This window comes from Cavia porcellus, unplaced genomic scaffold, assembly GCF_034190915.1.
Source record: "Cavia porcellus strain 051 isolate PalLab524CR breed Dunkin Hartley unplaced genomic scaffold, mCavPor4.1 scaffold_20, whole genome shotgun sequence".
In the NCBI taxonomy this organism is placed as follows: domain Eukaryota; kingdom Metazoa; phylum Chordata; class Mammalia; order Rodentia; family Caviidae; genus Cavia; species Cavia porcellus.
The window spans coordinates 61,312,232-61,440,331 of record NW_026947503.1 but is presented as its reverse complement, the minus strand read 5'-3'; the positions used below and the strand labels follow the sequence as shown (position 1 = coordinate 61,440,331).

Genomic DNA, 128,100 nt, shown 5'->3' with positions numbered 1-128,100 from the left:
TTTATTCTAAATTGCCCGGGCTGGGGCCAAACTTTTCATCCTCCTGCCTCACGCTCTCAGAGCTCTGTCCTACCTGACTGTCCTCAGAAGCTTTTTAAATTGATTGTTGTCGCTACTGGAGCTGCAAACAATCAATTATGGTTAGAAAGCTGCTGTTTGCTTCCACATAAAGCTCATTATCAGATCCCACAACCCTTGTAATTTCATAATGTTCCTAATTACCATGTGCTTCCTGTCTCAGTGACAGCCCTAATAGAACATCTTTGACCACTCAGAAGGAACAAACTTTTAGATCATCACTACTTCCAAAAATGTTCTCTCTCTCTCTCTTTTTTTTTTTCTTTTTTTGGTGATCATGGTTTTGTGCCCTCTTCTGCTATCCCAAACCTAAGAGTCACATTGCCTCTCTGGACTAGAACTAGAACGATGGACTCTTATCCTTTTTCAGCCCCTCCCCATATCTCAGATTGAGATTGTAAGGATCAGCAGTGCAATTGAAAAATTATAGATATGTTAATGCCTCTGATCACAAATGCTTCTGTTCATGAATAGTTTGGTTCACAGACAATCCTTCAGTGAAACTTGGTGCCGTTCTTGGACTTCCCATCAGGTGAGGAACCCATCTGTGGCCATCTTACCCAAAGTCCCGGAGTGAGTTTGTGAACTGAGGTACCACTGTGCGTGGCATAATAAGAACTGTCCTAGCCGGGCATGGTGGCGCATGCCTGTAATCCCAGCAGTCGGGAGGCTGAGGCAGGAGGATCACTGCGAGTTCGAGGCCAGCCTGGGCTACAAAGTGAATTCAAGGCCAGCCTGAATGCAGAGCAAGATGCTGTCTCAAAAAATAAATAAAATTAAAATTTAAAAAAGAACTTTCCTAAGAATAAGACACTGGCAACAGAGTAAAGGAAGCACTCCATGTTCTGCATAACTTATACCCTGTTTAAATGATAACGTAGCAGTTATTAAGTGTCTTCATTCAGCAGATACAGAGAAATTGAGGGTGCCAATCAAAAATCCCTATCTTTGTGGTGCTCACGTTCTACTGGGGGTGACAAACAATTTTTAAAATATACAGAGTTCATATGGTGATCAGTGTCCTATTGAGAGCAGGGCGTGGTGGTATATACCTATAATCCCAGCTACTCAAGAAGCTGGGGCTGGAAGATCTCAAATTGGATGCCAGCCTGGGAAGTTTAGCAAGGGCCCTCTCAAAATAGAAAATGAAAAGGGCTGGAGATGTAGCTCAGCAGTGGGGTGTCTTTGGGTTTGGGGAGAATTAGGGACCCACCATGATGGAATAGAGGGCTAGCCTGACAAAACACACCCCTGGGCACAGCATGCTGTTAGCCACTGTACCATGAGATAATACCTCTGACATGGTGTTAACAGTTGCTTGGGTTGCATCCCAGAGAATTGGAAGTCTATTCCTCACAATCCCCCTGGTACTGGGGATTGAACCCAAGGTCTTCACGCATCCCCAGCCCTTATTTTTTTTTTTTTTAATTTTCAGAGAGTCTCTTGCAAAGTTGTGAAGTTGGCCAAGCTGAGGATAAACTTGAGATACTCCTGGCCTCAGCCTCCAATGTGCTGAGATTATGGACTTGTACCACTATAGCTGGCTTAGGCCACATTTCCCGAGAATACTGGTTCTTCACTCCGGCCTATAGATAACTGACAGAAATGACATAAAAACTTGCCATCTTGTCTTCACATCCTGTCTATCCCTTTTGCCCCCTTAGTCCTTGAATCACATTCTAAGCTCTATATGAAACCATGTTGCTGATTGAAGATCTGTTTTGCCCTTGCCTATGGGAACCTTGGTAACTTGGCCTGTTGTCTACTGCAGTTGGGATGTGTCACTTTTCCAGTGGCTCAGCACTGAGAATCCTCCAGGCCCCTCATGAGACCAGTACTTGGATGCAACAATAACTTGAGCTAGAAGAGGAGCCCAGCAGGCTCTGAGCGAAGCTGAAGGCCGGACCCCAGTGCAAATCCAGGGTGTTTTGCACAGAATGCTGGGCAAACCCAGCAGCCTGCAGGACAAGCTGACCATGATCACATCATGGTCCAGGTCTGTCACATCTTTTGGAACCACATCTTTAGCCAAAGGGGATTAGTGGACTTTCGCCCACCCCAGCTCATAAAAGAAAACCTGCTGCCATCTTTGTTGTGCAAGCAGCAGCGTGGGCACCCTTTCTCAACCAAGTGCAGGCCGTCTTGGGGTCAGAGCCCACATAACACTGTGTGTGCTTACGTATTTGTCCCAGTCTCATTCCCACCCTCTGGGGGTCCAAAGATCCCATGTCTGCTATCAGCTCTGATCCCTAGCCATGGAAAGTGCTGCTGTTACTAGGACTATTGGTGATGATGATAGCATGGGGGAAATGCAGGCTGGAGGGTAGCAGGGTCTGAAGCTTTAGAAAGAGTTGGCAGAAATCTCTTTGCTAAGGTGAATTTGATCAGAAACCTGAAGGAAGTGAAAGACTGGGAAAAAGTGTTCCTGCAAAGGGAAAAATGTCCACGAAGTCCCGGAGTTTTGGACAAACTCACCATGCTTGACAGTTACAGAAACATGGGGCAGCGGTCAGAGACATCAATGGGGCGAAGAGGAGTAATGGAAAAGATCACGTATGACCTTGTAGGTCACTGTGACAACTTTGGCATTAACTCTCAATAAAATGGGGAGGATGGAAAGAATTGGAGCAAAGGAGTGATATGGATTTTTTATGGGTTTACTTTGTTTTGTTTGAGGCAGAATTTTGTCAAATTGCCCATGGTAGCTCAAATTGTACTCCTCCTGCCTCAGCCTCCCACGTTGCTGGGATTACAGGCATCCACCACCACACCGGCCCTCTGATGTTTTTTAAAGACAAACACATGATAAGAGTACAAGAGGCCAAATGCAGAAGCCAGAAGGCCAGACTGGAAGGTGCTTCAATAACCTGGGGAAGAAGCAGTGAGCACTTGATCTAGGCTGGCCAAGATGGATGTGTTTCTAAGATGACATTTAAAAATGGCAGATGTGTCCATGGAAGAGAGAAAAGCATGGGGTATGTGAAGCAGAGAGTAACCAGACCAATCGCTAAAGCTTGTGGCTCTTGAGGAAGCGCAGTGTGCATGTTTCTACCTACTCTGCATCTCGACTGCTGCCTGGATTTAGGGGCATCCACATCCAGTGCAGCTTATTGCAGGCAGAGCACACCTGCCCCGGAATTTATGGCTGAACCGACCACATCCTGTCCAGCGCCTCTTGAAGCTGAGACACGTCACACGGCTGGACTCAGCAGTCAGGCGTTAACAGGACAGCAGCGGTTGCCTGACTCCAGGTAGAAAGGCATCGTATACTCAGGGAACCAATTCATGATTTTTAACTATGCTCTGACTAGATACCTCCAGTTTCCCTTCCACGCCAATATTGGGCATTGAACACAGGGCCTTTGCACTACTCTATATCCTCAGTTCAATCCTCTTTTTTATTTTAAGACAGAGTCTTGCTAAATTCCAAGGTTACCCAGGCCAGGCTTGAGTATACCATCTGCCATCCTTCTGCCTCAGTCTCCCAGAGTGCTGGGATTATAAACTATGTAACTTTGAAGTCAGACTGACCAATCTTCCAGCAAATCTATAACTGCCAATTTCCTAGCCAAAAATATGTTTTCTGGGGTTTGTTTTGTCTTTGGGGGGTTGTTTTTTGTGTTCCCAGTACTGGGAACAAACTCAAGGACATCCTACCCCTGAGCTATAACATGGGCTCCAGCCCATCTCATTTTTAATTTGAGGCAAGGTCTCACTAAATTGCCCATGTTGGCTTCACACTTGTGATCCTCCTGCCCCTGCCTTCCAAATAGCCAGTTACAGGCATGTGCTGCTGAGTGCAACCTGTTTCTGCTTTAAAAGAACAAGAAGGGGATTCTTTGCCTTGCATCTAAAAATCCTGATTGATCCCCTAAGGAATTATATTCCTCCTATGCATGTTGTAATAGTAACAACTGCCAATTCATTGCATAAGGGAGCCACTTTGTTCTATGAGTTCTGCTAGAGAGATATTCCTACATTAGAACTGAGGGCAGGGCATGTTAGGAAAACAGGAGGAAAAATAAAGGTATGAGTTCAGGGGGACAGATTCATTTCAGAACAAACTTAAAAGGAACCACCCTGGCATTTGGACCAGACTGGTAACTCTTATACAGGCTACAAGATCTTTATTATAGAGTAATGACACAAAAGGAGTGTGATTACTTACTTTTCTTGTTGCTGAGACAAAATACCTGACACCCACAAGTTAAAGGAGGAAGGGTTTATTTAGCTCACAGTTTATAGAGGGTTCAGTCCATAGTCAGCTGGCTCCAAAGCAGGATGCAGCAGACAGGAATCACAGAGGAGAAAGAGCAGCAAGCCTGTCTTCCCTCTGTCCATTTATGTTCCATCCAGGCCTAAGGGTGTTGATTGGTGTTGCCCACCCCAGGATGGGGACTGCCATTATCCACACCCAGAAATATGCTAATGTAAACCTGTGAACTAATTTAGCACCACACTCATAATCCCAGTATCACATACCCTAGACCCAGCCAGTTTGGAAAAGCCTCACCTATGAGCAATTGAGGCTTTGGAAATGTCCAGGCGCAAGTCATAACAGAGGTGCTTTGAGAGAAAAAGTTCGGAGTGGGACTTTTGATGGGGAGAGCTCGGCGTGAAGGAGCTGTGCCAGCTGCCAAGGATGGGTTGAAGTACAGGGACTGGTGGTCACCTGTCAAGAGCAGGGCTGAAGGGTGATGGGAGTTAGGGGTTATCCATGGCCACTGAGCCTTGTTAACCCATGATTACCTGCAGGAGGGGTAAAAGCACAACAGGATGGAAGAGGCTTTAACATGGCCTCTGGTCAGCCCTAGGATGGTGGTGGTCAAACTTTTCATTCCAGACTCTGTGGACAGATAAGGAAAACAGGTAGTGCATCTCTTCCTTAACTACTTTCTGCTGATTAGGGGCATGGTTGAGATTTTGACTGAACCAAACAAGGAGAGCTGCCCTGACATGGTCATTAGGAGCCGCCTGTGACATGGCCACAGTCCTGCTGGTGAGAAATCTTTGAAACAGAGTAATGAAGCCCAGCAGTCCAAACAGGCAAGAACAGGCACTACAAAGGGAAGACTCCAAGACAGAATAGTGGACTTCCCTGAATCCCATCAACCCTGCAGGGTACTGCCTAGACCTCGGTGTCTGTCTCCTGCAGAGCCTCTGCTCCACAGTCACAATTATTTGGGATAAATTACAACATGTTGTACGAAGCATGGCTTATGTGCCCCCTTGTGCAGGTGTAAGGAGATCTAAAGCCATATGATTTTGTAAAATTACCTTTCTCACTTGGGGTGTTTCATCCATTAATAATGTTATAGCCTGGCAAATAGCATGGGCTCAGTGCTGGGCTAAGGCTCTACATCCAAGTCTACCCTACCCAGCAACTCCTGGAAGGGTCACAGCCAGAGGGTAAAACCACCAGGTGTGCATTTTATACGCTGCTACTAGTGGTAGACTGCATCCCAGTTTTGGAGGCCTTCTGGAGGAGAGGAGAAACTATAGCCAGGAATACAAGCGTGTCCTCATGTGCACCATCCTGTCCGGTTAGAGGGTAGAAATGGCCATCTGCACATGTCCTGATGGAGCCGCATCTGTAAGAACTGTCCCATGGTGATTTTCTCATTCCACCACACAGTGCAGCAGCAAATGCAATATCATGACATAGGTGTCAGGTGTCCATCCTGCCCTGCAATTAGGATCAGATTGTTGTTCAACTCATCACACAATTGGGTCTTTCATGGTAATGCTTTCAGCTATTACCCACCCTCAGCCACTGGAGTCAGCACATCCCTTGAGTGGTTGTCCTGTTTTGCCCTGCTAGAGTGAGCTTTCCATGGCCCAGGGTGTTCCTCCTGTTCAGGTCCTTGCCTGTTTCAGCAAGAGAAAGCTGCCCTATTCTCAAATGTTGCCAGAGCAAGACGCCAGGGGAATCCTCTGTCTGCACTTCTGGGAATTTCTGCGCACACCCAGCGGCAGGAGTGTGGGCCCATGAGGCTGGATGATTTGCCATAATTACCCCAAACAGAGGATTCCTACAATGAGCCAGGTCCTTGTCACTTGTTCCAATGGACTATTCAGCCTCATTGATGGTTCAGTTGCAGTGGCCTTGAAATCTGAGTTACTGAGTGGAGGAAATAAGGGTACAGAAGGAAAAAAACTCTATTTGGATGGGGACAAAGTCACAAAGGGATCCCGGAAGCCTGAGATCACAGAGATGCTCTGGAAGGAGTGAAGGGGTAGTTCCTGGGCCAGAACACTGAGACATCTTGTAAAAGGAGTTAGAGAGGAAGGTGTCACGCAGCCACATTGTGGGTGGCGGTAAGCGTGAACCTCTACCGCAGTGGTCCCTGTCAGGGAGCAGGCAAGGACAGAGTTGGAGTTTAGCCGCTGCCAGAGTTGTGAGTGTTACTTGGGGTCCATCCCATTTAGGGCACAAGAGGTCTAGGGATGCCCTCACAGAGACCCAGGTGCCTGGCATAAATGAGGCCTTGAACCCATAGGCTGTAGGGCTGGTTGGGGAAGGTGAGGCTCAGTCTGCGCCCATGGTGAGCTGCAGGTGCATTTAACAGGGATGAGATTAGAGGACTCGGGGGTGAGGGATTCTGGTCCACTGAGGAACTGGAATCAAACTGTCCTACACATCAGTCCAAGGGCTTAGCATAGCAGGTTTACAGGGGAGGGTGCTCCGCCTGAAGAGGGCTGAGTGGGAGGAGGAGTCAGTGTTGTTGTGTGTCTAGATTGCGAGTTCAGTAAGTGTGTTTCTAAGATCCCATTTGTCCCTTCTACTTTTCCTGATGAATGGGCATGATAAGGAATATAAAAATACCAGTTTGTGTTAAGTGATTTTGCCAGGTGTAAAGAAATCCTAGAGGTGCCAGTGTGGTGGTACATACCTGTAATACCAACACTCGGGAGGCTGAGGCAGGAAGATCACTAAGAGTTCAAGGCCTGCCTGGGCTACATATGTTCACTACATATGTGAACCACATAGCAAAACCTTATCTCAACAAATGAAATAAACAGAAATAAATCTGAGAGGTAAATTCCTGTCTACAATCTGACTGCAGGCATGTGGGGAGTCTAAACTCTGCTATGATCTCGGTTAAAGGGGTGTTAACCACAGTGGAAGCCCCATGGTAGTGAAGATTTCCACCCGTTCTGTAAATGTATCCACTAACCAGTAAATAACAGGTCCTTTTAATGGGAAAGAGGGGAGCGTATGAGTGCAATCCATTTGTCAATCTTCTTCAGCCCTAGCCTGGTGTGTAGGGAAAGGAGGGGACAGATGGTAGTCTGAGGGGAAGTTTGCTGACTGATGGAGCAATCTTTTGAGAGTCGGTGCAGAGTTTTTTGTGGGATTGTGTGTGTGTGTGTGTGTGTGTGTGTGTGTGTGTGTGTGTGTGTGTGTAAATGGGAGAAATCCTGCATGAAAATGGGAGTTCAATTGGTAAAATGAGAGAGACATGAGAGGTCTCAGGGAGGACTCATTTTCTGTGCAAAAACCACCGCGGCCCATGGATGGTGGCCCCTTGTTCCTGCAGCCTCCATGGATCCTGAGGAGACTGACAAAGAGAAGAGGGGTTAGGTGGGGCAGAAGCCTGAAGCCGCTGCTCAAGCCAGGCGGTCTGCTGTGTTATTTCCTGCGGTGGCACATTTTTACCCCTTTGATGGTCTTTCTGGCCTGGGCAGGAGAAGGGCTGCCCGCCATAGGACAGGGGTCAGCTTTCCATTTGCAATGGGTGTTCCCTTGGTGTTAGAAACTCCTTCTGCCAGATTTATGCATTCGGGTGCGCAATATTGCAGGCATATTTAGAATCAGTGTATATGTTAGTGGCCCTGCCCTTTGCTAAGGTTAGCACTCTGGTTATTTCCATGAACGCGTCCTGCCGTGAGGTGGTGCCCTTTGGAAGTGGGGTGACCTCCATGACTTCCCTGGAGGAAAGGCACATTGTCATGACAGCCCTCTGCTACAGCATAAGCAGCCTGGTAAGGAGTGTTTTAGAGGCACCGTCCTCAGCAAACAATAGGGGATGGCTGAGATGTGAGTAGAGGTCAGGAGGTGAAAAAGTGTCAAGGAGAAATCTACCAATTCAGGACAGGAGTGGTCCTCTCAAGTCCCCGTGGGGCCAGGCTCAGGCATGAGTGAAGTGGAATTTAGCGGGACTGGGATGGAAGGAGATCAGAGTTCGTGTTAAGAGAGTGTAGGCTCTGAGTTCTACAGGGAGTGATGGAAGGAAGAGCCCTGCAGCTTAGCACACTCCACAGGTCACGGGAGGACCAGATGCAGAGGGGCTGATGATTTATTCTTTGATCTTCAGGGATAAGGAGAGCAGCAGCACCAGCACCTTGGGGCCCAGTGGCCAGCTGTGGTGATGGGGTCCAGCTGCTTAGAGGAGCAGGCTGCAGGGAGCAGGGAGGCCCAGTGCCTGAGGCCTTGTGCTTGGATATAAGACAGAGGATTTATTAGGGTTGGGAAGGCGTAAAGTGGGGCTGGGGTAGGGCTGTTTTCAGTTCCTGGAATGCACAGGCTAATAAAGAATCAGAAGTGAGGGGCCTCATAAGGTGATACAGCTATCACAGCAAAGAGGTGGATCCACAGCCTAAGACAGAAGGAGAGAAGTTCCCGTGTAGTCTTGGGGAAGGGTAGAGAGGAAACTGTGGGGTTTTATTTTGTTTTTGTCTTCCAGGATTTTTCCGGTAGTGGGAGTAATAGAGTCCCAAGCAAATCACCACTGGGTACATTTGGGCCTTGCATTTAGAGACCCCTAAACCTCCATCTGCCAGAAAGTTAAGGGGAAGAGCAATCTGAATTCTCCCTATGAATTTGTGAGGCTGTGGAGGAGGGAGGTCATCAGTATCCTGTGGAGGCCACTAGGGCTTTGGTCAAAGTCCGAGATGGCTTTGCATGCTTGCCCAAAGAGATGGGGCTGTCACAGAATCACTGTTGCAGGATTGTCCAGGTCCACTGCGGTGTGACCTCAGCTCGGGATCCGTCCAGGTGAATGCAAAGAATTTTGAGCAGAGGGGCCCAGGGCATTGTGAAGAAGAAGGTATCCTAAAGAGCAAGGATCAACAAGTGTGCTGTGTCTGGAGGTATGTGCCACTGTGTGGCTAGGAATCCTGGTGGCATCGATCCTGCCAGGGACCAGGCTTGAAGTACAGAGAGTAGTGGTCACTGTCAAAGGCAGGGCTGAAGGGTGATGGAGTTAGGGTTGTAACCATGGTTACCGGGCCATGTTAACCCGTGATTACATGTTTTTAGGAGGGGTAAAAGCCCAGCGGGATGGAAGATGCTTAAAGTGGCCTCTGGTCAGCCTAGGATGGTGGTGGTCAGGCTCCTTCAGGGCAGGAGCACTGGCACAGGAGGCAGGAAGCAAGAGGATTTCAAGTTCAATCTCAGCCTGGGTGCTTCAGTGAGGTTGTGTCTCAGTATTTTTAAAAGGGCTCAGAAAAGAGGGTCACTAAAGAGAGAACAGTCTCCTGTGCTTTCATAGAAAGCCACAGGGTCAAGCAGGACCACAACCCATCCTGGTGGCTGATGCTGACAGGAGCTGAGAGGCTCTGCACATGGTTCCAAAGTGATGCCTGAGGAGGCTTCACTGACCTTGACAGACAGCAAGGGGTGGATTTTGATTAACAAGGGTCTGACTATAACTTGGTCTTAAATAGCAGAAAAGTATAACCAAAAGATGCATGAAAACAGTACCATCATAGCTGTTAGAGTCAGTGGTTGTAAGGAGAACAATTACATATAGGACACAGAATTTATAATATTATTTTATGATGTTCTCCCAGAATTAAATACATCAAAGTACAGGAAATCTGTCCACAACACTAAAGACCAAGAATATTCAGCCAAGGGCCTGGATCCCACAGCAATGTCCTACATGAGTCCAGATGAAGACCTAGAGCCCATGACAGTGCCTCCCACGAGTCCAGGTGGAGGTCTAGAGCCTACAAGGACTCACACCAGTCTCTTTTATGGATCTGTGTCGGGAAGGCCCAAAGGTCAGTGGTGGAAGCTAGAAAGTCTATGCCAGCAGGGTGAAGGCGCTGTGCTGGTAGGTTGAGGGTTCTATGCTGGAGCTGAGAAGTCATGCTCAAAATAAGGACCAGGGCTGCCCGGAAAAGCACTACAGCCATCCTCAGTGACATAGAGCTCCCGAGCTCCTCCCATGATAACAGTCGAGTGCATTCCAGGAAGCCAGTGTGACGAGTTTCTTCCTGGACTTTAAACAGCACACATCTTCCCCTTTGGAGTCAGGAAGCAATGCTCGATGTAAGGACCAGAGAGCTCCCCCAAAGTGAACCACAGCCACCTCCATCAACAAGGTCCTGGGCTCCTCTGATGACAACAGTCGAACTCATATTGCGGAAGCTAGTCATGACAAGCTCCTCCAGGAGAACCAACGGCTCAAACAGCGACACTTAGAGGAACCCACAATGCCTCGCTCTTCTTCACGTCTCTATTTATGCTGACAACTTCCCTCAGGTGAGCCATCTACACTCAGCATCATGCTGATTTAATTCAGATGGCGTTAAATTGACCAGTTTTTAATCCATAGCAGTAGTAATAAAAGCTAGATATAAAAATGGGCTCCAATCACTATCTGCTACTGGAAATTTCCAAATATACCAGTAACTGATCACTTTTATGGTTCATCGAAATGGGAAAAACTATAGTGGAATCTGTAAAGTCAACAGTGTTTAAATTTCTTCTCTCCATCATCTTACAGTTAAAACTAGAGGGAGTTAGGATAAGAAATATTGTACTTGTATCAGGCTATCAGGTCATGGAAAACCTCTATCAGTGGAGGAGTCCAAGAGCCAACTGGTTACAATCACTATTCAAGTCCCTTAAGAGCAGTTTACTGAACGTGGCTCTTTCTCCAACCTGCCTTTCCTTTCTGGTGCTCATGCTTTGATTACACATGCTTTAACTTCTTTGAAAAATTTGTTTATTTATTTTGAGACAGGATCTCGCCATGCAGTTCATGATGGCCTTGAACTCACTATGTAGCCCAGGCTGGCTTTGCACTCATGGCAATCTTCCTGCCTCAGCTTCCTGAGTGCTGGGATTGTAGGTGTATGTCACCATACACAGCAAATGTTCATTCCTAGTGTTCAAGTGAAGCTGGGACAGAAGCTGCCTTCTCTTCCTCTTATCAAGGTCACGCTTTGTTGTCTGTCTGTTTTGTTTTATTTGAGATGGGGGTCGCACTATGTAACCCAGGCTGGCCTTAAACTCATAGAGATCTTCCTACCTCAACCTCCCAAGGGCTGGGATTACAGGCACGTGCTGCCAACCTCAAATTTGTTTATGAAAGGTTGTTGCCCTAGTATAAATTACTGTACAATCATAGCGGTGGTCTAAGCAGGAACGCCTACCACTTCCTGCTTCTTCTTTAGCCCTAACTGCAACTCCCCTTCCTGTTTACACACACAGAGAATTCCAATCAGTTCCTCACACATCATCGATATCCACCCCATGTGCCACTCCTGATCAGAGGTCATATAACCCTCTGCCTCTCTGTATCTGGTTGAAGGAGACAGCCCAGCTGCCATGGGTTGTGTGCACCTTTCCACATCCTCAATACACCTGTTCTTTTCCTTTTTTTTCACTTTTCACTTCTCTATTGCACCAGAAAACTGAAACAGTTTATTATTCTTGCAGAGGCTGCAAAACTCCAAGTGATCATGCATATGGAACCAAAGACAAATGTGCTCCACCAAGTGGGCCAAGGAAAAGACCAGAGGCCCCAGGCTCATTGCAAGGCTCCTCGTGAGGCCAAGAGGTTGTGCTTGCCTCAGAAGGGGCCTTTCTCTTCTCCATCTCCATCTCCGTCTCCGTTTCCGTATCCCTCTCACTCCCACCTTTCCTCTGCCTTTCCCAGCTCTTTCTGTTCTCACCAAGCTCCCCATCTGCTGATCTCTCTTCCTGTCCCAAATGCAGACAGTCTCGCCACAAATAAGTTTTCTGCCCCGAGAGGCCTCTGGCGGTCTTCCCAGTGTTACAGTGATACAGGCGCCCACGTTTATAGCAGCACAGCTCGCACTAGCGAGGTCCTGGGAGCAGCCTATATATGTCCAGCAGCAGATGGGTGGGTTAAAAAAATGTGGCGTTTTACACATTGGAGCCCCACTCTGTCATAAAGGACAAATCTAAGACATTTGTAGGAAAATGGACGCTCCTCGAGTCCATAGTGAAATAAATCAGACACAACAGGTGAAATTTTGCATGCTTTCTTCAACATGAGGAACCCAAAGTATAAATGAAGAGCAAAATGAAAGACAGATAATAGAAAGCAGGGAGATAGACTTTGGGGGGAAGTGAAGAGCAAGTGAAAATAATAAGGCCCAATATGTATACGGCCCAGCTCTTGTTATGCACTGTATTGTGAACACATACTGCAAAAGAGACCAAAAAGGAAGAACCAGACAAACCAAAATCCAGCAAGAGACAGCAGCTGACTTCTCAAGGGTATAGGTTTTTGGGGTGGGGGGGGGGATTCTTCTGAAATGATTGTGGTGACGATTGCATAGTTCAGTGGATTCTATGGTCTGTGAGTTATAGCTCCATAAAGATATTTTAAAGATTAAAAAATGAAAACTCTTGCAACAACAACAACAAAAAGATCCAGCGACATCACTTGGGCACACAGCCTCAGGACGTGAGATCGTGTGTGAGGGAGAAGGGGGCTCTCGAGCAGCAGCCAACAAATGAAGCCGCACCAGTGTCCCTTGGAGGAGGAGTGACAAAGAGGTGAGAGGGAGAAGGAAATCCTGGCTCATTCGTGCTACACAGTTCCAGACAGCCTTCAACTCCCTCCATAGTCCAGCCTGGCCTTAAACTCGAAGCAAGATCCTCCTGCTTCAGCCTCTCGACTACTGGGATTACAGGTGTGCACCAGCATGCCTAACGAATTTGGAACAACTGGATGAACGTGGTGGACATCCTGTTGTGTGAAATAAGCCCAGCACAGAAAGAGGAGTCCTGCAGGGTCTCACTGACACCTGGAGGGTAAGAAATGGATCTCTTAGCAGCAGAGCAAAATGGTGGTTAACAAGGCAATGTAGTCTTCAATTTTTTTTTGTTTTGTTACAGCAACAGAAAGGTGATTGTAATAAGGTCCTGAGTTCGACTGTACAAAAACAAACCAAAAAAGAGGTGATTAAATTATAAATTGCATTTATTTTTATTTTTTCTTAATTCCTTTCTTAATAGCCTAGAATTCAGAATTAAGAAATCAATTATAGGAAATTTATAATCTGGAACAGGACCGTCTGAAAAATTTTCAGTTTTGGGTCACAAAGACCCTATCTGTCTTTGTATAAAGGAGAAAAAAAATTTTTTTTTTGGTCTTTTTCCTTTTTATGGGTACCAGGGATCGAACTCACGACTGCCTGCTTGCAAGGCAGGCGCTTATGCTGCTGAACTAAATCCCCAGCCCCAGAAAAATGTTTTTAAGTGAAAAAGAAAAATAGAAAACTTTTTAATATACAATTTTTGGTTTTGGTCTTTTGAGACAGGCTGCTATGTACCCAAGGCTGGTCTGGAACTTGAGATCCTCGTGCCTCAGCTTCCACAGTGCCGGAATTATAAGTGTGTGACACTAGGCTAAAAATAGGAAAATTTTAAAAAGTAGATTTTAAGTATTCTCACCACACAAATGTTAAGTGTGTAAGGTCACACAAATGTTAGTGACTCAATTTGGCCATTACAGGGTGTACACATTTTAAAATATTGTATGGCATACATACTTATGATTTTTTCAATTACAAAATAAATAGTTTTACTAAAATAAATTAGTCTCGCTCAAAAAAGAAGGAAATATTGTGTTTGCCGTCAGAATATATCAGACTATTTTCTGAAGAAACCAAATATTTAAAGGAAATTCAAACCACAAATATTTAAAGGAAAAGAAAGGTAAAATTGCCAAGGGGATTCATTTCACATGGAGTTCTTGATGGTAGGGTGGGGGAAGCAACTTTGTCAGACGGCTGCTGTTACGGCTGTCTGCTTGTTACCTCAAAGCCTCACGTGGTCCAGTCCTAGGTGGCCTTTTCAGAGGTGGCCGGATATGGAGTGTGTGACTGATTCACGGTGCAATGCTAGGATCGAGGGCACAAGGACTGGGGTGCGAGTGCTCCCCGAAGTAGCCTGGATAAGATACAAGGGACAGAAAGTGCTGTGGTCGCCCCTTGTTGTTTTGCAACTTCCTGCCCGTAGTGAGCTGTTCCCCTTCTGCACTGCCAGCCTGCCGTGGAGCCAGCTAATTATGTACCGAAACCTCCGCAAATTGAGCTAAATAAACCTCTCCTCCTTTAACTGTGGATGTTGGGTGTTTATCTCAGCAAAGCCAAGCGTGACTAAGACAGTTGCCATGTTTACAAGGGTCATTCACTCTTCAGACCTCAGGATATCAAAAGTCAGGAGTCAGGGTTGAATATAGCAGTTTAGAATTGTAATCCCAGCTATCAGGAAGCTGAGGTAGGAGGGTGAAAAGTTCAAGGACAGCCTGGACAATTTAGAAAGACCCTGTCTCAAGGAGGAAAAAACAAAATAAAACCCTAAAATCAAAAGGCAGGGAAGACATTGTTCAGAGGGTCCAGGTTCCTTGGGGATTTCCTAGGGTTTACGATTTTGGAGACAGGGTCAGTCAGGGTTATTTTTGAGTTCTGCTAAGACAGTTTTATTGTGCTGTGTGGCTCTGGCTTCCTGTGTCCTGCGATGTGCTTCATCATACTGGGAGCAGAACAGTTTCACTTTTGCTTCTCCGGGAAGTCAGAACTGAAACCAGCAGAGAAGGGAAGGAGAGGGAAGAGCCCCACAGAGGTGGGCTGGGGGTCGGCACCCATAGTGGGGGTCCCCCTGTCCCAGGAGGTCACCCGATTCCAGCCTTCTATTCCGCTTAGCAGTACAGGGCGCCTGGGCAGGGTGGCTTCTGCGGCACTAACCCTTCATAAAATGAGCCTGTAAGGATGCACCGAGTTCACACACCTTCCCGAACGTCCCAGCTCAGCCTGGCAGACCAGTCACACTGCTCCCTTCCTGCGGCTCATGCCAGCCAGCGGGGGCGGGGAGAGGCAGGCTACCAGCCAGCACCTGGAACCCCAGCTCCTTGTAGGGCGGAGGCAGGAGGACTGAGAGGCACCTTAGCAAAGCCTGCCTGGACCTTTAAGGTCGATTTCAAGGGACCTTTTCTCCTGGATGCATGCTGCTTTTGCACTGCTGTAAAACGGAAGTGTTTTAAGTGGAATCATTCTAATTCAGTGTCACCTGTACTCCAAGAAGGTTGGAACTGAAGTCTCAGGGGAGATTACACAGAGGTCTTACCTGGCTCAAAGACCTCCTTCTTGGGGCTAGGGATTTAGCTCAGCGGTATAAGCACCTGCCTTGCAAGCAGGCGGTAGTGAGTTCTGTGAGTTCGATCCCGGTACCCAGAAAAAAGCTCTCCTTCGTAGAGATTTCATAACAGTCCACCTGGGGAACCTCAGGCTTCAAAGTCTACAGAGAGTACCTGGGGCCCTGCCCAGTCAGCACAGGCCCTGAGGAAGTGAGGAAGCAGGACCCACTGCTCTTCCACGTGGATCTCTGTCACCTGCTCCTGGTCAAGCACTTTCCTCTGTCAGGAACACAGATCCCTCCCTAATTCCTGGCAGCACAGCTGGGATCTGGATGGGGTATTCAGACCACAGCAGGAGTAAGAGTGACCCGTAATTCGTGGATATTACAGATCCCTAGGTTGCAGCCCAGATATTTTGAACCAGTCAAGTATGAGACAGGGAATTCATATTTTTTATTAAAAAATAAAAAAAGAAGGAGATTGAGATAAAAGAGGACATAACAATACAGGTCAGAACAGAACAATTTAAGCAACATAGTGTTTCACCACAATATAACCCGACATAACAGTAGTCAATGTAGTGACTCTTTCCTTAAAATATTTGAGTGTAAGGGAATTCATATTTTTATGGCATCCATGTGATTCTATTGGATACAGTCCAAACATCATATGCTTAAATGCCCAAGCCTTTTATTATTTTTTAAACTTAAAGCCAGGCTGGAACTTGTGGTTCTCCTGCCTCAGCCTCTCACTGTGCTGAGATTACAAGTTTGCACCACTGCACCTGGAAAAGGTTGTATTTGCAGAAGCCTGGGGATCAAGAGTGTGCCATTCAGGCAAAGCACGGAGGGTTAAGGTGGAGTGTGTGTGTGAAAACGCTCTGCAGGATACTGGGACAGTGGACACATGCATCATACATTTGTCCAAAGCCATAGATCCCTGACCCCAAGAGTGGACTTTAGTGTAAACCGGGGACTTTTGGGGATAATGATGTGTCGGTAAGTGTTCCTGGAAAATCTCTGTGCCCTCTTAATTTTGCTGTGAACAGAAAACTTCACTCCAACAGTTCTTTGTCCAAAGGAGAACATCTGGGTGACCTGATTGACAAACTGCATCTGGCTCACTCGAAGCCCACAGCCCTTCCCTCCCAAGGGATGGAGCCGAGCCTCCCTGACAAGGAGTAGCATCCACACAGGCCACCTATGTCCGGTGCCATGAGGAAGCCAGGAGGGAGCAGATGCCGCCCTATGGATTTGGTTTCTATTTCTCGTCTACGTTTCACTTTCCTAAAGGAGAGCTAACCTCTTGGCTAAAAGCCGGCCGCTGCTCATCCTCCTTTCCAGGGAAGCTGGCCTGAGGGGGACCGAGAAGGGAGCTTCCTCTGAAGGAGATGCTGGAGCTGGGTGCGGTGGCACCTGCCTGTCATCCTGCTGATGTGCTCGGATCAGGAGTTCGAGACCAGCCTGGGCTACACAGTGTTGAAAAGGATGAAGAGGAGGACAGATGAACAGACAGGACAGCATATATGTCATTTAATTGTACATGACCATAGGAATTATGAAAAATAAGGACAGTGGTTATTCCTGTGTTATTTTAGTGTGCATATGTGTGTCTGAGTGTGTCTATGAGTGTGTGTGTGGCACTGAGGATTGAAGCCAGGGCCTTCCTGCTAAGCCACATCCCTCCACCCTTGTTTTGCTCCTTCTTTTCTTTTTTTAAGACAGGGTCTTGCTAAGTCAGTCACTTGCTCAGGCTGGTCCTGAACTCTTTCTGCCTCTGGATCACTGAACAACAGGCACACACCACTGTGCCTGGCTTGTGTATTTGTCTAGTTAACCTCTGTCAACCTTTGCAAGCCAGCGCCAGTCCCTCTCTGCACCCTCCTGCAGTGTGCGGTGGCTGTGACTGCTGTGTGTGGCCCTTGGTGGCCCCTTGGGACTCAGCTCCTACTGTGTCTTAGAGGCCATCTAGAAAAGAAACGCTTCTCCAAAGGAAACAGTGCTTGAGGAGACAACACTACCCAAACTATGCCGGGCCAGGAGACCCGAGCGTCCCAATCCTCCATCAGATGTGTGCCAGACAGATTTTTTGCAAGAAATCTGCTGGCTGGGGCAGAAGATGCTCACAGGCCTTCGGAATTCATGTTTTTGTGCTTTAGTCTCACAGAGGCTTCCTGCCCCTACAGCTGTTGGGTGTGTCCCTCCTGTTCCTGTGGCCCAGACCTAAAGAAAGGCTTCACAAAAAAGAAAAAAAAGAATGCTAAAGCTAAAGCAGAATCACAAGCACACGCGCGTGCACACACACACACACACACAGGGACCCACTGAACGGTTTAGATTCTTAGACCCACGAGATGGCACCTCAACGCTTTCCCTGTTAGAGTGTTTTTGGTTCACATGTGCAAAACTAACTCGGCCCAGCCCTCCGACCTTCTCAGAGCCGGGAAGTTTGTGCTAGATAGTGCATTGTTTCCCCCGGGGGCCACTGAAGAGAAGGCTGCGTCCAGCAGTCCAGCACGAGCTGGAGTCCTCAAAGGTGCTGTGGCTCACTCAGCCAAGCACAACAGGAAGGGAGGTCACTGTGGTCGTCAGTGCCGGCAGGCGTGTCCTCTCCCGCTGCCCTCACTGTCCTCCTTGCTGCTGTAACCTCCCCCGGGAGGCCCCTCCCCCCTCCACCAGTTCAGCTCAGATGTTCACCAGCTCAGCTTAGAGGCCTGCAGCTTCAACCTCTGCCTCCGTGGGGGGTCCCGTAGGCACTGCCCAGCACACCCACCCTCCCCAGGCTGTGCTGTGCCCACCCAGCAGCCTTACTGACCTTGGAGGTCTGCCCACGGTGAGACTACCAAGGGGTGGCATGGAACAGAGGAGGCCACCAGAACCTCTGGGCCAGCATAGTAAAGGCAAAAAAATTGCCACCAATCCTTTTTCAGAGGCAGCCACACAGAAGCACAGCCCTTGTGCTGGTACCTTCCCCACTTCTCCGCCTGCTGCAGGAAGGGCTTCAGGGCTCATCTCTTCAGCTCTCACCGGGAAGGAGGACCGGCTGTACCCTCCTCCAGCCACAGGTCAGGAGCACTTGGATTTGCTCCCCTCTGCAGCTGCTCTTGGCTCCCCACCTGCCTGAAGGTGGAGGACCCGTTAGCCAGAGCTAGCTGACCTTTCCCCCTCCACAGCAGACTGGATGGTTCCGCACTGTTACTGTTGTATCTGGCTGTCCCTCAAAGCCTCCTGTGGTCACAGGGAGGTGACTGGATACTCATCAGTGGATAAGTTGGTGTGGGACATGGGAGGTGGGCCCCAGGGGCTGCCTGGGAGGTCTGTCTCCCTCCTTCTTCCTGGGTCATTCTCTGCTTCCTGCCTGCCATGCTGGGAGCAGTCCTCCTGTGCCATGCCACCCTGCCTCGGAGCCACCACTGGCCCAAGGGCTGACACCTCTACAGAATGTAAGGCAAACGAAACCTCTACGTCCCTAAATCGTGGGGTCGGGTATTGTGTCTCAGCGCTGAGGAAATCAAGTAGAAGGACACCTTTCCTTTCTCCGCTGCAAAAGGGCATTTCTGGTGGTTGCTAGACCTTCTGGCTCCCTTCTGGGGCAGGAGAGCGCGTCTGAATTCCTTTCTGGGCAAAAGGACTTGGAGCACGACCCTGCGGATGCCTAGGAAAGCCGTGGTCAGAGCCCTGCTCTCATCTCTTCTGCTCCAAGCCCGCAGACGCTCCAGGCATCCCCTCTGCTTCTCTCTGGGTGGTGGAGTTCGACTTCTTCATCTCCTTGTACAAAGTACTTTCTTTCAGCAAATCACTTCCTCTCTGATGCAGGCGAGCAGACACTCTTTCCATACCTGAGGCGGGAAGATAATGCAGGATGTTTGTCCCCACTCTTCCACCCCCCTGCCAAGACACTGCTGTGGGTCAAGGGCTCTTCTGGACGCAGTCCCGGAGGATCCCCAGGTGGACTCACCTCCGCTCTTGAGCAGCAGCTCTGCCTGCTTCAGGGCCCAGTCTTCTACCTGTCTCAGGAGTTCAAAGACTGTGGCTGCTTTTCTCACCTCTGCCACCAAGGAGCAAGTGACGAAGCCTTCGCAGGCAAATGGTATATGTGTGTGTGTTTCCCCATTTGTATCTGCACCCTGCTAGGGTGTGGGGGTGGAGTCTTCCGCTTCAGAGCTGCTATCTGTCCCAGGCAGAAGCAGGAAGGTGTGCAGAAGATAAACCATTCCACCCTCATGACCTTTGTACACAGTCCGCTGTCACTGGGCCCCCACTCACTCAGGGGCTCCATGTGAATCATTTTACCACCTCACCTTAACTGCATGTCTCTGCGTCACTACACTGCACCTCCACTTTGCACACTGAGCCGTGACAGCTCCCCGGGTTAAAGCTTCATGAGTTGGCAGATTCTTTGGCGACACTGCACAGTTCCTCAGCTCCGTCCTGGATGACTTCCCAGATACCTCACCAGTTGCTCTGCTGTCTCCCTGGTCCTCATGGTGCTTTTTATTGATTTCAGGATGTCATCCTGTGAGATCTGTTTCTCCAACTGAACAGCTTAACCCCAAGCAATATCGCAACAGGAATGGTCTGATGCACAGCATGCATTGGGCGGCGTGGGGAACAGTTAAGCACTGAGGTTCTGAAGTCAGACTGTCAAACTCAGAGGCTGTTGTTTGCCAGAGAACTTTGCCGCTTGCTCACTATGAGAACTTGCACTTTGTATTTTTCTACACATCAGCAATCAAACCAATAGGTGATAAGGATTATTTTTAATGTTCCCAACATTAACAGTAATATTTGAGATAATAAATGTGCCAATTACCCTGACCTGACCATTACACATTGCACATGTGTATGGAAGTCTCGCACCACATAATGCTGATATCTGTGGTGGACTAACTAATGGTCAACTCATAACCCCAGCTGAACTGAATCAGCAAGGTGCTGGGTGCAGAAGGCCCACCTGAGGATTGTTGTCAGCAGCATAGGAGGAGAACTGGAGGGCAGATGGTGGGCTGGTGATTCTCCTGGAGAAGCTTGTCACACTGGTTTTCTGATATGTATTCAGCTGTTATCACTGGAGGAGCTCAGGTCCTCGCTCTCACCGAGCATGGCTGCGGTTCTCTTTGCCGGAGCTCTGGTCCTTGCCTTCAGTGTGGATCCCTCAGCTACTGGCACACATCCTTCATCCTGTTGGCGCAGACTTTCTAGCTTCCACCAGGGTCTTTGTGCCTTCCTGGTGCAGATCCGTGATTCAGACTTTCAAGAGACATTGTTGTGGGCCCTAGGCCTCCAGCTGGACTCATACAGGACACTGCCATGGGATCCAGGCCCTCGGCTGGATTCTTTGGGTTTCTAGTGCATGGCAGATCCTCTGTGCTCTTCTGCAGTTAAACATGCATAATTTTGGGGCAAACGTAATAAAATAATCCTATAAATTATGTGTCCTGTATTAAAGCCACTCTCTTGCAAACGCCAACACAGTATCAATTTTAAAAAGTGTTAAAGAGCCAGGGAGTTAGCTCAGCCGCATAAGTACCTGCCTGGTAAGTGCGAGGTTGTGAGTTCGATCCCCACTACCACAAAAAAAAAAAAAAAAAAAAAGTGTTAAAGTAGGTAAATTACAAAATACCTTGGTAACCTGGTTATCTAGATCCGATCAATAACACAGCAATTGGTTTGTTGTCTTTTCAGTTGCCCATGAGCAGTCCGAAATCTATTAGGCCTTGAAGGAAAAATCTCAACAAAGAGGAAAAACTTTTCTATGTAGAATTTTTTTTTTCTTTTTTACCGGTACTGGGGATCGAACTCATGACCGCCTGCTTGCAAGGCAGGTGCTTATGCCGCTGAGCTCAATCCCCAGCACAGAAATTTAAAACTATTTTAAATTGTTCTTAGTACAAAGAGGCATCACTAATGGAAATGACAGATGATGAAAACACAACGTATAAATTCATGAGACACTACAGTAAAATCCAGAGAAAATTTCATAGCTTTTAAGTACATTAAAAGGGCCAGGGATACAGCTTAGCAGCATAAACACCTGCCTGGCAAGCGCAAGGTCCTGAGTTTGATTGCAGGTACCAAAAAAAAAAAAAAAAAAAAAACAAAAACAAAACCTACTGGTACTCATCCTTTCCTCCACCATCCATTCCACATTCCTTCACTCTCAGCTGCCATGTACCTGGTGCTGTGGCCCAAAACATCAAGGGATCTGAAGATACCACAGTAATCCTCCCCTCAGTTTGGGTTTCTGCCATGTTTCTGCTCAGAGCGGAATGGTTCGAGCGCACATTGGGAGTGCTCCTCTGGTCACTGGTTCTGCCACCATTGTATAAAAGCACGTCCAGCCTGAGCATGGCCATTCATCCCTGCCATGCTGGTGGCTTTTTCACTCTCCTACAGTTCCCCAGGCACGAGGAGTCTGAGGTGTCCTGGTCATAGCTATAGCAGTAGCACATCAATGATACCTTTGCTGTAAATCTGGGTAAGAGTATGTCCACTTTGGGAAGTGGACCTCTGATCCTGTAGTACAAAGGATGGGGAGCACGAAAGCCCCAGTGGGCCACTGGGAATGACGCTGACTGGAGCAGTTCTGAGGTGGCTCTTTCACTTGCACATCCCTGTGTTCCTCCCACTGGGGACATAGCTCTGATAGTCTCCGATTGAATAAGCACATTGCATCCTCAGGGGTGGTAACTCCATTGAGCTCTCCAGGCTGGCATCTCAGTTGCACCTCAAGGTGCTTGTCCCTAGAAGGCCAGCACATGACTCAACTAGTGGACCCACGGGTCACAGGATCTGTTTCTCCCACTTGCCAGGTGCCATGCATGTGGGATCCATGTCTGCGGGTCTGCTGTTCTTCTTAACAGGGAGCATTGAGAGACAAGGACAGCAAAGGACATCTCTGTTACATTAGTTCTGAAACTTGTTTCCTGATACAACTTTGCTTTTTTTATTCCTTAACTCCTGCTTGCTTCAATTTGTTATTTCTTCCCTTAATTTTTTGGATTCTTAGTTTCTTATTTAAGATGCCTTTAAAGCTATGAATTCTCCTCTGGGTTCTAACTTAATAGTATTTTTTTTGTCCTGTGGATCAAACCCCTTGCCAGGCAGGAGCTCATGTTGCTGAGCTATGTCCCTGATCCCCTATTTTTTTTTTTTGTCTTTTTCATTTTTATCGGTATTGGGGATCGAACTCATGACCGCCTGCTTGCAAGGCAGGCGCTCATGCCACTGAGCTAAACCCCCAGCCCCTGGTCCCCTATTTTTATATGGAATGTTTTCTTTTCCCAGAATAGGGATCCATCCTTGTGAGGGCAAAGTCCTGGCCCTATTAGGACAGGAGGGATTGCATGTAGCCAATTTGCCACCAAGTAGCCACTGGTCTCAAGTGATAGTCCTCTGCTGCTGACAAAATGAACTTTTGTGAGTTGCAGTAAGGGGCCAGTGCTGGTAAATCAGTCCCTGTGATCAGCCCTGTGTGTGACTGCTGACGGCGTGGCCATTCGGGTATCTGGATAGCTCATTCCTCTCAGGACCCTTCGTGTTCAGGGACCTGGCCTGAGGGCCAAACCAGCGGGCCACTGCTTAGGAACCTGTCTTCTCATCTTGGAGCACTTCTACAAGTGGGGTGTCAGAGTCCCTGCATGGAGCCTCTCTGGACAGGGCTAGCATCTCTGAATGCGGTTCCAGATCCCTGCCAAACCCCACCTGCAAGCTAAGTCACCTATAAGCCAAGCTTGGAGTTACTCCTGCTCGCTCAGCTAGCGGGGGACAGTTTGCATAGGAGAACGCTTGGTGCATCTGGACCCAGGATTGAGGGCCTAAACAGCCCACAGGGCAGCCCAATTGTGCACTTTGGCCTTGTCACCCCGAGGTACGGTGTGCTTGTGGGCAGACGAAGTGACTTGAGGGTCACAATGGGAAGTGCATGTAGTCACTGTTTGTTCCTGGTTTTCACCAAGGCTCTGCAACGTGCCAGGAGCTGCTCGTTAAAGGCTCCAGTGGCTGAATTCAATTGGGCATCAGTTTCAAGTTACAGGGTTGCTTCTACCAGATGTGATCAGTGGTGAACTGGAACATCTCTAGGCACAAAGCCTCCATTTCTGAAATGCGGGAGTTGAACGTGACTTTATCATTTCCTGAGTCTCATATTCTGTATTCTGCTGCTTAAGAGTAAAGATGTCAGGAAGCCAAAGAGAACTCAGCCTTCTCAGACCAGGAGTGGGTTGGACTGTGTGCTCAGCCACTAAGATTTAAAATGAGACCGTGGCATTCTTGGCGTTTACACAGGTGATTGGCATCTTTTCTAAGAAGCACTCATCAGGGAACATTTCTGGCTTGCAGGCCATGCAGTCTCCGCTGCAGGCTCTGTCCTGGTCACACACAGCCCATGAATGGTAAGTGTGGTCATGTGGTAGTTCGCGAGCTCCTGGTTTAGATCACATGACCTTTCTCCTTACCATCTCAAGTCATGCAAAGAAACGACAGGAAGAAATCACACTTCACTAATGTAATTTTATTAGCTATTGGTATATACAAAACTGCTCTTTTGCCTCTAAAAATAATCCACGAGTTATCATAATTTCAAGCTATACATATGGAATGGATTTATAAAATATACAAGATAATCAGCACTTGTTATCTGCATTCATCAGAAGCCTTCAGGAGAGCAGCATTCTTCTTATATTTTTCTGCAATCTCTCTAATATTTTCCAAAAGATCTTCAGACATGCATTCCTCGTACTCTCTATCAGCTTTAGTATTCTGCTCCTCAAGATGTTTCTAGCGAAAACAATGAGCAATAATTAAGGTAAGAACATTAATTTTGTGAAAAGTGTGAAATTTACAAACAAGAGTAGAATGTTTATGAAATAAAAAGGATTTTTTGGTAGGGGCAGTACTGGGAATTGAGCCTGGGCAGGGCCTGGCACTGAGCCGTATCCCCAGCCCTGTTATTTCTCATTTTGAGACAAGGTCTTGTAAATTACTCAAGCGGGGTTGAACTTTCGCTCCTTCTGTCTCAGTCTCCCAGAGAACTGGGATTATAGTCACGTGCCACCATCCTCAGCTAGTTTTAGGGCTTTGATTGCCAAGTCTGAGGAATACTTTTACCGGGGATCTTTTTAGCTATGTAAAAAGAGGGGATAAGGTTAAACAAATTTCCTGTTTCAGAAATACTTTGTTCTATGTTTAAATGAAATTACAGAAAGGAAAAACAACTGACATGCCTTCATCTTAACCTTAATAAAACTTACATGTACTAATATGCTTTCAGTGGAAAGAACACCATCGTATACTGCTGATGTAAAAATCACTGTATGTTGTTCTTATGAACAAAACACATTATTTTACAAAATGCATGTGTTCGACCCCTTACCCAGCACTAGATAAGATACTTCTGATAAATTTTACTAGCTATTTTCAACAGAAATCAAAGTTATCACTTATTTTCTCTAGAAACAAAGCAGAATACACCGAAGTTTTAAGAACCTTGCTCAGACTACAGGAAAGCCTTTCACATTTACCTCCACGGACCCTACATGGATGGCGACCATCTCTAGGAGACGCTGCAAGTTACTTCCCACTTTCCTTCTTTCCTCAGTTGTGGTCTGCACGACTAGTTGGTACCTGTGGAATAAAAACTCCTTTTAAGTTGCCTAGAAAATAAGTTACTGTATGCGGTCTAGTGACCTCATATGGGAATATCCTATTCCTCGATAAAGCCAAGCAGTGACTGGTCTAGTACTGCTTAGCATGCATGTGGTTCGTAGAAGGTTAGCTTTCAATCACTGACACAGAATAACATTTCCAAAGATGCTTTGTCAGGAGCAAACCAAACAGCACCAGACATTATGCTTCAACATAGGATGCTACAAACTTTTTTTGCGATGCTGGGAATTGACCCAGGGCCTCCAGCATGCTGGGCAAGACCTCTGTATTTGGGCTATACTCCCAAACCCTAGTTGTCTTACTTGAATTTCTAAGGGATAAGAAGAAAATTTTGAAAATGGTGAATAGGAATCTCACTTTTATTCAAATCCAAAGCAAAGTGGAGATTGTTTAAAGTGTATGTATTTATATAGATGTATATGGAAGACTATGTATTAATTATTATGTTGATTTTATATAGATCTCTGTAGTGAGCCGAGTGACAGGCATTGCTGCCTCGATGTCTCTCTCTCTCTCCTATGGGCACTGCGTCTGCCTACATTAACCATAATCCTCTCCTGCTTACGTCACGTATCCAGATGTGACGGTGACCCTGTTATATTCATCTGTTTAACCTCTTCCTATCCCAGCTCCCGCCCTTAGCCTATAAAAGGTGTGATCATTTTCTAAATAAACCAGAAGCTTGATCAGATTATTTCGTCTTGCTTTCGTCTCTCTTTTGTCTCCCCTATGTCTTTTATTTAATCCCTGTTTCCCCTCCAGGAGTTCTAAACTTGTTGATCTACAGGCCAGATCAGATCTCACAAGGGAATTATTTACACAAAGACAGTACTTTTTAAGGAAAAGATGTCACTATTTTCAGCTACAGTTACTAGAGTATGGTTAAAATTTTTTCTATGTAAGTTTTGTTTTTGGTCCCGGGGATTGAACTCACAAACTTGCGCTTGCCAGGCAGGTGCTTATGCCACTGAGCTAAATCCCCAGACCCCCATGTAAGCATCAGGTAGTGACATGAGCACAAAGTAGTAATCTGAGCAGAACGCAAATTTCACGTTTGCTGATGCCAACTTCTTCCTTAATGAATGCAGAAAACAGCACCCAGCTGAATCCAGATATAAAGGACTAGAAAAACACGTGTGGGCAGCACGTGTCCCAGCAGGCTCATTCATGGCCTCTGTGACCAGCCACTTGTGCGCATAAGCAGGCTTAGACGCTCCATCCCATTCCAGATAAACCTCCTTCCACCCCCGCCTACAGACCCCAGGCTCAGCTCCTGCGCCCACCCCCCCATTCCCGAAGCAGACTGCGGATCTTTCTGAGGCCAAGGGTGCCATATTTACTGCAGCTGTTATGTTTTTCTGAACTATGTGATGCCACAGAGCTAACATTTTATTAGATTTCTGCCACTTGTTTGTGTGTGTCCTCATTGGTGTTTTTGAATGTGAGTCCTGTGATTTTTACGGGGGCATTATTTTGCAAAGTGCGGTGATTATTAGTAAGCATGTGGCATGTTACAGCAGGTTATAACCTATATTGTAATCACACTGGTATATAATATCCTAGTGTCTGGGACATTAAGATTTATAAGAAGCTTAGTGGGATTTATTAAAATTCACTACCAAGTAACCAAAGTTATTTAACTTGATTTAAATTGTTTGCTGTTTCAGTGGTTAAAAGTCTTTTCTGAGCTGGATGTAAGATGAACGACTGCTTGGGGGCAAACTGCGGCAGTGCTGCGTCTCAGGTTTTTCGCCATTCTCTTAATGTTGCAGCCACCACTCTTCAGTCCAAACAGCTTTACAATTGAAATTAAGGGGAAAGGCTAGATCTGGCTTCTCAGAAACTTCAGGCAATGTCTATGAATGTGGACCTAGGCCCCATGGAGGGGACTCACTCCCGCTGCACAGCGTCCAGCTCGGCCATCGCCTCGCTGAGGCCCTCGTTCACGGCGCTCTCCAGCAGATGCTTGTGCTTCTCCAAGGACTCCAGCTCGCTGGCGCATTTCTCGTCCTCTTCCTCGGCTTCCTGTCAGGAGAAAGGCATGGCTGGGTGTCTGTGATACTCCTGTTTTACATACGCAAGGTGGCCTTAAGGAAATTCATGTGAAGTCTTAAAAAACAATCCGGTTGCATCATCTATGTTGTCAGGATATGTGCTGCTGTGCCTGGGAGACCTGCACTGCTCTTTGGGGAATTCTGTGCTACCAACACAAACGGGGTCCCGTCCAGAGGCTTGGAGGCAGCCTATGCAGCAGAAGTTTCAAGTCTGATTTATAGGAAATTTTGATAATTTTTTTTCATGAGCATGAATTGATCTAAGTCATTATTTCTCAGAAGTATTGACTGTGCACAGGCAAAGCGGCACTAATTCATCAATTTCTAGGTTTGTGAAGATGAAACAGGTGTGAGAATCATTAACTCATCTAATTGCTTCAGAAAATAAACCCAGGCCTTCTCGGGAGGGTACCTGATGAACTGAACGTGATTACACATGTCCCTTCACATGTACATCATATTTTGCAGTATATTTCCTACAAATTTCACACTGCTAACAAAATGGCTAAGTCCTATATTACTCCAGTCCAGAAAAAGGGTTTTCAATTCCTGATACTTTGGTTGGTATAACAAAGAAAAGAAAAATGAAGGCATAGTTAAAATTTTCCCTTAATTTACAAAAGTGGCAGTGAATAGTCACCTGAACACTTTTCTAAGAAAAATGCTCTATGGAGGGTGGGGTACAGTAGTGGCAAATCAATCTTATTATCTTCCCCACCTGCTAGAGTTCACAGAGGTGGTCTCCACAATTTGGCCAGGCCATTAGTTTGCCTAGATCCTAAATCAGCAATTACGTACACAACGGACCTTGCTGGAGCTCAAACTTTAGGAGTACATAACAATAAATCTCTACAGAAAAGTAAAAAACATGTTTGAAACATGGTCTTTCCAGGATACTGAGTCACATACCGGTATCAAACACAAAATCCTAGATAATGGGACAGAAACTGTGTTCTACGGGGAAATAGCCCTAGTCCAGTAAAAAGGTCCTTCAAAAGACAAAATAAAGTCCAGGCGTTCTTTAAAATAAACCGTGGAATGGAGGGCTAACATGAGCTACGAAACACTGCTTACAGACCCCAGCGGAGCCGTGTGGATCCGTCCCAGTAAGGCGTGGGCTGACTGCTCCAGCTGATGGAGTTCTCACCTTAACTTTCTGTTGGTACAGATCATCCAGCTTTTGAACTTCTTCCTTCAGCGTTCGTACACTCCTCTTGCTTTCTGTTAACATTGTATTCAGCTTGGGGAAAAAAACTTTGAGTGAGAAAGATCAGAGAAATTCTAACAAGTTATTCAACTTTTATATTTGAATCACTTTATTTCTGCTCTATAACCGGTCGTTTGTCAAAAAATTTTTTTATTCATTGAAGAGGGATTAATTTCAAAGAAACTTAAGGGTACAAATGTCTGTTTTCCCACTGGCCTTGGTGGTAGTGCTTTATAAACTCTCATATGTTACACACGTTATTAATACTTATTACCAATCTACTCAAAAGTATGGAATGTTTTGGTTTCTAGATTCACTGGACTATGTACATTAGCTTTATCTTCATTAGACTCTCATTATCTAGGTTTCCATTTACATGTTAAAGAAAAGTGTTTATAATAGCTTACCGTCATACACAGAGGGTGACTATTCTTTTTTTAACACTCTTCAGTGGTCTCCACTGACTACAGAACACCTCTCACTAGTGAGAAGGAACGTTTAAGCTCTCCCTAGTCAGCTTCTGGGCTCTTCCATATCCTACTTCCCTCATGGGACCATGCTGTGCTACATGCCTCCTGGGCCACTGAGCAGCTGTGTGCATGCCTGTGTGTATACCACTTCCCACCTGTGAGTCACACTGCGCAGCTCCCACTCCCCGCAAAGACTCCCGCACGTGTCTTGGGGGTAACCTGAGAACCCGCAGCATCCTCTGTTTACACTACAAATACATTGCGATGGATAGACCGCTCTTCACGTCCAGTGTCCCAGCCAAGGTGGCATTCACAAGGCCACAAGGCACAGTGTGCACCGTGCAACACTGGTGTTATCGATGTCTACTGCAGGACTGGGGACACAGGCACTCAAAATGTGTTTACTGAGTCAACGTCAGTGACAAACACTTAACTGTAACCTTTGTGTTTATACCCGTAAGTATGACTGGTTTAGTTTTCTCATTTTTGTTAGCTTGGAGTCTTGCTCTGTAGCCCAGGCGGGCTTCCAGCTCACAATTCTCCTACTGCAGCCTCCTGAGTACTGGCATTCAGGTGAATGCCACCTGCCAGGCTAAGATTTCTCCCTTTGTGACATTTCTGTCAGGCTGTGGTATGAAAGCTGTCCTAGCCTTAGGCATGACCTAGGTCTCTATGTATCCATCAGGAAAATGATTTGACCGTCTATATTTGAAAACACTGAACATAAAAAAAAAAATCACCTGTTATTGGGTCCTTTTTGAAAAGCCAACTGCATTTTTGTTTACTTATGTATTTTGACTTTTTAAATCAACTTTAGGATTTGTATTTTTATTAAATTTATCAAATTTGTGTTTACATCAAATTTATTTAAAGTCAGATTTTTGCTTCCACTGTGTTATTTCATAATTCAAACAAATTCCTATCTTCTTTACAGATTGCCCCTTACTCATTTTATATCTTCTTGTTTTTACTTGAATAGTTTTGGCAATGATTTCTGAAGTACCTTTCAACTTATTAGTCTCATTATTTCAGTGTATTAATATCTGTATAATTTTATTACTTCCAATTGCTTTTTCGGGGCAGTAGTGATCAAAGCCACAGACTCGGGTACTAAGTCATGTTTCCAGCCCATTTTATTTAATTTAAAATTTTGAGAGTTTCACTAAATTGCTCAGGCAGGACTTGAACTTGAATTCCTCCTGCCTCACTTCCATAACTGCTGGGATTATATAGGTTTTCTCTACCACACCCAGCTTCCAATTATTATCCTGTTCTATGCCTTAACTTGGTAAAGCTGTTAAGCAGAAAAGCTTTAGATTTCAGTATCTTACGCATATGACATTGCTGATGATTCCCTCCTCGAAAACTCTTCCCTATTTGGCTTCTTCTTTTTTTTTTTTTTTTTTGTCTTTTTTCTTTTTATGGGTACCAGGGATTGAACTCACAACGGCCTGCTTGCAAGGCAGGTGCTTATGCCGCTGAGCTAAATCTCTAGCCCCATTTGGCATCTAAAGCACATTCTCTTCTGGTTGATTTCTAACTATTTTATTCACTTCCAAGCACTTTTTCCAGAATCTCTTTTCTTTGCAGGTCCCTCAAGTGCTATTCCTCAGGATTTAGTCCTCAGCCACCTTCCTCTGCATACCCCAGGAATCACCACCCGCCCCTGGATTCAGGGATCCTGCACAGTAAGGGCTTGAGGCTGCAGCTTCAGCCCCAAGGTTGTGAATCTGTGCCTTCCGCTTCCCCCGGGATGTCCCAGATGGTGAGGTTCAGCACTCCCAGCACTGCACCTGACACCAGCTCTCACTTTTCTCCTCTGGGCAAGAGCGCTGTAGTCCGTTTAGGTGCCTACACCAGAAGCTGGGAGCTTTTTTCTCTCCACACTTGCACATTTAGTCTCGAAATCCTTGGGCCTCACCTGTGTCAAATGTCTCCTAAACCTGTTCCTCTCCCTTCTATTGCTACTGCAAGTACTTTGGCTTAGTCTCTTGACATTTTCAGGAGCATCTCTTCTGTGAAACATTTTCTTGCTGCGCAATAGGCTTTACAAACAGGATAAATCTGATTAGCACAACTGCATGCCAGCATTCTCCTCCAAATGGAAGTCCTCGAGGCTGTACTTCTCTTTAGGCCCGGATTACAGTAGTCATTTTATCGTTTCTTTCCCCCAGCTTTTCCTGCTATGGCCTCTACAAAGTTTCAAGTCAATCTGAAGACACGGTTTGTATTTACAGGTCCCCCAAGTCTAGTCTCCTGCACTCATAGGTCGGGCTTTTTGGAGGTGGCTGATCTGGGGTATTTGATGCTGGAACTGATTCACTGTACAATGCCAGGATCAGGGGCACTAGGATTAAGTGTGTGTGATAACTAAATGGGTTTAGCTCTGGATGTTGAAAACACAAGCCCCATTCTGAGTATGGTGACACCAACCAACAGGCTTAGCGCCTGGATGGACTTTAAAAGGAGAGGGGAGGAAGCCCTGCTGCTTGCTGTCACGGACTATTCCTTCTCTGCCAGGTCCTGCTGCCATGTCACCCTGCCTTGGAACCAGCCACTTATAGACTGAAATCTCTATAGACTGTGACCCCTAAATAAACCTTTAACTTCTGGGTGTCAGGTATTTTGTGTCAGCAATGAGAAAAAATGACTATGATAATATCAATTATGAGGTCCCCACCATTTGGAATTCATATCTTTTTAAGAATTTCTAGGTTTAGTGCCAATTCCAGCAAAAAGTAAGATTAAACTAAAGCAGGGTAAAGAAAGACTTCACCTCAAATAATTATTCCCATGAAGCACCTGCGAAGGCAGTCCTAATTGCATGCCTTCTCCCCACAGCTGGACATTTCAGAAGCCCCTTACAGTAACAATAGTATGATAAAACTCATTTCCCCCTCTTTTTTGAGACAGAGTCTCAAAACTACTTTTAAAGTGGAGTTCTATGAGTACTGAGTTCTCTAGAAATTCCAAAGTTGTAAAAATAAAACTCTTAATCTACTAGTTAGCCTCTAATTACTAATGACATATACTTTTTTCTGGTGTTGGGGCTCAAACTCACAACCTTGAGCTTGCTAGGCAGGCGCTTATGCCACTATAACCTATTTTAGAGTAGTCACCTCAAATGTATTTAATGTAAAAGAGGATATGTTTACATTACAGAGGTGATTTTCTCTACCAAGCTCACAGAGACAGTCAGCTAGCTAGACAGCCAGACACTCACACGGAAATTTGCTTCAGACCATTTCAACATACTGACAGGTAAAACGGGATGTTTAAATTACCTATTAAGTTATTCTAAATATTTGTAACAAGGCTATATCTACCTTTTTGCATAACTTTAATAAAAATTACAAGTGTGCTAGGTGTGATGGTATATACCTATAATCCCAGCACTCAGGAGGCTAAGGCAGGAGTATCACTGTTTGAGGCCAGCCTAGGCTACATAACGAGATTCTTTCTCAACAAAATAGAACAAAATACTACAAATGATTTTTAATTTTAGGTCTAAGAAATCTTTGCTTCATTACTCACTTGTTCTAAAGTATCCTCCAAACCCATTTTCTTATTTCGAGCTTTATTAATTTGTTCTTCATTTTCATTCAGGAGTTCTTTGAGAGGTACCTATAAAATACAGAGGAACATGAGTGACATAAGACGTACAATTACAAAATTCTTAGGGGTATTTAGGTGATGAATCATTTTTGGAGAAAAAAGGCATGGCACTTTAAATTTTGAGATACCATGCACAAAACTAATTTTTAATGTAATTTCTGTAACTGAGGAATATCAATTATTCTGTTTTGAATACTTACAAAATTCAAGATCTGCTCAGTTATTCTGGAAATTCATGGCTATTATGTAAATATTCTTCAAGTATAGTAAGTTTAAAGCAGTATTTTTTGGAAAATAGTTTACATATAAAGTTATATTGTAGTTACAGCCTCCAGATGCATTAGTTTCTCTTAATCTTTTAACTGTATTAGTTGAAAAGACTAGTTCAATTAATTTTATAATTCTTTGCTTTTTTAAAAACTGTATCCAGCTTTATTAAAGACAGTTTTCCTGAACAATCATGGTATTTCAGGCAGGACATGGCACACAGCTGTTAACAGCATATCATAATTTATTCACTCCCATCTTGGATGCACCACTAACACCTGAATGAAGTCTTCACTTGCTGCTCTGAGTAGGGGGAGTTTAGCGGGAGGACTGATGGCTCATTCTTTTTTGGTGCAGGAGAGAGAACTTGGGCCTTGCACGTTAGCGGGTACTCTACTCCTCAGCTGCAGACTGGGTCCCTGCGTGCTCCTTTCTGAAAGATTCTTCTCTTCACAAACTTCTCCGCAAACATATAACACCTGGAATTATACTCCATGGATTCTTTTTCTATTACTTCCAGAGACCAGTGACATTTCTGAGCATAGGCCTTCTTTTAGCACTAGGTAATCTTTTCCCAGGGATAATCTTTCCTTATTGGTGAGAAAACCCACTGATAGAAATGGATGCTTATACTTGGTGAGCCAGCAGCCACAGCTGTGAGAAACAATTCAGTAAACAACTATAGGCCCGCTGGACACATCTGGTCCCCACTGAGAGTCTGAGACTGGGAATATGGCTCAAAAGCAGAGCGCTTGCCTAGCGTGTGAAGGCCTGGGTTCCATCTCCAGCACTGCCCCAGGCCCACAAAAAACAAAACAAAACAAAACAAAACAGAACAAAACAGGCAAATATGTCTAGCTTGATTTAACCAGTGTTTTATCTGGGCAATTTTTCTCCATAGCTGGTCTAGAACATGATATGCTGAATGAAGAAGTAGTTCTTGGAGGAAGAAATGTGTAGCTTTTGATTTTCACCAACACTCTTCTCTTAATAAAAATAAGTGCTTCGAAAACTGTCGTGGCAGCACACACATAATGAAATCTGTTAATAATCAAGAAGCAGTGACAGAAGATTTAGGCTTCACTTTGCATTTTATACCTTCCTGTGTGTCCTTGTGCTTGAACTCTTTCCACAGGCCTCACTAACATTTACCTTTCAAGATTTCACTCCATAGTGGCACACGCCTGTAATCTCATTGCTTGGGAGGCTGAGGCAGGAAGACTGCTGTGAGCTCGAGCCAGCCCGGGCTTCATAATGAATTCAAGGCCAGCCTAAACTACACAGTGAAACTCTCTCTCAAACCTGCCTCCTCACCTCCCAAAAAAATTTCATTCCAGGTTCCCATCACTGTGGAGCCCTTTCTGCTATCTGGGAACAGCTGATTTTGCTACCATACCTTGGTAAGGAATTCTAATAATGCACATATTTGGTATTTATTTATGTAAGCTTTTCTCCCTGGAGGGACTAGATGCAACTTGAGAGAAAAGGCTGAGTAACATCTGCATGGTCCTGGCACCTGTTTGGTAAATAATTAAATCTCTCGCTGGACAGTTGGAGGGAAAGCTGGCACAAAGGAAGAAAAGATTATGCCTGAAGAGATAGGGATAATAACGACAAGGTTTCTCCAAGCAAGCAAGAAGACAAAAAAGTTCCCTATTTCCCTTGTGCAGTGGTCCTGGGTTACAGACGTACTGATGTGTAAACTTTTCCAGACACCAATCCGATAATTGACTTACGTAAACTTGCGCCCTGTATTTGACAAGGCAGTTGGCACCGGCTTCGGGATTGAACTTAATTTCAAAGTCGTAACCTTTGGAATTCTCAGCACCTTTTGGGATAAGTTTCAGTTTTCTAGCCACCTTGTGATACTCTGCTAACTGTGTTTCAATCTGTAAGGAGAGAATAGGGAAAGAAATGTTAAAAATAAGGCAGTCCTATTTCATATGGTTTTCAACGGACACTTCTGTGATTTTATTTTCATTTCATGTTTTAAAAGCAGTTATCACCACATAGCCCTAGCAAGGAAAGGGCCAAAATATTTAACAGGTTTCTTATTCTACTCCTTTAACTGAAACAGATCAGTACTGGGCCAGGGAATTGGACACTTTCAAATACTTGATTCTATTTTATGTGAATTCTAACTCTGTATTAAAAAGAAAGTACTTGATATTCTTTGTTTTGTTGAGAGAGATTCACATTATACACTTCAAGCTGGCCTTGAACTCACTGTGTAGCCCAGTCTAGCCTTGAACTCACCCAGATCCTCCTGGCTCAGCCCCCTGACTGCGGGATCACGGGTATACTCCACCCTGCCCAGCAGCCCTGAGTCTTTTAAAGGTCTTAGAAATTGTGGTGGTGGAAAAGGTTTGGGGTGTTGCTTTAAGGTCTGTTTTACCAGCGTAATAGTGAAGGTGAGTACTAAGCCGCAGCTAGAATGTCTAAACTTTGTTGTAAGCCCCACATGTTCCAGGTCAGCTTAGCGCTTCCTGGAAACTACAGATTAAAGGGCTAAGACAGGGAATTCAACAGTTACCTTAGAGAATGTGCTGAAGAGGAAACTGGAGAGAATGCATTGGTTCTCAAGGTCAACCATTTTTAGTTTTTTTTTTTAACTTCTAGTTACTTTGGTCCAATTCTACTTCTGTAATTTTACACAAAGTGTTGTGTCAATTTTTTTTCATACTGGGGATCAAACTCATGACTTTGGTGCTTGTTGTGCAGGTGCTTATGCTGCCAATCCCTGGGTCCATTATGTCAATTTTTAGTAATTCAGCAGTTTGTACAAGGGTGGCACTTTAAAAATATACAAAGAATGAAAGGTTTTATTCATACTAAGTTTGTATCTTGAAGGTCATGATTGGCTAGTAAACAATGTACAACTGTATATTTACCTGATAAGAACTTTAGAATAAGAGTCCATATTTAGGTCTTAATATTAACTAAAATTTACTTTTTCAAATGCCAGACAGAAATTTTATGACACAAAAACAGACTTTTGTCAAATTAAAAAAAAATACATCTAAAATAAGAAGTATAAGGGGCTGGGGACTTAGCTCTGCGGCATAAATGCCTGCCTTGCTAGCAGGTAGTCATGAGTTCGATCCCTGGTACCGATAAAAAAAAAAAAAGTATAATTAATCATGAATTTAAACAATTTACATTAAATAAATGAAATATAATCATGGATATTTTAAAATGTTAACTCTATATTGATAAAATGTTTTAGCAGCATATTTTACATTTCCTGTTCTTCCTGCTTTCAGAGCTCTGTTCAGATTATGTCCCCGGAAAGACTTTCCTTCCATAAATAGCCCCGGTTTTCCTAACCCTTCCTGATGCTGGGTGTATGCACTCACCTCGCTTTGGGACTGTAGTGCTGTGACAGCAATAGTGCCCTCGAACAGCACTCGGCATGCAGTAGGTGCTCAGCACTGGAATGAATAAATCTGAAGACCTAGGCATCTTAGGTTGCTTATTTCATTTAATTCTGAATTTCTCACTACAATTAATCATTTGTAAAAACCAGTAACTTGGGGCTGGGGATTTAGCTCAGCGGCATAAGCACCTGCCTTGCAAGCAGGCAGTCGTGAGTTGGATCCCCGGTACCGATAAAAAAGAAAAAGACAAAAAAAAAAAAAAAAAAAAAAAACAAACAACTAAAAAACAAAAAACAAAACAAAACAAAAACCAAAAAAACCAAAAAACCAGTAATTTTAGTACAGCAATGTAATGGGAAGAGTGAATGTTGAAACTTATTCAGAAACACATCAGTTCACAAAAGCAACACTTTATGTATCCAATGAAAGTTTTCTATGAGTAAATCAGGCCACCGTTCATGCCACTATCCTGGAAGCCAGTGTCGCTCCAGGAACATGGAGCTGTGCAGGTCTGTGTGTCCGCACATGAAGTGGCCCTAAGAGTGGCCTCCACTCCTGCCTCGCCCACCCATGAAAACAGCCTCTGAAAGCTCACATGCTCCCTGTCCTGTGCCCACTGTGGAGGGCAATTATGCGGTGCACAGGGATGAGTCTCTAGCTTCTCTTCTGTGGCCCTATCTCCCGCCAACACACACTTTCCAGATGAATCAAGACGCAGCTGCGGTGTCTACTTCACCAAGGAGCTCTGGGGACTGAGTTGGTGCGTGAAATAAAAAGGAGTCCAGGAACAAAAGGATGGGTGACTCTTACTGATCGCTTCATCCAATGCCAGCCTGCAGTCTGCCTGGCCTCCCCTGGCCAACTCCCAGCTCTGCAGAGCCCTCAGCTTCCTGTGCACCGTCCACCTCCCTACTCTGGCCCAGGCCTGGGCCGCTGCTTACCTGCTTCACAGACTGTGACACATTGGGTATGGTAGTCCCCCCCTGTAATCGCAGCACTTGGGAGGCTGAGGCAGGTGGGTCACCAACTTTGAGGTCAGCCTAGGCTTCATTGAGACAAACAGAAAACCCCCAAAACCAAACCAGTCTTTTTTCTCTTTGCAGCCTGGCTGTCTAAATAAAATATACTATCCGTTTAGTACGATGAACTGCACTTTGTTAAATTTGAGGGTGCACCTAGTCTAGACAGCCATAATTTCCCCTTCCCATACAGTGCTCGAGAGGTGCCAGGAACACGGAAGCAACTCATTTTGGACGCACTGACTTAATCTAACAACATTTCATTTTGCAAGAAGGAAACAGAGGCTAAGCGAGGAGCGAGAACAGGCTAAGGTCACAAGCAGTTAGTAGCAAATCCAGGACCAAACCTGAAATTTTAGGTTTAAAGACTGGGCTCACCACCATAGGCTATTTTTTTTTTTTTTTTTCCGGTACTGGGAATTGAGCCCAGGGCTCTACTGTGAGCTACAACTCCACCCCCCCCACCTTTCTTTTCTTCTTTTTTGTCTTTTTGAGACAGGGTCTCATTATGCAGTTTGGGCTGGCCTTGAGCTCACTTTGTAGCCCAGGCTGGTCTCGAACTTGCAAAGACCCTCCTGCCTCAGCCCCCTGAGCGCTGGAATTACAAGTGTACACCACCAGGCCCGGTTCCTATTTCTTATAAATGTATACTGTTTGTTCCTTGATAGATGGGACAGAGTGGGTCAGGAGGATGACAGTACAGATGGCTTGTGCAAAAGCAGTATTATGGTAAAATGGCCAAAAATGAAGGCACTTACTGCGAACACAGGATTGCCATTTCCATGTAGAGAATCACGTGTGTAGGTGTGTAAGATAATAATGTTAACAGTTAAATTCTTAGTGACTAAGAAACTACTTGCAATTTGCGTATCATGTAGTGTGTAACAGGATCAGAAGAGATGGCCAGTACTGGTTCCTTAGGTAAACAGAGCTGCTCTGAACAACTGTTTCATTTTATCAGTGGTGAGAAACACGTAAGTAACACACACCATGCTACGGGATGTGCTGGGGGTAACAGGATAGGAAAAGTCACTGCTTTAGGAGCAAAAGTTAAGAGACTAAATTTTCTCAGTGATGTTTAGATTTTAAAACTATATTTTCTAATAAACATAACTAAAAAAATCAAAGGAACATTTTAAACCAAGCTTAAGTCTGAAATGCTCATCTCAATTTCTGCCCACTAAAGAAACGCCTTTTAACCCGTCGTTTCTGTGAGAAATGAATTGACTTGTCCGGACTCCTGCAGAAACTGAGGCTCCAGAGGCGGCAGAAGTGAGAGCGCCGTGGTACACACTCGTGCAAGCAAGGCGAGGCTGGAGCTGGTGGAACCCAGGGCAAAGGGCTCAGTCCACAGTCTCCAAGCCGGAGGCGGTGACCATGAAGTTCCCTTTCCACAATGCCCTGGACCAACTGGGAATGGTAAGGATCCAATGGTTGCCCCAGCCACGGCATTCAGGATGAGGGTGGAAGGAGGCAAGAGTCCCTCAAGGGAAGTGTAGCAAATCATCTCCCCTGCCTGGTGGGAAGGAAGCAGGGGAACTCCCACTTCCTCTGGAGGAGGAAGGACCTCCTCCAGGTCCAAGGGCTATGTCGAGGGTCTCACTCTCCCAAGCACCCTGTCCTGATACAGGGCCACCACACAATTCACTGTCAGGATTAGCATCCAGTCTGAGGAAAGGAACTGCCTGTATCTGCGACCTTGTCACTTATGCATGTGTAATAGTCACTTTTATTAAGGGCCTGTATTGAAATCTTTACCCTTCTGACCCAGGGCATTATCATCTGAAATCTTAATCCCTAAAGTCTGTCTCCTTTGTTTTTATTATTTTTATCTTTTTAGGGTCATTGTTTTGGGAGCTAGGGAGTTGGCTGGGGTGGCCTTAGGTTGAGACAAGTTCGAATAACCATAAGGACAAACCTGCCTAAGGGTCTAACCCTGTGACATTTGTCCTAATTCATGTACTCCAGGTGCCACTTTCTCTGGTCCCTGGTCTTGAATGCCTGGATGTTTGGCAGTTAGGGATGTCAGACTGTGTTTTAGGCCGTGGCAGCCAGTTGCGGGGGCCCATGGACACACACTGTCTACCTTTCGAAGATGTTGGAGAGGCCTCGAAGCTGCTGTGCGTTGTCCATCCCCAACATTAGGTGGCCACTGGACAGCACAAGGACGGCAAAGAAAGATATCTGTTCACCTGTGAGAGCTGTCTCTGTAACATTGTGACCTTTTACAAGACGGTCCTTGGCAGCCACCAAACCTGAGAGTGTGAGAGGCTGAGGTTTGAGCTGTGTTGAGCATTGGCCCAACAGGGTGGTCCAGAGCCCTTTAGAAATTTGCTCCCTCTCCCCACAGCCTCTAGTTTATGATATCCCAGCCAAATTAGCTCCCTGAGGGCCCAGCTCCTGTTTTTTTCTTAGAGTCAGCTTTCATGGCTTCTCAGGTGACCCTGATATACCCCAATATTTTCCTGTGAGTCCCTCATAGGTTTGGCACAGTGCTAGGTTCTCATGGATGTCTCAGGGATCAGAAGCATTTGATGGGTGACCTCCCAGGTGAGCCGCAAAACTTCGGATTGAAGCCTTGCTTTCACTGATTTTTGAGTCTAGTTTTCTGGGGGAGGCGTTGGACAGGTAAATCCCTTCCTCCCAGGCCCAGAACTCTCTGTGCAGTACTCAGGCATGCCCCTCAGAAGATGCCTGGGGAGTGTCCAGGGCTCCCTTCCCTCCCTCCGGGGCTTGGGCTGCCTCCCATTCCCAGGAGGCCCATGTGCCGGAGTCCCATGCACTCAGCCCCCACCCCAGGTCACACTGTAGCCTCCTTCATGAAGTTTTCCCCACATCCTCCCCGAGAAGTATACTCCACTCCCCCTTCACGGAGGTTATTCACGCACCCCCAAGACCGCCTGTCTGGGACCCAGCTCAGTCGCCCCCTCCCGACCTCTTCCTGAGACAGTCCCTGACCAGCAAGGCAGGCCTTGGTCTCACTGCTCCTTTGTCCTGGCTGTGACATCACCTGATGGCCCTGGTTTGTCCCCATGTCTCTTCAGCTGTCTTTAGAACAACAGGTGTCCTATGGCTTCCGGAGGAGAGGGACACCCATGCAGGGCGTCACCCCAAAATGGGGCAGGCCGCGTCTCCGCTGCACCAGGACCCCCACATGCGGGCGTGGACTACCCCAGACAAGCCCCCAGCTGTGTGGAATGAATGGACAAGTCCAGCGCCCCTGCACACCCCCTCCCCTCCCAGTGAGGCTGTGACCTGTACTCTGGTGAGTGGGCGTGCCCAGGCCCCTTTCACTGTGGTCACAGTAGGGGGCGCCCAGAGGGTGCTGCATGCATGTCTACAGAGGGACAGGAGCTCGAGGAGGGACCAGCACCCTCTTCCAAGGATGGGGTGGGATTTGAGAGCCCGCGCTCATGGCTCTCTGGCTCTCCTGCTTATTTCTTGTCTCACTGTTAGGAGTCTACATTTGACCGAGGGCCATTGGGTGTACCTGAATTAGCATAAGTGATGAGTGTCTCAGTCCCGATACCTCGCGGTGCTAAGACATGATACACCCCTGAGCCAGTTTCTCCTCCCTGCTGCGCTCCTGACTGGGCCGGATGCCGCGGAGACAGGAGTTGCCCACGCGACCTCGCCCGGCAGAGGTTGGAGCTGCCGGCGCCTGGCCCTGGTGCACTCACCGCCTCTTTGGCTCTGGCGTACTTGAGCTCCTCGTCCCACAGCTGCTGCTGCTCGGCCTCCAGGTCCTTGGTGAGTTTATTGATGGTTTGTTGCAAGTCATTTTTTTCATGATTTATTCTCTCAATGTCGGCGACAGAGTATTTCTGGTTATCCACAATATTCTGTAGCCGGGCATTCTCCTGTTTTATTGTTTCACATTCTACTTCTGCATCGGAGGATACCAAAAGTTTAGTTTTTTACAACTTCTCCAAAGAAACTGATGCCATTAATTGCACTGATGTCTAAATATGCAAGTTTTACACATATTCATACTTTCTCTTTCTTCAGATAATTCTAGTTCATCCCATTTTACTACTAACACTTGTGAAGATACTATAATTAAATTTTCTGCTAGCATCTTATCTTCCTATTGGCTTACTACAACTCCTCAGGAAGTTTTATATAAAAAAAAATGGTTACACTTAAGAATCTGGACTCTCCCAAGAGGTAGTCTATTTCTGTTAATGCTCACTTAACTGCTTTGAGCATTCCTTCCTGCACAATTCTCTGAATAATTCACACACATGAATCACATCCATTAAAATAAACCTTTGTAAAAATTTGTGTCATGTATTGGTTAGGCTCTTGCTTTGTCTTCCTATCAAGAATATTTCCCGGGGCTGGAGATTTAGCTCAGCGGCATAAGTGCCTGCCTTGCAAGCAGGCAGTCGTGAGTTCAATCCCCGGTACCGATAAAAAGGAAAAAGAAAAAAAAAAAAAAAAAAAAAAAAAAAGAGTATTTCCCAACCTTCTGTGACTCATGACTTCCACAGAACATGAAAGTGTATTTTTACAGAGGACTGGGCTAAGTGGATGGGGCAAGAGAATCACCCTGTGGGCCTTGAGGACCAACAGTGTGGCCTTGGTGCAATCCCTGCTCCGCATCTGGGCTTACAAGACATCAGTGCTTGGTTTAAGTAAAGTTTTATGCATTTGTTACAGGTATCTCAACAAAAGAATCCACAACATATGTCTATGATGTTTAATTATGTCTTATTCACTTTTGTCCACAAATGGCTTTAAACAATGAAGAAAAAGTATTTATAGAACTAAAATATCTTAAGTTAACTGATAAAATTAATCCTCCCAAACAAAGTCCCTCTGGAACGACAAATGATAGCTTAAATGTTACTTTCTCTATGCAGTTTGCAACTATTACTGGAAAAAAAAAAAGGCTAATTTTCTTGATTAAATGCTGACAAGGGAGATAAAGTATTAATATTAGAAAGCACTGATTTAATTATATTACAAACATTGTTAGAATAAGAAATTAGTTCACGGTTCCTCATCATGATGACCAGCATAGGACACTGACGGGGACAGGTGTAAAATATTTAAAGACTTTGTTTATACTCAGTCATCTGTAAAAAATAATAGACTGATTTAGCAAATACTGTACTATGGAAAATCACAAGCCTTGATTTGACAGATGATCAGCATGCTATAAGAGTTAAACCAAATAGTCTAAAAGTAATCTACGCCATTCCTATATGGTATAGATATGTCTAAAATCTAAATAGAATAAAATACCAGGAGCAATGTCCTGGGACAATAGTATGGCTGTCTGTTTATTTATTCTGGTACTAGGATTGAACCCAGGACCTTCTACACACTGGGCAAGCACTCTGCCCATGGGCCATGTCCCCAACCCTTTTGAATCTCTTCTCTGGTCCCCAGGCTGCCTCAGCCCGGTGATCCTTTTGCCCAGCTTCTGTCTGGACAAAACCTACAGTGCTGTCAGCCACCAGAAGCCAGAAGAGGGAGTGCAGACTGTTTGGATCTTGCACTTACAGCATCTACTGCTGTGAGACAACAGAATTCTACTCTTTAAGCCAACAAGCTTGTAGTGATTTGATACAGTAGACACAGAAGGACTCAAAACTTGGTAATTTGCTACAAAAATTTATCATGGTGGAAAAAAGATATGGAGGGCACAGTGATCTTCATATGAGACAAACCCACAGAGGTCCACGAGCCCCTCAGAGGGACCTCTGCTAGCATGAGCTGTCTTACCTACTCTAGAAATTTCTTCATCGAGACCACTCAGTTTCTGGTCAAGAATAGCTGAATGAGACTCCAAGTTGCTCATGTATGATTGGTATTTTTGAACATCTGCTTGTAGGGAAGTTTTCAGCTTCCTCAAAGACTCTAGACGATTCTTTAAGAGACGAGAATATTAAATTAGTTCCATATCATTCTTTACTTTAAAGGAAAGCAGTATTATTTAAATTAGTCTTAGAGAATGGTAAATTAGCATGTCCTTTTCGTTTTTAGGTAAAAGAGGAGTATATTATTTTTAGGTACTTAAGGAGATGGACTTTTCAAGAAGTCAGTTTTAGGTGTAAAACAATCAAGGGCCAGAGGGGGAAAAAAACCTAAACATTTAGAATTTGATTTTTACCAAACAGTCTGGGTGCTTACCTACTAGCATGCAAAATAAAATTAAGATACTGGCATTAGACTTTAGAGAACACTTAGGTTTCAATGTATTATATAAGCTCATTTATTAGCATTGCTTTTTTACTACAAAACTCAGGGCCTCTTGAGAACTGTGTTCCTTGGAGGTGCACACTGCGGGGAGCTGGCTGAAGCACACTTGTCTCGTGTAAGGAGGCAGGAAGGTTTCATCATGTTCCGAAAACCATCAGACCAAGACTAATGGACACAATGGAGAACAAAGCTCCACGGATACAAAACATGTTTTTGTTGGGAGCTCTACCCCATGTAAAAACCCAACTTTTAAGAAGCTTAGAGTGTTAACCTAGTTTTAAAAAAACTGATACAGCTAATATTGTTTAAGAAGACTCATGGCCCAAAGAGCTGTTAGGAAGTACACGAACATGTTTACTAACCGGTTCTTTTTCTCTTTCGTGCTCCAGTCTTGCGATCTGCTCATTTAGTGCTTTGTTTTTTGCGGCTAATGATTCCAGCTTGGCGGCATCTACATTATATAAATCCTCTGGAGACAAAAATCCCAAAACTTGGTAAGAATCAATCGACACGTGGCCTCCTCCTCTGGATTCCACCACTCCTCGGCCCCTCCCCACCTTCTCGCGTCTGCTCCGAACACCACCAGGAAAGGAAATGCTGCTCTTTGTAAAATCGCAAACCCCCTCCTTTCCCCCACTGTGGTCTGTTTCCTTACTCCGGCTGGTCATGGCACTTTTCACCATTTGACTTAAGGTCGCTCACTTCATTATCACCCCTTTCTGGAGATCAGAATGCAAGTCAAAGGGTGAATATTTTCATCTTATTACTGTATCCTCCATGGTACATGGTCACTAGCATGCAGTAAAAATTTCCACGAATAAATACACGCATGTAGATGTTTAATTATATACAGAAATACAGAGTACCTCACCAGCATTTTTCTGTATTAGATTACTAGGAATTTTTTCCTCTAAAAACAGCATCATTTATCTGGTTTTTTCCTAGGTGGACAGACTGAGAAAGTCTAGGTCACCCCTAAAGAAAGCGTCCTCCCACGGGAATACATGGGGGTGATGTTTGCTTGTGGTACCTCAAGTGGCAATAGAGTCTTCTGTTTTGATCAACTCCATCTTCTTTAGAGGAACAGCTTTGGAAATCATCGTCTATTTTATTTACCTCTCTGATCTTTTATATACAAGGTAATTTCAATACAAAGAATATAAAGTAACACTGGATTTTTTAAGTGTTAGTTAATTGTCACTAGACTGAAAACATAATTTCTTTACTTGGACTGTCTGCCAGTTTTTAAGAGGCTTAGGCTTTTTGGCTAATTGGTGCTTTAATTTCTCAAATCATACAACAAGAGCTATCTCCCAGGAGAAATAACATTTGCTAATTATCTTCTGTGCTCCTAGCAGCGTGTCTGGTATTCATGATTCTCATCTTCTTTGGCAAAGCTTTGTCAGAGAGGTCAAGTAATTTGTTAAGTTCACACAGCCAGGAGGGGCTTCTGTCTTATGTGTGACCCCAGCACTACTGTTCTTTCTGCTTAGCTATTATTTTTCTCCACCATAGAAACCACGGGGTAAGAATCTGCAGGCATCCAGCTCCATTTCCAGTAAGCAGCTCACAGAACCCTTAGCTACACACACTGCTAGCCCAGATGTGATCTGAACGACTGAAAGCTTGCTCACTGGGCAGAGACACTCACTCAGCTTGGACTGCAACTCTGAGTTCATCTCGTCAAAGGAGTCCGCGCCAGCCATGAAGCTCGCGTAGCACTTAATGGTGTAGTCCAGAAACAACTGACGGGGGAAGCAGACGTTAGAGACAAATGCACGGCTTCTCAAGTGGGATTTAAGTCTGAATAAAAATCAAGTCAGGAACACTAAGTAGTTAATGAATTCCTATGAATAGGGACAAAACCCTGTATCATTAATTACATTGTACAAAGTTGGTCTACTTCTAAGTGTAAATAATGAGGATGAAAATAACACTTAAATTTGGATAATGATGACATTTAAAAATAGTAAACTATGTCTTTAGAATTTTCAGGTCAACTAAACAAGAAATGCAAGTGCAATCCAAGATAAAATGCACAAACTCTATTGTTTTTAGCAGCATTGTACCTTATGAAGAACTGAACTGAATTACCAATCATCTAAGTTCAGTTCAACTGACAGGGCCTAACTGTAAAAATCAAAATATAATTAATAGAGGCTAATAACCACCTTGTACTGTAGGTGAGAATGGCATGGGATGTAGAAATCTAAAGAGCTGAATATTAGTGTTCTTTTTTTCCCCTTCTTTTGAGACAGAATCTTGCTATGTTGCCTACACCAGCTTTGAACTTCCCTGCCTCGGCCTCCCAAGTAGCTAGGATTACTGGTGTGTGCTACCAGGTGTAGCTTTAGAGTCTGTAATATTGCTTAGAGAAAGAAACACTGCATTTTGTATAGTCAGAAGTATTCTGGTCACTGAGAATGCTTGTATTAATGAGCGGAGGATGGCTGACCCTGGGATGAAGTTAAATAACTCCCAGGACAAACAAATTCCCCTCAGGTTCTTTCTTTACTAGGTGACATCCTCATTACTTAGTTGACGTGGAATGGGTGCCCGAAATAAGCAGTGTGAATATTCCTGGAACCAGAGAGGTTTATCACCAATGCTAACTTAATACATTTTTATTCAGTCTCTTGTGAATTTAGTAAAAGACAATTGCTTTGTGTAATTTTTATCTTTATAGAATGAAACAAAATGAGTTTGTAGCACACAGGCTGTGAATCAGAATCCGTTGGAAAAATAAAAAAAGGGAATCGTGAAGCTGGGAAATCTGATGAATTGCTACAATTAAAAACAGCACTTAGGTTTTCAAAGTGCTTCTCTATAAACTGTCACTTGAAATAACACTGGAATAACTTTACTGACATCTTTGTTCTGTAAGAGGGAAAGAAACACTATATAATGTATACCATATTATTCAGTTCCATAATTTTTTTCATCTTCAGTAGAAAGGAAATGAACTCTGGGAGCAGAGTTACATCCTCATCCTCTTAAAAATTTTTATTCTGAGACTAGATCTTGCTAAATTGCTGAGGCTGGCCTTGAATTTGTGATCTTCCTGCCTTCGTCTCCTAAATAGCTGGGATTATAGGCAGGTACCATCATGCCTGGCCTCTTGTAGTTAACATTTTCAAGTGTCTTTGCTCACTTTATTTTAGGAAATTATAATGTAACTATAGGAAATTATAATGTAACTTTGAATAATATTTTTAAAAAATCAATTTTAGAGGGCTGGGGATTAAGCTCAGTGGCATAAGCGCCTGCCTTGCAAGCAGGCAGCTGTGAGTTCGATCCCTGGTACCGATAAAAATGAAAAAAACAAAAAACAAAACAACAAAAAAATCAATTTTAGAAGTTTTTTTTTAGGAAGCAAAAGATAAATTCTACAACATAATTTCAATAGTGGCAAATCTGCTTATTAATATAAAACTCAGTTTATGGTAATAGAGGGTACCTTATTATGTATAATTCCATCTTCAGTTTCTTCCACCCAAGGCTGTCCATCGTCAAACAAAGGTGAGTTTTCTTTCATGGCATTGTGTATCTACACACAAACATATTACGCAGCTTGAGTACTGCATGAAAAACACAGCTCTTATGTTTTGTCAGGTTCGTTTTTTTAGTGTCATTTTTAGAAGCACTTAATTGCATAACTAAAACTTTTTATTTTGCGGTATTATATTGAGCCTTAACATCCTATTTAGAAACCAGATGCCTTCGAATTTAGAAGGCATGGGTTCCAGATATAGTTCTGCTCCACAGACAAAAACACACCGATCTTTGTGTAATTAATCCAGCGAGGGCACATAAATGCCAATGCAACTCTAAGACTGCACATGAGACCCACCAGGTAAAAGGTGAACCAATAATAATTATTTCTTTTGTATGAACTCAGTTTTGGTATCCAAATGTTACCAGTGGTTTCCTTCATAAACAGGAACTTTATACTGAATTTTATAATATAGTATACATGAACTTTAGATTGAATTTTATACTACTGCTTTCAAATTTACAAGTGACAAAGAAGTGGTTTTTGTGAGAAACAATGAAATTTTCTGTTCCTTCCCAGGACTTCAGCCTGGAGTCACTTGCCCACCCTGCCGTTTGCTGCCGTAAAGGCTCCCCTGGTCTTTCTGTGTACCGAGGCTGAGTGAAGGGGAGGGAGCCCACTATCGACTCCTCCTCTTCAGCAGGGTTTCAGGTGATGGCCAGGTGTAACAAAGCCTGCAGATTAGGACAGGGCAAGATGAGGGGCAGCATCCCTAGCCTGTCAGCAGGGGAAAGACAGTTTCTGTCCCCCTCTCACGGGTCCTTCTGAAAACTTGTTACTCTGCAAGGTTCAAGGAAGTTTTCGCCCTGGGACAAACAGATCCCCAGGGGCTACAGAGAGCCTCTGCCGCAAGGACTGAAAAAGGTCTGTCTGACCTGAGATTTGGCTAAAACAGCTTCAACTTGAAACTGTACAGAGGTAAAAGTCAATCCAGTTTCAAGTCATCTGTTCTCATTCTGCAGTTGCATTTTCCATTGTAATACCTTCTCCAAACTGTGAAACTTGAAAGAAGGAAAAGGACCCAGGCTCTAAGGTAAGTTGGGCCCTTGCCACATGGCCACCGACCAGAAGGCCACCATGGACCCCTGCAGCACACGCAGCTTACCCATTTTGGATCCTCGGGGGCAGGGGCAGAGACAGCGGGACACTGGCTAAACTACTACCACTCAAACCTGTCATGGGACAATCTCTGTGGGAGGGGGCACAGCGAAAACAAGAGCAGAACCAAGCTTTATTTACAAATATTAACAAGTAATTCAGTAGTGTGACAAAAGAATAATTCACAGTGAATAAACAGGATATGAGGAAAATAATATATTTTATCAACAAATAGAGAAAACTTTTAACTAGATCTTGTAAAAGCATGATCATCTTCAACAACTATTGATAAAGGCAGGTGGACTTCAACATGAGCGCAACCCTAAGTCAATAATGAAAGGAAATACTTCATTTGAAGTGCATGGTTATAACAGATCTGTAGTAAGGCAATTTGATACTATGTTGTAAACATAAAAAGCTCTCAGCAATAGCAAGTTTAGAAATCGAATAAAAAACTAAAGGAGTCTTTCCATTTCAGCAACAGAACACTGAAACAAACTGATTCATGAAAAGAAATGTCACTTGAAATGAAGAACGCTACAACACTTTACTGAAGAAAGCAAAAAGATATGAATAGCCAGCCATGGTGGTGCACACCTGTAAACCCAGCACTCAGGAGGCTGAGGCAAGAGGATCACTGAGAGTTCGAGGCCAGTCTGGGCTACAATGTGAGTTCAGGGCCAGCCTGAACTACATAAGTGAAACCCTGTCTTAAAAAAAAAAAGAGATACGAATAAATAAAAGACTTAATACTTTCCTAAATGACAAGGCTAATTATCAAAATGTGAATTTCCCAATATAGCTATGAAATAGATGTGATAGCAATGAAAAAAATGCTGTAATATGTTTGGAAATTTTTAAAAAGCCCTGGAATTGATGTCCAGTGCCAGAAACGAAACAAAGCAAAGCAAACCCCAGAAAACAATATAGCATCTTAAAAAATTGGTAAGAAAAAAGGGAGATTGGAAGAGGTGGTTATCGCAACATGAAGAATGTTCAAAAATGCAAATATGAAAAAAACTCCCAAAACTGAACCCACTGATAAGCTTAGTATATCAGTAGTTCATTATAAAAGAGTGCAGGGAAATTAAGAGATATCAATAATGAAGCGTATAAAAGTATAAATTTCAATAATTTATAGATCAGATCATTGAAAGGAGCTTTTTATTTTTGGTCTTTTTACGTTTTTACTGGTACCAGGGATCGAACTCACAACTGCCTCCTTGCAAGGCAGGCGCTTATGCCACTGAGCTAAATCCCCAGCCCCAAAAGGAGCTATTTCTATCCCCAAATAAATAATTTTCATATAAAAAGAGGAAAAATGAATCTCATAAGGGAAAATTTAAAAAAAAGCAACATCCCATTGATTTTCATTTAAGCTTTAAAGCCTTTCAAAAATAAATAATCTCTAACAAGTGAAATTTGCTTCCCCTCACCTCTTCTCAGTCATGTGTTAACAGTCTCAAGAACTCTAAATCAAGTGTGCTTTGAAAATGAAAACTGAAGCAGACTTAAAAGCAGGGCTGGGAGAGGAACAGGAATATCTTTTCGAAAACACAACAAACAAGGCTTTCCTGTATGTGCTTTCCTTGGTTGTTGATATCGTTGCTTTTTTGAGACAGTGTCTGTATGTAGGCCAGGCTGCCCTCAAAATCCCTATGTAGCCCAGGCTGGCTCTGAACTTCTGGTGACCCTCCTGCCTCAGCCTCCCAAAGGTCGTATGTGTACATATCAATGTCAAACCAAATACCTTGATGCAGTCTATTAGCCAAACCAAGGCTGCCACAATGTGCGGCCAGGTGTGAGGGGCTCCCACTGTGTACATGGAGCTTTTGGACAGAGCAAAAGGATACCTATGAAAAAATGAAAAGTTAGCTTCTGTTGATACAGTAAAAATCATGGCTAAATTAAGCAAGAAGTTATGCTTTAAAAACCTGCACGTCTTGACTGTCTAAAACTTATTTGCTGCAATTGAGCCCTAGTCTTACTATAGCCCCTAAAGATGCAGAACAGCACCCCCCCCTCAGTATTCTGCATGCATGGACTGTGCACACCCAAGTTCTCTTTGCATTCTGGGATCACTCCCTTGCCACCAGGGTGCAGCTCTGTCACTTTTGCTGCAGCGAGACTGCCCATGTTTCTGCGTCTCCACCCTCCCCGCAGGGCAGGGCTCATCTGTCATTTACAGTTCTGGAACAACCCAGCTGCTGTGGTCTGAACATTGGCCCCTCAGGATTCATGTGTTGGAAACGTCACCCCCAGAGTCACGTGTGTAAAGGTGCATTCCCTGTGCCTCCTTACTCTGTCTTGCCCTGTGACATCCCCTGCCTTGTCACAACCCAGTGAGAAGGCCCTCACTAGATGCTGTGTAGAGGCTGGTGGCCCGCTGTGGTAGTCAGGGGTTGTGAGGAGAACAATTAAGAATCAGGACACAGAATTTATATTTATGGTGTCACCCAGAGTTAAACACAAGAAAGTGCTGGAAATCTGTCCACAACACTAAAGACCCAGAATATTCAGCTAAGGGTCTGGATCCCACAGCAATGTCCTTCATGAGTCCAGATGAAGACCTAGAGCCCAAGACAATGCCTCCCATGAGTCCAACTGGAGCCCACGACAAGGACTCATGCCAGTCTGTCTTACAGATCTACACCGGGAAGGCCCCAAGGTCAGCAGTGGAAGCTAGAAAGTCCATGCCAGTAGGGTAAAGGAGCTATAGGTTGAGGATTTATACTGGAGCTGAAAAGTCACACTCAAAATAAGAACCAGGGCTGCTCTGAAAAGCACTACAGCCATCCTCAGTGACACAGTGGTCCCGAGCTCCTCTAATGATAAGAATAGTCCCATACATGCCAGAAAGCCAGCATGATAAGTTTCTCTTGGAAATTAAACAGCACACACCTTCCCTCCTGAGCCAGGAGTGATGCTCAGAGTAAGGACCAGAGCTCCCCCAAAGTGAGCCACAGCCACTCTTACCAACAAGGTCCTGAGCTCCTCTGATGACAATGATCAAACTCACACTGGGGAAGCTAGTTACGAGGAGCTCCTCCAGGAGACCCAATGGCTCAAACAGCAACACTTAGAGAAACCCACAATGCCTTGCTCTTCTTTTCTACATCTCTGTTTACGCTGGCAACTTTCCTCAAGTGGCCATCTATACTTGGCACCAGGCTGATTTAATTCAGCTGGTGTTGAGTTGACCACCAGTTTTTAATTCATTACACCTGCTTCCTAGACTCACAGAGCCACAAGCTAAATGAAGCCCTATTCTTTATAAATAACCTGGTGTCAGGTATTTTGCAATGGCAACAGATAAATACAGCAACTGCCATTTTTTTCTTCTTTAATTTACTGTACATGTATTGTTCATCTTAAATCATGTTACTTCTCTAACTCAGATTCTTTACAAATTTGAGTTTGGTTCCTCTCTGGCTTCCAATAATCTCTCCAGAGTAATGGGAAATATAACATACATACCCAAGGTCTTTAAAAATTCTTGGTACCTCTTCTTCAAATTTTGTGTCTGGAAGCTCATATGACGGGCATAGGAAACCATAAAGAAAAGTGAAGATCTTTAGGAAGTCCTTGACAGAGGGAGCTTGGAGAGATTTCATGGATACATTGTATACATAACCATTTTCTGTAAGAAACTACAACAATTTTTATGATCCGTCAAATATTTTGCAACAGAAGAATCATAGAATATACCTAAAAGAACATTCACAACTTAGACTATCTGAACTATAAGTTACCTCACAAAGTTGTCGAATACACTGTTGAATGAATGCTTTGTCGTTAAGTGGTCTTGGGTCCTTGATTTTTTCAGAACTGGAAAATATACCGAGTTGACTATTCCGGGATCCATGTCCACTGGTTCTGGAAGTATTATTTATTTTTTTAAAAGAAGAAAAAACCCCAATAAGAACAATGATAGTGAATTTCATAACAATAAGTAATGATGGTTAATATATTGCATATTGTTACCTTCAAAGTAGATGCTCAGATTACAAGATAAAGGTATGTAAAATTAATCAAACAATATAAATACAAACCATTCTCTTCAATAAACTAAAACAAAGAAGTAGTATATTTATGTTAGCTACCTTGTGTGTATGTTTACATACACACATATATTTTTTCCTTTCCTTTATCCCAGTTATTCTTTCCGAGTAGTTTATTTCCTTTTCACAGTATCTATTGTAGATTTTGCATCTTATTTACTCTTTCAGTTTTTATACCAGAGAGATGATATGATGTGTACATCTTTTGAGTCTGATTTATTTCACTTATAAGTATGGTCTCAAGTTGCATCCATTTACCATGAGTTTCTCCTTCTGTGCGGCTGAGTAGTACCCCACTGTACAGAAATACAACACATCTTTTTAAAATCTATTCCCTGGTTGACGGCATTTGGGTTATGGAAACGTACTTTTAAAACATTAGTCAAAACTATTTTCATCTGTGGTCAAGTATAAATTATTTCAAGGACATTTTACTTTGTTTTGGTACCAGGAATCGAACTCTCACCCTTGCACTTGCCAGGCAGGCCCTGCACCACTGAGCTAAATCCCCAGTCCGCCAAGGCCATTTTACAGTTTAGCATCAGCACCAAACATTAAGGTTTAATTTTTAAATTTTTTTCTAACTACCCAGAATGCTGTTATTTAAAGCATAGAAAGAGTAAAATACAAAGTCACACAGATAACACAGATAAATGAGATGGGAATAAAAATACACTGTGGTGCTCTGTGTGACCACCCACACCACTCCCTGGAATGCGCACGGCAGGCCAGGCTCTGCACCGAGCCCTCTGTGCTTCCTGCTGCGCCCTTGCACGCCTGGCTGCTTCCTGCCCGCTCCCTGACACTGCCCAGCACCCTGCAGGAAGGCTGCCTCTGGCATCCATTAGGGCCTCATGTGGACAAAACGCTCAGAAAAGTGTCTGGCTACTGCGGCGCCTGACACATGCTAGACTTCTATAAAAATTAGCAGTTCCCGGAACTTCGTCATGGAGAGATCTGTTACTGTGTCCACGGGTTACTGTTACACACAAGGAAAGGAAGGCACGGAGGCAAAGGAGGGGGATTTGCCCAAACCATATAGCTAGTAATTCACTCCTTCCAGGAATCCTCCTCTATTTAGTTCGGAGCCTAGCCACAGAACCAAGAAGGTAGAAGTGAGACCTCTTCAGCCTGCTGCAGTAACCCTCCTCAGCCTCCAGCCCTACAACTGCTCAGCTGCTCCAGAGCGATTCTGAGTGTCATCCAGGGACCTCCACAAAGTCCAGTCCATTTTCATAATAAAACTAGATGTCATTTGCTCTCCCCACTTGCATCCTTTCACGAGTGCACAGGGCAGTTTTGCAGAGGCTGCTGTCGTACTGCAAAGGTTGACTGCAGAAGCAGACACCAGAACACAGGGGTCTTCTGTTAAGCAGACACTGCAGAGATCTGCCAAACTGTAAAGCAATGTCATTCTTTCCTTTGAAATGGTTTTGCTTCTGAAATTTGGTTTTTGCTTTTAATTAAAAACAGCCAGACATGGTGGGACACTCCTATAATCCTAGCACTTAAGAGGCTGAGGCAGGAGGCTCTCACCTGGGCTATGCAGTGAGTTCAAGAACAGGCCAGATTACAGATTGAGACTCTGTCTCAAAACAAAACAAAACAAAACAAAACAAAACAAAACAAAACAAAACAAAAAAAACAACCAAATACACAAAATGAACTCCTCCCTGAACATGTTAAGTTTTGGTTACCATGAAATGAGCTTGTTGTTACATTGAGTTAATATATATTTAACATTCTCTCAGGTTAATTTCGAATATGGTTATTATAATAGCTCACAAAGACTAAAGTTCTTTGGAGTACTCGTTAATCACTAAGAGTGTGAGACTCAAATTCTGGATTAGAGAAAACTTCTACCTTATTTTAGAATTCATCACTTTGTAGTATCTGAGAACTAGGATTCTTAAGTATTCTCTTAAGACATAGTGATCTGAATCTGGTAATATATTTATTAGCACCATCTACAGCAGTATAACTTAACATTTTAACCACTTTAAACTGGAAAACTAGGTAAGAATTTTTCTCTCCGGAGACTACTCAACTAAGTTTTGCTTTCTGAGTGTATCAGTGCAAGGCTGTAAGAATTCCTTCAACATAACAAATAAAAGTACCATTACCTTTTACCAAATACAGAGACTTTTCTCTCAGATGTAGATTTGTTTATACTCAACTTGCTGAAGCTTGGTTTCTCTTTGCTTTAAAAAAAAAAAGTAGAAAAAGAACTCTTTAAAATAAATATAAAAATATCATTTTCAGAAAACTTCTGGAAATATGTCGGAACCAATACTTCCTCTCCCTTACATATAAACTTTATTCAAAAATCACAAACATTTTTAGCAGCAAACTTAGTTGCTGTGGCTGAGATGCGTTAAGATACATTATCATTTATAATATTAAAATACTAAAAAGCAGAACAAAATTTGTTCTATACTATGATTCCATCTTAAAACTTGTACATTTATAGATAACAACTTTAAGAAAAAGGAAAAAAGAAAAAATAAATGCACTTGATCATAGAATAATAGCCACATTTGAAGTTTTTTCTTTTAAACTTGCAGAATGTATTTGCACTTAATAAATACTATTTAAATTATGGACAATGAACATTGACAGTGGCAACCTTTTTCTAGTACAATTTAAGACCTAAAAAGTTTTGGTGTAAGTCATATACAAAAAATCTGTTTAACCTATTCAGTAGGAAAAAGACAAAAGTAGTTCAAATTTCAAAAAGTAGCTGTACTTGCTATATAAACCCAAGTAATTTAACAGTTAGCAAGTAACGTGTACCCAGGTGTCAGAGAAAGACTACAGTGGCTTGAAACACTGTGTTAGCTGGCAGAACCTCACTTACAGGAAAATTTCCCATGTGTGACAGCAAGCTTCTTTGCACACTTATTTCCAGCAAATCTTGAGGAAAAAGTTTGGAGAAGCGGTGTTGCCTCAGTTACTTTTCTCATTGCTGAGGTAAAACACCTGACACCCAGTTAAAGAAGGACAGGTTTATTTAGCTCAGTTATAGGAGTTTCAGTCCCTAGTCGGCTGGTTCCAAGGCAGGGGGCATGGCAGAGAGGCACTGCACAGGAGAAACAGTTCACAGTGGGCAGAAGATGGCACAGCAAGGAAGAGGGAAGACGAGCCCCTCTGCGTCCCTTCTACTGTATTCAGGCTACTAGGATTAGGGTGGTGCCAGACCAATCAGTGGACTGCGTTAGTAATGTCCCACCTTAATCCTAGCATTGCACCATGAATCAATCACACACTAGATCCAGCCACCTCTGAAAAAGCCTCAGCTATGACTGCACTAGATTTTGGGGGGAGGGGACCTCTAGACTCAAACCTTAACAGGAGTTCTATAGGCTGTGACCATATTATGGCCTGACTCTGGAGCAAATATTGCTCTGATTTGATTAAGAACTTTGGCAGTGGGAAATATGTCAGGAAACTGAGTTACGGTAGTCTGCTTAAACAGGCAGCTCTATAATAAAGGAGGAAAACAAGAAGGAAAGAGATCCATGGGGGAAGTTGTACTTTTAGGAGGTGATGGGTAAATCACTTGGCAGTGGAACTCTTAAGAAACAAATGTGATGACACACAACACCTTGTATCATGCCCATTTTTAAGACTTCATTGAAGTTAGGTGCCCTTGGGAACTGACAGGATTCACCCTGGACATCACTTATTCTACACCTATTCACCATCTTTACAACTGCTTTGCCCAAGACGACGAGGCAGCCAGGAGAGAACCACAGGTGGAGGCACTTACGTTTGAGGGGTATAAAGGCCTGGTTTATTCATGTCCAGGGATCTTAACTCCTGCATGGAGAGGCGGCCAGCACCACCACTGGAAACAGAACTGCGCTTCATGCTTGTGACCTGCATTCATGAACTTGGTATTAGAAAAACGTTCTAGGTGTAGATGGGGCATTATGCAACAGCTATTATCTTTTTTCTCAAACAGCAAGACAGTGAAGTTGTTTTATTTTTTCAGGGACATCTTTCCCCTGGACATTGATGACACAGGTTCTGGCTATGGAGGCCCAGGTTGGCTCTGAACTTGCTATGTATTCTGGGTCGCCCTGGAACTTGCCCATCTGTCTCCCAAGTGCTGGGATTGCATTACCACACTGGGCTTCTCCTGGGTTACCTTTACTTGTTCTTATACCCTGAAGTCCTCATTTGCAAAGATGATCTTCACTTTCAAGTGTCCAACACACAGAAACACTTATTAACTCCTCACCGTATATGAGAGAGTGCACGAGACAATACAGGAGAAACAAAGATGAATAAGGTGTGGTTCTTGGTATCCATGGTAGCAACACCCTGAATATGAACCTGACCATATTACTGCTGTGACCATTTCAATGGGAAGTCAGGGACTGCCCGATAAGAACTACCTCAAGCTCCCTTATTCCCCTCAGCATGGCTGCTTTTTTAGCATCAAAGGCTGGAGCTATTCTGTTTCCTTTTCCTAATGCTGGTCTCTCCTGTGTTATGCTCATCTATTTCTCAGTTTACATCCATGATAGTCCTTGTCTTCCAATTTCCTCTTCAACAAGAGTAAATCTTCCACTCTATAAAATGGGCTATAAATTGCCTCCTGTTCAAAGCAAATTAATATCTCATTTTTTTGGACTCTGGTTCAAAGCTTGGCTAAATCGACATATGGTTATTTCCGGACTTCGGTTCTACCCCTTCTATAAATTGGAGTGGATCTGGGTATTCCGACATAGCTGCCTTCCCCATTTAGTCAAATTGTAAACAAGCACATTTGCCCATTTTAGGGAATTTTTTTTTAGTAGTCTTGGCTGCAGGTGGGTGAACGAACCCGGAACTCCAAACAGCTGGGCCGGATTCAGACCAGAAGGAGCCCTGGCAGTTTTTTTGAGACAGGGTCTCGTTAAGCAGTTCAGCCTGGCCTTGAACTCACTTGGTAGCCCCTGCGTCAGCTTCCTAAGTGCTGGGATTACACACACTTCCTTGGCTTTGGCTCTTGATTGTCCTCCTTTACGGTACCCTCGTCAACCTGTTCAGCTTCTCCACCCTCTCATGAGTCCACTGACGAGGCACGGCCAGGACTGAAGATCAAGACGGCGGATGCTCACGACACGGTCCCTAAGAAGCTGCTCTTCTCCGCGCGCACAAACTTCCCGCAGGTCCTCCTTCGCCCCCCTCGCCGCCCCTCTCCGGTTCCAGGCTCCAGCCTCCATTCTCCCGCCAGGACTTCAGATTCGGCGCCAATGCTGCCCTTCAGCGTCACCTTCTACCTCCGAGACAGTTTTGGGATAACAAAGTTAACCCAGTGTCACTACTTACCTTCCTCCAGTTTCCCGACAAGACCGAAGCCGAATTTCCGCCAGGCAGGGAAACCGATCTCCAGAACTAAGCCCAAGCCGCCAAAACAAGAGCTATTGTCTCCGTCCGTCCAGTCGGTTTGAATTTTAAAATCTCCGCCGGCGTGTACGTCATCACGCAATGTGCGCCACAGATACGCAATTCTTACGCGCCGCCATTCGTCGCAGAAAAATCCGTGTGCGGGTTGCTTCCTGTCGCCCAGCAGGCACACCGCCGGCTCTGGGACAGTGTGAATGTCCTTCGTGAAATTTGACCGACGCTTCCAGTTGGCTCTGCAGTGCAGAGGTCTCGACGTCGCCGAAGAACGGGCCAAGCGCTCCTAATCTCCCAGGAAACTGTTTTCCGTACAGCAACATGGCGGCGCCCATGTTCTCCTAGGACTAGAGATTTCTTTGGCTCGGGCGTCTTTCGAGCTCTGCTTATGAAAGGGTACCGTTTTCATGGTGAGAGTCTGGGAAAGCGACTTGCACTTTTGGTGAGGGAAAGGCTGTTGACAGTGGGTTCTTTCGGCTCCGAGGGTTGCGCCGGCGTGGCCCCTGCGCAGTAGGAGGCGGCCAGGGCTAGATGTGAGGGACGTGTGGAAGTAGGAGAAGGGGACATTAATTGCCGCAGCTTACCCTGCTAGAATGGAACATCTCAGCTACTAGTGACAGACCTTGCCCAACGCCTAGAGACTGCGGGGAGCTCTGTAAAGCTCGGATTCTTGGATCCGGCAGCAGTTAAGTTGAATTGTAACTTTCAGGAAAGTGGCCCTTTGTATCTGAGTTTCCATGTTCCAGTCTAAATTTCTAGATTTCACATGCCATTATAGATATTCCTCGCTTAACGACCGGCGGTTGGATTGATGACTGAGGTGTGACTATTCTGACTTACGACCCCGTCCTTTTTGGGGGTGGAGTAGGGGAGTGGGGTACAGTTCTGTATATCTCGTGTCTTTGCTTGTGCATTACACCTTGTTTATACAGTGCTGTACCTTGCTGATTATACTACACAGCACTGTAGTTTTATATTCTGATATACATTACAGGACTGTGTGTAAGAGTTACTCAAAGAAAGGAAAATCATCATTTTCCTTTGACAATTTCTTTGTTTTGAGTATTGTAATGTGCATACTACTTACAATTCCTTATTCAGTGACAATTCATTTACTAACTAGGCTCGGAAATGGAACTCAGTCCTTAAAGGAAGAATGCCTGCAGCTTTATTGTAGTTTAGGCACAGTCACTAAGCAGGTTGTGCAAATAAACACAGCATTCATGCAAAGACAGGTGTCTTCAAAACATACATTGTTTGTAGAATGTCTAATATTGGGGCAAAATAACCTGATTTTTTTTTTTTTGCCTTAATATCTAAGAAATACATGGTTTGCCTGTTTTGGAGTAGAAGTGAATGATTTGGAGCACAGTCTTCTGAGACTTGTTGATCACGGTTGATACAGGCAGAGCAGCTGGGCCAGAGTGTCAGAAAAATTTATCAGCACACTCTTTTTATGGAGCTTACGTCTTAGTACTATTCGCTTCCAACAGCTTCTCAGGTGATAATAAAACTAATTCATTTGGAGTTCAATAAATTCTCAGATATAAGCCAGTGATGCTTAGAAGTGATGCTGCCTTGATGCTTTTTGATATGTGGAAATGTCCACGTATTTTCTCAAGGGTTATAACCTTCCAAACCACAGGAAACAATTGAGTAATTGATTATAACTGTTATTCTTGGCCCTGTGGTGGTTTATGTGTTTTAATTTTTGTCTTCTAGTACCGGGTAGGAGGCTTCTTTACTATATGCTTTCTATGTCTTTCTGTCCTCTAAGACATTTGCTTCAGAGGTGGACAGAGCAGGGGCTCCATGAACGTCAGCGTCACTGTCAAGGGTATTCGGCATTTCCAGTAGTTTTTACAGAGTCCGGCAGTTCATGCTTCTGTGCTGTCTTATTCGCAATAGTTTAAGTTTTGTGAGTCCGTTGCAGTGACCTGCAGAAGCTGCTTCACTAGTGAGCTGGATTGGCACATTCAAAACACAGCTTCCCGCAGGATCGATCGTGTGACCAATGTGACCCAGACGGATTCATGGGTGCTGCCAAGATGCCAGCAAAGAGCATGTGAGGAGATGCAGGAGTAGACGCTTGATTGATGTCTTACAGAGCATATCTGGGCTGCACCTGTTGATTATTGATGAGCACTTTCTATAGCACTTCTGTGTCAGCAGATATCCTGAATTTGCTGAATCATTTTCATCTCTGCTTTTTCCTACATGTGTGGGATCCATATTGCCTGAACCTAGCTGATGTGATCATTGGATGGTGGCTGCTGTATTTTATTTTAAAGGTTGTTATATAGCATGCATTTTTAAAGAAAAACATCATTTTCATTAACTATTTTTATAGCGTGATGTGTAATGCAAACATTCTTGGTTTAATGGCCTGCTCATTTAACACCTGTCTGGACTTAATGACCGAGGTGTGCTGTTTGAACTTAGGACCCACTGTTCAGACTTACAACCCATCTTTTTTTGTACAGTTCTATACATCTTGTTTTTAGAGCATCAGTGTCTTTCTTTGCACAGTATGTCTTGTTTATACAGTAGTTTAAGTTTTGCGCATTGTATTGTCTGATATGATACTGTAGTTTTATGTCCTATTGTGTATTTCAGTACTGCGTGTAAGAGTTATGCAAGCAAAAGTCATCATTTGGGTTTCCTTTAACCATTTCTTTGTTCTGAATATTGAAATGCTACAATTCCGAGAACATGGTGGATAGATAACAGCAGCTATGGACGCTCTCTGAGATAGCCAGCTTAGAATCCAGGAATGATGCGGTATGAGGAGTCCTAAAAAAGTGGAGATATACCCTGCTGACCCAGGAACGAACTAAGCTGAGAGAAACCAACTGGAAATGCAATCCTGGTGCTATAACCAGAACAGATAAAATTTCAATGTGGAAGCTGGAACCTGCACCTCTAGAAGCCATGATTTGAATTTCCTGCCGCTGCCGCTGCGACTGAATCGGCACAGCATGGACAGAGAAGCGAAACCTCTGAGAGCAGGAATCCTTGAACGGAGTTGAGAGCGGAACTGGCGGGGAGCGCTGCGTCGACCTGTGGTGAGTGAGAGGAACAGGGACTCTTCCATAGATGAGGAGGCTCCGCTGGTCCCAGAAGACATTCTGGGACCAGCCAGACTAGCCAGAACAGGACACTATAGTGACTTTAGTCGCATATTCCCCTCTCAAGCGGGATTGGTGGGGAGTGCTTGGCCTGGGTGATGCCACGAACTAAGACCCAGTAGGCTAGCCGAAACCAGGTCCCAGCGCCTGGAGGTGTACCTTAGCAGTGAAGCCTTGAGTAGCCAGCGCCTGGAGGTGTACCTTAGCAGTGAAGCCTTGAGTAGCCCTGGAGGGGTGGGTCCAGCAGAGGCTGCCCAGGTCTGTGTCTCCCTAGTACACTGCAGTGGGCGGGAACACCTAGCCAGCACAATTCAAACAAACTGTAACTGAAAAAGCAAGAAACTGTGCCTCCTATATACGCTTGTATGGAAGGAACAAAAAGTATGGGAAGAGGGAACAACAAGAAAGAGTCCTCGGCCCCCAATCCTGAGAACACTGATCCAGAAAAGGTAAATGCAAAGGAGAATGAGGACAGAAAACATGCAATATCAGACACGGCACCAATAGACATAAAGTGGTATCTCTGGAGCCTCATAGATGAGTTCAAAAGTGAAGTATTTAATGAAGTAAAGCAAGATATAAGCAGGTTAGAGAAATGCTAAGCACTGCCCAAGAAAAAACAGATGGTGGAATGAAAGAACAGAAAAAAAGGGAGAATTGTTTGATGGAGAAAATAGAGAAAACATAGAATACGTGAAGCAGGTTCAAAGAGATTACCAGGAAACTAAAAACTCTATTGAAAACTGGCATAACAGCTTGAAAGAAACTAAGGATACATTATCTGAATTGGAGGGCAGATTTGTAATATGGGAGCATGAAATGAAAAACTTCTTAAAAATAACAAGTAAACAAACAGCAATAATACAAGGGCTAGAAGATGATAAGAGGATCTATAACTTCAGAATTAAGAACGTAAAAGAAGAAGTAGGGACACAAACAAATGGACTACAAAAGCTATTCACAGAAATAATCCAAGAGAATTTCCCTAATTTAGCAAAAGGTAAAGATACTCAGATGTATGAGGCATACAGGACTCCAGCCACCTACAGCCCAAACAGAGCTACACCCAGGCATATAATAATCAAAATTCCAGAAACCCAATATAAGAACAGAATATTAAAAGCCATCAAAGACAAGAAACAGATCACTTATAAGGGAACACCCATCAGAATTACAGCAGACTTCTCGGCACAAACCATCAAATCACGAAGAGCGTGGGGGGAAATAATTCAGGCTTTGAAAGATAATAACTTCCAGCCAAGATTGATATATCCTGCACAACTGTCCCTAGAAATTGATGGAAAAACAAGGTGCTTCCAGGATAAAGAGGAACTAGGGGAATTTGCAATCACCAATTCAGCTCTACAGAGAATACTGCAGGACATTCTAAAAAAAGAAAAATACCAAGATTCCAGAAACAGAGGCCACAATGAATGGAGCAGAAAGTGTCGATGTCGTTCCCGGCCGGCAGGAAGGACACACGACAAAGTCTGGCAGTGGACAACCTTTTCTTTTATTTTCTCTCCGTACAGCCTGCCCTGGGATCGCTCCCAGCCGAAGCCTCCTCTGGTCCGCTCCCCGCGGCTCCTTCCGTGCTTCGCTCCGAAGCCTCTACCGGTCTGCTCTCCGCGGCTCCTTCCGGGCTTCTACTTCCCCCCAGGGGTGGCACCAGTATATATACGGATACAGTGTCCAATCATGTTAAAGTAAGCAAGGCAAGCTGATTGGCTTAACATATTATTGAGCGGGTTGTTTACGCGGTAAGCAGGAAACTAACGTGCTCGATGGGAGGGGTAATCTAACTCAGGCTTTACTCTACCACAGGCCGCATGATCGCTATATGCGGCGGCTCGGCAATGTGGTGGCTCCCAACATCTCCCCCTTTTTTATTTTAAATAAGTCTACGCATCGCAGCCCGTCCTGAATTGAGTGTAGAGGCCTATGCCCTGATAGGAGGCCCACCAAGGGCTCTCGGCGTCGGCCCGGGTCGGCCGTCCCCAAGTCTGCCGAGGCCCCGAGGCCCTCGTCCTTTTTCCAGGGCCAGGAAGGAACCGGACGGAACCTGGATGCACACAGGCATACACTCATGTCGCTCCGCATGATCCCCCCGGGGCGACATTTGGTTTGGGCGGAACCTAGTAATTCAGCGGCTTTCGTGCGGTATGGGGTAGGGCCTGTCTTAGGTTGAGTCATGCTGGGGAGGCATGCTCTTACCCGTCATTGACTCATCTACCCTGCTATATCATAATTTTTTAGAGGAGGAGTGTGGGAAGCTCACCGTCCCTAGACTCGGTCGTAGGCTAGGCGAGCGAGCCATGCATATGCCTGAGGATCTTCTTGTCCATTTCGGGCTACCGCTATTTCTATTCATCTTGTTGGTTGGTCTGTGATGGATCTCTGGTAGGGCAGGTCTGATCTTCAGTCGAGGGCTTTGTTGCCCATGTCAGTCTCTCCGGTACCCACAGTGGTTCTCGTCCCGATTCCTGCAGAAAAACACAAACCGCGCCTCGGTTCCAGCTGATTACTGGATCCGGGCCCATCCATTGTCATGCCATAGATAACCGCGCCTTTGGAGGCAGGCCTTGGCTTACTCCCCCTTTTTGTTTTTTATTTTTTATTTTTTATTTTTATCTTTTTCGTTGTTTTGTTTTTTTTTTTTTTTTATTGGTACCAGGGATCGAACTGGCGATTGCCTGCTTACAAGGCAGGCGCTTATGCCGCTGAGCTAAATCCCCAGCCCCCGTTTTCTCGACCGGCGTTTTTCTCAGCCTGCTCGGCAGAGAACTCTGTGTACCAGGCTCGCCAATCCAGGTAACTACCCGAGGGCAGACACGCCTTTGCCAGCTGAATCCAGTCCACGGGGGTGAGGGGCCCAGAAGACAGGTTCTCCAGCATGGCAATGGTGTAAGGCGCAGTCGGCCCAAAGGTTGTAACTGCATTTTTAAGTTCTCTAATCTGCTTTATCTCAAAAGGCTCCCATGCATTACGTCCCTGGCCCATAGCTACTTGTACAGGAAATATCCCGTAGGGGCCACTATCTATCCCAGGTGGTGGATGTACCTCATGAGACAAACGTCCCCCCTGCCAAAGCCGCCTGTAAAAATACCGACCCGCCGGCGGCGGAGCATAAGACGGCGGCCGTGATTGGGCGGAAAATGGGGGCCCGTGCATCACTTCCTGTTCTGGCGAAAGGGGAGGGAGCTCCCACGCGGCCGCCTCGTGGCGAGGGATCGCTTCCGGGAACAGCCCCCAAGGTGGGGCGGAAGGCTTCGCCTCCCTCTCGCGCCAGGGGGCGCTCAGGAGCTCTCTACTCCTCCGCAGACCAAGTTGAGCGGAGCGCAATTCGCGGGGCAACGCTGGGAAAGAACCCTGCGACTCCTTATCGGGCGGCCTATCCTCTTGGCATCTAGGCTCCTTGGTCTCATCGTTGTCTAAGCCTTCCTCGTTCTCGGAGTCAGACGACTCCGAGGCCTGAGCCCCGTCTTCCTCCTTTATATCTTTGTCTCCTTTGACGGACCCCTCCCGGGAGCTCCCTGACTGGGCCTGTTTGAATGCCCTACGCACTTTAATGAGCTCTTGAGAACCTTCCCTGCAACCACCCTCGCTCTTCAAGCATGCATATATCATTTCCCACAGTGGCCGAGCGAAGACCGAAGCCCCGCCCTCCCTTTCCGCTAGAGAAAGATCCCTGCCCAACTTCTCCCACGAGGGCAGGTTTAAGTGCCCTGTGGGCAAGAACCAGGGAGCGAAACTATCAATCTCCTCAAAAAAAGCTCTCCAGCGTTTTGCGTCCCACCTTGAGGTCTCTGGACTTTAAGAGCTTCCGGAGGACCTGTACCAAGGGCTGGGTGTCGTTACTCGGTACGTTACCCATATTTAATATGTTACTCACCGCGTGAGGCCCAAAAATCCGCCACTTACGCGTGAGCCTGAGGGGAGTCTAAAAACCCTGTAGGTGCGCGCCACCCAGGGCCCAGGTTTATCCCCTACTCACCTGTCTCGCAGTGCTGTATCAAGGAACGTTGTCCACTACCACGTCTCGGGGGTGATCAGTTGTTCCCCGTGCGGGCCACCAAATGTCGATGTCGCTCCCGGCCGGCAGGAAGGACACACGACAAAGTCTGGCAGTGGACAACCTTTTCTTTTATTTTCTCTCCGTACAGCCTGCCCTGGGATCGCTCCCAGCCGAAGCCTCCTCTGGTCCGCTCCCCGCGGCTCCTTCCGTGCTTCGCTCCGAAGCCTCTACCGGTCCGCTCTCTGCGGCTCCTTCCGGGCTTCGCTCCGAAGCCTCTACCGGTCCGCTCTCCGCGGCTCCTTCCGGGCTTCTACTTCCCCCCAGGGGTGGCACCAGTATATATACGGATACAGTGTCCAATCATGTTAAAGTAAGCAAGGCAAGCTGATTGGCTTAACATATTATTGAGCGGGTTGTTTACGCGGTAAGCAGGAAACTAACGTGCTCGATGGGAGGGGTAATCTAACTCAGGCTTTACTCTTTACCACAGGCCGCATGATTGCTATATGCGGCGGCTCGGCAATGTGGTGGCTCCCAACAAGAAAGCGAAATGAAGACAAACTAACAACTAATGACAGAAAAAGAGCTCAACAGAAATGAGGCAGAGAAGGTTGGATGGTAGGAACAGCTATTTGGAGAAGACAAGACATCATAATAGCTAGTGCTGATTTAGTATCATCTTGCTTTGAAGTCCCATAAGCTTTTATTTTTCTGCCTCCATCGTTCTTATCAGGTTGTATCTTACTGGATTTTATTATATGTGATAATATAAGCAAAAACTTTTATAGACAAGGAAATTATACAGAAACCATTGTTTATTTTCTGTTAGTTGATTCTAAATACCCTGTAATACTGTCATTCTCTTGAATGGTTTTACATTGTCTCGATATGTTTGATGCTACAGTATACGAAGTTATACTCAAAGATTTCAAGGAAAGAGACACTATGGTAACTACTTTTATGTCGGGATATCTTGTGGTGAAACACTATTTTGCTTAAATGGTTGTGTTTTGACCTGTGCTGTTTTGTTGTTATACCCTCTTTTATCTCAGTCTCCTTTTCTTATTATTTACTTTTTATTTTTATCTTTTTAATTAAGGGAAAAGTAAATAAAAATAGCAGGATGTATTATAGTAACCCACTTTGATTTCCTAGTAACTTGATTTGAAACCCTGTATTGCTCTCACCATCTTGTTTAGACTGATTTTCCTCTATTCTCTTTTGCTTGATAGTACCAAGTTTGAGAGTATAGGCAACAACTGTGAAGACAATAAAGATTCATTATGACGCCCATTCTGGTTTGACTGTTATCTTCATTTGAAGTCCTGTAATGTCTCCAAGGTTTTGGTTTTATTGGTTTTGTTCTTTACTGTTTTGTTCAATCTTATTGTAAGTGATGATATAGGCAATTCTTTTTAAGATAGCAAGAGGCATTATGGTAACCATTGTTGATCAACTTGTATTTTGTTTTTACATTATGTATTATGTCCATCCTTTTGATTTGACTGACTGTTTTGTGATGGCACATTTGATTTTATTCTTTTCAAAAAAAGTAATAAGAACTGTGGGAGTAATAAAACCCAAATGTGTAATTGTCATTGTACAAAAGAGAGGAAAAGAAAGTGCTCTAAAGGATATAACTGCATGTATATTTAAGTGTATAAGATAGATAACCATATTACTGAGTTTTGTTGGATCATTGAACAGAACTGTTTGCAGTCTCATTGTTTGAATGTTCATTTATATGCTTTAATTTTGTAACTTGAACAACTATTTCTAAGATGACAATATATTGACTAGTGATTTCCTACTCTTTATTTTTTCTGAAATTCTGTATAACTTGTACCCTTTTTCTGTTTTTTTTCTTTTTCTCCTTAAATAAAAAAAAAAAAAAAGAAATGCTACAATTCCTCATTTAGCAACCAATTCAATTAATGACTGCAGGAATGGGCCTGGGTTGTTAAACGAGGAGTACAACGTGGAGTTAAATGAGGAGTTAAATGTGGTAACTGTGAAGGGGGACAGAGGATCCCCAGGGTCACTGGCCCTCATAATAGCATTTAGTTATATGAGCATTTGCTGTGTGCCAGGCATTATACATGGCATTTCTGATGGATTGTGTCATTTAAATCTGGAAGGTGGATGTCGTAAGATGATGGCTGGAGGCTCAGTGAGGTCAGCTTTTCCGTGGTCATACTGCTAACACTTGGAGTTAGAAATTTGACTCTAAATGCTGTTGTTATTCATTCTGTTACTAACTGCTTGTTTCTCCCCCATCCCTCCCCTTCTTAAATTCTCCATTACATTACATTTAGAAAGATGTATTTTGAATAAAAGAAAACAGAAGCTTGGAAAAAACTTAGTTACTCGAAGCAGATCTAGACCATTAACCGTCAGTTTTGGTAAGACTTGGTGTCATTAAGATTGTGTGTGCCATTAAGATTGTATTTGCTCTGTGTAGTCCAATCTTTTAACTCTGTTTCTCCACTGATAGACATGGGTAAGGAGGGCAGTGATTATGGAGAACAGGCTTCATTTACTGTAGTGTATATAGCATGGAAAACCCAGCCTGATCTGCGAACAGCTCCTTTTGAAGTTCTGTGGCTCTCTCTAGCTTCATTTATCTCCTGAAAAGAATGAGTTCACATAGGCGGTATACTGTGCTTTCTTAACAGGACACTTTTTACCTTTCAAGATTGGATGACTTCCTTCCTTGGAGCATGTGGACCTGTGGGTAGACATGAGGACCAAAGCAATAAAGCTGTGGAGGGCCCCAAAGATAGCAAGACGATCAAATCCGGGTTCCAGATAATGTCAAGTTACACCCTCTCTGGCCAAGTTGACTGAAAAATTTGAATCATCAACTTTGAAGTTCATATTAAAACTTTGCATTTTTCTTTAGAGCTGCTATTTGTATTGACCTGAGCATGCTAAATTCTCTTTGTATATTCGCGTTGTCAAGTCTGTGCACATGAAGTGCCTGTGTACTGAAATGCAGTACATTGAAGAACTTGATCTTCTAAGTTGAGTTCGACTTCAGATTTCTAATTCCCAGACTTTTTCTTATGGTCAAATGTCTGTGGTACAGCAGTTGTCGTCTGGTTGGTTACTGGATCACTTTTCTTTCATTAACAAGATAAACTATCAAGTTCGCCAGCCTCATCAGCTTCCACACAGTAAAAATGAGTCCACTCATGTGCGCTCCGATTGTCTTCAATTGGCTACCACTGCTTCTGGGTCCTCTGCTCCCTTGACTGCTTCTGATGCTATCACTAAGCCGGAGATGAGGGATGGAGGAGACTGTGGAACATTCACGCAGAAATACGCTTTTCGATCTGATCTATTTAATATTGTCAAACCTTACATAACTCCAGTCGTGCATGAAGAAGGCCGGCAGAGTAATGGAGGAGAAGATATGGTGGACGCTGCTGGAAAAGGAATTTCTGTTGCTATTGTTGGGAAGGTAGCATGTTTTAAAAACTTTTCCTCTTCCATAGAGTGCAAAATTTCCATTCCAGTATCTCAAATATCTTGTGATTTATTAAGTTAAAGGAATCTATGAGCCTTTAAGAAGGTGTAAGAGTAATTTTTAACTCTGTTCTAACATTTTGCCATTCTTAGAACAATTTGTATATTTCTCACATAAGCAAAATTGTCTGAGAAGCGAGTGTTCTATAAGTGAAACAAAGGCAAACAACAGAACCTTTTTTTCCCTACCTACCTAGTCACACTAGGTTTTTTTTTTTTTTTTTTAAACTAAAAGGTGTATTTCCTTTATACAGAATTAAAAAGCTGTCAATGGATTTTGAATGATTTTTAAGGACCTATCCTGTGGGGATCAGCTCATATAATAAGAGTCTGAAAGAAATTAGGTATTTTAAAAATGTTTTTAGTGATGAAAGAGGAAGCTAATATGGAAAATGTGTCTGTTTATAAAATGCATATATTCATATATATGCCTTGGAGGCACAATTCTTTAGTAAAGTCTGAGAATGTCCTACAGGATCAAATTATTTTTGCTTGAATTCTTTTGTATATTTCAGGAGCTTAAAGGTGATTATACAAAAACCACTTTAGATACCTTATCGATGTTGTCTTTTGTTGTGGTAGGAATAATATTCATTATCACGAAGGAATATTTGAGCTCTTTCTGCATGCTTTTGTACATAGAGTGATGAAACAAGATAAACACTAACCCTGCCCTCATGTGTCTTATAATTGAGTAGAAAAAAAAGAAAAGAGAATTAGAAAAGGGAAATAATTTAGTATATCCATCTAAGTACCTGAAGTAGAACTTTTCATATTCTTGTGACTGCTTTTTTGGTGCATAGTTTTCCCCCCTGTAAATATTTATTGACCATCTATGTGTTGGGGACAGCAGAGAAAATACATAGAATGCTTAGATACTATAGGTGAACAGAAGCAACAATGTTACCTTGACAAACCTGACCTTGTTTCTTGTATGCTTAAGGTAAATTATATACCTAGTGTGCTCTTAAATTCATTTATTCAGCCAGCAGACTTTTTACTTTAGTCAGCTGGGATTTTGGTAACACGTTGATATTGATTTCTACTTAATCCTCAGATCAATCATAAAGTGCTATTAAAGCACAGTGGAATTTCCTTTGCTAACCCACAGTAGTTCCTCTTTTTGGGAATGAAAGTTAAGAATGATTGTGTCATATACATGAGCTGCTGTGTGATGCCATACTGGTTAATGTTTATGCAGAATTGAGGTTCCCACCTTTATCTTGGTTGTTGGTGCTACAGTTTATCATGTGAACTGGTTCTCATTAGTGGAAAGGTTGAGGTGACTTTTCCCCTTTAACTTTGGGGGCACTGCCTCACTAGTCCATACATTTGCACCAATTTTGACCTCAGTGGAAATTATCACCTCTTAAAGATGGAGATACACCATATAGAAAATGTGAAAGATAAAAAAGCAGTATTGGTACATTTAAAAAGTCGGTACTGTAGTAGATGACAGTGTAACGTTTTCCCTATAATTTTCTGTTCCTTAGAAGCGTAAGAGAAGCGTTGTTTTCAATCAAGGCGAATTAGATGCAATGGAATACCATACAAAGGTAGGTGTAAAATATTCATTGACTGCATCAGAAGATCGATTGCTGTGATGTATAAAATAAATGGCAACATAAAGAGGCTTTCTGTAAAAATTAAGCAAAGGTATTGATCACAGTTGAAATTTAATAGTGACACTGTTATTTCTAGAGTAATAAACAGTTTAAACTCACTTTTAATGCATACTACACATACTTAACGTTTAAACAGGTAACATAAGTAAACTTGTGCAATATCAGTGTAAGATGTTAGAAGTTACAGAATCTGGGCTGCAGATGCAGCTCACTGCTAGAGTGCTTGGCTAGCATGTGTGAGGTCCTGGGTCCCGTCCCCAAAAAGAAGTTACTAAAGAAGAAAGCATGGAGAATGTGAAGAGTAGATTTCTAGAACTTAGAAATAAAAGGTCTAGGAGTTAAAGAAGTGAGAGGAAACAGTATACAAATACTGTCAACTTTACTCTGTATGATATTCCTTTGATTGAACTGGGGAAATTAGACTTGGCGTTTGACTTAGAAGAAATGATAATTTCAGTATGGGGTGTGCTAAGTTAATAGGATGGTAAGACACTGGGTTTCTTTCTCTCTTGCTTTTTTTTTTTGGATTTCTCTGTATTGCTCAAGCTGACAACCCTGAGGTGACTTTGAGCCCTCAAGCTTGTGTGCTCAGGTGACCCTCCTGCCTCAGCCTTCTGAGTAGTTGAGACTGCATGTACTTACCACAATGTGGGCATTTTCCTCTCTTTAAATACTGTGATAGAATATATATATAAAACAAAAGTTTACTGCTTTAACTGTTTTTAGGTGGTCTGTCTCTGGAGGTTTTTATTATCCCAAACTAAAACTCTGCGCCCATAGAACAGTGACTGTGTGTTGCCCCTGCCAGCTCCCAGCAGGCTTCCTCCCACACTCTAAGCTTGTGATTGCACCGATTTTAGGCACAACGTCCCCTTATGTGAAGTCACATAATCCCCTGGCTTATTTCATTTAGCATAATCTCTTGACGCTTCATTTGTGTTTTTGCATGTATCAGAATTTTTCCTTTTTAAAGCTATTTTATGTAAATACCACATTTTGTGTGTCCATTTACTTTTCATCGACATTGTGGGGCATTTCCATCTTTCGATTGCAGGGTGCACAGGTGTAAAGCCTCTACATTTTGTATTTTTGCGGTGCTGGGGTTGAACCCAGAGTCTTGCGCTCACCAGGTGGGCACCTTTCCACTGAGCTGCACCCCGGCCCTCAGAGACTTGATTTTAGTAAAAGGCGAAAGTTTTGTATCATCTGAAGAGAAACCAGATGATAAGACCCTGTTATTAACTTTTGTGGGTTTATAGTCAGAAGTGGAATTATTGTATCGTATATAACAGTAATGTCATTTGAGGAGTTAACTACTGAGAAGATTGGTATAAAGACTTTTCATGAGTGCATTTAATTACACAGAGTATGGGTTTTACTGTAGCGCTTTTAGACTTGTATATAATACTTTGACCGTATCCAGCCCCGCTCTCCTTCCTTGTAGTACTCTTCTTTCTCCTGATCCTCTTTTTGGGTGAGTGCTATTGATAACTAAGATGCAGAGATGACATTAAGAAACATATTAAAGCCGGCTGTGGTGGTGCACACCTGTAGCCCCAGCACTCAGGAGGCTGAGGCAGGAGGATTGTTCCAAGTTTAAAACCAGCTTGGGTTACAAAGTGAGCTCAAGGCCAGCTCAAACTGCACAGCGAGACCCTGTCTCAAAAAGCCAGAAAAGGAAAAAAAGAAAGAAAAAATGTGGAGTAGAACTTGCCTTATTATTTTCTTTTCTTCTTTTTATTTTTTCCAGTTTTTTGAGTCAGCATATCGCCATGTAGTTCAGATTGGCTTTGAACTCATTGCGAGGCCTAGAGTCTATGCTGGCCTTGAATTTGTGGTGATCCCTCTGCCTCAGCCTCCCAAGTGCTGGGATCACAGGCATGTGTACCACACCTGGCTTGCTGTATTATTTTCTTTGCCGAATCTGTCTGCATCTGTTCCTTTCTGTTTATTGGTGTATATGTGTATCCATTTACTTCTTAATGACATCAATTCACTTTACTTAACGTATTCATTGGAGGCCACCTGTACACCAGGCCTGGTTTTAACCCTAGGATCTCACTGGAAGTTGAGGTACACCCCGTGTATATGGTTTTCTGGAGGAAATAAAGTACTAATGGAGTGAAAAGCCCTATTGTTGGAGGATTCTAGGATACGGAAGTGGCACAGGACTGAGTCCATCCCAGGCTTGAGGATGGATTGTGGAGGAAAGAGCTTTCTGGAGGTGGTCACTGTTTAATTTGAGAGGGCAGTATATTATTAAAAGGGTGACCAAGAGAGTAAAGCATTTGCTGATGCTCAGGAGCAGTGGGGCGTGTTGAAGAGGTGGAGAAAGCAGCATGGCTGGATGTGGAACGCCAAGGAGAGAGTGAATCTGGGAGGTAGAAGTAGTGGACCACGTGAAGCTCAGTAAACTCATCTTCAGATGTGTAGATGTACTTTTAAGGGCTGTGAGATGCTTTCGCTTTCTTTTTCTTTTCTTTTGAGATAGGGTCTTGCTGTGTAGTTCAGTCTGGCCTTGAATTTGCTTCTATAGCCCAGGCTGGCCTGAAACTTTGAACGATCCTCCTGCCTCAGCCTCCCGAGTGCTGGTGTTACAGGCATGTGTCACTGTGCCCAGCATGAGATGCTTTTGAAAACAGATAATATGATTAGATTTACTTTTTTATTTAATTTACTTAATATCGAATTTATTTTGGGGGAGATGATAAAGATAAAAATCTACACAAAGTACAGTGAGAAATCTTCCTTTAACTTCCATTTCTCAGCCTCCTCTTCCTCTGCCCAGTGTATGTGGCCAGTGCTGTACTGTGCGGGGTAGGGGATACTTGGATCAAGTGGTAATTTTAAATTTTCTTGGGAACTACCATATGCAGTTGATGGATGCAGTGTTCTGTGAATATCACAGGAAGTTGAATGAGTGTCTTTTTTTGGGAGATTTTTGTATGAATTGGTCTACCAATTGCTGGATAAAATTTTTTTTATACTGAGAATCAAACTCAGGCCTCAAACTTGCCAGGCAAGTTGCTGAGCTATATCCATAGCCCTGGGTAGATTTTTTAACATGGGTTTTTTTTTTTTTTTTTTTTTTTTTGTCTTTTTCTTTTTTATCGGTACCGGGGATCGAACTCATGACTGCCTGCTTGCAAGGCAGGCGCTTATGCCACTGAGCTAAATCCCCAGCCCCTTAACATGGGTTTTGGATAATGTTTATGGCTAATATTTTTTCACTACTGAAACAAGGCCCTTTTCCCTATCAAGACTGTGGAGAGTCTGGCTTTACCCTACTTAGAAGCTAATAAGTTAGTTTCATGGTTTCATGTATGGTGGCAGATCTGAAGCTGTTATGCCAGGGCAGAGAACTTTCTCTCTTTAGGCACAGCAGGAAGCGTGAGCTTTAAGTTCCCATAGAGTAACAATCATTACCCTTGTGCGCGTGTCCCATAGCGGGGACCTCAGTCAGGCTCTGTGCATGCAGTAGGTTTGCTGTACACGCAATTCTTTGATTCACAGCTGAGACGTCCAGGCTTAAGGAAGCTTAGCTTTGATGGACTGCAAGCAAACCCACCCAACCTTTTTGCCCAGGGGTAGCCTTAAGCGAGTACCAGGGGTAATGGTTGTCCAAGGAGAGGATTGGGGAAGCACAAGCTAATGGTTGCTCTCACTAGCGTGACTGATTGATATGAGGGTCAAGGTGCAGGGTGCTGGGGTGGGGTTGGGTTCCTTCAAGGTGAATCTCTCCAGAGCGATTATCTGCAGGTCTCCAGGGTTCCCTGTGGTGCTCTTTCCTCTCCAGTGCTCTGTTCTGGGAGCCCTTATTGTGCTTAGTTTTAGCTCTTCAACTCAGATTCTTCTATGTGCTGCCTGGATTTCTTCTTCCTGTGGTCTGGAAATTCATTTATTCAGTTAAATGGGGGCGATAGTAGGGTCGTTTGTAATTTCTTTCTATCTCAAGGTCATTGTCTTTTATTTACTAATATTGAATATTGTTATTATTTATCTTAGTTGGAAGTAATCTGGCTACTTTGAACACTTTCTTGTCACTGATTTTTAGCAATTGATTACGATGTTCCTTAGTACAGTTTTTCCTCCTCTCCTATCAAGATCTTCTTGCTGACTTTGTTGGATCTGTGAATTTCATAGTTTTTAGCAAATTTGGAAAGTTTTGGTCATTGTTGTCTCAAATATTTTTTCTGTTGCCTTCAGTTTGGACATATTTCAATATCTTTCATTGCATAAACCTTTGTTCTTCAGTGTTTAATCTGCTGTTACTCCAGCACAGTGTATTTTTCACTTCATGCAGAGTAGTTTCTTTTTTTTAACCTTTCCTGAGCTAGAGATTTAGCTCAGTGTTTTACATATGCTGTACAAGTACTCTATCACTGAGCTGTGTTCCTAGCCGCTCCTTTTTGATTATATAAATATAGTATGATAAATACCTAATGTCTTATTGTATATTTTATCCCATCTTTTAAAGTGAGTTTCAGATACACATGGCTAGTGGTTTCCACTGGTTGTATCATCTGTGTCATTTTCTATTTATAATTTATGTGTTTCTTTACATTTCTGGTTAAGTTTTTTACATGAAATTTTAGTGTTAGCCTATTGGGTACTGGGTATTTTCATCTTCCTATAAATATTCTTGGGTTTTGTTCTCAAAGTTACTGTAAAACTTACTGATGCTTTTGAGACTGACACTTACTGGGTTAGCACCAGTGCAGACTTGGGGTCTGCAGCTATGTTTTTCCCTGTCACTGGGGCACTGCCCTTCAGAACAGTCTGCCTGCCACCCTGGGAATCTGTGAGGTTTTCCATTCTGGCTGGGGGCCCTAACGGGCCCCACCCCACAGGCACTCTGGTGGTGGCTTCCACCGATTCTTTCATCTGGCCTTTTCCCTGACTGTGCTCAGCTGGAGACCCCAGCTGACCTGCCCGGCCCTTGGAAACTCTCTGCTGCCCTATCTGTGGCTTGCAGCCCTCAGACCTAGTGGCCTTGGCCATGCCACACTCTTTGCTCAGTCTCTGCTCAGAGCTTGCTGGATTTGTGTGGGTCTCTTTCCCTGTGTTTCCTTCCCATAGAGGGACCAGTGGATTGCACTGTGAGAGCCTTTTTCTTTCTTAAACACAATTCATACATTTTTTTTTGAGTATATATATATTTTTTTATTTAAGGAGAAAAAGAAAAAAAATAGAAAAAGGGTACAAGTTATACAGAATTTCAGAAAACAAACAGTAATTTGTTTAATCACTAGTTAATAGATTACATATTGTTATCTTAGAAATAGTTGTTCAAGTTACAAAATCAAAGCATATAAAGTGGACTTTCTTTTTTTTCCTTTTTATTGGTACCAGGGATCGAACTCACGACTGCCTGCTTGCAAGGCAGGTGCTTATGCCACTGAGCTAAATCCCCAACCCCATAAAGTCTCAAACAGTGAGACTGGGAACAGTTTTGTTCAGTGATCAACAAAACTCAGTAATATGGTTATCTATCTTATACACTTAAATATATATGCAGTTATATTCTTTAGAGCACTTTCTTTTCCTTTCTTTTGTACAGTGACAATTAGACATTTTGGGTTTTATTACTCCCACAGTTCTTATTACTTTTTTTTAAGAGAGTAAAACCAAATGTGCCATAACAGAACAGAGTCAGTCAAGTCAAAAGGATGGACATAATAGATAATGTAAAAACAAAATACTAGGTGATCAACAATGGTTACCATACTGCCTCTTGCTATCTTCAAAAGAATTGCCTATATCATCAGTTATAATAAAATTGAACAAAACAGTAAAGAATAAAACTAAAACATTAGAGACATTACAGGACTTTAAAAGAAGATAATAGTCAACCGGAATGGGCATCATAATGAATCCTATTGTCTTCACAGTTTTGCCTATACTTTTGAACTCGGTACTATCAAGCAAAGCAGAATAGAGGAAAATCAGTCAAAACAAGATGGTGAGGGCTACACAGGGTTTCAAATCAAGTTAATAGGAAATCAAATGGGTTACTATAATGTATCCTGCTATTTTTTTTATTTTTCCCTCAATTAAAAAGATAAAAATAAAAAAAAGTAAATAATTTTAAAAAAGGAGATTGAGATAAAAGAGGGCATAACAACAAAACAGCGCAGGTCAAAGCATAACCATTTAAGCAAAATAGTGTTTCACCACAAGATATCCTGACATAAAAGTAGTTATCATAGTGTCTCTTTCCTTGAAATCTTTGAGTATAACTTCGTATACTGTAGCACCAAACATCTCAAGACAATGTAAAACCATTCATTACAGGGTATTTAGAACCAACTATCAGAAAATGAATAATGGTTTCTGTATAATCTCCTTGTCTATAAAAGTTTTTGCTTATATTATCACATATAATAAAATCCAATAAGATACAACCTGTTAAGACCGATGGAGACAGAAGAATAAAAGCTTATGGGACTTCAAAGCAAGATGATACTAAATCAGCACTAGCTATTATGATGTCTTATTTTCTCCAAATAGCTGTTCCTACCATCCAACCTTCTCTGCCTCATTTCTGTTGAGCTCTTTTTCTGTCGTTTGTTGTCAGTTTGTCTTCATTTCGCTTTCTGCTCCATTCATTGTGGCCTCTCTGCCACTGTTTCTGAAGTCTTGGTATTTTCCTTTTTTAGAATATCCTGTAGTATTCTCTGTAGAGTTGAATTGGTGGTTGCAAATTCCCCTAGTTCCTCTTTATCCTGGAAGCACCTTGTTTTTCCATCGATTTCTAGGGACAGTTGTGCAGGATATATCAATCTTTGCTGAAGGTTGTTATCTTTTAAAGCCTGAATTATTTCCCCCACGCTCTTCGTGATTTGATGGTTTGTGCCAAGAAGTCTTCTGTAATTCTGATGGGTGTTCCCTTGTAAATGATCTGTTTCTTGTCTCTGATGCCTTTTAATATTCTGTTCTTTTATTGGATTTCTGGAATTTTGATTATCATATATCTGGGTGTAGCTCTGTTTGGGTTGTAGGTGGCTGGGGTCCTGTATGCCTCATACATCTGAGTATCTTTACCTTTTGCTAAAGGTAAAGATTTGGAAATTCTCTTGGATTATTTCTGTGAATAGCTTTTGTAGTCCATTTGTTTGTGTCCCTACTTCTTTTATGTTCTTAATTCTTAAGTTATAGATCCTCTTATCATCTTCTAGCCTTTGTATTATTGCTGTTTGTTTACTTGTTATTTTTAAGAAGTTTTTCATTTCATTCTCCCATATTACAAATCTGCCCTCCAATTCAGATAATGTATCCTTAGTTTCTTTCAAGCTGTTATGCCAGCTTTCAATAGAGTTTTTAGTTTCCTGGTAATCTCTTTGAACCTGCTTCACGTATTCTATGTTTTCTCTATTTGCTCCATCAAACAATTCTCTCCTTTTTTTCTGTTCTTCCATTCCACCATCTGTTTTTTTCTTGGGCGGTGCTTAGCATTTTTCTAACTATTCTACTTATATCTTGCTTTATTTCATTAAATACTTCATTTTGAAATTCATCTATGAGGCTCTGCGGATATCACTTTATGTCTATTGGTGCTGTGTCTGATATTGCATGTTTCTGTCTTCCTTTGTGTTTCCCTTTCCTGGATCAGTGTTCTCAGGATTGGGGACTGAGGACCCTTTCTTGTTGCTTCCTCTTCCCATACTTTTTGTTCCTTCCATACAAGCGAATGTAGGAGGCCCAATTTTTTTCTTTTTATGGGTTACAGTTTGTTTGAATTGTGCTGGCTAGGTGTTCCCACCCACTGCAGTGTGCTAGGGAGACACAGACCTGGGCAGCCTCTGCTGGGCTCGTCCCTCCAGGTCAAACTACCGAAGGCTTCACCGCTAGGGTGTACCTCCAGGTGCTGGGACCTGGTTTGGACTAGCCTACTGGGTCTTACTCAGTGGCGTCTCGCAGGCCAGGCATTCCCCACCAATCCCGCTAGAGAGGGGAATATGCGGCTGATGTCACTGCAGCGTCCTGTTCTGGCAAGTCTGCCCGGTCCCAGTATGTCCTTTGCTGGAGCCTCCTACTCTATGAAAGGGTCCGGTTCCATTCACTCACTGCAAGTTGATGTAGGGTTCTCTGCTAGTCCCGCTTTCAACTCCATTCGCAGATTCCTGCTCTCAGAGCTTTTGTGCGTCTCTCTCCCTACCCTGCGTATTTGGATGCAGCAGTGGCAGCAGGAAATTCAAATCGTGGCTTCCAGTGGCACGGGTTCTAGCTTCCTGCGCTGAGATTTTATCTGTTCCTGTGATAGCACCAGGATTGGATTTCCAGTTGGTTTCTCTTAGCTTAGTTTATTCCTGGGTTGGCAGGGTGTATCTCCCCTTGCTTAGGACTCGTACCTCACCATTCCTGGATTTTAAGCGAGGTATCTCAGAGAGCCTCCGTAGCTGGTGCTATCTATCCGCCATCTTCTCTTGGAAGTCAATTCATAGATTTTTAAAATGTGAAAGGATAAATGTGACCCTCTGTTCGGTCTTATCTAGAATTAGAGCTCAACTTTTTTTTTTTTGAAATTATTGCACTTGTGTTCTTACAAAGCAGTATGTATGCTCACTTAAAAAAATTGTCTCTTTTGAATAATTCAAGCTATATTATACAAAATCAAAGTTATGTTTCTTTAAAACTTAGATCACTGGAGAAATCTTAATTAAATGTATGGTTTAAACTTCTTTTAATAGGTTAGGCATTAAATTTTCTTCTAGAAACACGCAGATTAGCAAGGTTGTTTTTATATAATTTATTTTTCGTTATTTACTTGTGTTTTGGTGTTTTGAGGCAGGCTTTCACTGTGTAGCCCAGGCTGGCCTTGAATTCATGACCCTTCCCTCTCAGCCTCCCAGATGCCGCCGTGCTTGGCTGTCCTGCTTATTTCAGAGGACATCTGACTTTGTGTGTTTGGGGTGATTGTGAGGCTTGTTTTATTTTGCAACTAGGAAATGGCAGTTCAAAGATATACTGGTGCATTCTACTCGTTGTAGCGTAAAATTATTTTTCTATCATTGTTAAGAATGTTGGTTGTAAAGTATAAATTCAGATATTCAAAGCATGGTGGGAACTTTCTTATTTGGAAAATTATTATAGTGCCAGTATCTTTTTAATGTTCTTTACATTCTTTTACAGATCAGAGAGCTGATTCTGGATGGCTCCTCACAGTTAATCCAAGAAGGCCTCAAAAGTGGTTTTCTCTATCAGCTTTCTGAAAAACGGGACAAGGGTAGCGAACCCATTGCTTTACCGCTGGATTCCTGCAGCTTGTCAGGACTGTGTGACCTGGCGAAGCGTTTGCCCCCTCTGAGTGAGATGGGACAGCGGACACTGCAGTTGATGGAAGAGGATGCGTCTGTGGCAGAGCAGGATTTATTTTCGCGAGTCATTGAAAACAACTCCAGCTTTTCAAAAATGATTACTTTAATGGGACAGAAATACCTGCTACCACCAAAAAGCAGTTTCCTTTTGTCCGATATTTCTTGTATACAGCCACTTCTGAACTGTAAGTAATTGTGTTTATTTTTAGAAAATGGTATTTTTTTGTGATCTCAGAAGTTCAGTCTGAATTTTAAATGGGAGCCAACATTTATGATGTAGGATTAATGATTTTCCCAGTGTAATTTTTTCTACAATTCAATTTTAAAGGGCTAAATTTGCTTTTTAAAAAAAACTTAAAGTTTTACGATGAATCTTGGGGCACATTACTCCCTGAGAGAGCAAATACAGTGAGTTCTTTGTATTTGGGAATTCACAGTACATGGAGCAAGGGTCTTTATTTAACCAAAATGACTTTTCTTAAAAGCAAAGGAGAAAATTTTAGTTACCAGTATTCTCAAATCTTTCCGAGGCAGTGTTCAAGCTTATTGTCTGAACTGTCTTCATTTTCTCCTGCAAAGTAAAAGTATTTACATTCCGAAGCCGGGATGACACAGACTTGTATCTGAGTTCAGGCTCTGAAGCTGAGCTGAGTCACCGGCCGCTGCTCACAGCTGAGCCTCAGTTTCCCAGTTCATAACCTGCACGGTCATTCCTGTGTGAGGTCACTTTGAGGTGTCAGTGGAATAATGCCTATTAGGTTCTTAGCTTGGTGATTTATGTTTTTAATAAGTACTCTAAGGAACATGATATGAAGAGGTATATTGGTGAAGTCGAATTTAATCCACTATTGTTATTTGGAAATTTTATTGCAAAATATGAAGTGTCAAGCAAGTACTGTATACATTTTACTAATGAAAAATCTGTATTCATTGCTGTCAACCAGCGTGTATGTGACAGGCTGCCCATGCACACACAGTGTTATAGATTCTCCAATCTAAACAACAAAGGAGCAAATTAATGAGAAAAGTTGTGCTACATTGAGCAAATTTTCTGTTCTTTTTTGATCTGTGTTACTTGAATACTTTAAAAGAGGTCACCTTATTTTAACTTGTGCCCTTTTGATTATTTGTAAGATTACACAGAAGTGTTTCCATGTTCCTTTGTTTTTCTGTTTTAGCAAAAGGCCATGAGGATGATTTGTTGGGCGTTGAGATCTTGGTGGGGGGGGGTGCAGCAGAAGCGGCGGGTGGCCGGCCCTGAGCCCGTGAGGGCAGCGGCTTTGCCTGTGCGGCTGTGGCTGCCCACTGAGGGACCCGAGGGCCGCTGGCCTGCACCCGGCCTCTGCCCTCTCCACGCCCCGCGCCCTTCTGCACCTCAGCACCCTGTGCTTGTAACAGTAGGAGAAGTAAACAGAATGGACAGTGTGAGAAGGGACAGCTCCTCCTCACAGCGAAATTCTAACTAATTGAAGCAGATGGTGGCGGAGCTAGAAAACTTCCCCGCGACAAACATCCTTGGAATAACTGGGTGTCAAACGAGGAAGTCTCTTTGTCAAGAGACTTGTTCCTTCCAGGGGGGACACTGCAGAGACCTGGCAGAGGGCGCCTGGAGCAGTTGCTGGTCATGAGCTGCTCTGCTTCCCGAACTGCTGCCTCCATAGAGTGCATAGGTGGGGCTTTGCTGGTGTCTCCCCCGAAGCAGGCAACAAAATTAGCCTCTCTCCTCTCTCCTGTCCTTGTTTCTCCTCTCTCTGTCTCTTTTCTCACTCTCCCTCTCTCACTTTCTTTTCTATCTACCTTCCTATCTCTCCCGGGATTGAGCCCAGGGCCTTCCCACTGGGCTACAGTCTCAGCCCTTTTTTATTTTAAGACTGTGTAATCCTCCTGCCTCAGCTTCCCAACATACTGAGATTACAGATGTGTGCCACCACACCCATCTAAAATAGCCTAAATTTAATTATGAGGAAATCCCACAACCAAATTGAGGGGCATTCTATGAAATAACTTATCCATAGCCTTTAAAAATCTCAAGGTCAAGAAAGCCAAAGAGTGAAGGCCCCGGCCTGGAGGGGAGGTAGGAAACGTGGGAATGTAACGCAGTGTGCGGCCCTAGTTTTGGACCAATTGTAAAACTGAAATCATTTGAAAATCAAAAATGAAAACCTAGGTGTGAAAAGACCATATGAACAGGGCTGCCAAGATTTATAGGAAATCTATGAATTATTAGCGTCCAGCTCAGTGAATTGTAGCTGTCTGCAAGTGGTCTCTGCAAAAGTAGCAATTAGTGAAATCATTTTTTTTGCAATTTTTATTTTATTTTAAAGAAGATTAAAACCAAAGAAAATAAAACAAAATAGAAAAATAAAAAATAAATCAGTATAAGTGATACAGGACTTCAAAACCTTACGAAACCAACTGGTGAAATTAAATGAAAGTCGGTTACTAAATTATAAGAGAAAGCTCAATTTTTAGAGAAATTGCATTTAAATAAATGCTTAAGTTCTTCTGATGAATGCCGGTGTGTTTGTGTTGATAGTGGAAGTACTTTGGTTTTGAAGCACATGTTTATTTGTTTTTTTATTTTCACATTTTTGAGTGCTAGGGATTCAACCCTGGGCCTCTGCACCGAGGCCTGTCACCTCAGTCTTATATTTAGTTTTCCATGTGACTCACATTTGGGGGCCTCTTCTGAAACTGTGTCTTTCACTTCAGGTGGGAAAATGTTTGATGTAATTGTGATTGATCCACCATGGCAGAACAAATCAGTTAAAAGAAGTAACAGGTAAGTGGAAATGAATTCTCTGTGAGACATGCTTTCTAAAAACTACAATCCTTTGTACATTCTGTGAATGTATTATTAACATAATGGTACAGGTTACTATAATGCTTTAAAAGGTTTTAAAATTACTATTATTATTATTTGTCACTGTTAGAGCTTAGGCTGGCCTTGAGCTAACTTTGTAGCCCAGGCTGGCCTCCAACTCTCAGTGATCCTCCTGCCTCAGCCTTCTGAGTGCTAAGATTACAGGCATGCATCACCATGCTCGGCTTGTTTATATTTTTAATTTACGAAGCATTATATGTCACCTGTAGGATGACAAGTTTGATTATTTACCATGTTGATGTTTCCTTTTAATAGGGTTTTTAAAATGAAGTTTTCCTCTTTAGTTGTAAGGAAGGTTTTATTTCTCACTCTTCAGTACTCTAGGAAAAAAATACTCCTATTTTGACTTAAACTTCATCTGAAATCTTCCTCTGACAATTTATCTTCAGCTTCCTTAGTCTGCGTGTTTGTGAGCTGTGCCAAAAGGAGGGTATTTTTCCTTTAAAGTTGGGGAATGCATGTGTCTGTTCTTTGTGTCTGTTTGTGTGTATTTATATGAATAAAAATTTTTAATCCCTTGAGAATAAATTATGAAAGTTGGACTTAAATATTTCTGTGTACATTTCCTAAAAACAAGTGTTACATAATCCTAATGTAATTGTCAAAACATGTAATTAACATCGATTATATATGTATCTGTCTATATATAAATACACATGGGCATCCCCCCCCCCCCCCCCAGTAGTATCAAACCCAGGGCCTCAGGTACTAGGCAAACTCTTACTCCTGAGCTACATCCCCTCCCCATACAGTATCTTACTGGTACATTGTTACTACCTTTAGACCTTTTCACCAACTGTCCCGGAAATGTTCTTTGTAGCAAAATAAAACAGTAGGTCATGCATTGCTTTTAGTTGTAATAAGTCTTTAGCATCGTTGGGTTCTCTTCTTTGATGGAGTTTAATCTGTATCCTTTCTCCTGGTAAACCATAGCTGAGTAATAACTTTTGGTAAGTTCTGTGAGTCCTTCTGACAGCTCCTTGAGGCTGCACGTGGGTGGTTTTGGAAGGAGGTCAGACGTTAGGGTCTGGTTGACTCCGGGCAGTGTTTCTCCCGTCCTCTGTGGTAGAACTGGCGTGGAATGCTGGGCCCTGTGGGAATTCCATCTGTGAAGTTTTGAGGAATGGCAAGCTCGCTTACTGAGTGGCTGCACTGCTGTACGTGCTCACCAGCAATGAGGGCTCTAACTTTCCTTTGTCAACACTTGTTAGTTTCCATTAAAAAATTTATAGTGTCCTAATGGGTATGAAGTGGTGCCTTGTAGTTCTGGTCTGCATTTCTCTAATAACGAATGATATCAAACATCCTCTTATGCCCTTGTTGGTCATTTCCATGTCCTGGTCTCACATGGAGAATTAAAAATGGTCTATTTAAATACCTTGTGCTTTTTTTTTTTTTTTTTTTTTTTTTTTTTTGTAATACTGGGAATTGAACCGAGAATCAGTCTACTTCTAAGCTACATTCCTGCCTTTTTATTTTTTGTGATGAAACAGATTTTTCTCTAGTTGCCAGGCTGCCCTTAACTTTGTAGTCCTGCCTTTGCACATTTTAAAATTTAGGGTTTTTACATCATTGATTTGTAAGAATTCTTTACATATTTTGGATCAGATATATGATTTGAAAATACTTTCTCCTATGCTTTGGATTTTGTGTTTCACTTTTCTTTGAAGCACAGTTTTTAATTAACAAAGTTTTTAATTCAGTTTATCTGTTTTTTTCTTTTGTTGCTTATACTTTTGGGGTTGTATGTAAGAAATCCTTGCCTAAAGCAAACTCACAAAGATACACACGTTTCCTCTGCAGAATAGGAAGTGCTACATGTTTTCTATCACATATTTTCAGCGTAAAAAAAATGAATATTTTCAAAGTGACTTCCATAAATTTAGAGCTAGAAGGGAGAATGTAAATGTCCCCCATCAACTCAAATAAAATTAAAGCAATCAAGAAATCTGCAGTTATTGGAACCATGTCATTTCAAGTTTTTGATCTTGCATTATTTTTAAAAATTTTAACATTTTAAATAGAATAAGGACAATAAAACACTTTGAAAACAGGCTAGTAGGAGCGTAATGGTAGCCAGCACGTTGCGTGTTGTTATATAAGACACAGGCATGAAACACTGTACAGAAAGTCGCCAGCACCAAACTTTCCCCTCGGTAAACCAAGAGAAACTGGCTGCAAACCTATCTGAACTGTCTTGTGTGTATGTATTTTTTCCTTGTCCCTTTTCCTTTCCTTCCTCTTTCCCCTTGTACCTCTCGCAGTTCATCTTTTCTTCTGAACAGTTTCTTACCTTTTCCCAGTATCTGTTGTACATTTTGGAACTTGTTTACTCTTTCCGATTCTTGTACTAGTGAGACAATATGATATTTACATACTTACGAGTATGATCTCGAGTTTTATCCACTTACCTATAAAAGTTTCAAATTTAGTGTTTTAATTTGCATCTCTCGAATGATCAATAATGTCAAGCATTTTTTCATTTATTTATTTGCCGTTTGTATTTCTTTATTTGAGAAGTGTGTATTCATCTCAGATACCTATTTTTGGATTGGGTCTTTGAATTTAGGGAGCCTGCTTTTTAAAATTTATTTTATGTTCTAGATATAAGTCTGGGGGATAAAGAGCTATAATTTTTTTCCCACTGTGTGTTGTTTTTTTACTTTGTTGGTGATTTCTTTTGTTGTGCAAAAGCTTTTTAATAAGGTGAGATTCTGTTGATTCTTTGTTGTATTTCCCTTGGTTTTGTTCATGCAGTCTCTGCCTACGCCTATGTCTTCAAGACAGGATGGTAAAGGGGGCTGAAAGCCTGCAGTGGGGAGGAGCGGAGGTTGGGTGAGAGGCCAGTGCCTGGGCCCCCGCTTGGCTGAGGTTGATTGGCCTTAGGGTTCCTGCCCGCCACGCTTGCCTGGTACTGTCTGTGGGCTTCACCTTGGATTCCTGAGATGCTGGTGTCCACACTCACTGTGGCTGCCGTGAAACAGATGGAGATGAGCAAATGTCTGGGATCCCGACATAGAGAGAGACTGAGGCAGGAGGATGGCAGGTTTGAGTCCTATTGGGCAGCGTGGTGACACTCTCTGCCTCCAAATAAATACACGGAAAGGTCTGGGGATGGGGCTGAATGGTAGAATGACCCCGGCTGCCATCCCTAGGACTGATGGCGGGAGAGACAGAGGACCCTAGAGATATTTGCTTAATTTGGAATGGGAGAAAAAAATCTGAATGGGAAATTTTTCCAAATTGTGTTTCAAAGCGATTGTTTCAAAGAATTGACACAGCTTGTCAATTCTCTACTAGTAAAACAGAAAAACCAAGTTCCATGCTCTTCAATGGCTGTGTGCAAGCATGTCCACCAGGTGTCACTGTAGCTTCATATTTGACCCCACAGATCAACAGCTGCAGGAATTTTGCATTTCTGGGGTCTCTGACACAGGTCTTCTCCTTGTTTTTCTTTTCTTTATTCTTTTTGTCTTTCTGAGACGGGGTCTCGCTGTGCAATTCAGGCTGACTTTGAGCTCACTTGTAGCCCAGGCTGGGTTTTAGCTCATACCGATCCTCCTGCCTCAGCCTCCCGAGTGCTGGGATTACAAGCATGTGAAACCACCCCAGCTATTTTTTTCTCTTTTTAATAACAAAGTTTACCCCCATTTCCCTGTTGGTGTTTAGGTACAGTTATCTGTCACCACTGCAGATACAGCAGATCCCCGTCCCTCAGCTGGCCGCTCCTGACTGCCTGGTCATCACGTGGGTGACCAATAGGCAGAGGCACCTGCGCTTCGTGAGAGATGAGCTGTACCCGTCATGGTCTGTGGAGACGCTGGCCGAGTGGCACTGGGTTAAAGTGAGTGGCGGTGCTCGCATGTGTGTCAGTGTCGCAGGCACACGAGGCACGTGGGGTCGGTGTGTGCTCTGCGGGGTTTCATGCGTCGATGGTCTTCTGTCTAAACAGGGTGTCATCACAGCTCGCTTGCTTTGCTGCTCAACACTTGTGTCTTCTTGTCCTCAAGGCTGCCGCCATGCTCTGCTTCTATCCATGTTAGCGTCCTGCACTGCTTGCTGGTCAAGGATTTCACCCCAGGATGAAATCTAAGAAAGCTCTGGTCTCTAGCAATCTAGCTTACAGTATGACAAGCACACACTTTGGGGGAGCCGATCCCGCACTGGGCATTGAAGTCGGATGCACTCCATTTGTCTTCCTGCCCTCTGTGTCCGCACAGTGTCAGTCGCCCCGTGTGGCCACTTGCCCACGTTTCTGGGGAGGAGCAGAGAACCACAAAGTGAGCTAGTACAGAGGGCGTCGGAGACGTGACACCCGAGACCTGTCATGCATCAGCTCTTAACTTCTGTGCTCAGTGCTTCCGGTGCTGCCACACTTTTTAAAATAACCGATTTTAACTTTAGTGTTGGCTGAATGATCTTTAAAATCCCTACGTGCTGCAAGAATAAAATATAAATGCAGAAAACTCAAGTTTCAGTTCAGAGTTCATTGGACATTCTCTGAAAGATACTGATTATTCACATGGACGTCATAAAAGCCCTCCTAATAGGTTTTGAAAATGTAAGTTACAGTCAATGCAGTGTTTAGTAACTAGTGTATTTATTTTAGGCATATCAGATTGTTTTTCTGTGTGCTTTTACATACTCTGTGGTCTACTGGCATATGTCCTAAAAGCTGCGTGCATTGTTTATACCTCTCTTATCTGACTCAGCAAACAAATACTGACAGTTGTGTCTTGGCTTTCATGACATCCTTTGGTCCTGATTTTGGTTGATTTGACACAGGATCATGAAGGGAATGTAACATCCCATTCCACCTGCCCTCTGGTGGACCAAAGTCAGGAGGAGATCGCCTCTGAAGTCAAATCCAGTAGAGTGTTAGTGTGTGAGAACCTAGGGTGTTCATCTGTAGTGGTAATCAGTTCTGAGAGATGGTATGGTAAGGACAGAGTAGAAAATCAAACTGTACTATGACATATGAGCCATTTATATTATAACAAAGGGAGTAATCTGCGTGGACTATAAAGGCTAACGAAGAAGAAGAATTTGCCATCATTAGTCGGGGATTTAGCTTAGTGGCATAATACTTGCCTGGCAAGCACAAGGTCCTGAGTTTGATTCCCAGTACCAAAAAAGGAAAAAACAAAAAACAAAAACCCAAGCCTTCGCCACTGTTAATACAGTATTATGTGTAAGAGGTGCTGCCTGACTGGCCTTAGAGGAGATAAAAGAGCTTTCTGATTACTGACTTGGTTGTTCAGTTACCTCAAAATAGGGTAAAGGGTTCTACTGATAATTGATAGGAATATTCTGGCAGTAAATACATGTATCTCCATTGTAAGTAAACAGGTTTATATGCTTTTCAAGAATTGCATTTTTAAGTTTAATTAGCTTGAATGAATCCTGAGGAATCTGGTCATCACAGGATGAGGTGATAAAATTGAATTTCTGACTTTATGATGCCCGATAGTGTCTTATCTTATTGACTCCTCAGCTTGTTTCTTTATTAATTTTACCTCTGACAGCATTCAGTAACACTGTTTCTTACAACTAAAGAAAGGCTTTATTTTGATCTATTTAGAGGTGTTGCCAGTAATCAGTAAATACTATCTGAATGAGTTAGTAAATGAACCAATGATGACATCGTTTGCAGGAATAAATTTTAATATAAAGTAGAAGTGTTTGTGCACGATGATAGTAAAATTGTGCTAAAATATATCAGATACCTTTTCTAAAATCTTGTAACTACATTGCATGAAACGGTAGGCCTTACCACCTGTGACTCTGCAGCGCCTGAGGTGGCCGCTCCGCGCTGTGAGGTGTAAGACACAAGCTGGGTAGTAAAGACTCAATGTAAAGAGAGAGTGTAGCCTATCTCAGTAACTCCTTGGAACTGAGCATATATTGAAGTAATATCTTGGGTGTGTTAAAATGAAGTAGGTATAGTTGATTTCACTGTAGCTTTTCACTTTCTATTTGTTTTGCTTTCTATTTATTTTTGAAATGAAGTCTTGCTAGAGTCCAGGCTGGCTTTGAGCTAGCGAAATAGCTCAGTGCTGTGACCACCCTCTTGCTTCAGCCTCCTGAGTGCGGGGGTTAGGGTTCTCTGCCCCCACCCCTGCCATTTATAGTATTTTTAGGAGATCAGTACTTTTTAAAAATGTTAATACTAGAAGATTTAAAAATAGATATATAGATCACATTTGTGGGTTTTATTATGTTTTTATCAGACAACGCTAGCCTGGAGGTTTATTCATTTCTGCCTGGAGGTTTATTCATTTCTTTTTGAAGGGAAGGATGGAGACTGTATAATGATGTCAGTTCCTTTCTACCAGATCACCAAGACGGGAGAGTTTGTATTCCCTTTAGATTCGCCACACAAAAAACCGTATGAAGGTCTTATCCTGGGAAGAGTTCAGGGAAAAGCCATTTTACCATCAAGGTAAGAAAGGTAATTTGCCAAAATTATATAAATGTATTAAATTTTAGACCTTTAAAGTGAACACACTGATCATTGATTTTCCTGAATTTTTACATTTTTTGATAATCTAAAAGAGCAAAGTATGAATTGCATGACAAATGTAGTTTTCTTTTACATTGTCTGGTGTGTAATTGTCATGACTGGAGAGCGAGATCCTAGGGCAGTGGTGGTGATGTGGTGGCACGTGGTCCCTGGTGGGCAGTTTGTATCACTGAAAGCTCTAAAAGGTTCGCCATCACTGACTTAGTTGTCTCAGTTCTTAAACTATTGATTTCTTCCAATGAATCAATCCTTAAATTTGTTTTAAAAAATTGGATATTTGGGGAGGGTAAGGAAAGAGGAGGGGAAAAGGGAAGAAGAGAAAGCTTAAAAAAGGAGAAAAGAAGGAAGATATAGAAACAAAGCTTTAGTAAATGGGGAGGGGAGGAAGGGTTGAAGGGAGGGTAGGAGTATAGGAAAGAAAAACAAATTATATCACATACAGGTACAAATTCTCTATGATGATTGTGTTCTTATGCATATCTATAATGTACCAGTAAAATCTGATTTTAAAAAATCAGATACTGCCAGACATCGTGGTACACCCCTGTAATCCCAGCACTGGGGAGGCTGAGGCAGGAGGACTGCTGTGAGTTTGAGGTCAGCCTGGAGGCTACAGAGTGAGACCCTGTCGCAAAAACAAAAACAAAACCAACCAACCAAGCAAAATCATCATGTACTATTTGAAAGGACAAAATACGATTGCAGCCTATAACTCAGCGTCATTCTTTCAAACCTAATCCGCTCTCCTGTGCTGTTGGCCCTAGTTGCCCAGAGGTGAAGGTGCTGCCTCCTCCGGACGGCAAAGTGATCGTCAGCGTGCCCTGCGCGCTCCACTCGCACAAGCCCCCTCTTGCAGGTGCGTGCTCCTGAGATGCAGTCGGGACGTTGGCAGACTTGAAGAAGGGTTGGCTGTGGTGTTCGCGTGCTGGATGTCGGATGTGTGTATCTTAACCTTGTAAGTTGCACGGCACGTTGGTCGCAGACTGTGAGGTAGAGCGCAGGTGGGCTTTAGACGCCCTCAGCTTTTCCCGGCTCCCTTTCTGCTGCTTACATTATTGATTTCTTTTACGGGAGCTCTTTCAATTTCAAAAACTCAGACCCTGTTTGAAGGGGAGAGATAGCGCTGTGGCCCAGAGTTCCCAGCCATTCTTTCCAGTGGGATTCACGATCTTCAGTCCCCGGGCTTTATTAAGGGGAGCTGTGGGTGCAGGTTGCTGGCTTCCGAGCCTGTGCTGAGCCCAGACCTCAGCGTGGTTATTCAGAGCGATGGCAGGAGTTCCCTTACCTAGTGGAAACTGTCAGCTTTGTGTCCTCTAAAGGGAGACGCCGCTGCTGCTGCTCCTCAGGCTCAGTGCTTTACGGTGTGCTCCTGACGCCGGGGACCTGTTGCTAGGGCTGGTGGGAAGCTGGCTTCGAAGCTCGCTGTCCTGGTGTGAGACCTGGCTCTGCTCCTCCACGTTTAAAGAGGGAGTGATGGTGCAGCTGTTATTGGTAGACTTCGTGCTCATAGCTATTCTTTCTGAGGTGAGATAGAATCACAGTGTTTTTAATTTGCACCTCTCGAATGACCTGTGATTGAACATCTTTTCATATATTTATTTGCTGTTTGTATTTCTTCATCAGAGAATGTTTGATCATTTCAGATGTCCATTATTTGGATTGGATCTTTTAATTAGGTGGGGGCGGGGGATCTGCTTTTTTCTTTCTTTCTTTTTTTTTAGTTCTTTATATATTCTAGATACTAGTCTTTTGAGAAAGAACTAGCAACATTTTTTCTCACTCTTCTTTCTGTTGATAGTTTCTTTTTGCTGTGTAAAAGCTTTTTAATAAGATGGAGATCCCAGTTGTTGATTCTTTGAAGTATTTCCCATGTAGTCGAGGTTTTATTAGTGAAATCTGCCTATACTATGTCTTCAAGAATTCTAGTTGTTCTCTCTCCAAACAGATTTAGTGTTTCTGTTTTAATGTTTAGATCTTTGGTCCATTTTGATTGTAGTTTAGCGCATGGTGATATACATGGCTCTAGTTTTAGATTTTGGCATGTGGAAAGCTAGTTTTTTCATTTATTAAAGAGGCTTTTTTCTTTCAGTGAACATGTGTGGCCCCTTTGTCAAAGGTATTATTCCCTAATTGCTCTATCAGAAGCTGGAGATTTAGCTCAGCAGCGTAAGCACCTGCCTGGCAAGCACAGGGTCATGAGTTCAATCCCCAGTACCAAAAGGGAAAAAGAAAAGGGCAATACTTTCTTTATCAGTGATTTTGTTATTTGTGTACAAGAATGCTACTGATTTTTGAATGTCAATTTTGTATCCAGCTATGCTACTGAAGTTGGTTATTAAATCTGAAAGTCTTTTGGTGGACTTTTGGGGTCTTCTATGTGGAATATCATGTTTTCTGCAAATAAAGGTAATTTAATTTAATTTACTTTCTTTCCTATCCTTACTCCTTTTATTTTATTTTTTTCTCTTGTCTAATCACTCTGGCTAATGTTTCCAAGACTATGTTGAATAGGAGCGGTGATAGTAAACAATCTTGTCTTGTTCTTGATTTTAAAGTGAAAGCCTTCAGGTTTTGATCCTTTAGTGTGATGTTAGCTGTTGGTTTATCATACATGGTTTTTATCAGATTGCAATAAAGACCATTTGTTCCAATTTTATGTAGGTTTTTCTTTTATCATGAGTTAGAGTCAGACATTGTCAAATGTTTTTTCTTTTTTTTTTTATCTGTACCAGCGATCGAACTCACGACTACGTGCTTGCAATGTCAAATGTTTTTTCTGTGTCTATTAAGATCATCATGTGGTTTTTGTCTTTGGTTCTGTTAATATGGTATATTACATTTATTGAGTTGCACATGTTGAACCATCCGTGGATCTCTGGGGTGAATCCTACTTGGTCAAGATGTATAATTTTCTTGATGATTTAATTCTGTTTGCCAGTATCTTATTGAGTTTTTTTGCAGCTATGTTTATTAGAGAAATTGGCCTGTAGTTCTCTTTTTTGGTTGGGTCCTCTTGTGGTTTTGTTATCAGTGTAATGGTTGCTTCCAGGAATGAGTTTAGGAGTATGCATTCCTTTAAATTTCATTGGAGTTTGAGGAGTAGTTGTATTAGATCTTTTCTAAATGTCTTGTAGAATTCAGCAGTGAATCTGTCAGGACCAGGGCTTTCCTTTGTTGTAGGGTTTTTTTTTTATTGCATATTCAATTTCATTGACTGATACTAGAATATTTAGAATTTTTGTATCTTCTTGACTCTGCTAATTCATGCATATCTAGGCATCTGTCCATTTCTTCTACATTTTACATCTTATTAGAGGATAGATTCTTGAAGTAAGTAATTGATGATCTAGATTTCTGTAGGATCTGTTGTATTTTCACCCTTTTCATTCCTAATTGCATGGATTTGAGTCTTTTTTTCTGGTATTTTGGATAAGGTTGCCTAAGGATTTGTCTATTTTATTTAATCTTTCAACGAACCATTCTTTGTATTGTTTTCTTACCATCAATTGCATTACTTTCTGCTCTCATCTTGGAATTTCCTCCTTCCTAAAGCTTTGGATTTAACTAGCTGTTCTTGTTCTAGTAGCTAGAGGTTCAGCCTTAGGTTGTTTATTTGTGCTCACTGTTTTTCTAATGTCATTCACCACTATCAATTTTTCTCTTTGGACTGTTTTTATTGTGTCCTGTAAGTTCTGGTGTATTGTGTTGGCATTAATGTTTAATTGTAGGAACCATATAATTTTTCCTTTAATTTTATCTGTGATGTATTGGTTTTATAGCAGGGTATTTAATTTCCATGTGTTTGTGCAGTTTTTGAAGTTTTTTGCCACTGATTTTCAATTTCATTGCACTGTAGTGTGATAATATGCATGGGATAATTTTGATTTATTTGCATTTACTTAAGTGTGTTCTGTGGGCCAGTCTGTGGTCTGTTTTGGAGAAAGTGCTGTGTGTAGCTGAAAAGAATATTCTGATGTTGTGGGGTGAAACACACTGTAGATGTCTAAGTCTATTTGTTCAAAGGTACAGTTCATTCTGATATTTCTTTGTTGACTCCTTGTGTAGTTGATCTACTTATGAGAGTGGGATATTGAGGTCCCCCATTATAATTAGATTGATTTTTTTTTCATGTCCATTAATATTTGTTTTATATAGTTGGTGTGCTGGTATTTGATGCATGTATATTTAAGATTCTTATATTTCCTCTTGGATTATTCCCTTAACAGGTACGTAATGACTTTTTTGTATCTTTTGATTTGATTAGCCTTAGCTTGAAGTACTTTGTCTGCAAATAGAATACTTATTTTTTTCCAGGTTCCTGTCCTGTGGAGTATTGTTTTCTATCTTTGACTTTCAGTCTATGATTTTCTTTTGAGTTAGGTGTGTTTCTTGTATGCAGCATATTATTGGATGTTGTCTCTTGATCCATTCTGCAAATCTATTTCTTTTGGTGAATGGTTATGACTGATATGCATTAACCTATCCATGCCATATTATTTTCCTCTTGTTAATTCCCATCTTTTAATTCTGGTTAACTGCTTGCCTTGCTTGGTGGACTCATTCTGTTGGGGTACATGGAGTTGTAGTCTTTGTTATCTCTAGAATGTCCTTTGGAACATTTTGGGTTGCTTGTTTAGTGGTCATGAATTTCCCCAGATGTTCTTTACCACGGAAATGTCTTATTTTTCCATCAGTTTTAAAGATAATTTCACAGAGTACATCAATCAAGGTTGAGATTTTCTTGTATGACTTGAAATGCTTCACTCCAAGCTCTCTTCGACTTGAGGGTTTGTGATTGTGATTCGCTTTGCTTTATAGGTGACTGTTTCTTGTCCAGTCTCCCAGAGCCTCCCTGTGTCTTGGGGGTCAGCTCCCTCCTGCTTCTCTTTCCTGCTGTGAGCTGCTGGACTCACAGGCTGATTTTTCACTGCTCAGCTCTGCCACCTTCTGGGAGGTGTGTGTGTGTGTGCGTGTGTGTGCGTGTGTGTGTGTGTGTGTGTGTGTGTGTGTGTGTGTGTGAGTGTGTGTCCCCCTCCAAGTGACAGACCCTTTCAAAGCCCAGGCAAGTGAGTGCTTGGGGAATGCCGAACCTGATAGGCAGAGCTTACTTTTTAGAATGTATTTTATTATTTGATGATTCCTACTTAAAAATTAAACCAAAACACTTAAGGAAGGTGTCACTCAGAAAAACCACAGGCACTGTATCTTATTTTTGTAGAACGTAGGATAGTTTATGAGCTAGAAAGCATAAGAAAACATATGTTTTTTGAGGAGAAATATTTTGGTAGCACTCAGGATTTCTATTATTTTAAATTACTTACACAGAGACATTGTTTTTAGAATTCCTTGAACTGAGAAATCTTCAGATGTCCGTGGTGATCATATATTCTTTAATGTAAGACAATTCTCAGTGAATAATTACCTTTAGATTTTTACTGCACGAACTCTTTAATGCATTCAGTTTGTGACTTCCCTGAAAGTGAGACCATAGTGTTCTTTGAAGAACATAATTTATTGAATGTGACATTAATTTTACTTAATAGGAAAATCTAATCTGTTGTTTGAATTTTCCTTCTCTTTTGGTAAGTTCGAAAACTTAGGTTAGGGCTGGGGATATAGCTCAGTGATATAAGTGCCTGCCTGGCAAGCATGAGGTTGTGAGTTCGATCCCTGGTACAAAAAACATAAAACAACTTAGGTTAGTGTTTATTTTAAGGTTTATATTTTACTTTAAAAAAAATCCCAAAACAGCTGGGTATCTGTAATCCCAGCATCAGCAGAGCCTGAGGTAGGAGGATCTCTGTGAGTTCGAGGCCAGCCTGAACTACATAGCAAAACCCTGTTTTAAAAACAAAAGAAAGGGGGCTGAGGGTTTAGCTCAGTGGCATAAGCGCCTGCCTTGAAAGCAGGCAGTCGTGAGTTCGATTCCCGGTACCGATAAAAAGGAAAAAGACAAAAAAAAAAAAAAAAAAAAAAAAAAAGAAAATGAAAAACCCAAGAATCCAAATCCCGTATTATTAAATGATAGTTTGACTGTTTACCAGTTTCTTTAAAGTAGAATGAAATTGTATTTTAAGGTAATTGTTAAGACAAAAGTGTTAAAAGTAGTAAAAATTTGTCTTCCTCCCAAAGTAGCAAGACCTGCTAGGTATGAAACGCAGTTCCTCCCTACCCCCAAAAGAGAGCAGCACAAACACAGCTTTAGAATTAGGCACATTTAAAAACAAAAGTTGCATTTTAGGAGAAAAGGAAAATCTGAATAACTCACTGTATATGTTGGTTAAACAGTGATAGATAAGAAACATTTGTAATACTTTTTTTTTGAGTTCATATTCTCATATGTAGTTTAGGTATAGCGTGGTACAGATGAAAGCCATCATTGGTGTTCTGGTTTCTGTGCATATTTTACCTGAAATTATAACTAGGGATTTTCACAATACATACTTTAGACAATGTGTAGAACTTTTACCCGTATATGTTCTTAAGCTGTTTATGTAATAGTCATAAAACCAAATGTTTTCTTTGGCTTGTTAGAATCCCCAAGATTTTTTTAAAAGTTCAGTTTGTTGCAAAATAGAAGAAAACCGTAATACAATCTAACATAGCAGCATTCCATGTCAAAGTGATACATTTATGAAGTTTCCTCCTGAAAACAGACAGATCACCAATAGTGATGGCTTACAGTCTATCAGTATAAATGCATATTCAGTTAAAGATTTAACGTAGGAAAACTATAAAATAAAAGTATTTGAATCAAAAATTGGATCGCTTTATTTTGCACCAGAGGTTTGCACTCCTTTTTCTACTCAGTACTAAGGGCCCTGCGCGGATTGCTGCCTCTCTGTGGTTAGAGGTTTGCTAAAAAAAGCTTGCTGTCATTGTCCAGCTGTCTGTGGGTCAAGTGTGTGGTTAAATGTGTGCATTTGAGTTGGTTTTTGGTTGTTACTTTATTTACTTACTTATCATTTGGTTACTTTAAATCAATAAGAATAATATGTTTGTCTTCCCTCCCCTCCCCTCCCTCCCTGTCTTTCTCTCTTTGTCCTTCCTTCCTTCCTTCCTTCCTTCCTTCCTTCCTTCCTTCCTGCTCTCCTTCTCTCCCTCCTCCTCATCTGTTTTTCTCTTCTTCCTTCTCCTTTCTCTTCTTTTCTTTTCTTTCTTTCTTTCTTTCTTTCTTTCTTTCTTTCTTTCTTCTTTCTTTCTCTGAGGATGGAACCCACAGGCTTTGCACTAAGCTGTATCCTCAGCCCTTTTTCATTTTTTAAAAAAAATTTTATTTAAAGAAAGACTAAACAAAACAGAAAACAGGTAGAAATAATACATACGTTCAGAGAAAAAAATAAACAGTAAGAAATCACTAGTTGATGTTTACATATTGTCGTTTTACAAATAGTTGTTCAAGATACAAAAATGGAACACATAAAGTGGGAATTCAAACAGCGAGACTGCAAACAGTTCTGTTCAGCTGTCCAACAAAAACTTAGTAACATGGTTGTCAGTCCTGTACACTTAAACATACAGGCAGTTATCCATATCTTCATTTATGTTTACATTAAACAAACTAAAGCCAGCCCTTTTTCATTTTGAGACAGGCTGGGTTGAACCTCCTCATCTCCTGCCTCGGCCTCTCAGGGAGTGCTGGTTTTACCAGTGGGCACCACTATGCCTGACTGAATTAGCCTTTGTTTCTTTCACCTTGTTTTGAAATAAAATGAAATGTAGTTAATGTTATAAAAGTAGTATTTGATTTTTTTCCAACTAAAAAGAAAAAAAAACATGTAAAACACATTACACTGAGAAAGGATGGTAATAAATGGTTTAGGTCCCATATACTAGGCCATTCTTAGGTTGTAAGCTGCTATAAAACGTGTGTTTCTTTTACTTTAAGTCCATTGGCACTGATTGTAAGAGGTGCCCAGAATACTAAGTATTTTTGGGTGGCTGATGCTTGTATAAAATTCCTTTCACGTCTTTGTTCCAAAAATCTGAACAGCATACTAGAAAGAAAATCTAGCCTCTGTACCTTAGACCGCAGTAATAATGAGTGAAGGCTGGTGAGGCTTTGAATATATGGAAAGAAAATGGAGAAGACTTGGAAAAATCTTCCTCTTTCTAGTTTAGTGTCATTTAATTATATGCTTACAAAAGGACTAGGGTTCCTTCATGCCAGTATCTTCTAGAGCCTGTCAAAGCCCACATTGGAATTCAGTTTAATTATAATGATAAAAACTTTTAATTTTTCCTTGAATCTTGATAAGCAGAATCACCACTTTTGGACAAATTAGCAACTATTTTGCTGTGAGGGCAATTGAAGAGCATCATAAAATCTAAAATAAGGGGGCTGGGGATTTAGCTCCGCAGCAGAAGCGCCTACCTGGCAAGCACAGAGTCAAAAGTTTGATCCCCGGTACCAAAAAAACCAAAACAAAACAAATCTAAAATAAGAGATATATCAGCTTTCAGACCTTACCTGAGCCAATAGTTGGTTTCTGCTAAACTCAACCTATTGTGGACTATGGTCTTTCTGGTGTCTTTGCTGAATTGTTATTTTTATACTCAGTTCTTGATGTGTGGTACACTAGCTAACCAGCGACAGGGTCATCCATTTCGTCCATGTCAGCTATGTTTTTAAAACACCCTTCTGTGCTGTTCTTTCCTCCAGTGGAGGTCACAGCCGTTTAGCCAACATATATGTGAGATATCTTTCTCCAACAAAATGTAATTTCCCATATAATAGCTGTTCATGTGCAAACCAGGACAACTTAATTGTGGAAATAACACAGTAAAACTTTGGGTGAAGATAGATTTAGAATTTGAACACAAGGGAGTGTTTTTAATATTCCCACATCATAGCTGGAGGGGCTGTAGTTATTTGTTAATTTTTTCTACGTATTTCTTTCTTTCTTTTTTTTAACCTAAGTATATATGACAGACATCTCTCTATTTTTTATAATTTTTTTTTTATCGGTACCGGGGATCAAACTCAAGGCCGTGCCCTTGCAAGGCAGGTGCTTATGCAGTTGAGCTAAATCCCCAGCCCCATTTATCTCTGTTTTTAAGGTGGGTTATCTTTGTATTGTTTCTGTATAGTTCTTTTTTTTTGCGTGCATGGGTTAGATTTATTAAGTAAGTTCTCAGGAGATGTCGATAAGATTGTGGTTATTAAAAACTTCACTTCTCATAGACAAATGAAAGCCAATAAATCAGGGCTATTGGAAGTTCTGAGGTATTGTTCCTAATCTCAAGGATGCTTATTTCAGATTGTTTTCTGACTATAAATAGTAACGCCCGTGGTAAAATTCTTCACATTAATTTGCTTTTCAGAAGCAAAATGTTCCTCCTCTTCTACTTGTATGTGCTAAAAAGAAATGGGTTTCTTTGCTGATAATGATTTTTCCCCTCTCTTTTCAACAGAGGTTCTAAAAGACTATATCAAGCCCGGTGGGGAGTGTTTGGAATTGTTTGCCCGAAGTTTACAGCCGGGCTGGACCAGCTGGGGCAACGAAGTTCTGAAATTTCAGCACGTGGACTATTTCGTGGCCCTCGAGCCCGGGTGCTGAGGTGGCCCGAAAGCCTCGGCGCTGCTGCGGCCCAGCCCTCCGGCCCTTTTCTTACCAGTGAGATCTGCCTTCGTGTAATCCCAAGACGGCTTTACCGCTGTGGCACTGATAGCCCAGAATCCCAGACCACAGTTAAAGAGGGAAGCGGTTAGAATGAAGCTGCGGAGAAGCTGTTGATTGGTTCCGAAGTCATTTTGTGGACCACAGGTCATAATCCTGCCCTCGCATGTGTTTTGTTTGACTCAAACAAACAGCAACAGCAACCAAAAAAAGAAAAGAAAATACAGAAAATTGTGAGTTAAAGTCCAGAATTCTGCTTTTCTTTTTTTGGTGGCAGGAACCGAACTCAGGACCTTGGGCTTGCCAGGCAGGCGCTGCACTCTGAGCTGCACCCTCCACCCTCCTCTTTGAATCTCACAAGCCACTGGTATTCTGAGGCCTCTGCTTTTCCTGCCTCTGACACCTGCATGGCCAGGTGGGGCCTGGAGCCACCTCCTCCGCCTCGTGATTTAAGGGCCCCTGGCTGCCCTGCTCCTGGCCTCTGGGGTAAGGTGAGATTGTGCAGCAGGGCTCCAGCGCTGCCCCGCCCAGTCCAGCCTCCCCAGGGTGAGGAGGCTGCAGCTGCTGGAAGAATTACTTCCCAAGTACTTCCTGCTTTTGCTGGTTTTTCTAGAACAAAGTTAAAAGGTAGTCCTTAGAAGCACTGCTTATAATTGTGAAAAAGTCTATATAAAGACTTTTTTTTTATTTACAGATTTTCTACAAATAATTATTTTTCTACTGAGTCAAAAACATTTTTTCTTCAGTGATGGTGGGGATGAGACCCAGGCCTTGCTTATGCCACGGAGCTGCACCCTGGCCCTGCTGAGTAAAATATTTTGACTGAAGTGATATTTTGAAAAGTATGCTGATTTATTATATATAATCTTTTTAATGTTCAGATAGAGTTTTTACATAGTGCAGTTCTCCGATACACTGTGTAGCAGAGTGAGTTTTGAAAACATGGACCATTGTCTGCTCACCGCCATAACACGACAGAAAACCTTCCCATCCTGTGTCCCCTTGTGGTTGGTCTCTTCCCTCGTCCTGGGCCCTAACAAATAGTGATTTACTTTCTGTCACAAGTTTTATTTGTTTAGAATTTCATATAAATCGAGTCATATAATGTTTTGTCTTTTTAAATTTTTTTTAACTTGGTAATGTTAGAAAAGTATATTGTTGACAAATTGTCCACATACTTTTATCTACTGAATAAAATGTTAGATTGAAATGACTCTGACAGTCTTGGCTGGTTTATTTGCTGATTTCGTCAAAGAAAAATAGTTGCTTTTGAAGTTCATGCTGTTTGACTGCAGTCAGGCTTGATTTTGTGTGTATGAAAATACATTAAGTTGTTATTTAAAAGAAACACTGTACTAAACTTGAAGTACACATCACAGTCTTCACTGAAATTCTTTCCATCTTCTTGAGGTATTTAAAGATTTTGCATAGTTTGTGGAAACGTTTTATCCCTACCTAGCATTTGGACTTTTCATCTGTGCATCATGAATGTTGGTTGTGAAAGAGAACAAAAATGTATGAATGGGTCTGGTTTCAAGAGGCAGGAGTTTCAGTCTCCACTCTGGTCCTCAGTTGTACCACTTCTGAGTCTTATTTGTGACACCTGTTTAATTACTAGGCTCCTTTTTGGATAAAAGATGGACCTACAAGTCTAACAGCACCTTTTTGAGAACAGAAAATGAAGTCAGACATCATTTTTCTCAGTTTTAGCTGAGCAGCTGAATGAGCTTCATGCTAGAAGTGTTTTCATTTAGAGCCTTCTATATGTTGTCATTTGTGGGGAATTTTGTAGGTTATTTTTATTACTGTACTTGTTTTAGAGGTTTAAAGTGTTAAGACGTCTGGTAATAATGAACAAAGAGATGGAGGTAACCTTTGTTAAACAGTGTCCCTTACTCTGCGATGTTTTATGTATTTTGTTGTGCTTAGTCCCTCTACAGTACAGAGGGATCCTCTGCATTTGCTCTTTAGTTTTTATTTTTCTGAATCCATATTTGCAGTGCATAAGTCGCCTCCCTGTGAGCTCAGTGTGTATAATCCCAGCTCCTTTTCAACCTCCTCACCTTCAAGAGTTTTACCCTGTTCACCTCATCTCATGGTCCCTTCCCTTTTGCCAAAGACTTCCCTCCCTGTTTTCTTTCATCTTTTACTTTGGTCTGTACTTATATTTTGAGTTTCTCATATAAAAGCAGTATTTAAGCTTGTGTGTCTGGTTTACTCTACTTAACACTGTCATCTCGAGACGCATCCATTTTCTTACACGACTCAAGCCTTCTTTATGGCAGGGTAGTACTCCGTCGCGTTTAAGTGCATTTTCTTTGGTTGTTCATCTGTTGATGGACACACGGGCTGCTTCCAGGACTTAGGAATTATGAGGTGTGCGTGAATCACTGTGATGTGATAATATTTGATTCTTTTGGGAAGATACCTGGAAGGGGAATAGCTGGGTGAATTGGAATTTCTATTTTTAGTTTTTTGAGGACTCTCCTTACTGATTTCCACAGCAGTAGGAGTCGTTTATATTCCCACCAACAAAGCAGAAGGGTTCCTTTTCCCCAGGCCTCACCAGCATTTGTTACTATTTGATTTTTTGACAGTAACTTTTCTTTCTGATGTAAGAGAAAATGTCACTGTTGTTTTAATTTGCACTTTCCTAATGGCAGGAGATGTTGAACATTTTTTCCTGTATTTACTGGCCATTTGTGCTTCCTCTGAGAAGTGTCTGTTCATTTTCTCCTCCAGCAGATGCAGTGTTGTGTTTATTGAGATCTCTGATTTTAGTGTAGTGCCTGGTGAGTGCTGTGGGTCCAGATTCAGTCTTCTGCATGTGGGGACAGCCAGTTTTCCCAGCGCCATTTGTTGAAGAGGCATCTGTCCTTCCTCCGTGTGGGAGTCTTTTTTGTCTGTGAACACATAGTTAAGTAATGAAACTAGGATTCTTACGCACATTTCCCGGACTGCAAGGCCTGTATATTCTGTGTAGGAGCCCGGACAGATGACCAGGTGCTGGGTGATACCATCTGATGTGAAGTCACTGCGCTCCGGTTGTCCACTTGGGCTTAGAGGTTGCCCGTTGATCCCAGGTGACTTCCTGGGCAACCACATTGAAACATCGTGTCATTTCCTTGAAACTCCTGGCCGTGTCTTGCCTGTTTCTCACCCTCCCATGGAGAGTCCACTGGGTAGAATCACAGGAAAGTCCATTCCTCTTGGGGAGGCTGGTACTCTGGTCCGATGTTGCCTTGGTTTCTTTTAGTTTTCCTGGTACACGGCCTTTGTGCACAAGGCAGTTCCTTCCCTGTAGCCTGTGCAGTCTACAGTCAGCCTCGCTAGGTCTGACCCGCGGCTGGCTTCTGACCTGGAGGCAGTCAGTTGAGTCTCCAGGCCTTCCTCTGTCCGTCCATCAGTGCAAGCAATCGTACTGCCTCGCACACTGTGAAGGCAGTGGAATGAGTTCATGCCTGTGAGGCCCACAGAACAGTACTTGGAACATTAACAGTGAGTGTGAGGCTCCCTTGCACATTCTTTAATTTAAGGCCAAGAAGTTTCTTTATTATGCTCTGGACTCTTAATTCAGGGAACGCATTAAAAGTTAAATGTTGGCTCTGTCCTATTGCCTGTGGTTTTTCTTTTTTCTTCTTAATTTATTTCTTAGGATTGGCTTTCGTAACCTGGTGTCACACCCGAGGTCCTACAGCAACTAAACACAAATCAGAGGCTGCCCATGGCCTTGGGGACCGCCTCAGCTGCTGCCTGCTGTTCTGGTTAGTTATCAAATTCATTGACTCAAACTTACTCTTACAGGAAACTCCCAGGCTCCCAAGTCTTATATTTTCAGGCATGCTACCCTTGACATTGGAGAGAATTTTATGTATTCAGCTTTGTGAAGACATTGGTTTTCTTTTTAAATTTATTTATAGTTTTAAATTAATTAGGTAATAATTTTTCTGGTACTGGGATTTAACCCAGAGCCTCATGGTGTTAGACAAGTCCCTATCACTGAGCTACACTCTTTTGCCTGTGGCTTATTTACTTTTTATTTATAAACTTGAGCTAGAGTCTTCCTGAGTTGCCCCGACTGGAACCTGTTTTATTATGCTGCAGTGTGCAAGATGTACTATCTGATTAGCTTTTCTACCACTTGTGTATTTGATCGCAGCCATGTTCCCTTTTGTGTCCTGAAGCGGTCTTTGAGACGCGTCAGTGAGGAATGGGATGGTCCGTGACTGAGACCTCGTCTCAGGTCCTGACGGCCAGCGTGATGCTCGGCACTGGCCACGCAGCTGCCTTCCCAGCTTCAGCTGTGGGGTGGTCAGCAGGCTGCGGAAGATGGCGGGTGCTTGTGTGTCCGTCATGGCCTCTTCCCTCTCCTCTGTTCATCTGTTCCCTGCGGCTCAGTCGTCTGTATGGTTCTTAGCACAGGAAGCAGCTGACTCATGTTTTCATCGCTGTTTCACCATAAGGTGAGAAACAGCCCAGCAGCATCTCCTAATCCTTCTGGATCATTCTGATGCTATAGGGGAACTATAGCAGGGAGAATTTACTCAGCAGCATCTAACAGCAGTGCAAGGTTCTTGTTGGGACAGAGGTTTCAGATCATCTAAGTGCGCTCTGAAGATAACATCTCAGGAACTTCAAGAGGTGCTGGCAGTTTCTTGGTGGGACCTTGCGTGATGCCAACAGAAGGTGGGAGCCCTAGCCCTAGCCAACAGAGGTAGGAAAAGACCTCCACCCACGGCAGCCTCGGTGTGGGCTGATGGCCGAGAAGCCGAGTCTCTGACCATCCAGGAGGATTCAAGCTGGGCTGACTAGTCAGTTCTGCCCAAGGAGGACGCAAAGTTTGGGATCAAACCAGCCTGGATTATGTCGTCTGTGGGGAACCCTTTTTCCCTAGAAAGCAGCTTTCTATCAGCTTGAGCAGCTTGGAGCTGGCTTTCCACACTGTTGCTATTTATGCTTCTGACAGTGTCCCCCTAGAGCGGCTCCCACCACCTGGGCGTGGTTTCTCCTGCAGTAGAGAAGCAGCGTCCTCAGGGAGGAAGCTAGCATTGCTCCAGCGTAGGGTCTGCCTGTCCCTCCCTGTCCTCAGCTCCACGTTGACTTTTATTTGATGCGTGTTATTTCCAAGCATCTTTCTTGAATCTGTTAGGACGGGCGGCTGTGAAGTAGCCTCCCGCTCCGTGCATGTGGGAAGGGGACAAAGCGGCTCAGGCCTCCAAGGCTACAGATGGGCTGCCCCTGAAATGTCTCCTGGGTGTTCCCCAGAGACGCTACCTCTTTCCTTAAACACCTTCTCCTTTATTGGTTCTAGGAGGGCAACCCGGTTTCTGGTTGTTTCTTCTGCCTGCAGAGGGAAGCAGGATGGGCCATTCCAACACGCGCCTTTGCATGAATGTTATTTTGCGTGGAAGCCATCGAGAAGGAGAAGCAAGAAAAGCTCCCTGCCTCTCCTCTGGTTGTCTAAAATAGATTTACCAAAAAAAAGTCCCTCCTTCTCTACAAGGAATGACTGAAGCGAGTCACCAGACCATCAATCCTCATCCCTCAGAGGAATTTACATAACAAACTTTACTTACTAACCTTTTCCTACTATTAGAGTCTCCCATGTTTGCCTAATTACAGCTGGCTGCTGTTGTGAGCCCTAAGGTCATTTTCTTTGTCATCTGCAGTTTTTGTTTTTATTATTTGTTGAAGATGCTGGGTTAGCCTGAGTTCAAAGCCATTTCTTTGGGGGTCAGTTATTCCCTGGAGATCTGTATCAGGTAGGCATGTTAATAAACTTAGAGGTTTTTTTTTCTGATTATTCCTTTTTTTTTTTTCTTCTTTAGGAGCCCTAGCCAAGAGCTTGGAAAGACAGAGGGAAAATAGTTCTATCTCTTCTCATACCAATACTTCGAGCTGCCAATATTTAACAAATGAATGAACTGATGCTTGGCCTTTGAGCCTGTTGGGATTGAGTTGACTAGAGGAGCCCCTGCTGGAAATTAGGAGAGCTTAGCAAACTCAGTGCACGGTCGGACATCAAATGCTGGGAACACACCGGCGGTGATGGGATCCTGTAGAGGAGCAGATCTCTTAGAGATCACTGAGCAGTGTGAGGAATGGAGAGCAGAAACTGTCCTGAGTAAGATCTGAGTTTCTTTCCTAACTCGAGGAGCTGGTAGCCAGAAACAGCAACTAAAATGTACTGATTCAGAAGAGTTCCAAGGGAATGCTTCTGTTCCCTAGATTATAACCTTTAGAATATTCTTTTCCTATAAATTTAGAAGATATTAAGGCACATAATTTATGTTGTCAGTGTAACGCAGTTAGGATTTTAAAAAGCTTGTTTCTCTACACTCTCCACTTTTTAAATAAAAGACACATATTTCTAGTATATGCCTTAGTGAGTTTTAGACCGCTTTCTTTTTCTCCCTTTTTTACAATAACAATTACACTTTTTGGGTTTCATTACTCCCGCAGTTCTTATTACTTTTTTTTTGAAGAGAATAAAACCATATGTGACAAAACAAAACAGAGTCAGTTAGAACAGAAGGATGGACATAGTACCTGATGCAAAAATAGAATGCCAGGTGATCAAAAATGGTTACCATTATGCCTCTTGCTATCTTAAAAAGGGTTGCCTATCTCATCAGGTATAACAGAATTGAACAAAACATTACAGAACAAGACCAATAAAACCTACACTGGAGACCTTACAGGACTTAAAAAGAAGATAATAGTCAAACCATAGTGGGCATTATAGTAAATCTTATTGCCTTCAAAGTGGTTGCCTACACCCTCAATCTTGATACTATCAAACAAAACAGAATATAGTAAAAGACAGAACAAGATGGGGAGAGCAATCCTGGGGTTCAAATCAGGTTAATAGGAAAACAAAAAGTTACTATAATATATCCCGCTATTTTTTAATTTAGTTTTCTCTTAATTAAAAAAAAAGAAAAAATAAATTAATTTTTTAAAAAAGAGGGAGATTGAGATAAAAGAGGACATAGTAACAGAACAACACAGGTCAGAACTGAACAATTTAAGCATCATTGTGTTTCACCACCAGATAACCTGACATAATAGTAGTCACCATAGTGTTTCCTTTCCTTGAATTATTTGAGTATAACTTCGTATATTATAGCATCAAACATATCAAGACAGTGTGAAGCCATTCAAGAGAATGAAAGAATTACAGGGTATTTAGAACAGCTAACAAAAAATGAACAATGGTTTCTATATTATCTCTTTGCCTATAAAAAATTTTGTTTATACTATCGCATTATAGTAAAATATAGTAAGATACAACATGTTAAAACCAATGGAAACAGGGGCTGGGGATTTAGCTCAGTGGCATAAGCGCCTGCCTTGCAAGCAGGCAGTCATGAGTTCGATCCCTGGTACCAATAAAAAGGAAAAAGACCAAAAAAAAAAAAAAATCACCAAGGGAAACAGACGAATAACAGCTTGATGGGACTTCAAAACAAGATCATATTAAATCAGCACTAGCTATTATGATGGCTTGTTTTCTTCAAAATAGCTATTCGTACTATCACAGACAATAAAATTGAACAACCCAGATTAAAACCATTCCAATTAATGAGTGAAAACATTATATGGCTTCAAACCAATATGATTGGGAATCATGATTGCCACATACTTTTATGTATTCTTATCATTTCTTACACTAGGGAAACTATTCGATATTTATACATGTGAATTTGATTTATTTCACTTATGAGTATGGTCTCAAGCTGCGTCCATTTATTTATAAATATCTCAATATGATCATTATTTATAGCTGAGTAGTACTACATTGTATAAAAATACCACAACTTTTTTATCCATTCCTCAGTTGATGGACAGTTAGGTTGTTTCCAAGATCTAGTTATTACAAATTGTGCTGCTATAAACATGGGTGCACATATATCACTGTGGTATGATGTTTTGAGTTCTTCTGGGAATATACCTAGAAGTGGGATAGCTGGAACAAATGGGACTTCCAATCCCAACTTTCTGAGAAATCTCCAGACTGACCTCCACAACGTTTGCACCAGTCTACACTCCCACCAAAAGTGCAGGAGAGTTCCTTTTTCCCCACAGCCTCTGCAGCATTTGTTGTTGGTGGTTTTCTTGATCTTGGCCATTCTTTCAGGAGTGAGATGAAATCTCAGTGTGGTTTTAATTTGCATTTCTCTAATGACTAATGATGATGAACATTTTTTCATGTATTTATTTGCCGTTTGTATTTCTTCATCTGAGAAGTGTATATTCATCTCAGATGCCCATTTTTGGATTGGGTCTTTGAATTTTGGGGGTCTGATTTTTAAAAATTCTTTATATGTTTTAGACAAGTCTTTTGTCTGAGGGAGAGTTCACTAAGATTTTTTCCCAGTTTGTGGGTGTTCTTTTCACTATGCTGGAGATTTCTTTTGACATGCAGAAACTTTTTAATAAGGCATGATCCCAATTATTGACTCTGGGAAGTATTTCCCATGCGGTTTGAGTCCTGTTCATGAATGCTCTACCTACTCCTATGTCTTCAAGGTTTTTACCCAATTTTTTTCCAATAGATTTAGTGTTTCTGTTTTAATATTTAGATGTTTGATCCATTTAGATTTTATTTTAGTACATGGTGATAGGCATGGGTCTAGTTTTAGTGTTTGGCATATGGAGAGCCAGTTTTTCCAACACCATTTATTAAAGAGACTGTCATTCTTCCAGTGAACATGTTTGGCCCCTTTATCAAAAATAAGGTGGTTGAGTGTGTTTGTAGTTGTGGTTGTATCTTCTAATCTATTTCACTGATCTTCGGCTTTGTTTTGGTTCCAATACCATGTTGATTTTACTACAGTTGCTTCGTAGTATAACTTCAAGTCAAGGATTGTGATGCCTCCTGCCTTGCCTTTGCTGCTTAGAACTGTCCTTGCTATTCTAGGTCTCTTCTAGCTCCAGATGAATTTTAGGAGTAATTTCTCGAGATTGATCATAGAATTATTTAAATTTTCTCTTTCACTTTGGTAACTTTTGGTAACGTGCTTTTTGAAGAATTGATCCTTTTCCTTCAGGTTTTGGTTTTTTTTGGTACCAGGGATTGAACTCACGACCTCACATCTGCCAAGCAGGCACTTATGCCGCTGAGCTAAGTCCCCAGCCCTTTTTCCTTCAGTTAGAGAAAACTTGAGATCGAAATGCAACTGGTGAAATCTAAGTTGCTTTTTTCTTTTTTGTTGATTTTTTTATCCTATTTTAAGAAATCTTTACTGAACTCAAGTTCATTATGACTTTTTGTTGTTTTCTTCAAGAAATTTTGCAGTTTAGTTCTGAAGTTTGCTTTAGTGTGCGTGTCTAAGTATTTTTTGTGCACGGTATAAGGCAAAGGCCAAGGTTTGTTTTTTCCCAAGTGTTAACCAGTTAATAGCAACACTAATGGCTGATAAATCTTTTCAGTTTTGGGTCACCTTGGTCAAAAAGACAGACCAAACAGACATTTCTATTTGTGGACTCCATTTTTTCCCACTGAACTGTATGTCTCTATTTTTGCCAGTTCCACAGCCTTGGTTGACTAGTTTTATAGGCCTCAAAATCAGATCCACAGATTTTGTGTTTTCTGAGTTGTTTTGACAATTCTGGGTACTTTGAACTTCATATAAATTTTAGAATCATGTTACTTTCTGTGAACAAGCCTACCAGGCAACAAATTGAATCCCTAGATGAGTGCAGGGACAGTCGTCAGTGGACTCTGGTGCTGGGGGTCACCTTGTGTCCCTCTACCTCACACAGAGTTCTTCACTTTTGGACACTGTTAGGGGTGCCCAGAAGCTGCAGCTGCAGAGGTCTGTCAGTCCGTGGGGTGCACTGCACTGCACAGCCTGGGACACCAGTGAGCCTGCAGCTGAAACACTGCCCAGTCCCCTGCCTGCTCCCTGCACCTCTGCATTTTTAACCCTTTCACACTAGGAAAGGTAGATAAGGTGGAAAGAGAAGATGGGAAAGGAAGGTGTATGGGATGGGAATGAGACGGACATTTCTAAAGCTAAGTAAAGAGAATGTGTGATGGCATACGTCTGTGATCCCAACTGCTTGTGAAGCTGAGGAAGGAGAATTGCCAGTTCAAGGATAGCCTGGGCAGTTGAGAGAGACCCTGTCTCAAAAAATAAGAAAAGGGATGGGAATGCAGATGTAGCTCAGTGATAAAGCACTTGCTGAGCATGCAGGAGGCCCTGAGTCCTCAGTACTGAAAAAGAAGAAGAAGAAAAAAAGACAAAATACTAACAGGAGGTGCTCAGCAACGCTGCCTACACGTGGAGTGAGGTGAGTGCCTGTAGGACTGGGCAAAAGAAGGGTGCTGGTCACTTTGGTGAGTGATGAATGGAATAGTGCGATAAAAACCCAACTGGAGAGAATTAGAGAGATAGTCTTTGTGTAATTTATAATTTAATGTGATTATATTTTTAATGAGGAGAGGCAGGTCATGATTACTTTTATCCTCAAAGACTTATGTATTTCTAGAGCTCCTCCAGCGGAAATCTGACCTACGGGTAGTCAAGTTTGTGAGACCCATGGATGGGCTTAGGAAAGATGTAGCTGCTTATACCTAAAGGTTCCAGGAAAAGTGTGGGACACCAGGCGGGTTGTGGTTGAGGGGAAGTGGAGGTGGGCGATGGGGGTGGTCACTTCTAGGCAGTGTGTAGAGGGCTATGACAGGTCCTGAGTAGGAGCGGAGAGGAGAGGCGAGAACTGTGAGGCCTCCTTTTCCATGACTGCATTTATGACTATGGCAATGACTTTGGCGTTGCTTAGGGAAACTTTTGTTTCATACCTGACGCCGATTTCATTCTGTTTCTGCTTTTTTCCTTTTGTGCTGGCTCCAGAGGTGCCTGGGTCTGAGAAGACCTTGTCAGGTCAGCCATCCTGTCTTGAATGTGCTAGAAACATAGTCAAGACCTGAAAATAGGACAAATAGCCTCTGGCCAACAAATGGCAGCAACTCAGTTCCTGATTCTTCATCGAATAGGCCTCGTGGAAGAGGTAAAAATGAATGGGTTTTGGAGATCAAAGGCTGACCTACAAATCTCATTTCTGCCTCTTAGAATATCTCAGAGACAAGACTAACTTTCTAATGTTAGTGGAAGGCTTGGAGGACAAAGATAGGGAAATGGGTCATAGCCTCCATAGCTGCTAGTTGTATTTCTTTTAATTATTGTGATTATTTATTTATTTATTTGTTTTGTGAGACAGGGTGTCACTATGCAGCCCAGGCTGGCCTCAAACTCCCAGTGATCCTCCTGCCTCAGCCTCCCAAGTGCTGGGATTACAGGCAACTGCCACCATGCCTGGCTAATATTGTGATTATTTTAGTAGGATTTCAAATGACATTTCCTTCATCTCTTTCACTTCTTGCTTCCTTCTTCTGTTGGGATTAAACCCAGGGCCTTGCACAACGAAGGCAAGTGTTCTACCACTGAGCTACACCCCCAACCCTGTGGAGTTTTTCTATTGGTATTGTCTTGATAACTGTTCTCCAAAGGACAGTTTAAAAACCCAGTTCCGCTCATTAAAATGAGGTTTGAAAGATACTTCCCATGCAACAGGGAGAAGTCTGTATTCTCTCAGTTCCCCACACGTGAGTCTGAAGCATCTCCATGAATACAGCAAATAGGGGCAGGTCCAGCAGTTTTTGGATGAGAACTTGAACAGCATAGTCACTTTAACCTCCCAGGTGCTGTTTTCGTTTTGACAAAGTCAAGACTGAGTTTCATAAAAGAAGACAGGGTGGAGGTGGGCACCGCGGGCCTTTCCCTAGATTTTGCAAAACTCAAGGAACTATGGAATGCGGTCTACAGGAAGGCGGAAGCTTCCACAGGAAGTCAGCGAGTTAAAAGTACTTTTGGCAGCAGAGTGTTTCGAGGGATGGTCTTCTGGTTTAGATCCTTTCCCTCTCCCTTTCCTGTACCTTTCTGCACTTTCCATTGTCCTCTCCTTCTCTCTCTGACTGGTAGGAAGGGCCCAGGGCCGCCTCCCCTTTCTCTTGGGGTGACTCCCAGGCAGGCGTGAAGGGGATTCTAACTCCAGCCCAAAACTGTGGCCTTTGGGTTCACACACAGCCTGCAGGTCTCACCACAGTCGGGAAGCTCTAGGGGCTTAGGCATGGACACATTCTCTTATGAGTCTGCGATGGGCTTGACTGTTAACTGGAGGAATCTGAGCCTCGAGTTTCTGTTCCTTTCCCACTTAAGGCTAAGAAATGTAATATGGGGCTGGGAATTTAGCTCAGCGGCATAAGCGCCTGCCTTGAAAGCAGGCAGTCATGAGTTCGATCCCTGGTACCGATAAAAAACGAAAACGAAAAAAAAAAAAGTAATATGTTATTACTTTACAGTGTGACTTAAATTATTGATAGGAAGGACAGTTAGTAGTCTCTGAGGACATGATGTTTTATAACAAGTTCAGGACTCTGGAAACCTTTTAACTAAAGAAAATGCATGTTTGCTTTCTTGGAACTCTTGAAATTTAGTAAGCAATAATAGGTCATACAAAAAAGTGAGGGAACAATGTTAGGTGAAAAGAATGTCAAGCGTTCTGACTGTGCTTGTGAACAACATTGTTCTGCTCTGCAATGCATAACAAGACAGCTGGGCTCCTGCAGCTTTCTCCTGCTTCTCCATGGCATCTTTAGTTCCTGGTATAATGGTTCTACATATTAGGAACCCAGTAAATACGTGCTAGCGCTGGACTGGGGAAGTTTGCATAGAAGTTGAAGTTTCATGAAGGAAGTGAGGTCTTTGATGGAGAGAGTGGGAATTTTAGTTGTAGAACATCCTTTGCTGGGTAGAACTTTGCAAGTGATCATGTCCTGTTTTATCCTCCAACTCTAGGGGGCAGACATTCTTCTTTCTTTCCTAGTGAGGCCCAGGAGCTTAAGGGACTTGTCTACTTTCTGACCTGTGGTTGCTGTGAAAACTCAAGCCCTGTTCCCTTTTCTCCCCAAATGGAAGAGTTTTCCAGAAGAAGAGGGTTAGCAGAGGATTCAGAGCTGCTGATAGATGGTAACAAGCATCTTCATGCTTTCCTGAGAATGAGCCCTCATGGTGGCATAGAAAGACCAGGAGGTGTCAGAGATGGGCAGGTCTCTGAGAGTGGATGGTTGTGCTTTCTTCAAGGGGGAAAGTATCATTTTTTAAGTACAGTGATTTTTCCTTCCTGCTATTAATTGATGAAAGCAAATGACCTAAGCTACTCTATAATATCAGCTCAGTTATGATTTCCAGATAAAGTGAAAGAATTTACAATAATAAGAAGGCATTTGGTTAATTTTTTTCTACTTAGAAATTACTGTTGTCACATACTTACTGGGTGGCTCAGGCCTACAATTCTAGCTATTTGGGAGGCTGAGGTGGGAGGATCATTTGAGCTCAGGAGTTGAGACCAACCCGGGCAATGTAGTGAGATCTGGACTGAAATATAAAATACAACAGAGCAAAAGGAAAAGAAATGATAATTTTCTGAAGTATTTAGGGCCTAGAATCTGTCCCTTCTTATTTAAGGTTATTCACAAGTATTTGCTAAATGGCCTGCATTGGTGAAAATTGCCACTCAGCAAACTGCCTTTTAGAATTTTCCTGAATGGCTTATGTCACCGTTCAAGTGTTTATGACACGTGTTTCCAGGGCTCCACAGTTTAACGCTAGGATATCTATGGGGAACAGCGTGTTACAAAGCTTCCTTCTGTAAGTCTTATTCCTATATACACCTGCCATCCCTGCCTAGTTAGGGCAGAGTTCACTGACGTGGAAGAAATGTCTCGCTCTCAGGGTTGAAACCAATGTCTGGAGCTTTCCCCACCTCACTGGGACATAGTGGGTCTTTATTTTTATCATCTTATTCTTTTTTTTGTATCGGGGATTGAACTCATGACCTCCTATCTGACAGGCACTGTGCCGCTGAGCTATGTTCCCAGCTATTTTTATAATATCTGTAGTATTCCATTTGTAATTTCATTTTGCTTTCAAAGTATTCAAAGTATTTCAAAATATTCAAATTTGTAATTTCAATTTGTTTTAGGTCCTGTGTGTATGACACAATTGTTTAGCCATACAGTGAAGAAAAAAGGACTAAAAATCCCCAAATGGCCTAAGATGATTTGTAAGCCTTTTCTTTTCTGTACATTTTGATAACATGGGAGCTCAGATGACAAAGCACTTGGCACCTGAGCCAACACTAATTCTTCATGAGTTCAACAAGGGTTTCTACTCTCGGTACATATGAGGCACCCTGCTATGTCCTGGGGTCGGGGTGCGGATCAGGGATCAGATAGACGCAGTGCTTGGCCTTCTGGGTTTCCCTTTGTGACCGCCAGATGGTGGGGAACAGACCAGATGCAAGCTGTTGAACCCTGTGGTGGAGATGAGCAGGAGTCACCTGCCCTGAGACAAGGCCAGGTGCGAGGTCCTGCTCAGGCCCTTCCTCAGCTTTCCTACAAAGTCCCCAGCAGGCGGACTCCTAATATTCTGCTCAGGGCCAGCTGGTTCCTCCACGTGCCGCAGTGACAAAGGTCACATGTGATACTTCCCGCTGTCTCAGTCCAGTGAGCTGACACACGGCCCACTGGGTGCTGCCCTTGCTCTCTCTCCCTGTGCCTCCCAGCCCTGTCACCTTCCACACCCCTAAAACAGCGGTCCCTTCCGGCCTGTGCCCTTCGCAGGGTGGTGCTGTAGCCCAGCTCTGGGCCTGCAGCTCTGGCTGTCCCACTTCCCCTCCGCTGTCATGTTTGCCACTGTGCCTGTGCACTTTCTACTTGCAGGGGGGTCTGCAGATCAATAGGGCGCCCATCGCAGTAAAGGATCCCACGGTGTAAAAACCGAGCGCTTGGGAGTTGGATCTATTCACCATCATAGTCACCTATAAGGTGGCCGTTGGTGGGAGTCAGGCTCATTCAAGGTGTGAGGCACCAGGTGTAGAGACAAAGACGTCTGACACAGATGGGGAGGGCCTTAGGCTGGTCTCCTCAGAACCCGGCACTCATCACCTGGGAGAGAAGTTTTCTTTTCCTTTTCCCTCTGCCTCTCCCTCTTTCTTTCTTTCTTTTCTTTTCTTTTTTTTTTTTAAGACTGTCTCACTATGTAGTCCAAGCTGGCCTTAAAATTGTGGGAATCCTCCTGCCTCAGCCTCCAGAGCACTGATACTACAGGCATGGAACCACCATGTCTGGCACATTTTTCTTTGTGCAAGAAGTAAATGGGATGACCAGATTGTGACCATGATTTACTGGGCTTAAATGTAACCATGGTATTTGTGCCTTTTCCCAGATATACTACCTTACCAACGTGAAAATGCAAATGGTCTACTTGTGTCCTGTTAAAAGCACTTATATTTAGTAATCGGGGCTGATATACACAACTTATCAAAAATGCCACGTGTTTAGATAAAACAATTATTACAGTAAAAGACACACTGCCATTGATCCCCCTCAGAGTACTCCCGCTTGCTTCAAAGACACTGATTCCATCATTCTTTCTCCGTTGTGGAACAGTTCTGGAAGTCCTCTTTCATGAGCATCTCTATAAAGTGTGCTAAAATATATGGTGAATGTTTTTTTTTAAATTTTATTTAAAGAAAGACTTAACAAAACAGAAAATAGGTAGAAATAATACATGCATTCAGAGAAAAAATAAACAGTTAAGAAATCACTGGTTGATGTTTACATATTGTCATTTTACAAATAGTTATTCAAGATACAAAAATGGAACATGTAAAGTAAGAATTCATACAGTGAGACTGCAAACAGTTCTGTTCAACTGTTCAATAAAAACTTAGAAATATGGTTATCAATCCTATACACTTAAACATACATGCAGTTATCCATATCTTCAATTGTGTTGAGATAGAAAAAACCCAAGCAGGCTAATATCACTCTGAACAGAGAATAATACTATTGCTGGGTTTCACATTATGACACACCAGAATCAGCACTGGGTTCTTTAGTGACTCTTTTTCCTCAAAGTATCTGTTCATTTCATCATGTGTCATAAGATCAGCTCTCATAAACTGTTTATAGATTCTACACATGCATGAGTCTTAACATGTATTTCTGTTCTTTCTATATTAGAGGTAGAAACGAAACAAAGCAAGACAGAACAAAACATATTCCTATAAACACATGAAACAAAAAAGACATATAAGACCATTGTGCAAGGACTTCTACCATAGTTCCTGTGTTGACTCTTGTTATCTTCAATAGAACTGGCTATATCATCAGACATAGTATAACTGAATATATCAGTATATAACAGTATTAATAAAAACACAACTTTATATATAGTATAGAACTTCAAAAACTGGCAGTTATCAAACCAGAATGTATATCGTAGGGTCTTGTCTTCTTCAGTGTAGTTGCCTATAATCCCAAATTTGATATTATCAATCATATTAGTTTTTTTTATTTTATAGTATCTGAAAATGATTTTATAAGTTCATATAAATTGCACAGAATAGTGGATTACATTTTGGTGTACTGCAACTTACATATAATTTACATGGATTTTTTTTTCCCCGAGGTATTGGCTTGGCTTCCCAGAGTCCTAAGTTCCAACATGGTGTGGATCTCAGGAGACACTGCTAGTTCTCCCCCTGGAAGGGCTGCAGTGGGCCACACTACCGCCGCTTACCAGGGAGGGGAGATGCTGGCTTGGCTTCCCAGAGTCCTAAGTTCCAGCATGGCGTGGATCTCAGGAGACACTGCTAGTTCTCCCCCTGGAAGGGCTGCAGGCTGCCACCCTGCCTCCGCTTACAGGGAGGGGAGATGCTGGCTTGGCTTCCCAGAGTCCTAAGCTCCAACATGGCGTGGATCTCAGGAGACACTGCTAGTTCTTCCCCTGGAAGGGCTGCAGTGGGCTGAACTACTGCTGCTTACCAGGGAGGGGAGGTGCTGGCTTGGCTTCCCAGAGTCCTAAGTTCCAACATGGCGTGGATCTCAGGAGACACTGCTAGTTCTCCCCCTGGAAGGGCTGCAGTGGGCTGAACTACCGCCATTTACCAGGGAGGGGAGATGCTGGCTTGGCTTCCCAGAGTCCTAAGTTCCAGCATGGCCGGTGAATGTTAAAACAGTGCCATCCAATGGATGCTGGAAAGTATGTTCTCATCACTGGATCTAGCCCTGTGACCTCTGACTGTCATGATGGTTGAACTAAAGACGCTCATGACATTGTGGGGAAATTCCCAAGTCAAAACAAAAGGAAGACTCTTTGCACTGAGGAGATAAGAAGACAATGTTTAATCTCTGTGCAGGTGGACTGTTGGGATCATTCCCAAAGGCAGTTTACAAAGAGTTTAGTTTGTACTGCATTTAGAATTAGAATGACAAAGAAAGTGACCAAACATTACATAACTGGTGACATGCATTGAGTCATATATTGACAGGTAGGCTAGTCTTGAACAGATTTGTTGAAACCAAAGAATTGTTTCTCATGATGTAGAGACAGTCCAGGAACAGGGGGAGCGGTCCTGTATAGGGTGAGCACAGTGAAAAGTGTTCTTGACTAGCCCTGGTGCCTTAGGGTACAGATCGTTACTTTGACTCTGCGTTTATTAGAGTTATGCAGCTGGGCTTTACACACTGTCAAGGTCAGCTGAGTTCAGCACAAGCAGGGGAAACTTGGTTAGAGACCTCTAAGTGCTCTCTGATTCGTACCATGAACTACCTGGAAGTGTGCTACTTTATGGATGTGTTCTTACCTTATAAGTGTGCCCCAAGAATGAACGAGGACCTCAGAGCTGCCTCAGAAAGTGGCAAGAACAATGGGATAAACATGTTTGAAGGGAGGGAAGAATATTGAGAGAGAATTGAGAGCAATGTGTCTTTAACTGTGCTCATTTAAAAAATCGTAAATATTCACAGTATATTTTGATCATACTGCATATGTTTTCTTCAGGAGCCCATAGGAAAAAACTCATCACTAGATCTTCTAGAATTACAGTTTCTTTCTGGAAGTCAGGGGTGGCAGCTTTATGTCCGTTTCTCTCTACCTGCTTGGTCAGTGCTTAGGGCCTGACTCCCTGAAGGCCAGGCACTGTCCATCTGTCCCTCGCCTAAGAAAGTACCCAGGAATGTTTAGGTGACGGTAGAATCTCTGTGTAGATGCTCAGCTTTGGGTGGAGGAGACAGAATATGCAGGCCCTGCATTTGATAAGAAAGAGTGAAATCTTTGGACACATTTTGTCTCCTGTAATTTCTGTGACATTGTGGTCAAAACCATCAGCACAGTCTAGCCAGTGGGGAAAGATACTCCTATTTTAGCAAGCTCTGTGACACCTTGACATTTTCTCATGTACTTTTTCAGTTTGTCTTTCAATCTTAATTAGGGCATGTAAATATTTAATATTTCATTTCACCAGACAAGTTTTCTCTTTGGGCTTCTGCTTTATGTTTAGAAATTCTGTAAAACTGCCAATCCTGCACTTTAAGGATCTGCAAGGGCCAGAGACCTCAGCATCCCGGGCCCCCAGTTTCACCTCTGAAAGTGCTTTTTCACCAGCAGCACTTGGAGTTCGTTGGTTGCAAACAACAGAAGCCAGTTGTGATAAATTTACACAGCAAATACTTTTTAAAAATCTTTTATTATGAAGATATTGAATCATGAGAAGCCTGGAGACCTGGCTCAGAGCTTGCGGAGGTCCAGCCCCCACCTGGGCAACAACAGTCTGCTCAGGCCCCGCCTTGGGCCACAGCTTTGTCACCCCCACCACTCAGCTCTAAGCTATCTGTGTTCTCTATGAAGAAAAAAATGTGGAAAGAAGAAAAAGAACAAAAGATCTGTGAAAATTAAGAGTTAAAAAACACTGGGCAATTGCAAGGCTTCGAATCACAGCAGCTCCTGTTCTCCAGTTCTCATCCGGCCCTGCTCGTGTCCTGGGCAGACCTGGGAGGGCAGTGGTGCCTTGGAGGAGGAAGTGAGTTCTGGGGACCTCCCTGCCTGACTGAGGCTCAGGTGGTGCAGAGGTGCAGACGTGGAAACCCAGCTACCACGTGCCTCAGGGCCTGCCTAGTTAAACACTGCTTGCAGGTTCACCGTGCCCTGCCGTGGCTACCGTGAGGCCCAGAGTAAAACCTGGAATCAGGGTACATCTGCTCTCCTGGCACAGAAAGACGGACTGAATGCTGGAGAGTCCCAGTGCAAGACAAGGTCAGAAAAGCTTGTCCTGGCTGATACCTAGGCTGTTTTCCAAGGGTACCACTTGCTTTGTGTCATGGCAAAGACTTAAAAATAGAAACCAGTTAGGAGACTGCGGTTCCCCCCAGGAAAAGAAATCTACCTTTATCCAGGCAATGGGAAGACAAACAGAGGAGGAAGCAGATTCAAGGGACTTCAGAGGGTGTGGCAACAATAACTGGATTGGGCAGGGGTAGTCACCTGAGCAGCATCTGTCCTGTCCTCAGCACCACCCTAAAGCTTTTGTCCCGGACTCTTTAGACCCCTCTGGGGGTTGCACATTCTGTTCTGCCGGGTTAACCGCGAACATGCCTTTCTGCCTCATTTATGTGCAGTGTCATTTGGCCCTGGCTCCTAGCTCTCCCTCAGTTCTGAGAAGCAGCTGCTATTTGTGCACCGATCATCTGTCACTGTGACTTGATGATTAAGTTGGTCTCACGGGTGACTTTGTGGCATGAACTGGTCTCCACCGCCATTTTCTCCATTAATTCTAATTTAAAATGCTTAACTGAATTTGAAACCTGTCTCTTCCAAACCTGTTTCTCTTGAGTTCACAAAATCCTTGTCTTCCAAGATTCCCAAGCCAGAAACCAGCGAATCCCTGGGAATCGTCTCTCCTTCTGGGCGTCCCAAACTCAATCCAGTTACTGTAGACAAATTCCCTGGAATCCACTTCCTGTCTCAGCTTGTCTTAACCATTGCTGATAAGTTTAGATTTCTTTTCCTGGGGGTAATCACAATCTCCTAGCTGGTTCCTATTTTTCAAACTATTTTAAACTTTTAAAATCTGGTTCCTATTTTTAAAACTCATGCTCTTCTGTCTATCCTCACATGTCAAAGTAATCTTCTAAAAACAAATCTGACCATTGCATTCCTTTGCTGGAATTCTTTTGTGGAACTTTTAGTTCTCAGAGCACAAATCTAATTAATCTCTTTGAGTTAATATCTGCCCTTGAAATGAGCTTTGTCTCTCTCTGTAATTCAACTGTGTGTTCTGTTAGGTAATTTTTTTCTCCAAACACAGAGGTCTTCACACTGGTTTTCTATTCTCCCTACTTCTCTACCATTAATGTCTTAAAACTCAGTTTGATTGTTGTGATGTGTTTCTGGATTAGTCATATTTTGATATTTTTATATTTAAGGCCAGGCTGTGATCCAGTTTGGGGCAACAAGAATCCATGTCTGGGAACTTTATCTTGAAAGAATGAGAAAGCCCATATGTTGCCCTTCAGGGCAAAGTGTCACAAAGATGTGAACCTGGGACAGAATGAAATAAAAATTAGAGGGCAGCAAAGAGCATGAGAGGCCATGGGAACCAAGTCTCACGTCCAGAATCGTGGTGAATTCTGGTCCTTTCCAGTTATTAGCCGGGTAAGTTCACACCCACCCTCTTTTGTGGTGCTGGAAAGTAAAGCCAGGCCATCAAGCAGGCTAAGCGCTCTGCCAGCGAGCTGCAGCCCCCGCTCTTCTACTTTTGTTCCTACTTAGCTTAGATTAACATATCTTTTATCGCTTAAGGACAAGAGTCCATTCGAGAGAATTGCAACACAATTAAAGATTTAACATTACACACTTGGTCTCTACTACAAGTTCGGCACCAGCTACCCATAATACACATTTGACGTGGCTCTCGTGGGACAGCTACTGGTTTGTGCTGTATCTGTGTTAACATGTGTGCAAGTATTATAAGGGCAGTTCAGATCACACGGATTTGCACTGGGTGTGGACAGACCGAAAGTGTAAGCACTTTAAAACACTTATTTGTAATCAACTCAGTCCATACAGTGCAAGTGGGACCTTTCCCAACAAGGACATTAGAGCCTCTAGGGTAGGCAGACAAGCATCAGCACTATCTAAAATCTTCCTTGGTTTTTACTGTTAGCAGGGACTGAGAAGTATTTATCCAACCTGGACTCGGTCTCTGTTCCTTGAGGAGCTCAGGCTGGCAGCACCTGGCTTCCTTTGCCCTCTTTTCCTCAATGCAGTTTTCCCCGCAGTGAGCAGAGCGTGAGAGATAAAGTTGCTGGCTTTCTTGCTGTTCTGTAGTTGTGATTAATTTCTGCAGAACTGGCAAGGGACGTATGATTGGGCTTTGCCTACCCTCAATTCTTAAAGTAATAATGTGGTTTAATTCAATCTCTGAATTAAGTTACTCTGAATTATCTTGCCTGGACTAATATTTTCTCAGACTTAGGTTAATAGGAGCTTCTTGCAGAAGGTGACTCCAGAAGAGAACTTTCAGCAGTAAAACAGGTGCAAAGGAAAACCCTGGATAGTGCTTTAAAGCAAGAGCAGCTTATATCCTGAGGAGTTTAATTTAGATGTGGATATGCATTTCACTCTTTTCCCCAAAAGCTCACCAGTATTCCTATCCTAAAAGCAATTTCTGTCTCAGATTTAAAGTGTATTTACTTTTTGATGACATGTTTAAAAGCAGATGATATATTTCAGATCATTTTTCTATTTTTTCCCCTTAAGTTTTTTTTTTTTTTTTGTACTGGGATCAAACTCACTTGCCAGGCAGGCGCTTATGCCACTGAGCTAAATCCACAGTCTTTCCCTTTAGTTCTTGATTTATAACATCTGTCTTTAGGTATTTTACACATGTGTATTTATTTTGTTTTATGTTAATTGTAAGAACATTTAAATAAAGCCACAAAAAATAATAGCCAGAAAGAAAGAGTTAAAACAATGGAGAAATTAATTAGAGTTGCTGAATCAGTTAATCATACAAGCATTTAACAGAATGTCTTCTTTGTGCCTGGCACTGCCCTAAGCCTGAGAGGGGGTACAGTCTTGATTGTTTGCAACTTAAAATCTAACTGGAGGGATAAGACACAGGAAACTTCAATAGGCTCACAAGGTGGGAGTCACTAAATGCCAGGCTGAATGGTGGTGACATGAGTACACAGCTCAGAGAAGAGAGACATAAAAAATAAACTTCCCAAGATGTGAACCGAGAGAGACAGTTCAGTCTTTCTCTGTAGGCTTTAAAGCCCTGCATTTGGATTTTCATCTCGTATTTACTACAAGACTCAAATCTGAAGCAAATTCCTTGGTCATCAACTTCTTGTTTTTACAACCCACCACTCTTTAGGTAATTGCTACCTTAAATAAAAGAAAGATGAAAGGAAACAAGGAGATACATCTTCTGCCAGTGGGGAGGAGACCAAGAGATGGAGGCGGGGGAGCGAAAAGATTGAAGATGCCTTGCTGGTGTCACCTGCCTGTCCCGACAGCAGGGAGCGTTAGGGTGGCAAACAGGCACCGATGCAAAATTATTTCCTTAGAACTAAGCTGATTCTCCTTCAGAATATTTCCCAAATATAAAATGTGTTGGTTATATGTTTTCAAATTTGGATTGAATTTTATGTGTCTTAATTTCTTATCTCAGACTAGAAGAGAGTGTGAGATCAAAAGTGAAACCTTGATTCCTGGTCTGGCTGAGGCTCAGATGGAGTCTTCGGAGAACATCTAATTCTTCTAGCCTGAGGCTCTCACGAGCTCACGACAAGTAGCCGGCCCTGTGCTGTCCCAGTCATTTGTGAGGTGTATTTCAGTTTGTGTACTAGGATGGTGCAGTTGGTGGTACAGATGGGAAGGGTGGCATGGGGATAAATCACACGTACCTAGCATGCAAGGTGTGCGTGTGCTTGCTGAGGGTGTGGGGAGGGGTCTTAAAGAGAAACATCATCCCAGGAGTTTCGGTAGAAATTAAACAGGAACAAAATGTGTTCCCTAGTATAAGGACAGAAATATTTCTTACTGGTTTCATTTTTCCTGAGAAGTGTTTTTTTTTTTTTATTTTTAAATTTTTTTCCTTTTTGGTCTGAGTCTCAAATTCACTTTTTGGTGGCTATTCAAAATAGTTTTCTTTTTCAACCAGCCCCTTGACTTCCAATTCCATTAGACCTTCTCTTCCCGGGGCACCCAGCTCTTATAATAATAAAAACATCACCCGTGTTGCCCTGGATGGTTAATACCACCACCCGGTGGTAAATCTCTGGGCGCTCTCTACGTTACTTTAAAGCTTGTCTCTTTATTTTCATTGTCTTTGGCATTTTATTCAGCTTCTCATGTGAGAATCGACTCCTATTCCGCTGTGTCCAATAAATACTAAAATATCTGCCAACTAATTACACTTCCAGCCCTCCAGGCTCAGGGGCTTTGGGGTTTCTCAAATTGCTTTTGATTTGGAGAAAGGCCCTTTCTTCCTTTAATGTTTCCTCTGCAATTATTTCATGACTCAACATTCATAGAAACTTAAACTTCAGAGGAGCAAGTCGCCTCCGCCTAAGTCTAATTAAACTCCGTATTTCCCAAGAAAAGTTGGGAGATTAAGTACACAGGGAGGCCAGAGTCTTTTCTTCCAAATCCAGCTTAACAACAAAACTTTGAAATGTTAAACCAGTGCTAATCTGCATGGCCGCTTTAGGTGTCATTTGAGAAAGAATCATGGCTCCTAACATGATCAGTAAAATACGCAGATCCATTTCCATGTTCAGAGCCCTGTGGGACGGAGGAGGCAGATTTAAGGTAGCACGTGCTCATGTGTTTTCCAGATGCCAGCCTCTCAACGGCACCCCTGTCGGGGCAGACCTGCGGGAGAACCATTTTCTCTGAATTTCAGCTAGATGGGTGCTGTGGAGATCCTGAGACTGGAGAAGAGGAGACTCGAATTCACAGACATTAAGCTTGTGAATGGAAGAAGGAAACAAGGGATGGTGACCACACTGGGATGATCCCACATGTATCCTGTGTGACACAGCTGTCATTAAAGCAGATCCTGGAGGCAGGTTTGTGCGTACTTGTAGGGAGCCGAGTGACAGGCACTGCTGCCTAGATGTCTCTCTCTCTCTCTCCTATGGGCACTGCGTCTGCCTACATTAACCATAATCCTCTTCTGCTTACGTCACTTATCCAGATGTGATGGTAACCCTGTTGTATTCATCTGTTTAACCTCTTCCTGTCCCAGCTCCCGCCCTTAGCCTATAAAAGGTGTGATTATTTTCTCAATAAACCAGAGGCTTGATTGGGTTAACATCAACTTGCCTTCGTCTCTTTTTGTCTCCCCTATGTCTTTTGTTTAATCCCCGTTTCTCCTCCAGGAGTTCTAAACTTGTTGATCTACAGGCCAGATCAAGTGGCGCTCAGTGTGGGAGCCCCTGGCACGGAGAAGTTAACGAGGGAGCCGTTCGAGAGACAGCCGGCTTAAACCAAAAGTAAAAGCAAATTAAACCAGAGACCTCGGCCGAGGAATGAGTAAACTAAATCAAGGATTAAAGTTTAAAGCAACAGGACATTAAATCAAGTGCCGAGACCTGCGCAGACGACTACCCGACGTCCTGCCCGAGTCACGGTGAGTGAACGGCAACCCCATTTCCCTTTCCCGACATGGGTCAAGTATTGAGCGAACATGAACTGTTCGTCGGAGGCCTTATAAAGGCATTAAAGACAAGAGAGATAAGGGTTGAAAAACAAGAATTATTACAGTATTTTCAGTTTATTCATAAGGTTTGCCCTTGGTTCCCCCTAGAGGGTTCTATAGATACCAAGAGGTGGAATACAGTAAGAGATGTTTTAAAAGATTATTATAGAGTTTTCGGTCCAAAAAAGGTTCCTGTGACCACCTTTACATATTGGAATTTAATTTCTGAGCTACTTGCCCAGAGGCATGCAGACCCTCAGGTTGAGGAGACAGTTGCACTGGGTGAGGCTGCCTTGCGCGACTCCCTTAAATCTACCTCAAAACCGTCCTCAAAAAAATCTGAAGCCTCTGATTTCTCAGATGCAGAAAATGATGGCCTGTTAGAGGTCCTTATACATGGTGATCTGCCACCACTTCCACCTGTTGACATGATCAGCAGGTCCCAAGATGGCAGCCCGCTACTCCCTGTGCCTCCATGGCAAATTGGGGATTCATATAAGCCTTTAGAAACAACCTTAACTCTGAAAAGCTTACAGCCACAAGGCAGCTGGTGCAGGACCAGTTAGATACAGGACACATTGTTCCTAATAATTCCCCTTGGAACACACCTATCTTTGTTATCCAAAAAAGGTCAGAAAAGTAGAGGCTGCTACAAGACCTTAGGGCGATAAATAAGACAATGGTCTTAATGGGGCCCCTACAACCAGGCCTCCCCTCAGTCAGTGCCATTCCTTTAGGATTTTTTAAAATTGTCATAGATCTTAAAGATTGCTTTTTCTCTATTCCTTTACATCCAAAGGACCAAAAGCGTTTTGCCTTCAGTCTCCCATCAATTAATTTTAAAGCCCCTATACAGAGATTTCAATAGAGGGTTTTGCCACAAGATATGGCCAACTCCCCAACACTATGCCAGTCTTTTATAGCCACTACAATACAGTCAGTCAGAGATCATTGGCCACATATCTATATTATTCATTACATGGACGATATCCTCTTGGCAAGAGATGATCAAAACCAAACCCTAAGGTGCTACCAAGACTTACAGGTTGCCTTACAAGAGGCTGGACTTCAAATAGCCCCTGATAAAGTACAGCTTACTGATCCATATACTTACTTGGGTTTTCAATTATGTGGCACTCAAATACTCTCTGTAAGGCCCCAACTGAGGCTTGATGGCCTCAGAACACTTCATGACTTCCAAAAACTATTGGGAGATATTAATTGGCTCATACCATTTTTAAAACTAACTAAACATGATTTACAGCCCCTTTATGCACTGCTTCGGGGAGACATAGATCCAACTTCCCCCCGAGAGCTTACACCTGATGCCAGGAGAGCGCTCAGTAAAGTAAAAGAGGCTATTGCTCAACAAACTGTTTCCTTTATGGACTACAATGAGCCTTTACAGTTTCTCATTTTTAATACAAAGCTTTGCCCTACAACAGTGTTCTGACAACAAGCTCCCCTCATGTGGGTCCATTTACCAGTCTCTCCAAAAAAAAACACTTTTGCCTTATTTCCAAGCTGTCTCAAACCTAATAATCCAGGGTAAAAAACAGGAAAAATGTTACTTTGGCAAAAAACCAGATATTATCATTCAACCTTTTACAAAAGACCAAATAGATTGGCTACTTCAGAGTATGAAAGTGTGGCCTATTGCCTTAGCTTCCTACTCAGGGACTATTGACAATCATTACCCTCCAAATAAGCTAGTTGACTTTGCTAATCGTCACTCATTTATATTCCCTAAAGTCACAGCTTCACAACCCCTTCCGGGTGCCCTGGTTTTATTCACTGATGGCTCATCCTCTAAAAGAGCTGCTTATGTATCTCAAGACAATGTTTCTACCCTCCAGGCAGATACTTCCTCTGCACAATTAGCAGAGTTAGAAGCTATTCTTGCAGCTTTTGCTGCTTACTCTGACCAACCATTTAATTTGTATACTGACAGTGCTTACCTTGCTCAGTCTGTTCCATTATTAGAGACTGTTGCTATTATATGTCATGCTTCCCCAGCTGCAAATCTGTTCAAACAATTACAATGCTTCATACGGCTTCGCCGTCATAAGTTCTTTATCGGTCATCTGCGAGCTCATTCCAACCTCCCAGGGCCTCTTGCCCAAGGAAATCATTTGGCTGATGTTGCTATATGAGCACAGGTTTTTATGGCTCAAGACTCCAAGGTGTCTGAGGCCCAACAAGCCCACCAGCTACATCACCTCAATGCTCACACCCTCCGCCTTCTCTACAAAATTACCCGTGAGCAAGCCAGACAAATTATAAAAAATTGCCCATCTTGTGCTATCCACTCACCTGTTCAACACCTAGGAGTCAACCCTAGAGGTTTAATTCCTAACGCCTTATGGCAAATGGATGTTACCCATTTCAATGAGTTTGGCAATCTAAAATATGTACATGTCATCATTGACACTTATAGTGGCTTCATTTTTGCCACTCTCCAGACTGGAGAAGCTGCTAAACACATTATAGCCCATATGCTGTCAGCCTTCTCAGTTCTGGGATGTCCTCAACAGCTCAAGACCGATAATGGCCCTGGCTATACCAGCACCTCCTTTGCTCAATTTTGTAAAAGCCTTAATATCCTCCACACTACAGGTATACCTTACAATCCTCAGGGACAAGGCATTGTTGAACGTGCGCATCGTTCTCTTAAATTCACCATAGATAAAATAAAAAGGGAGACATGGTACCCCACCCAGGGGTCCCCTAGAAATGTCCTTTCACATGCTCTTTTTATTTTAAATTTTCTGACCCTGGATGCTTCAGGCTGCTCCGCAGCATCTCGGTTTTGACATACTCAGACTCAAACACGGTTTACATCTGTTTTATAGAGAGACCCACTAACCAATATGTAAAATGGCCCTGATCCAGTCCTTATCTGGGGACGAGGCTCAGTGTGTGTTTACTCTCAACAAGATAGAGAAGCTAGATGGCTACCTGAACGCCTCGTAAAGCAAGTAGACAGTTCTTCAAAGACCCCGTGTAACGCCCAGGAATAATGTTATTTCCTGAGGCACAATCCCCTGTGTTCTCTTACAGGTGACACATCTCCTTGGAGCCTTATACTGCTTAACCAGCCTTCTTGAGCCACACCACACCCATGGTGGATTTTGACCCCTGCCAAACAGACTGCAACTGCTGACAGCCATGCACGGAACCCCATGACTGCGGAAGAGGCTCTTCTCGGTCTAAAAAAACATACACCAGCCAAATAAACTACATCCAGTGTTATACAAGACATGCTCCAAGACACAAAAAAATGACTTCATACAGAGACACCAACAAATGACTGTCAACCCCTTCTCCTTGATTTTGGGGGGGGGGAGTTTTTCCCTTACCTAGTCCCACTTTTGGGTCCCCTAGCTGACCTATTGTTTCTCATTTCTGTGAGTCCTTGTATTTTTCAGAGGATTATGATGTTCATTAATAACCAGATAGACGCGTTTATGGCAAAGCCCATTCAGGTACACTATCATCAGCTAGAGTTGACAGATCAACAAACCTACAGAAAAAAAATTCCCACGAGTGGCCCATATGATGATGCGGCCTGACTGCCCTGGGACAATGGACAGGCAGTCAGAGACGGGCAACTAAAACATACATGTTAATTCCAACGGCCACCTAAGACAGACACAAGACCAACTGCTGTTCTACAAGCCCATGACGGGTAAGGCCTGGTTGGGTTCATACAATGAGGTCCTTGACCTAAGACAGACGCTGTCCTCACAGGGCCTGCCATACTCTTAATTAAATAATATAAAAAGGGAGGAGATGTAGGGAGCCGAGTGACAGGCACTGCTGCCTAGATGTCTCTCTCTCTCTCTCTCCTATGGGCACTGCGTCTGCCTACATTAACCATAATCCTCTTCTGCTTACGTCACTTATCCAGATGTGATGGTAACCCTGTTGTATTCATCTGTTTAACCTCTTCCTGTCCCAGCTCCCGCCCTTAGCCTATAAAAGGTGTGATTATTTTCTCAATAAACCAGAGGCTTGATTGGGTTAACATCAACTTGCCTTCGTCTCTTTTTGTCTCCCCTATGTCTTTTGTTTAATCCCCGTTTCTCCTCCAGGAGTTCTAAACTTGTTGATCTACAGGCCAGATCACGTACTAATCAACTGATGGCAAGAAGAGCAGAGAGTGTCATTAAATATCTAAAGAGCTCATTTCCCAAGTGATAAATGTGAAAATTTGGCTTCTTTCACTTCAGTGGTTGCTTATTGGAAACTAGAGATTGGATTCCTCACAAGCAAACCACACCGGGGGGAAATTTGTACTCATGAAACACACAGATCATGTATACTGATATATTTGCAATACATTCATTTCACTATAGAATTTATTTTTATTGGTGTGTTTATAAAACACAATACACTCATTTTGGGGAATTGGTATGTAATACCTTAATTTCCAAACAGTTTATAAACATTAATTTCAATTGCTCAACTAAATATTAACATTCATTAAAATTCCTCAGTTTTTCAAGGATCCTTTGAGATCTTTTACAAAATTCATCAGTTATTGCTTATAGCAGCTGAAGATTGCACACCTCTTTTTACAGCCTGGCCACTTAGGATTTAATGACAATTATTTATATTTGCAAAATGCATAAACTATTGAAGTTTATAAAATAGTGTTACAACCTGTCTTTATCGTTTGATCCTTAAGACAGTCCTGGGAGGCAGGAATAAATGTCTCACACATGAGGAAAATGGTGATGAATATATTCCGTAGGCTTTTGCTTCTAAATCAGTAAGAGTTAGTTACCAATAATCTTTTCAATGGTTGCGAAAGTAGACTAAAATTTGGTTTTTGTAAATGAAAGTTAGCAGGCAAGGAGACGAATCCAGCCTGGTGTGTTTGTGGTTAAACATGTGGTGCGGGGGTCGTTCTGCACGAGTTTCTCAAAGCTCTTGTCTCGTTCGCCCACACGTGGACAGCTGCAGTTCCAGATCAAGGAGAAACACAGTTATCCCTACATCGCCCTGCTTTACCAAGTATGGTATTATTTTTAGTTGCTGCTCTTTTGCTTTGTAATTATAAATTACTGTTTAAGTGTTGGGAGTTGTTTGGTTACAGTTACAGTGCAGAGCTCTGCCCATGTGTAACTACTGTATTCTCCGTCCCTTTCCTCCCAAGCAGACTGAGGCCTGTGTGCCCACTGGGCTGTTCAAATCAGCTACTTCCACACGGAAGGAAGCAGAGCCTCCCGGGTGAGAATGGTGGGATGGGTAGACCTTGGAGCCTCCAACAGTCCCTCAGTGACCAGTGTTAGAGACAGCAGCACCATGGAAGAAATGGTTGTCCTAGTTACTTTTCTCTCCTTGCTGGAACAAAATACCTGGCACCCCAGATGAAGGAAGGAGAGGTTTATTTAGCTCACAGTTTGTGGAGGTTTTAGTGCA

General features: G+C 42.9%; 2 protein-coding genes and 5 long non-coding RNA genes across 10 annotated transcripts; 5 read left to right on the top strand and 2 right to left on the bottom strand.

The window, feature by feature from the left end:
* The first annotated feature begins 9,826 nt into the window (after window positions 1–9,826).
* LOC134471825 (uncharacterized) lies at window positions 9,827–14,407 on the top strand. Its single transcript, XR_010041515.1, has 2 exons — window positions 9,827–10,570; window positions 11,753–14,407. It is a non-coding gene; the product is annotated as an uncharacterized LOC134471825 (long non-coding RNA).
* A 1,050-nt stretch (window positions 14,408–15,457) lies between these two features.
* On the bottom strand, window positions 15,458–19,514 carry LOC134471826 (uncharacterized). Its single transcript, XR_010041516.1, has 3 exons — window positions 19,383–19,514; window positions 18,240–19,263; window positions 15,458–17,658 (listed from the first exon to the last, which is right to left on the bottom strand). It is a non-coding gene; the product is annotated as an uncharacterized LOC134471826 (long non-coding RNA).
* LOC106026403 (uncharacterized) lies at window positions 17,727–25,015 on the top strand. Its single transcript, XR_001200028.2, has 4 exons — window positions 17,727–18,257; window positions 18,355–19,514; window positions 19,932–24,230; window positions 24,878–25,015. It is a non-coding gene; the product is annotated as an uncharacterized LOC106026403 (long non-coding RNA).
* Window positions 23,916–57,494, bottom strand: Ndc80 (NDC80 kinetochore complex component). Its single transcript, XM_003464450.3, has 17 exons — window positions 57,341–57,494; window positions 55,791–55,900; window positions 54,145–54,222; window positions 51,713–51,836; window positions 51,438–51,610; window positions 49,711–49,813; window positions 46,767–46,856; window positions 44,961–45,054; window positions 43,672–43,778; window positions 42,833–42,977; window positions 40,780–40,985; window positions 34,440–34,592; window positions 32,356–32,445; window positions 28,292–28,384; window positions 26,985–27,115; window positions 24,946–25,048; window positions 23,916–24,202 (listed from the first exon to the last, which is right to left on the bottom strand). The coding sequence occupies exons 2-17, from the start codon at window positions 55,889–55,891 to the stop codon at window positions 24,059–24,061; spliced, it is 1,935 nt and encodes a 644-aa protein (XP_003464498.1). The 5' UTR covers window positions 55,892–55,900; window positions 57,341–57,494; the 3' UTR covers window positions 23,916–24,058.
* On the top strand, window positions 43,698–46,277 carry LOC134471827 (uncharacterized). Its single transcript, XR_010041517.1, has 3 exons — window positions 43,698–43,803; window positions 44,255–44,448; window positions 44,825–46,277. It is a non-coding gene; the product is annotated as an uncharacterized LOC134471827 (long non-coding RNA).
* Window positions 57,495–57,532: 38 nt separating the features above from the next.
* Mettl4 (methyltransferase 4, N6-adenosine) lies at window positions 57,533–99,266 on the top strand. Of its 4 annotated transcripts, none has more exons than XR_010041514.1 (9): window positions 57,533–57,822; window positions 67,231–68,018; window positions 69,577–69,639; window positions 78,841–79,210; window positions 81,738–81,807; window positions 85,579–85,753; window positions 88,245–88,351; window positions 89,197–89,387; window positions 97,847–98,025. XR_010041514.1 is itself a non-coding variant. In XM_003464418.5 (9 exons), exons 2-9 carry the CDS (start codon window positions 67,629–67,631, stop codon window positions 97,990–97,992), a joined length of 1,413 nt encoding a protein of 470 aa, XP_003464466.2. In that variant the 5' UTR covers window positions 57,533–57,822; window positions 67,231–67,628; the 3' UTR covers window positions 97,993–99,266. The 4 variants fall into 4 exon arrangements, 3 of the variants coding, with proteins under 3 accessions (XP_003464466.2, XP_063087970.1, XP_013002156.1); XM_003464418.5 differs by having other exon boundaries at window positions 89,197–89,288; window positions 97,847–99,266; XM_063231900.1 differs by lacking the exon at window positions 89,197–89,387 and adding an exon at window positions 66,871–66,957 and having other exon boundaries at window positions 97,847–99,266.
* Window positions 99,267–121,733: 22,467 nt separating this feature from the next.
* Window positions 121,734–124,926, top strand: LOC134471824 (uncharacterized). The gene is made up of 2 exons (XR_010041513.1): window positions 121,734–122,041; window positions 122,354–124,926. It is a non-coding gene; the product is annotated as an uncharacterized LOC134471824 (long non-coding RNA).
* Window positions 124,927–128,100: the final 3,174 nt, after the last annotated feature.

Coding starts and splice junctions, on each gene's coding strand:
- Mettl4 (XM_013146702.3), top strand. CDS start 67,629: ATGTCTGTGGTACAGCAGTTGTCGTCTGGTTGGTTACTGGATCACTTT. Junction 81,808..85,578: donor TCAGTTAAAAGAAGTAACAG/GTAAGTGGAAAT, acceptor GTTGGTGTTTAG/GTACAGTTATCTGTCACCAC. Junction 88,352..97,846: donor AAAGCCATTTTACCATCAAG/GTAAGAAAGGTA, acceptor TCTTTTCAACAG/AGGTTCTAAAAGACTATATC.
- Ndc80 (XM_003464450.3), bottom strand. CDS start 55,891: ATGAAGCGCAGTTCTGTTTCCAGTGGTGGTGCTGGCCGCCTCTCCATG. Junction 54,223..55,790: donor GGCCTTTATACCCCTCAAAC/GTAAGTGCCTCC, acceptor TTTTTTTTAAAG/CAAAGAGAAACCAAGCTTCA. Junction 45,055..46,766: donor ATGGAATTATACATAATAAG/GTACCCTCTATT, acceptor TTCCCCCGTCAG/TTGTTTCTGGACTACACCAT.